Genomic DNA, 144,179 nt, shown 5'->3' with positions numbered 1-144,179 from the left:
ACTGATTTTGCCTATTTCAAAAATCAAGCCACTTTTATTTGTTCTTTATTTTGTTGCAGCTAGGTCTGTTTTTCTCAATTATATTTTAGCCTACATAATCTCTCCATAAAAATTCATTAGAAACTAGTGTTATAATTGTTATTTTGAATGTTTTCTTTCTGCATTATTTGGTATCAACATCATTTTTTTCCATGTCTTAGTTATTCTATGGATGTCCAGCAATCTTTTGTTTTTGTTTCATTTTTACAAAAAAAGACCATGTTGTTTGACATGAGGACTTGATAGGTCTCTTTTCCAGTTGTATAGGTCTGCTTCCACACGAGATCACTTCCTTAGGAAGGCTGATGAGGGGCTCCATATAAGAGGGTGCCATGGGGTAGGATACTCCCCTGCAGAATGCCTGAACACAGCAGGAATGCCAAATAAGGAGGATTTTACTGTTTGTGATATTTTCTTAAGCTTTATTACTAGGCAAAGGTGGTCTTTCATGCTTTTCAAAATGTTCCCCTCAGAAGCTATTTCTTTCTCTTGGGCCCAGACAGCCACATTTGGAGCTTCCTGTGGCATATCTGTCACTTAATTTAAAGAGTGGTCTCAGTTTTAAATCTGGACACAACACTTGCTGCCTGTGGTTTCTATGCAGGGCAAGGAGATGGGAGGAGGGAAGCTCAGGCTGGCTCAGATGTTTTAATTAAAGTTCAGTAATAAATTACTCAGACAATTTCTTCTCATCTTTTGCTCTTTGGATTTATTGAGCCTGAACTCAAAGCTTGTCTGAGGTTATCTACGGTGTTTGCAGGTGCTGGTTGCTTTCCTGTTTCATCTTCCTAAATCCAAACCCAATTTATTTTTTTTTCTAATTCAAGGATCTTTCCAATCAACTGCTGTATACTTATTTTTTTTAGCATGTTATGGTTAAACCTTTTCAATCCTTAAATATAAGAACTTATTATCTAAGAATAATCAGTTCCAGAAAAATAAAAAGTCACTCAGTGCAAATGCACTTAAAGCAAAGACTCAACACGTATATGAAAAGAGGACAAGACAAGGTTTGGGAGACAGACTTTAAAATAAAAAAATAAATCTTGTCAAGATCCTTCATAAATTTTTCTTCATCAGTGATTAACTATTTTAATATTGAAATGTTTTATATTATTAATACTTTGCATTTGATTTCAGGAGTTGTAGTTCTGTAGTATCACTTCTTTTACTTTCATGAAATCCTCCATCTTTCTTCATAATTTCAATTTTGATTGTTAAAAATATGCATTATGTTTATATTGCATTGTGGGATGTTTGAAATATAGGATTGTGAAGGAGAAAATAACTGACAAAATTTTAATGCAATAGACCAAAGAACAGCTGATACTAAATGGGAAGAGATATTGGTGATCATATTATAAGTGGACCTTTGTAGGGACATCTTTATCTTCCATATGCAGCCTCCTACGGGTTCCACCAATGAAGACTCAGGAGTAGTCCATCCATTCAATAAAATGAAAGGGCTCGTAAAAATTTGCTGTTGTATATTTTATTTTTAGTTTTGATTTTTTGGTGAAGTTTTTCTCCTTTCTTTACACAAATTCTATTTCCTGGGTTCTATAAAAATCAGTGATCTCAAATAGTTACTAGATAGCTAATTATATTTAAATCTTATTGATTACTTTTTCTTACAATCTTTTATAATGCTATTTCAAATTAAACAAATGGTAAATTTTCAATATAAGAATTCATAAACTCTTAAGATAATGATTCCTAATTTACTGCATTAATCATCAGTGTTCATTCTATACCATTTCTGTATATTACTTATATACAGATATTCTTTATTGTACACTTTATTTGAACCATTCTCACTGGCAAGACGAGACACATTAACATGTTTTATTTGAAAGAATCCCAAACATTTCCTCACCATCAGCTCTTTTTAATAGGCTAAGACCTTAATGATTGTTGTTTTCTTTGTAAAAGACTCCTATCCTTGATACGACTTTCTAATTCCATCCCACCTACAGTTAACAAAAGTTCCAGTAATTTACCAGTCTTTCTGTGTGCTGGTTTCTTGGATATTTTTCGGATGCCTGGGATACAACTGCACACCATCTCTTTCTTTCAAAATCTTTTTAACTCTTCCTTGATTGAGGTATATCTTGTCTCTCTCTACAGGTATTCTCTCCTTATATATTTGCAACAGTTCAGTAAGGATCTTGGTTTACCTACTACATTTTTATAAGCTACTCTTACACAGGTGGATTTCTTATATATTTGTTCTATATGTAAACTTTCCATAGTATAGGCCCATAGTCAAGTGTTAACAAAGATAATTCTTTCATGATGTGAAACACGGTACATTTTCTCTAATACTTATAATATTTGTAAAAATGGGTAACTATAGTTACTCCTGAAAGAAACCTGCCGTGTAAATAAAATACATGCAAATGATTTAAAGTAAATGGTTTGGTCATGTTAACAGTTTCAGTGATTATTACCAAAGACTGACTAAAGCTAAAATAATTTTTATAAGTTTGAATCTCCACTGATCTATTTAATATTATTTCTAAGTAATTCTAACCTATGATAAGCTTATATGAATATGGAGTACAATGTTAATTTGCCTCCTTTTCTATAAAATTCCAATTTGATTATTATGCTCATCCTTTCAGGAGAGAAGAGACAACTGAAGTAATAGTCTTCTTATTCATTAACTAGGATGAGAAAATGATAGATTGATTGCTTAATATTTAAACTGTTCTTCCATGTACAGTGAATTAATTCCTCTGTTGATAGGGTAGCTGTCGTGCATAATGCTAAGACAGCTTAAATAACACATTATTTCATTAAAAGAACTGCAGTATCATCAGTTATTTGTTATTCATGCAAATTATGCTAATTATTACCATGTCATATTTTAAGAAGCTTAAATGAAGTCCCTTACAATTAAGCAATAATTTTAGGACAATAAAGTAATGTGCTAGGACATCCCATTTGCAAAATAAGGGTTATTTGAGCCATGATTTTAGAAAATGGCTTTTAATGACTGTACATACAATTTGTTTACGTATCCTAGAATTTTATATATACATATATAACATAAATACATTTATGTCTCCTGGATGTATTTATTTGATGCCATTTGTTTATGACAATTTATAAATGATAAGGTTTGCATATGTTTTCCTTTCTCAGTTTATAGGTTTAACTCTTACACAGGATAACTATTAAATATTTCCCTGTCAGTCCTTTGTTAACTCAGCTGTACTAAGTGATGCTCAGACCTGGTATCTGGATTAGCTAAACTCATTTGAGAGTCAGTAATTGCACAGCTCCTCTCTTGTATTTATTGTGTGATAAGATAACTAAAGAGCCATGTTTCTACATTTTCAGATGTTTGACTAAGTATTCTGTCAGAGGGAACATAACACTGTTACAGGCACTACCAGGAAAGGGCAGGATAATTATTTCAGTTTTCATTGAGTAGATGCTATTTGCAAAACATCGTGCAAGACACTTTGGGATACACAGGGATGGGAAAACCATCTTTATCCTCTAGGTCTTTATACTTTTCGTGTAGAGAAGAATGATACAACAACTAAACAGAAGGGTTAACACAGAACAAAATCAAATGTCTGTCATAAGAAATTATAAATTACCATAACAGTCTAAGAAAGGAGGAATCACACCCACTTGTAAGGAATCAAGAGAGGATGTACATAGACGTAGGCTTTGTAAGTGGGCCTTAAAACATAATAAGAGATAACCTTATGCGCTATAAATGTAAAGAATTGATATGATTTCAACAGGTAGAGATGAGGTGCAAAAGCATTTTAATTCAAGGAAAAATACTTAGGAAAACAGAAGGAATGTTTAAGGCATGTCAACTAGTTCAGAGTCAGAAATGCAGTTAAGCACAGTATATTTTATCTGATCATTGTTCTATTCCACCATCCAGTTCTTTATCACTATTACCTCTAGAAAAGCCAAATTCCATCTAAGGAAAAAAAACAAAAAACACTTGGGGAATAAGGGCCTGGTATATAATTCTTCCTCAGTTCTGTGACTACAACCCTCTAGGGTTTGTTGTTGTTGTTGTTGTTGTTGTTGTTGTTGTGTGTGTGTGAGAAAAATCCTCTTTTATGATGCCAACCCTAAATGCAAGTCTCCAATAGTGAAGAAACCAAATGAATAAGCAATATTCTGGTAAGGCTTCCAAGTTAAATCATAAAACGATGCAGCTATTTATCAATCTTTCTCACATTCACCCCCCAAAATAAACAATAAATTATATATTTGCCATCTACTTTCCAGAAACCTCCATGGGTATCTACTCGGTCGAGTGAATGAAAGGGGCATGATGGAAGGGCAGCATGCTTGCCTGTGTCATTTGTAAATTTATACTCTTTGTAAAAATAATAAACATATTTTATCAATAACAAAGAGGAGAAACATGTTCTTTCTGTTTTCAAATACTAGCTTCGATACTTATTAGTTATTCTGTGTTTATCCAATAATAAGACCTAGATGGACCATGAGCTCGAATGCATCTTTTAGAGCAAAAATTAATATAAGACCTGGTCTTATATTATACAAGACACGGTATTAAATTATATAAGACACGGTATTATATTATATTACATTACATTACATTACATTACATTACATTACATTACATTACATTACATTACATTATATTATATATGACCCCACCTTATAATGCATTAAAATAAGACTGGGTCTTATATTAATTTTTGCTCCAAAAGACGCATTAGAGCTGATGGTCCGGCTAGGTTTATTTTCAGGGAAACACGGTTGGTAAATTTCTGAATTTATCATTTTATACCAGTTATTTGATTTCAGCTAAACCTTATCAACTGTGTGAGATATGTCTTTCTTCTTTATCAATTGGGTAACAAGTATTGGCATTTACAGGATTGTTAATATTAATATCTATACTTTAAAAATGAGGGATCTAATCCACAGAGAGGTTAAATAACTTCTCCATGATCACATAGCTAGTAAGCAGTAGACACAGATTTTGACTGAGGCTATCAGTAGCTCCAGAATTCACGCTCATACCACCACGGCAAGAAGAAAAATACACAAAGGAAACTGGAAAGGAGCATCATCACAGTGGACAATAAGTTGTAATATATTTAACATTTCTAGACTCACTTCCAGAGTTTAAAATTTACATCACCAACTGTATTTACATCCCCAACTGAATGGAGCAATAAACACTACATAGTCATAGTTATTATGATAGCAAGATTACAAGAGTGATTTTGAAAAAAAAATTAATGTATGTAGCATGGTTCTATAACACCAAAATACATAATAGAAATTATCAAATCATACAGCAAAAGGATCATGGGGCAAAGATTTTGAAGATAATGTTCCTCTCCTTAGTCCTCAGTTACAAACTCTTTGGCTACAAAAGAAAAGAAAAAGTCATGAGAACCAAGTCCCGCTACCTCGGTTCTACATACACCTTTTAGGTAACTATTCTCAGGCAGGCATCTAAGTAGCGGTTCTTTCTATTAGATGAGGTAACATCTTCTGAGCAAGGTATTTCAAAGTCTGTCATTGTAAAGAGAGTCAGAAGTTGTTTTTCTGAAATTGTAGCTTATTGTGCACATTTTCAGATAATTAATGTTCCGAACATTATGGTTTAACTATTTCTGAAAATAGCATATTTTAATGTATGACATAATCCTGTACTTTCTTGAAGTTAAAGAACACTAAAATATCACATTGCTGACTTTTTGAGTAGTTTTGAGAACAAATTGAAAAGAAAAAAATGGAACTCAGAGGAAAAAGATATTTAAACAGGATATTTTTGATCCATTAGTATTTCAGTTCTTGATCCTGCTATTCTTAGATGCAATGACCTTTGTATTTTCTATGCACAGCATGAATTGTATTTAATATAATATATTATGACTTAATTTGAGTTCATTAAACCATGCAATTAGCTGCATATATTAATATATTTTGCCTGCCTTTTTTCCCCAAAATGATTCTCAGAGATTTACACATTAAAAGCAAATGAAATGTCCTTGAGGAAGGTTCACTAACTGGGCCTTCGTAAATATTATAAAAACAATAATTTCTTCATTAGTATGGGGAACCCGTTTCAAAAAGCCTGAAGACTATGAATTAAATGTTCTGTAGGAGAAATGGAAAAGGTTAAAATTCATCATTTGTACTGATAGGCTTTCTGCGGGAAAATAAGCAATGTAAAGAATACTAAATATAGTTTTAATTTTATAGTCTTCCCCAGTGTTTCCAAGGGGATAATAACTTAATTATTTCAATTGTAAACAAGCTTCTTATGACACTTACTGATTTTATATTTGTTTGTCCTTAATGAGATACATCTCTGAGTTTAAAAACCATTAAATGAAAATCTTTAGCCCCTTCTTTTAAATGCAAGTCAACCCATGAATTGTAATTTTAACTCCTTCAGGTTTGATGTGCTAAATCTCATGCTTGGATTAGGTTTGAGCCTTTCAAGGCTACAAGGGATAGAATTAACTTCAATTGTAAACTTGAAACATCAATGTTTTCTCAGGAGTATGAAATCAAATTTAAAAAACAACAACACTATTATTCTTGACTTTTAGCTTTTCTTCATTTGTTGAGGAGTAATGAAAGAGAAAGTTGAAGGTCATCAGCACTCTCCTGGTTTGATTAGAAAAAAAGAGAAATAGTAGTAATAAAGTATGGCACAAAGATGAGGAATTTTCCCCAGGTTCCAACCTTGGTTTGATTAACGCCATGCCAAAGATTGTTCCTGTTGTGGAGCAGCTCTGGAGTCATTCCCTTTACTTAGAACAGAAGTGAGAAAGATTCTTATTTCAAGGCTAAATATCAAACTATAGATTATCCATAGGCAGTAAGAGTCAGAGAATTGGTGCATTGAACAGGCATTTTTGTTGAGAGCATGATTCTCTTGTGTCCTAGTTTCTTAATCTAGAGGCCAAAGGACACTGTGGGAGACCCACAAACTATTTCTAGCCCAGAGGAAGAGTGTGAGTTTTCTGAAAATAGTTATTGAAGAGAACATGACTTAAAGGGATATTAATTTAAAAGCTTTGGTTTTGTTTAAACAAAAAGGAACGTGATTACAAAGGGAGCTTGTAATACCCGGAGGAGAAGTCTAGACCACAGGCTGGAGAGGATGACCCAAGGACATAGAGTCCCTTTCATATGGGGTCTATGTTTAATCAAATTGAGTTGTGGGATTCTTTGGTTCAAGGGAAAAGAAGAATTGGAGGCTCCATTTTTTTCAGAAGTTTTTTTGTTTTGTTTTGTGTTTTGTTTTTTATGTGTGTGAGAGAACAAAGGAGAAATTTGAAAAAGTACATCCTTGAGTCCGATACAAGACCAAAAGCCAAGTGGAACCCAAGCGTTAAGGTCGAGCAGAAAGTACTGAGGCAAAAGTTGGGACAGACAGACATTGATTAAATAAACAAATCAATACTCAGGAGAGGAATCCCTGGTCTGGACTTGGGAGACTTCAATGTAAAAAGACATTTCCAGTGTAAGTTTTAACCCCATGTCTCCTCTTCTTGCTCAACATTTTTTTCTGTCTAGTTTTTCTATATCTCCTGTGATATGTCAGCATTTAAAAGAAATAGAATCTACTTATTGAGATATCAAATGAAGCACTTCAAGTGGATCTTTTTCTAATTGTATTTTTTTTAATCTTAGATTTGTTTTCCAAATATTACCATAATGTAAATATTAGCCAGGCTACACACTAACTGTGTCATCTCAGCACACTTAACTCTCTGAATTTCTCATTTGTAAAATGGGGATAATCATAAATCAAAATGTTGAGAGGATTAGATGACACAGCACATGTAAAGTGGTAAATAGCCAGCAACAAATAGGTGATAATTATCCTGATTAATTGTAAAGTTCTGTCCAGTCACTTGTTTCTGAATTTCTTTAATTCTGCAGCTTGCTAGGAAACCCAAGCTTAAAGGTTTTAGTGATACTTTGGGCATATCACCATGACTTGCCCATTTTCCTAGTTATTGTGGAAAATGTGGCACTGTAGCTGTCATTTGCTATGGTGCCAGTTTTATCCTAGTGCTGGAGAAGAAGAGTGAAGTCAACAATGTCTCCTCAGCACCCTCAAGTTATTCACCATAACGAGCAATTAATTTCCACTTTTGAGTGTTTTCATAGTAAGTCTCCATCAGACATGAACAAAGCCTAAAATACAAGCTTAATGTTAGCTCATAAAAAATCTAAATAAGTCTATATCTACAGGCAACACTGATTATCTTCTCTTATAAAATTATATTGATAATTTTTATTTTAATGGAGATTGAAGTAGCCTTGATTATTGATATTATTTAAGTAGTTTACTGCTGTGAGAGATCATTATCTTTAAGATACTTAAGTACAATTATACTGAACACATTTTAGCTGACTAGCTTTTACACATGGTCTAATAAAGGCAAAATTAATCACATATTCCATTCTCAGTGCTGTGTATCCTTTGCTCTCACAATCACATATTTTTAAAGTTCTGTGTTAGTACTACCATGTCTATTTAACTCAGTTGGTTAGTGCATGCTGCTAATGAAGCCGAGGGCATGGGTGACATCCGTTTTCAGGCCAATTAGTTTTACTCTGTCCACAGACCATAACCCTAACCTAAGGCAAATTGTATGAAAATTGAATGCCCTTCATTACAAGGCAGCCAGCCCAGAGGAAATATGTGATTCTTTTTTCCCCAGCTGGAAAAACAATTTGGTGTCTATGTCTATACAAGTCAAACCACTGTACTCTTACATAAACACAGCACGTTATTGTTTTTTAAATTACCTTTGCATGTATAAGTTCTTGTTTTTTTTCTTCCATTTCTTTTGAAGCAAATTAGTTCATTAATATTTAAATCCTTATATTTTGATTAACCCTTGTATGCATATTCTGAATCACAGAGAGACAAATGGTGGTGCTTACTATGGGTATTAGATCTAGATTTAGAGTTATCATCTCATAAAAATAGTTTCTTTCAACTTTGATTTCATTCTCCATGGGTCCACAAATAAAAATATTATTTGAACTTTTAGATCAGTTTCTGTTTGACGATTAAGTCTGATTGATGACCTCTATCCAGTGGTGTGAGTTAGGTTAATGATTCTTATAGGGGTGTTGAGCCTTTGAACCACACATATACCTCTTTCCATTAGTTAGCACCTAAAAGTGTGGCTGAACATTTTAAAACAGCTTATAAATCATTACAATTAACAACTTTCAAACTGCCCATCCAGAGCAACTGGTCTTGACATGCCATCTGTTATTTTTCCTTTACAAGCTTCTAGTCTGTTTATCTAAGGCAGTCATTTAACATTTAAAATGATGTTCCTTTTTAAGGTGTGTGATGGGCTGATGAAGACAAGCTTTTGCTTTAATTATCAACAATTTCTGTGATGCGATATAATTTTTGCAGTGCTCAGGGCTCTTTACAAATCAAAAGGAATTCAACTAAAACAGTAATTAATGTCAAATGACTAGTCACAAAAGGCCCTATTTAATTAAAAAGTTCTAATCTTTGATTAAACCTCATCACACATTCTCCTGATTACAAACTGTTGTTTGAAAAAAGAATGTAATTGGGTACATAGTCTATTGTCTTCTAAAATGACACCTTCAAATTATATAAAATGATTATGTTCTGCTTGAAAGCTAAAAATCATTCTTAAGTCATATTTTTTATATTGATTGTTTTTCTCTTTTTGTCGCTATAATTGGAAGTCTTGTTTTTCATTAAATAATATACCAGCTAAAAAATAGACAGTCAAGTAAATTTACCTATAATGTATTAAAAATCTGTTAATAAGAATAGTTAGGAACAATTATATTTTCTGAAGTTGAAATTAAAGAGAAAAACCTTATTCTTATAAAATCAATAGAAAAGCTGTGAGAAAAATACAATTTTGGATCAGATCATTATGGCATATTCTGTGCTAATATCTGCAAATATTTCAAAATCTAAATGATTTTTTAAAAAAATTTTCATATCTTACTTTTTTTAAACATCTCACGTCCTAGGGCATATTGTCTGTTATTACATGTTGAACTTACTGATTGCGAATTCACTTTTCTCCTGTATATTTTTTTTTCCATTGCACTTATGCTATTTTGTGATTACAGTGTTTTATTTAATTATACTTCTTCTAAGTTTGAACATAGGTAATGTGTTATTTTAATTAGTCATTATAAAACAGGTATAATACTAAATGGATAAAAAGACAAAACTTCTAGTAGGTACTTATTGCCATGATTTTTCTCCATTTCAACGGCAGGAAACTAAGCCATATGTAATCCAATAACACAGTCCTCATTCAAGGTTTAATATTATTGTTTTAAATAATGATTTTTAATACAGTGAGTGTTTTATTATCATTCAACCCACATTGTCAGTGTGCTTGTCCACATCCAACTGACCTTTGCCAATTTTAAGTACCGTTCTAACCTAACTTGTATCATTCTATTCTAAATTAATGAATAAGTTAAGAAAAGCTAGAGAGAGGAAGAGCTAAGGCTGTAGCTACTACTGCCCTATGTATGGCTTTAAATGCATAACATTTCATTTAACTTACCAACCAAATCATTCACCATCTATACTTTAAATAAAAAAAATATATTTTATACATTTATCACATGGAGTGCGTATAAAAGTAGAATATGTAAGTCTTTTCATTATATTAAAACCATATGAAATGTAACTAAACCTTTAACAGTAAGCTATTGTGCTTATAACAATTTGGTATCTCATAAATTATTTTTAATTCTAAGATCAAGCAAACAACTAAAGAAATAAAAATGATTTCTTGAGTCTTCATCTTCAAGTAGAATTAAGTCCTTGATTAATTATCATAACACATCTTAAACTATAGCATCAAGTCATTTTTATGTGTGACTTAGTAAAGCAGTTTGCTAAAATTTGTGGACCTCACTCTTCAGTAAAAAATGGAATTAACTTCATAAGAATAATTGGAACAATAAAGCAAGTTAAAAGACATCATAAAATGATTCCAAAATTAATCCTGTCAAGTATATAACATACAATGTCAACATTGATAACTATCTACCTAAATGAAAATATAAATAGAAATTCTTATTGAATTTTGATGACCCTTTTTTTTTGAAAACTTAGCAGACTATTATAATTCTTTTATACACAATAGTGTAATAAATTCTCTAATTCTGGAGACAATTTCTGTGATAAGATGCAGAAAAGAAAAATTTCACCAGATCAGTTAAACAGGCAATGAAGACTTTATTAAAGACAATTATTGCAATAGGAGAGAAAGAGTGAACTTAACTCCACTGAAACAAAAGACAAGGGAGTTTTTAAACGCTGGGGTGAGATACTGCACATGTACTAGACGGCATTATTGGGGAAGTTTAGTCAATGTAGTCTGTGTATTTACTAATTGTCATTTAAGGATGTAAGGCTCTAAACTCCCACAGAAAATGGGAGATAGGGACCCTCTCATTCTAGATGATCACATTTCAAAGAGATGGTTCCCAACTCCTTGAGGAGGATAATCCTTGGTTGTAGAAGATTTACATCTCAAAAGAGCAGGGAAAGAATTTACAATTGCAAGTTTTCTAAAATAAATTCTGTGAGAGAAAGGAGGTCAGGGGCCTAGAGTCAGAAGAAGCCTGCCTGAGGTGTAGCCAAGCCGATGGGGAAGTTACGACCATCTTGGCCAGATGTTCTGTTTCACCTTTTACTTAAAACGAACATCTTGTGAAGAAGTAAGGCAAAATACTAATAATAGTTTGTCAATTTTTCTACTGTGTACTTTGGATTTCAATGGGTCCCTCTTAATTATTAACACATCTTATATACCAAGATTTTAAAAATATTAGGCTTCTTCCAGTTTTGATTTCTATGACACCAGCACTGAACTGGCTCATGCATTGCAATCACTTGTCATAGACTCATTTAATCTTGGTAACACCCCCACCAGAAGTATTAGATATCTCCATTTTATACTTGAGGAAGGATGCATAGAAATGTTTAAATTACTTGCCCAACACCAAACATCTAGCATTTGCTTGAGCCAAAATACAAGTGCACGTAGTACAAGTAATACATTTCTGGGCTTCATTGTAAAAGCATCATTGAAATGATGGAATTAGCATAAACTATGAAAAGAATTGAGACTTTGATTTTGTTTTTTGTCCTAGAGAACAGAAAGCAAAGAAGAGATCTAAATAGCACTCTTTGTGTGCAAATTTTTCCTTTGTATTAATTAGACACATTGCTTTTCCTCACAGATGATGATGATGAGGAGGAGGAGGAGGAGGATGATGATGATGTTGATGATGAAGAAATCTGAACTTGTTATTACACATCCTGAACTAGGTGATTTACATTCAATAGCTGATCTAACACTGAAATCCCATTGTTACTTTTTTCCCCCAAATGATGTTGATTTGATTTATTTCATTAGATCAATGCCATTTAATTTCACTTTAAATCATAATAATAGTAATAACAAAATCATTTCTTTGGCATTTATTAGTTGTCAAGATTTGGATCAAGGTTTTTATATCTTTTAGGTCACTAACTACAAAAAGAACACACAGAAAAGGGGGTCAAATATATGGTGATGAAATGAGAACTGACTCTGGGTGGTGAACACAGTGCAATGTGCATATATAGATAATGCATTATAGAGATGTATACTTGAAGCCTATATAATTTTCCTAACCAATGTCACTCCAATAAATTTAATAAATAAATAAATTTCAAAGAAAAGAAAAAAGAAAGAACACACAGGCAAAGACAGAATAAGACAATAGCCTATCATAACACAGCAAGGAAATACTAGAGCCAGGATTTGAACTGAGGAAATCTGACTTTGTGATTTCACTCTGAAATGCAAATCTCAGCTGCTTCATCAACTATTACCAGTTTTATATTATTAATACACATCAATGAAAATAAAATAGATCCAAGAGATCATGAATTCTTTGATTATACTAATTGAATCATACTTCCCGTATATAGTCCTATTTCTGCCATCTAATAGCTCTGTTTGTGACCTAGGAAACTTATTTGATCTCTGTGATCCTTAGTTAACTTTTCAAACCCTGGAATGATTACTTATTACATACCTATCACAGAAGGGTATAGCATAATTAAAATAAGCATAAAGTGTTTTATAAACTGTAAGATAGAATATAAGTTCTAATTAAGCCTAGACCTCTAGACTCAGAAAATTGCACCTTAACCCAAAATTTTCTGTTAGAGAAGAAATGCATTTTGGTTATAACAAGTAGATGATGTATTATAGAACTGTATGCTTGAAACCTATATAATTTCACTAACCAATATCACTCCAATAAATAAAAAATCTTTTAAAAAAGGAAAGGTTGCTTAAACCACATAGATTGAGCTAATTGAACAAGAAATGAATTCCTAAAAAAATGCATAAATTGAATTTGTTTAATTGAATGAATAAATAATTATTGGGTTAAATGTTCTTTAATGTAATCCTTGAAGAATAAATATATATTTATAAATTAAAAAATAAATGGTGCACTTAGATAAATATTTCAGTTAAGTTAACGTATTTTTTGAACTCTTTAAACTTTCCTACATTTATTTCATGTTTTTAAACTCTATATATTTATTATTTAATTCAATAAATTTACTGGTGTATAAGCAAAGCATTTGATTTAAGCTGTTTTTCAGCTTTGTCAAGGTATTCAGTCTTACATAGACAAACTTTTCACTAAACAAAGGACAAGCTTCCTAAAAATCAAGAATACAATTGATTTTTAGAAATGCACGCCTTCATATATAAAAATATAAATTGCTAATCAAATTATAATTTTTCATTTATCAATTTGGCAATGAATAAAAATATTTGATAATACTGACTAATAAGATGACATGCAGAAGTAGAGAATGAATACATTGTGGTGAGGTTCTAATTTGGACCTGCTTTATTTCTATAAATTTTATTTACTATGTCCCCATCATTCATTGAACTTCTCTTTATACTTTCTTACAAAACAAGTGTGTGTGTTTTTTCAGGCTCATTTTGCTTTCTTCTCTACCCCAGCCCTAGAAGCAACAATTTCTTCAAGGCTGCCTAGTTCCTCAATTGGAGAGTAATATACAAAAACAATGGGGTCTAGAGCAGCTCATTGCTTCTGGAGTCTCACTCATTGTTGGTCCCATGATGAGAGTTTGTCGGGAGTGAGGAGGGTGGCACAGGGTTAAGAAAGACAGTAGCCAAGAGTAGAGTGCAAGGGGGGCCTACGGACTCCAGCCTCAAGGACTGAGCCCCTAATCAGGCCTACCCATAGCTTTTGTTAGTTAGGTGGGGAAGTAAAGGAGATAAAACTTGTCAATCTCAAGATCTCTGAATCCCATACATTATAATAGGAAACTGATTCAAGCCAATCACTCTTGCCTGCAGGCAGCAGAACGCTAAGTCTCAGGATGTATGTACTTCCCCAAGGGGAAAAAAAAACTTTATGCATATGAATAGATGGAGAGCACATCATTGAATCTCTTCCAGTGCAGGTTGTGGGAAGGAACGGCCACAGAGGCAGAGGCTTTCCTTAGCCCGGGGAAGGTGGGGGTTTGTGCCCACCTCTATCAACCCTGTGGATTCTCTTGTTGGTCCCCACACGACTGTGCCTCGCTTGAGTTGTCCCCCCGTGGGGACTTTTACTCGTCATTGGCTAACCAGCCATCTTTCTGGGGCCAAACAGGGAGACATAAGGTGCAAGCACAAAGGTGAAGCAAAGTCCCTGAAAGGATCCATCTCACAGACTCTCCTTGCTTTAGGGGCAGGTACCAGGAGACAGATGGGTAGGCTGCTGCAAGACAACAACTCATCCCAGTCTCTCAATGGAAAAAGCCATAAGTACATGCATATACACACACACACCCTTATTTATTTCTGTATTTGTGCATGCATGTTGATAACCAGTACTTCCAACTTCACTCCAAATCTACAGAGTCCACACTACCTCTACCCACTTCTAAATTTGTGTCTCCCTTGGTGGAGGGTGAAATATGACCCTCATCATCTTAGTCCTGTAGAATGTAGCCAATCCTCCCATTACAGCCAGGCAGCTGTACCCTCACAGGGAGGCCCCACCCTCTTAGGGTGGCCCCACCCCACACTGACTTCAGTTTGCCTAGCCCAGTACTGCCTACCTTATTTGAGTTTGCCTAATGGAGTTTTTACAATGGAAGAAAGTAAAAAAAGGACAGTGGAAGATACAGGGAGGAAAATGGTAAATACTGCTTAATAAAAAGGGAAAAAAGAGGAACAGGGACAGTCAGTCCTGCTTTTGCAAGAGCAATTTGTAAATGTCTATTAATTTTTATAACTTTTTACTTAGAAATAATTACAAATTTACAGAGAAGTTGCAACAGGAATATTACAAGGACACCTATAAATCCTTTACAAGATTTATCTTTTGTAAACACTTTACCACATTTGCTTTCTAATTTTCTCTCTCTCTCTCTCTCTCTCTCTCTCTCGTCTTTTCTCTATATGACACTTGTGCATACATATGAATCTGTTCATACATACAAACAGTAATTTTCATATACTATGGCCATTTACTCCTAAATATTTTAACGTACACTTCCTCAAAACAAGAATATTGCCTTACATAACCTGTACTGGCATCAAAAATGTAATACTGATACTTTTTTTGTCTAATCAACTATGCGTATTTCAATTTTTTCACTTTATCCAATAACATCCTTTATAGCATGTTTAATTCTGTGTAGAATTCTGTCCAGGATCAGGTATTATAATTAATTGTTATGTTGCTTTAGTCTGCTCTGAAGTGTTTCCAAAGTCTTTCTGTCTTTTATGACATTGACATTTATGAAGAATACAGTTTCCCTAACTTTTTAGTAGAATATAGCTATTTGTTATTAAAATATACATTTATTTTGACATAGCTAATTAATTTCTCATAAATTAATTTTACGTGAAAAATATTTCCACACATATATAAAAGTATGTTGATAATTGTGTCAATTTCAACACTTTAAAAATAAAACATCAGGAGCAATTTATATATCTACTAAGAGTGAAATACTTATATACATCATTATATATCTACCCCATGGAATCCTACATATTTATTCAGAAATAAAATGTTCTGGTATAGAAAGATGTGCTTGATTTATGATTACTAGGAGAAAATAAATTATATAAAAGTGTGCTTAGTACTCTAATCACATACATTCATATCCTATCTATGTGATATATTCTACCAATGTGGTAAGATATCGCTGCTTTTACAAATACTACGACGGAACCACATTTTGAAAGTGCATGTTGGTATTATTTTGTACTAAATATTATTTCATCCCTAACACACAAATTTAAAATATTGTTCAAATTATATTTAATATTAATCTAAATAATTAAAACTTCTATTTGAAAAAGTAGTTTTCTGACGTGAGGTATCTATAGGAATTTTAGTGACATCTAAAAATATTTTTATAACTTCAAGTATTTTATTCAGCATAGGACTTCTAGTAGCAAATTCTCCACAAATTCAGAAAAGCAATATCCACTAGTGTTTTGGAATATGTAAGCTTATTAGTAGTGAATTTAACTGATAATTTTGGTAATATGTTTAGTATATAGTCAAATTACATGCGGAACCTAAATGTATATTTATCAAATAACTACCTAAGTAATGTGCATTATCTTTTGAATCAACTTGTAGACATTCAACAGGAAAAGCCCCATGTAGAAATGCCCCCTATATATTCAAGAAGCATGTCAGTTTCCCTCCCACAAAATTATGCAATAGATAGCAGAATATTGCTGCTAATTGGTATATGTTTTCCTTGTAGAAGGGAAATTCTAACCTTTCACTTGACAGATGTTTGGGTAAAATGCCATGTAACATTTTGAGAGCTTATCTGTGCTCTTTACAGTTGTGTTTATGCTGCCACACATTCAGGAGCAAACAAATGAAAAAGTAAACAAAAGCAGAAATATGACCTAGTTCGCTATTTACAGATAGAAATATAAATTTAAAGAGAGTTACTTACAATATGTAAAATATTTAATAGATTAATCAAATAAAATACTGAAACAGAAAGTACATTTCTAAACACATGAAACATTTGAGAGGACATGGCATGTAGAATAGTCAAGAGATAATGATTATAAATAAATGCAGTTATTGTATTTTAAGACAAATTTATAATTCTTAAATGCTCACTATATCCATTTTTGTCATAATTTAGCTACAAATGCACTAATGCTATAATAATAATGACAACTGTTTTTTAGAGTTACCAAAATCCTTCTCAAATATCACCTGATCCCCACACATTTGGGAGGGAGAAACATCGGATATTTTATTAGTAATTTTGAGATGATAACTGGAAAGTTAACTAACTGGCCTATTAGACCAGACGAAATCAAGATCTTTCAATAAATTTTCAACATTATTAATGACACATTCTATCCGGAACAGCCCCCCAGGCGCCCCACACCAAGACTGTCAACAACTTTTAGTCACAATTAAGATTGCCAATAAGCGATTATTTTATGTTATATTATTATATTTATGAATGCTTTGTTGAATAAACTTATTTATTAATGATTATGTTGAAAATGCTCCATAAATTAATTAGATTTGTTTAGTTCTTGTGTCATAGATATTTTAAACCCAACGGGATAAATGATAAATGCATATATTGGACAGAAGTGAAGACAACTGTGAGTGTCAATGAATCAATCTACACTTTTTATAAGAAAAACAGTATTCTATTAATATGGCACTAATCTAATTGATTCACTAAAGAAACCTATCAGATATTAGACTACTTATACAACAATATTGAAACATAACAATTTAGTATGCCTTATTTAAAGAGGTAAATCACATAAATAAACGTGGGAATGTACCAATAAATCTTTTCCATTTGAAATGTTACGTTGTGGCATACCAAGTCAATGGGTTCTTATTACATTAACCTATAAATTAATTCCTAATTTTAGCATTGACTAGTTTCCCAATACTGCAGCAAAATAAAAAAAGAACGGTATTCATGGACTTACACCAAGGAAGCTGCTATTTATTCTTCCTGGGGAATAAATTATTTACAGTTAATGTAACAATTGAAAACAAGAGCAAGTAGTCATAAGCAATCATTTGTTTCTTGTGTTTTGGAAAACTGAGTGATCTCTCTAAAAAAAAAAAAAAAAAAAAGATTTGCCTAGTGGGAAGAAGAACAAAAGCAAGTATGAAAATTAACATTGTTTAGATGAGAGATAATGAAATGATTGAAATTAAGGTATTGGTGAGAGAAAACGGTGCTATTAGGTTATCTACATATTTTCTTTAACATAAATTAGTATGTGTTCATAATAGAAAATTTATAAAATTGAAGTTATTAAGAAGCCACCCACCACCCTATCACTCAGTTATAAATGCTTATGGTCTAGCCTTATATATGCTTGATGCTATTCTCCCCTCTTAATTTTTATGTATAAATATGTATTCACAAGTTTTAAGAAAGTTCTAATATTGTATACTCTGCTTTGATAAAATGCTGTTTAATGTGAAATTTTAAGCGTTGTTCCATTTTATTTTTTCTTATATTAACATTTGAGTAGAATAACATATAGCTATTCTATAATGTGTTTATCAAATCCCTCTGCAGTTGGCAGAATTCTTCCTGCAAGGATGTTTACATCCTAGTCTCTGGAATCTGAAAATACGTTACAGTTCATGGAAAAAGGGACTACTTGGGTGTAAAATATGTAAATAACCTAACAGCACCATTTTCTCTCACCAATACCTTAATTTCAATAATATTATTGGATCCAGTCTAATAACATGAGCCGTTAAAAGAAGAGACACTTCTCCAGCTGGAGGCAAAAAAAGAGACGGGAAAGTCAGAGAGATTCAAAGTTTGAAAAGAAGACTGCTTGGCTAGTTTGAAAATGGAGACGGCAACTTGACAAAGAATACAAACAGCCTTAATGTGCTGAGAAAATCTTCTGATTGACAACGAACAAGGAAATGTTGACCCCATTTGTACAGTCACACACCACTGAATTTAGCCAAAGATCCTGGATCATGGACAAAGGACTTTCCTGGTCTGTCTTGTTCACAGCTATAATCCCACACCCTAACGTGTACATCTCATTTGCCAAAAGAATGCATGGATTATATTTCTACTTTTGTAAACTGTTTGTTTTTTTTTAATTATAATATCACTTGCAGAGTTTGTTTTTTTGTTTGTTTGTTTGTTTTCTTTTGAGAGATGATTCTATTTTTCTTGATTTGTAGGCGTTACAAGTTCTGTATGAAATATATAGTATTGTTAGGATGCAAAATTTAGGAGAAAAATCTATGTTATAGGAGAAAAGAAATGCACCACAGGGAGTTACTAGAAATAAAAAGAATCAATTCAGTAAAAATCGGGAAAACATTATATTTTTCAGCAAATTTTATAAAAACACAAAGTAAATAGGGAAAAGAAAGAGGAAGAACTATGGAAAGTGCCTATTTACTCTGGGGCAGGTGTGGAAAGAACCAAGAATGCAGAGGACTCTGAGTATATTATATGGAATCAAGGTTTTATTAAAGATTGAAACACCACTCCTGGTTCCACAGAGGAGTGTAGACTGATTTTGTGCAATAAATAAAGTCATGAAAGGAGAGATGTGCATTATTTATAAAAAGATTAAATTGAGTCTAAATGATAAAGAGCTTCTGTAGAACTGTGTTGTCCCCCCCCCCCCATGGTTTAGTTACAATGGTTTGCCTACAAGTCAAGCAATTAAAATGCTTCCATGCTGTCTTCCTCTTCCTCCCATCAGCTTGCTCCCTGACAATGTCACTTGCCCTGGGAATGGACCATTGGGTTTGGGACTTGAATAAATGAGGCAGACTACTGCTTATCCTGGTCTCTCTGTCCATAGGGTGCAGCCCCCCAAAAGCAGCACTGGGGAGCATAAATTGGAGTTAATAATTAACAATATATATATTTTTTTCATTATCCTTGAAATTTTAAAACCAAGGAACTCTTCCTGTGTTAGTTTTTATGTTTTGCCTGGTAGTCAAAGAGCTATTTTAACGAACAAACCTGGGCCTTTTTTTTCACCCCCAAAACCATTTTGTCTTCATATTTTTATGATTATAGATTTTCCTCATTTTCCCCATTCTATTTTGTTCTCTCTTTTCTAATTTCTGTGATTTATTATTTATTATTGTATTCTCTTAATGAATATCCTGCACCTGCGATTGTGGTTATTTGTCTCTGATTTTATGTATCTCGTCATTGGCCCCTTTCCTCTGTTATAGGAAAATAGTTGAACTTCTTCTCCAAGGTCCCTGCATATTCTTTCTGTTATTGACTGCACCTACTATTGTTTCACATTTCACACTCACGACGCTTTAAATTTTACATTATTTCCCTTTCATAGCCACCTCTTTAAGTTTCTTGGATTCGCTATCTCCAAAAACATTTTTGAGAGTGTGAACTAGAATTTTGGTACGCTTCCTTCTATCTCTTCATTAGTTCTACTTCCAGAGAGAGTATATGCTTTGATTACTCAGTGTGGTCCTAAAACTCATCTGCAGTACCTATACTTCAGAAAGATACATTGACCCCGTTCATCTTCACAGAGGGAGATGACTGAGGATAAAGACAGCTTTTCCCTGAGAGACTTTGCAGATTTTGATCAGATCTAGACAAAAGTAAAGGCTTAGTCTTTTTTACTACAAAAATAAAGGTGCACTTCCCAGAACTACTGATAGAACCAAATATGCAACTACGGTCCCCCACAATGCCACTCTTTTGGCTTCTTCTGTCTAGGGTACATGACATTTATATTTGTCCAGGTGTCTTCCTCTTACTCCCAAGGAAGTGGACTGGGGAGTTAAGACTTGAGAAGTTTCCTTTAATCTAGTCCATTCTCAACTGTATCCATAGAATACCCTGAGCTATTCAAGTATGTCACTATTGTGCTTTCCATAATAAGCACAATTTTCTATGACAATTTAGGAAAGTTTGAGGCAAGGGAGGAATAAGTGATATCTACACATGTCACCAATCCACTTTGAAACTAGGACAAGGTTTTAGACTTTGATTAATTATAAATAGTCCTTCCTTTTAATGTATTTAAAACCAAGTACTTTGGTTTCCTTTTCTTAAATGTTTTCATTCTTAAACTACTGGGAATGATACACTATGCTACCCCAAAATATTCAAGATTCTTCTAATACGAAGTCCATGGGACACAAGAAATACCATGAGTTGTTTCTTAATAAATGTTCCCTTAAAAATGGTATAATATTTTAAATGTATGTTTTTATATGCAGGTGTATTGGAAATAAGTTCCAAAACATTCAGCAGATTCTTAGAAGTGTCCACGACTCAAGAGTCGAGTTACGACTTTTAGAATATTGTTAATTTATATTTGTTGAGATGGCTGACCCATAAAATAAACTTTTAAATCCTCACCATTTTTATGCCCTTCTCTGACTGCCTTTGCCTGCTCACATCAGCAGTGCCCTTTATTTCTAACTAGACAGAATTATATGTCCATCTTTCAGCAGTCAGACTGAGAAAGATCTCTACATCTCAACGGACTTATTGCTGCTAAACCTGAATAGTAAAGTGAAAAGGCTGCTCCCTCGGCAATCTTTTACTTCCCTGCTGGTTATGAGATTCACTTGTATCACAATGGTTATAATCAATTAAGCCTCCCACTGCAAATCAAGCTGCTGATCAAAGTACAGGAAGCTTTTTCTTTTCAAAAATGGATTTTTCAATTATTAAAACATATTTCTCATAGTGCAGTGCATCCCACAAAGCCATCTCACTTCTCTTAAAATTTAATACTATCAGAGCAAAGCGGATTTTAGGTAATTTTCCAAAACAGAATTACTTCAGTGTTTGTACACAATGAGTATGCTAATCAACTATGTATAATTCCTATAAGTGTTCATGAAAATATTTGTACAAATTGAATTTGTAGATTACCATCACATTTATTGGAAAAGGGTTCTGTAGCATTCACCAGATTCTTGAAAGCATCCTTGTCACAAGAGTTTAATTACCACTGTTCCTTATGATACACCTTTAGAATATTGTTAATTTACATTAGTATAAATATGTGAACAGTGCAGTAAATGTTAAATTCTTTCTTTTTAAATGCTTTTCTCTGATCTCTATGTCCCAATGAAATCATTTAGAAGGGAAAAATAGATCATCCCAGCTTATCTAATTAGTACAGCCAATATGTTTCAGGATTTAATCTGTGATTTTCTAAGATGAGTTGTGCAATATTTAAATTAGTATTCAAGCATCTAAATTATGTTTGTTTAATAGTATATTTAGGGTTATCACATATCAGACATCCTATTTTTGGTGAGAAATAAAGATATCTCACTCATTTACTACCAAAGATGGATTTCCTCAAAGTTCTTCAATGTTTAATTAAAATATTATAAATCATTACATTCCTATTTTAGAATTGGCCATTTGTAAATGACAATCGTCTATTTTTTTCCTGAATATTCTGCTCTCTCTCTCTCTCTCTCTCTCTCTCTCTCTCTCTCTCTCTCTCTCTCTCTCTCTTTCCCTAGAAACAGGTGACACTGACTGAGAAAGCTGTGGACACCCTCCTAAGAATTTGAGGTTAGAAATTAGGTTTCAGGAGCTCTACAAGTCTAGCCATGGTAATTTTAAAGATGTTTCATTCCAGTAATTCCTTTTATGTAACATTTAACATCACTTGAGTAAGAACAGAAATAATTTTATTGGATGTGTTCTTGTTTATGTACGTGTAGGAGGGAAAAACTAAACAAAGTCGTTTTACCTGAAACAAAAGTGTGCTATTTCCAGGGTGGCAGACAATAGCTGTTTAACAGTGCTTGGTTTTCAACTGAACTGCTCCGAATTTGTAAAAGATAAGGGAAAATAATATGCCTAGCTCACTGAAAAGAGGAATTTACATAAGTAGAACATAATTATCCAAGTAACACCTTGTCTCTGAGACTTGGGAGGGTTAATGATTATGATGATAATTAAAATGCAGAGGATTTGTAGAGCACTTATTTGCTTTCTGAAGAGCTCAGTGTACTTCTGGTATATTCTTCTCATTGATCTCTGTGCGATAGCTAGAACACAGGATGTTTAAATGCCTCTGAATAATGGAAAGAAGTGTGTGACCCGTTATCACCATATGTGATTATAAGCTTTTGGGTTTTGCCTCACCTGAAAGACAGGACCTCCAGTGACATAGCTTTTTGAAACAATCATTTCAGGTCAAGATAGCAAACTTGACTCTGAGGAAAGAGTGCCACCTACTGAATCAAATTTCCCGGGTTTCCTCCAAGGGTTGGTCTCCGAGATTTAGAATTGTCCTAACACACTTACTCTAAGAAATAATGGTATTGCAGCATTAACTACTTTTTATTTTTGTTTCCAGTTTCAGCCACTTTATTTTAACGACCCAGACGTCACATCTATAAGTTAACTATTTCACTTATAAACTTTTCATTTGCTTTAAAAAGAAGTATAGAAAATTGAACAAACCTAACTATTTTATGAAGGAAATTTTCAAAACAAATACCTGAGTGCCTGTCTTTACCGTCAAAGTGACCACAAGGGGGAGCCAGCATGTAACTTGTTATGGGGCAGGAAAGTGAGGTTTCAAAATTAATTGAACCCCTTTATTTCTAGCTAAGTCAGAAAAATATATAAATATGCCACTTGGAATTTATAAAGCTCAAGATAATTCTTCTTATAATTACATTTTAAACAATGTAATCCAACTTCTCTTGAATACATGCTAATACATTAGATACAATGTAACAGATTTTACTTTTTGCTCTAATAGTTTCCTGTTCTATGTGGTTTCTCAAGTACACTACACACCATTAGGATGAAAAATTATCTGTCCGCTATTTCCCTCTCCATCATTTTTACCATTATTTCACTACCTTGTTTCATATATGTTTATTCGTTAACAGAATTTTCAAAGATAAATTTTACAGCTAAACTATTTTAGATATAAGTACCAAAATTTCCATACTGTATTTAAATTCTCAAGTGAATAATATTTCATTCACAGCTAGTTCTCCTAGTTTTCACACACACAATTTATTTAAACCACACCAAATGACGTTCAATTGTAAAACTTAAATATACAAATTTTAAATTAGCTTTTAAATTTGTCTCAATAATTTAAAATAAATGTTTTGACATTTCTGTCACCATTCAAAAGTTGATCATTGGAAACTAATGTATGAATATTTCCTTCTGACTTACATACTTAGAAATATATGTTAAACACATAAACACCAGTTGGAAATTTACTTCATTTATTGTGTGAACTTGAAATAAACAGATCTTGCATATTTTCGTAGGGTTAATCCTGTAACTTTATTTCTGAGTGTTCATTGGAAACACACTTCTAGCCTGTGTTTGGGAGGAGGGCACATAAGAGGTTGGACAATTAAGTTAGCGAACTCACCCTAGAAAAATTTCTAACACCTCATTGTTGAATATCACTATGGTCACCTTCGAAATACTCCCCTTGGGAAGCTATGCACTGATGCCACACTTACTCCACCCTTCAAAGCAATTTTGGAACTCTTTTTCTGGAACGGCCATCACAGCTGTCATCGTATTACCCTTGATGTCCTGAATGTCATCAAAATGTCTTCCTTTCAGTATTTCTTTTATCTTCAGGTAAAGAAAGAAGTCAGATCAAGTGACTAGGAAGGGTGTTCCAATACAGTTATTTGTTTACTGGCTAAAAACTCCCTCACACACAGTGCGGTGTGAGCTGGTACATTGTCGTGATGCAAGAGACATAAATTATTGGCAAAATGTTCAGCTCGTTTTAGTCTAACTTTTTCACGCAGCCTTTTCAGCACTTCAAAATAGTAAACTTAGTTAACTGTTTGTCCAGTTGTTATAAATTCATAATGAATAATCCCTCTGCTATCAAAAAAGGTTAGCAACATTGTTGCAATGAGTTTACGAACTTAATTGTCATACCTCGTATACATGTATATGTTATTATATTGTTACATAACATATTCATAAATATGGAAGAAAATTAAAATATACTATCTTGACAGATATTTTTCTAATAGCAAGATTTAATAGTTTTAATAAAAATTAGAAAAATAATATTCAATTAAAAACTGTTTACTTATGGAGATACACTTTCTCTTATTTTTGTTGTTATGTAGCAGAGATTGTCTCAAAAATTTTAAAATTATAAAACATTTCCCCTGAAGCTTAAGAATAATAATTTGTGTTGCTTTATTAGAATTCATATTTATCAAGTTTAAAGATATGTTTTAATAATTACCCTATTGGTATGTGAATTTGTCATTTGGTAAGAGGGAAAGTTTTGATTACAATCCAGCAAATGACCAGTAGCCAGTGTGTTTAGAGGTGAGCTGTAAATATCTCTAAAAGACAATGAAAACTAGGAGAACTAGCTGTGAATGAAATATCATTCACTTGAAGACTTAAATACACAATGGAAAATTTTGATACTTATTATATCTAAAATAGTTTAGCTATTAAATTTATCTTTGAAAATTCTGTTAACAAATACAAATACATGAAACAAGGTAGTGAAATAATGGTAAAAATGATGGAGAGGGAAATAATGGACAGAGAATTTTTCATTAACATAAACAGTAGCTGTATTGAAAATAGCATCGAAATTTCTTGTAAGAACTATATTTTATTGAACTCAAGAATATAGCAAGCATGATAAGTTTTTGAAGAATAACTGCTGCCACTATGGCTGTGTGCATAAACTATCAGAACTATAACTCCAACTAGTAAATATAAATTTGAGGAGTCTCCCAGAGACTAAATTAAGCAACTCCAATAACAAAATTTCTAAAAATTATTCTTTAGTAATAATTCAATTATTGATTTAATGTAGCAGTATTAATCGGTATTTATCACACTGTAAAAATAGAACTTACTACCTTGTTTCCCAGAAATAAGACAGGATCTTATATTAATTTTTGCTCCAAAAGATGCATTAGGGCTTATGCTCAGTGGATGTCATTCTGAAAAATCATGCTAGGGCTTATTTTCCTGTTAGGTCTTATTTTGGGGGAAACCCAGTATTTCTCTGCTTGAAACTGTTCCAATATAGCAATCAATTTATTTCAAACTCACCCAGATAAGCATAATCTTATTAGTTAAATAATATTATGTTTATATCTCTTTCCAAGTACATTTTCTCAATGAATCCCTACTTATATATCTTGATTAACTCACACAAGACTTTGGATGTCCAATATGTGTGTAAATAACAAAGGAAAAATGTAATTTTGGTTTAAGGTGAAGACTATGATTTATAATTATAAATCATGATTATGAACCAGTCTCTTAAGAAATGTGAGGTTGTAAGTATGTTACTTATGCTTAACACCACATTCTTCTATATGTCTTCACTAGATTTCATATGTCCATAGTCTACTACATTACAAAAACCGACAGTATTTTTTGAACTGTTTAACCATATTTATATCATCTCCTTTAAAAAAAAATGAGCTCAATATTTTAAGCATAGGCCAAAAGAAATTCCTTAGTAACTATATTGTAACAGAAAAAAATATTTAGGGGGTAAAGATGGAACTTATGAGATGGTTAAAAATTAGGAGTGATTATAGTTTAAAAAGTGTGTCTGATTAAAGGGAAGCCAAACAATTAGAAGTATCAGCTGATCCTATTTCCTTTAAAAATAGAATAAGGGTTAGACATATTTGGGGGACATATTAGTCTTTAACAACAGAACTCAATACTACAAATTACATAAAATATAAGTTACCTGATATGGTTCCCTTCTGCTCCCTTTGGCGTATGCCCTGTGGTATCACCGTAGATGTGGTAGTTCTCTTTCTATACACTAGGGGGAGGTGTGACATAATTACTCTGGAGGGGTGGTGGGCAAATTGAAATCAACAAGGATGTATTTCCTATCACTGGTCTCTTCTTAGGCACCGTGTTTCTCCCTTCATTTGCATAACAGCACACAAAATTAAGGATAATCAATAAACCATACTGCCCTTTCTTTGGAATTTTTTCATTCTCTTGTTTTTGCCCTATCGTAAACCTTAAATAAGGATATTTTACGACTTTCCTTGAGTTAGTATGAAAAGCAAGAGTCACAGATTTATCTTATGAAAAAAGTAATAATTGATAAATGAGTGTGTAATCACTACTCTTTATTTAAGTTAGCTGCTGTTTTTAAAGCCTCAAAATCTCACCTTCCAAGGTACACCAGTTGGGACAGAGATACTCATAGAAAAGAGATGCGAAGATCAGATTTCACAAGGCAGCATGGTTAGGCACCCGCTGAACAAAACAACTCAAGATTTCTACAAAGCTCTAGCTCCCTTGTTTAGCAAAGATATATGCCTGAGAAACTACCGTTTAGAGAAAACATAAAGCCATGTTAGGATTTAAAGGTCTGGCTGTAAAGAGTTCCTCTTTGAATTTTTCAGCTATTAAAGATAGACTCTTAAGGGAGTGGTGGGTTTTGGATGAGATCTGACTGTAAACTTAGACTATAGGTTGAATATAATTGAATCCACCGGGAAATGAACCACTTTTTTAAACATGAATCTTTAAGCAATTATCCCAACAATAATCATCAGAACGTTCTTGTAATTGGTCTGGATTTGATTTTCTTTGAATCCTGAATGATTCATATTACAGACGTGTATGTAAGTCATTCACAATTTATAAATGGCAACTTAACTTTAGTATTTATGAATTGCAATCAATACTCTGGCAATCAAAACACTCACCTTTTCTATTTCAATACTTCAATTTTCCTTGTCCTTCTTAACTCTTTCCCAGAACTGCTGGATCACAAGAAAGTAGTCTTCACTTGTGGATGTTTGTGATAATAGTTTGGGAAGAAAGACTCTCTGATGATTTGTAACTGATGTTGTAAATGAGTCAATCAGGAGTCAATCTCTCTCTCTCTCTCTCTCTCTCTCTCTCTCTCTCTCTCTCTCTCTCTCTCTCTCTCTCTCTCTCCCCCCTCCCTCCCTGCCCCCTCTCCCTCCCTCCCCCTCCTCCTCTCTCCTTCCCTCCCTCTTCCGCACCTCCGTGTGCGTGTGCGTGGAGTGGAAGGAGGGGTGGTGGTAGTGGTAGTGGTGGTGTTATTTACAAAATATGAATCTTAACAGATATCCCACTGATCTGCCTTAACGTTCATAGTTCAGCTTCAAAGCATGGGAGTTTGGGAATGTGCTTATCAACACTTATTTGGTTTAAGGAGATAAAATTCAAATTGCCGCATGGAACTTTAATAACAAGCTCGAGGCTAGATAAACACCAAGCCAACTACGTGTGGGTGGGTGGGTGTCTGCTTTACCTTGTATCTGCGCTGAGATGCGGATGACTGAAAAGACTGAAAAACATAGAGCCCTAAATATTATTTAGCCAGATTTGAGTTTTAACAAGCTACAAAGCTTGAATTGACAGAGAGCCTTTCTCCTTAAAGGAGAGGAGCTTTCCCCCTGGAGAGACCCGGCCTCTTTTTCCCTGGGCTTCTACTTTTCTTCTGAAACACTTTCATAATCAAGTGACTTTCCTTGCATGGGCGCCTGGGGACAGCTGATTTTTCTCTGAGGATAAAGAAAGTTACATATGAATTGCTGTTGCTCGCGGTGTGTTTGCACCAGCGCGGGCAGAAGCGGGCGCGCGAGTGCCCTCGCATCGACACACACTCACTGAAGTGCACATCACACCCCCCAGAAACACACCACACACACACACACACACACACACACACACACCACATCCCTCTGCACCTCATTCACATGGGTCCACGCGAAGCCAGATTTGCTTCTCGCTTGGTATGGGTGTGTGTATAGTGCTGACGTGTGTGTGTGTGTGTGTGTGTGTGTGTGTGTGTGTGTGTGTGTGTGTTCAGCAACCCATCGGGAAGACCGCAGCTACCTTATTCTGCAAGCAAACTGCGATTCCGGTTCCTGTGTACACCGGTCAAAAATAATTAAATCGCTGTCAAACTTTTTTTCTTTCATTTAACCCTCTCCTTTCAAGAGGAAGACAGTGGTCTCACTGGAGAGACCCGGCGGCAAGGCCCCGGGAGCCACCGCTACAGCGGAGCGCTGGGCTCTGCTAGCCCGGCAGGTCTCCCATCTAACTGATCTAATCAATGACTCTGTAGCACTGGGGCTCTTGGCTCCGCCCCCGCCAGTCTCCTCTCTGCCTTCCATTGGGCGCAGGCGGAGGAGGCAGAGTCTTGCTCCTCACGCGGATTGGCTGGCAAGGAATCAGTATCAATGTTTAAGCGGCGGCGTGAGGTGAATAGAGTCAGTCAGCAAGAGGCGCTGAGCAGAGAGCAGGGACTGCGAGCCCGGCGGATGCGGCAGCGGCGGAGGGTGGCTGCGGAGACGCTACTCCAACTGTTGAATTTTCACCTTTCATTTCCTTCGATGTTTTGCTTGCGGAGATGGATTTATTTGCTTTGAAATCCGCACGTCTTTCACAGGCTGTGAGCTGATCCTGACAGGCACCAGATTGAGACCACCCGTGACAGAAAAGGAGAGGAAAAAAAAACAAAACACCTCTACAACGGACTGCACAATTAATTGTGCACATCAGTGCTGGACTTTGTGAACAGAGAACATTGAGAGGAAAATCATGAACTGTGATGCGGGGCTAAGCTATGAACAGTCCCTGGAATCCTGATTGTTTTTCTTTATTTTTCCCAAGACTCTAAAGATTTTGGGGTTCCTCACGCCTAACAAAAAAGGAAAGGTTTTTTTTTTTTTTTTTTTCAAAAAAAATAAATAAACAAATAAATACACCTAGCAAAACAGACGCCTTGTTTTCCTGAGCCTCGGACTCCAGCAGAAAGAGGTAGAGTAAAAGTGCTGGTGGATTCAGCTTCACCTTCCTCCTTCCCTCCCTCCCTTTCTCTCGCTTTTTCTTTTCCTCCAAAACATGAATCTGGCTTTTTCTTTTTTTTTCTTCTTCCTATAGAGTGAGTCAGAGAAAGCGTTAGGAAGAAGCCGCAACTAATATCTGAAGGGAGGACCATAAGGCGAGAGTGAATACGATTCGTTCCGCTGCCTCTGACTCATCTGGCAGATCGGAACACCTGCATTTCTGGATGTGTCATTCCCGCACGTCCAGGCGCCTCGAGAACCCGCAATAGTGTGTAGACAGACCTGTACCTACCATCCCCTCGGGGGCAGCTCCCGGGGGTGGGCGGCCCTGGCTGGACTGTCGGGGCCGCAGCTCCTGACTCCTGCCCTCCGCGAGTCGCCCCGAGACTGAGAGCGAGACTGCAGAATGCATCATGCCTAACCTTAATGTGTTGCTTTCCTCCAGCCCACTCCTACTAAAAAAAAAAATTGAAGGGGGAAGAAAACCCGCACTTTATTCGCTTCAAATATTCACCACTTTTATTCCTCGCCAAGGTTTTCCTTTCTAAATGAAGAGGACTGGGAGACAGGGCCATTGGAAGGAGATGCTGAATGGAAAGAAAAGAGAGGCACTTGACAGCCCAGCCCTGTGAATGCAGAGACTGTTTTTCCCTTCTAGCGAGAGACAGGGAGAGTGTGTGTGTGTGAGAACTGGGAGGTGGCTCCCCCTTCTTTTTTATTCTGCCTCCCCTCCCCCTTCAGATCTGCACATCCAACCATGAGTTGCCTGTTGATTTCCTTTCGCCAGGGAAGCAGAGCAAACTGGAATTAAACTGCAGCGAGAGAAGTCCTTGCTCGCCAGGAGAGAATGGGATGGTAGCGGCGGCTGCTGGCCTCGCGTAGAAAAATCAGTGTGTGTTCTCCGAAGAGAGGCGGAGATATATCGATACATTTCCCCCTTCCCAATAGACTCAGACCGCAAACGCGGATCATGCTGTGGCTTTCTTGACTTCAGGGGGAGAGCCTTTCCGAGGAAGAGAGGGAGGAGCTTGATGGAGGGAGGAAACTACAAATCGGGACACTAGTTCTTTGCGCTGCATTTCCTCCCCTCCCTTTGGCTGCTCGGAAAGGAGAGAGAGAGAGAGAAATAGAGAGAAATAGAGAGAGAGCGAGAGAGCGAGAGAGAGAGCAAGAGAGAGAGAAAAATACGCGTGGCTGGGAGGATGCAGTCCGCCGCCGCCGTTCCTTCAGCCAGCAATGCAAGATTAGATCTCTAAATGCAGCAAAACACTGCCTGAAAACAGACTAGCCCGCGAAGCCAGCAGACATTTCACAGGGCTCCGGGGAAGCTTCAAAATACATCTGACTCTCTCCTCGTTTCTCCTCATCCCCATCAATTTCATCACAGGAGACGAGAAACAAGTAAGGATTTCACTTTCCGATCTGCCTTGAGACACACCTCCCGCTCCCTCCCCCACCCAATGTGAAGAGTATTCCGGAGGCGACCGTCAGGAGTGGATTTGCAGCGCCCAGGTGGGAGCGAGGAAAACCTACGGATTCTTAGCTCATTATCATCCCGGCCAGACTCGATTCACTTCTTATCGCCGGCATCATCGCTCAAGTTTGAGTCGCCTGAAGTCCGGGTGGCAGAGACAAAGCCCCGGGCTCGCCCCCAGCCGCAGGGAGCCGCCTTGCTCCGTGCCCCTGCAGCTCTGCTGCGCCTCTGCTTCTCGCCCAGTGCGGATGCTGTAGATCAACAGGTTCGGGAACTTGAGCGGAATAAGGAGAGACTGCCGGGTGCCGCAGCCCGGGAGCGGAGGGAAGGAAGGACCCACAGACTTGTGGCTGGCGTCGCGCGCTCACGTTGCGCCGGGGCTCCAGGCTGGCGCGCGCCCATCCGCTGGCCCCTCCAGTCCGGCTGGTCCTGCCCCCACCCCGCCGGTCTGGAATGTACCTTTCCATCTGTTGCTGTTTCCTGCTATGGGCTCCTGCCCTGACGCTCAAAAACCTCAACTACTCGGTGCCGGAGGAGCAAGGGGCCGGCACCGTGATCGGCAACATCGGAAAGGATGCTCGACTGCAGCCCGGGCTTCCGCCCGCAGAGCGAGGCGGCGGTGGCGGCGGGCGCAGCAAGTCCGGCAGCTACCGAGTGCTGGAGAACTCCGCGCCGCACCTGCTGGACGTGGACGTAGATAGCGGACTCCTTTACACCAAGCAGCGCATCGACCGCGAGTCCCTGTGCCGCCACAATGCCAAGTGCCAGCTGTCCCTCGAGGTGTTCGCCAACGACAAGGAGATCTGCATGATCAAGGTGGAGATCCAGGACATCAACGACAATGCACCCTCCTTCCCCTCGGACCAGATTGAGATGGACATCTCCGAGAACGCGGCCCCGGGCACCCGCTTCCCGCTCACCAGTGCACACGACCCCGACGCCGGCGAGAATGGGCTCCGCACCTATCTGCTCACGCGCGACGACCACGGCCTCTTCGCGCTGGACGTCAAGTCCCGCGGCGACGGCACCAAGTTCCCCGAGCTGGTTATCCAGAAGGCGCTGGACCGTGAGCAGCAGAACCACCACACGCTGGTGCTGACCGCCCTGGATGGCGGCGAGCCGCCGCGCTCCGCCACGGTGCAGATCAACGTGAAAGTCATTGACTCCAACGACAACAGCCCGGTCTTCGAGGCGCCCTCCTACCTGGTGGAGCTGCCCGAAAACGCCCCTCTGGGCACCGTGGTCATTGATCTGAATGCCACCGACGCCGACGAGGGTCCAAACGGCGAAGTGCTTTACTCCTTCAGCAGCTATGTGCCAGACCGCGTGCGGGAGCTGTTCTCCATCGACCCCAAGACCGGCCTGATCCGTGTCAAGGGCAACCTGGACTATGAGGAGAATGGGATGCTGGAGATAGACGTGCAGGCCCGAGACCTGGGCCCCAACCCCATCCCGGCCCACTGCAAGGTTACTGTCAAGCTCATCGACCGCAATGACAACGCGCCGTCCATCGGTTTCGTCTCCGTGCGCCAGGGGGCGCTGAGCGAGGCCGCCCCTCCAGGCACCGTCATCGCCCTGGTGCGGGTCACTGACCGCGACTCCGGCAAGAACGGGCAGCTGCAGTGCCGAGTCCTGGGAGGAGGGGGCACGGCCGGTGGTGGCGGCCTCGGGGGGTCCGGAGGCTCTGTGCCCTTCAAGCTTGAGGAGAACTACGACAACTTCTACACCGTGGTGACTGATCGCCCACTGGACCGGGAAACACAGGACGAGTATAACGTGACAATCGTGGCGCGGGACGGGGGCTCGCCTCCGCTCAACTCCACCAAGTCGTTCGCCGTCAAAATTCTGGACGAGAACGACAACCCGCCTCGTTTCACCAAGGGACTCTACGTGCTGCAGGTGCACGAGAACAACATCCCCGGAGAGTACCTGGGCTCGGTGCTCGCCCAGGATCCCGACCTGGGCCAAAACGGCACAGTGTCCTACTCCATCCTGCCCTCGCACATCGGCGACGTGTCCATCTACACCTATGTGTCTGTGAACCCCACCAATGGGGCCATCTACGCCCTGCGCTCCTTTAACTACGAGCAGACTAAGGCTTTTGAGTTCAAGGTGCTTGCTAAGGACTCGGGGGCGCCCGCGCACTTGGAGAGCAACGCCACTGTGAGGGTGACAGTGCTAGACGTGAATGACAATGCACCGGTGATCGTGCTGCCCACGCTGCAGAATGACACCGCTGAGCTGCAGGTGCCCCGCAACGCTGGTCTGGGCTACCTGGTGAGCACGGTGCGCGCCCTTGACAGCGACTTTGGCGAGAGCGGACGCCTGACCTACGAGATCGTAGACGGTAACGATGACCACCTGTTTGAAATCGATCCGTCCAGCGGCGAGATCCGCACGCTGCACCCCTTCTGGGAGGACGTGACGCCGGTGGTGGAGCTAGTGGTGAAGGTGACTGACCACGGCAAGCCCACCCTGTCCGCGGTGGCCAAGCTCATCATCCGCTCGGTGAGCGGCTCCCTGCCGGAGGGGGTTCCCCGGGTGAACGGGGAGCAGCACCACTGGGACATGTCGCTGCCGCTCATCGTGACTCTCAGCACTATCTCCATCATCCTCCTAGCGGCCATGATCACCATCGCCGTCAAGTGCAAGCGCGAAAACAAGGAGATCCGCACTTACAACTGCCGCATCGCCGAGTACAGCCACCCGCAGCTGGGAGGGGGCAAAGGCAAGAAGAAGAAGATCAACAAAAATGACATCATGCTTGTGCAGAGCGAGGTGGAGGAGAGGAACGCCATGAACGTCATGAATGTGGTTAGCAGCCCCTCCCTGGCCACCTCCCCCATGTACTTCGACTACCAGACCCGCCTGCCCCTCAGCTCGCCCCGGTCGGAGGTGATGTATCTGAAACCGGCCTCCAACAACCTGACTGTGCCTCAGGGGCACGCGGGCTGCCACACCAGCTTCACCGGACAAGGGACTAATGCGAGCGAGACCCCTGCCACTCGGATGTCCATAATTCAGGTAGGAGACTTTTAGCATAACTGGGACTTTATTGCTGCTTTTGGAGCTGTCCTGAAACCTTTGGTACAAGGACATGCCACATTGCCAGCAGCAGTGAGAGGGGAAACTTTTTTCTAATTACGATGGTTACACTTTTGTCAAGGTGTGTACAACTATTCTGTACATAATCCCTCCCATGTAAATAGCCTAAAATCTACAAGTTGTAAATGTCTTACTTTTATTGTGTTTTTAAAGTTTATTTTTATAGGTTTAAAAACATTAGCGGTATTCAGTAGGAATAGTTTATGTCACTTTATTTTTATTTGTTGGTCTACATTTCTTTCCATAACAAAGGATACCCAGAGTAGAAAAAAATTGCTTTACTTAGTTCACTTAAAAAGTTTTTAATTCTATTAAAAATCTGATGCCAAGTGAAAGAAATGTATACCCAAATATTAAGAAGTTAGCTACTTGCAATATAGCAACCAGTCAGAATTTCAGAGCCTGAATCAATTTGAGCTAAGTTTTCTCTCCCCAAAATGTCGATTTTGTATTTAAAAAGTGTTTTAAAGGACATTAACCTCACATATTCTTTAGCTGAAACTGCAGCATAATGAAATAAGTGTAGCTTAAGCTTTGGAAATGTGACCTAAGCCCTGAACATCTTTCAAAAGTTTGAATAAATGTGGACTCTGGGTAATGATAACTATCTATAAAGAACTGAAATTTATTTTGTCCTGTAGTTTTCCTGATCTGTTTCTTGGAGTGACTGAGGAATGAACAAAGCTCACCAGAGTCACAGATACATTTTGGGCTGTTGAAAACTGGAGGCAAAGTTTCACTAAAGGCAATTGTGCCAGAAAGAATAACAGATGTATCTAGTTTGCGTACAGTGTATTCTCAATATATCTAAGTGATATTTAATACATATCGGGTAGTATTGTCCAAAATTATTGATGAATGAAAAAACCGACTCAGCGTGGGCATAGATTCTAATGACAGCAGGTGACTGTCCTGTGTGTAGTCACTGCCAAGTTTCTTTTATCTACTATTGAGTTGTATCACAGGAAAACTTAATTCTTGCTTATTATGAATGCATGTTGGTACAAATTACTCTGGATGAGCAGTATTTGAAATTCAAGATTGAGTTTAACTAAAAGTGACACTTTGGGAAGAAGATTAGTTTGGGGCAATGAAAATAATGTGTTCGTTATGCTTTGAAAAGCACATACCTTTTAATGATACTTGACTCAGTAATGTTTTAATTATTAAAATTTCATAATCTTATCTTTTCTAAGTGTAACACATACTAAAATTTAGCAGAACATACTTTCTTATAATAGTATGATGTCCTTGTAAAACACTCATGTACTTGATGCTACTGAATACTACACTATCAGTTGCAATATTAAATCCCACTTCTTATGGTGTTTACTCTTTACCAGTAATCATGATTTTTTTGAGGTCTATATAAAACTAAACAAGGAATTTCTCCCTTAAAAACCAATTGTGGTTTCTGTGAAAGTCTTTCTGTGAGTGTGTAAAACTGGTATTTATACTAATCAATCTCTTTAGGAGATACGTTAAAATTTACATTTATAGCCCTTTTGCAGTCATTTACAAACACACAGATGTTATATACTTGTATTTTTACCATTGGCAATTACAGAGCTATCACAGAGGATTAATGCTTAACCTTCCACTTGAAGTGCTGTCAGTTGAATTCTTATTTAGGCTCCAAGTATTAAGGAAGTTGGTGCAGTAGAATTCTCAGCAAGCCTGATTCCTTGGTCAGATTAGTGAGGACCACCTTGGATGGAAGTCTGTAGAAGGTTTTGCGGGACAGGGCTGCCCATACTATATATTCAAGAACCATGCTGTTCTTGAAGCTGCTCATTGCTTGATGGATGGATGTTGCTGCTGCTGCTGATTCCTCTCATTAGCAGTAAATAAGGAGCTAAAGGAAATATCACACACACACACACACACACACACACACAGAGTTTAAACAGAAAACAGAAGGCAAACTTCCTTGCCATTCCTTTTCTTCTAGAATCTTAATCCATACCATAAAGACACACAAAAAATCCTTTCAAAGTTCTTTAATTTTTTTCCAAAGTGGCTCAGTTTCCCATATTGCTCCAGCCTCAGAAATATGCTCAATGTAAACTACTAAAACAGGCTCTTTTTTACTTCCTGAGTTTTTTTTTTTTTTTTTTTTTTCCCTCTTTCTTCTGTAAAGGATGTTTTGTAAATTCCTAATATGTTAATTTCCTGAAATGTTTCATTTAAATGTTTCAGATATGTCTCAATACCTATTAGGGAGAACAGAGTAAATTGACTACAGTGACCTTTCTTTTTTCTTTTTTTAAACTAGTGTGCTACAAACACTTTGTGCTGAAGTGACATGCCTAAATTAAGGTGTTCGGGTATCCCATTATCTTGTTTCAAGTGCACTTATTAGTGGGTGTACTTAACACAGCCGAGGAAACTAGTCACCTCACATGTACTTCTGAAGGAAGAAGTTTAATCCATCAGCATGCACTCTAACTAGCAGCTACTAGAGCTGGTTTATCTTTATTTTCCAGCATCTTGTGTGTCGTTTAGAAGGTGTGCAGTGTATTTCTATTGATAGAATGAAAAGAGGTTCACAATTGTTTGAGATACACTGGTAAAGAGTGGTGATATGAAACTTAGAAAATTCAGAATTAATAAGACTCATGGTATAGCTGAAATTAAGATTTGTTTAAATATCAAAAGATTTTGTGTGTGTCGCAGGGCCTAATACTTTAAGCTTAATATCTGTAGGTTCTTGGAAATAAGGGTATTTTTATTGAACAGGGATGCAGAACTATCATGGAAGCTGGTGTAGAAAGACTGGTTTGTGAGAAGAGATTTTAATTTCAGGTTTTCAAGAGATTTTATTTCAAGTTCCTCAGCTGGAATAAAGTCAGTCTATGAAGTGTTTAAACAATAGCCTAGGGATTAAAATATCCTCAGTAGATTGACTCATAATACCACATAGTTATAATGAAATATTTTATTCATTTTAAAGCTATAAAACTGATTTTGAAAAATAGCACAGATTTTGTGGTAGGTAAGGCAAATTAATTGTCATGCAAATTTATAAAAGCACTTTTCAGAGGAGCAATTTCCATGTGGATTATTTCATATGTTAATATCAGAATCTAAAATCAAGTAGAGATCATTAGTAATTGTCACGAATAACTGATCATCTGACTGCTCATCCTGGCTTATTAAGAATTATTTCCAGTCTCAGGGTAACTTCTCAACAGGTGTTTTCAATGAAAGCTTCACTGAGAAGAGGGGAGGAGGCTGGGACTTCTCCCTAGTGGGAGAATTTCTAGATTGTTTGAACATCTGTGTTTTCAGATTTTTTGGTAGCACTACTACAAGTCATTTTAATATTCTTTCAAAGAAGAAAATACATGGAGCCAGCAGAATAAGTTCTAAAATGAATTTTTAGAAGGAATACAGTGTTTCACAGTTCAATTTTAAATGCCTCATAGTAGCATTGACTTTAGATTCTTTATGCTAGACGAGAAAATCCTTTTGAGCTACGAGCATGGCCTTTTCAGTAAAAGGGAATTAAATACATGGTAAATATATAAAAATGAAACTGAGACATAAAGGACTACATAAAGTCTTATAGTGTAGATAACAAAACTCAGTATTTTAGAATGAAGAGATGAAAGAGAAAGTATATCTTCACTAGAAACATTAATCTTTGTCTGCTTTTATTCCTACTTCTCTAATACAAGAGATTCTTGACAATAGGAACTCACATGAAGTCTCAAGATCATGACCTTCAAAACTTCGTGCTCCAGATGTTAGTGACTTCAGTAACATGCACACAGTGTACAAACATTTTTTTTTTTCTTCACTTGTAATTTTGAAGATATTTTACTACAATGTTATTCTAAGAGCACAGTTTGATTCGTTACATGAAATAATTTCCATAAACTTTATATGCATCTTCTTTATATGGGCTATGTTTATCTGAGTAGGCAAGGAATGTTCCTTGCTTGCTGCATGCCTCCAGGAGTATCGTGTACACTTGATTGTTTTATAAAGATTTTTAAATGACAGCAGGATTAATTCCTACTTCAAATTAACATGCGTCCATAATCATAACACTTGTTTTATCATATATTAAAAGTAGTATAAGTAAAGTACAATAATTAAAAAAATACTCAGCCATTAGTGTTTTGACTATCTTTCTACAAGCGTTTAAAATCCAAATTATTATCATCATTCCTAATATATTGTTACTTTGATTCTTAGTTTTGTGTGTGCCCATAAAAATCTGAGCTCCAATATAAATCTGTGTGCATTTCTCCATGTTACAATAAATGAAAACATAAAAAATATAATTTTTAATTATATGAACTATAAACCTGAGAATCTTATTTTTAATATTAGTTGATATACCTACTTCTAAGGTAATATCTTCTTCATCCATTAGTTTTTAGTTTTCAATAAACTTTCTGAAGTACTAGCTGGGTAACACCTACCATCCTTACACAGATAATCCAGTAGTCTTTTATAAACATAAGACGAAGATAATTTTTAATTTTACTTGAGTTCTATGAGTGAGTTCTATAATTTCACTTGCGTTCTATGAGAGAATTCTATAATTTTATATGTGTTCTATAAGTGAGTTTTATAATTTCAATAAATTTATCATGCATGAGTCTACATGGAGGATTTTAGAATTGTATTCTTGGCATGTTATTTAAGGCTGTGTCTAAGCATGAAAAATATCAGGTCATAGAAAAGTATGCCCTACAATTCCTATCTTAACTGCTTGAACAGTTTTTAGTCAAGAAAATAATTTACATATTTTAAACAACCCAAAATCATATTTTCCAGAAACTTTTCTCTATAAAGTAGATGTTCTAATATACATTATTCATCTTTTTACAGTGCATAGATGCAGGTTTATATATGAGGTTAAAATAAATTAATTATTATTAAAATAATCCCAAATATCATTCCTATTAAAGGACCAAGAAATATACATATTTAAAAAGAAAAATCCTTAAAAATCGCCAGATACATATTTAATACTGTTTAAAAATATAGTATTTGTACTTTATCATGTTTCACTACCATTGTCAGGTTTCAAATTTTTCACTGTTAATTCTGCTTATGTAATATCATGCATTAGAAATATATATATGTGTATATATATATATGTGTGTGTATATATATATATATATATATACAGATATATATATGAAATAGGTATAAATTAATAAAATACTTGATGTTTTTTCAGACTAATAAATGTTTATTTGCATTTACTGCAGTGCAAGTTGGCTCTGCCTATAATTATGAACATGTGAACAATAACACTACTTGGAAAAATTAAAGTATTTGTATACATGTATATACAGCTTTATATTTTCAGTGTAATGCATGTAAATACATATGCACAGATATTAGCTCATTTTTATATATTATTAGTTCAAAGGCAGTTCTCTTTTGAAGGATGAACTCAAACCATTATTTTTCCTTGAAAATATGTTAAAACTTATTGATTTTAGTGTTTCCAAGTTTCAAATGGTTTGAAGTTCCTTAGAGTAGAGCCTGTGATTCTAGAGCAGAGCAGTTAAAGAACAACTGGCCTTCAGTGGAGTTTATGCAGATTAAAAGAGAAAGAAAGTCTCATCCAAGTTTCTGATTCTTTAGAGGATGGTAGACTGGCTGGAGGCATTGTGAGACTATGCACTGTGAGTCAGATGATGAAACAGCAGGAGGAAGATGAAGCCACTGGAACTGGGCTCCTGCCAGTTAGGAAGTAAAACTTAAGTCCCTTACGCTGAGAAGTCTTGCAATACACTCAATAGTGGGTAAATTCTTACAAATGCACCCGCTAATTATAGTATTAGTCATTGCTCCAGAATGTATTCCCCTCAGTGATAACTTCTGTTTAATAAATCCCACAGGGCATTATCTTAAAGTTATATTTTAGTCAATGCATTAGGGAAGGATTTCTTTCTTTCTTTTTTTTTTTTTTTTTGTATTGAATTCCTTCAACCAGTGACTGTATATTTATTGGAGAATAGCATGAAGTTCATTTTGGCTATTAATGTGAAGATAGTGTGACTTCTGCCACCTACCTACAAAACACTTTTAAAGTTCATCAGTCCTACACTAATCTATTGTCAACCTATTTTAGTAAAGGAGCCGTTGACAAGAATTTCCTGCCATGGCTCACAGTATTATTTTGTAGTCAGTCATAGCTTTCACCGCTGGCTTTGACAGTGATATATTGCTATCCTTTGGTCTCCTGAAATAAATTATCTATAATAAAGAAGTCCTTAATGACATCAAAATTCCATGCTGTGACTAAGCAGAAGCTTACTGTGCTTCTTTGCCACTGCAGAAGTGTAAGTTCAATAGTTTTAAGGTAAAGGAAAAGCAAAAAAAACAAAACAAAACAAAAAAGAGAGAGAGAGAGCAAAATGCAGATGCAGATTGTGGCTGCCTGGGTGGCACCTTTCACTTGTATGCACCAGGTTCTTCCAGTGAGCGACTGTAAAATTGGTTTCAGTCAGTGTTTGATATCCATGTGGCACACTTCTATTTGTTCTGGTCCTAGTGACATTCTGATTACTGGTATTTGTAGGTCTTGCCCTGGATCTATTCCAGACAGTTTTATTGCACTGAAATAGCTCTTACAGTTCATTGAGCATCTAGCCTAACTGTGTTGAATATGATTGGCACGTTTGCATATATTTATTCAAAAAATAAGGCAATGAAACAGCATAATTATGGGAAAACGAATCATAACAATAAAAGACCATTTAAGTTAACAAGCTTCGTGATCAAAGGATAAATACAGGTTGGATAAATGAGACTTTAGATGTAACTAATCTACATAAACAGACTTTGGGTTGATTAGAGGAATGGAATATATTAAAATAATTTAATAGTATTAGAAATGAATTTTATTCAATAATTTTGAAATATTTAAAGACCTGTGTCATTTTCTTTGTTTGTATTCAATAACATAGTCATGAACCAAATTTACGTTGGATGAAAAATGGGCAAGGTAAAGATAAATGTAATCTCAAGCTTCTATATGTTTCTGGAATTTACCCTGTCTGAGCAGTATTTATTATTTTATGAACTTGTAATGTTTTTGAATGATTTTTAATTAGTGGAATACATTAAAGGGACCATTTAAAGGACAATTTCTTGTTTACTCTCTTTATCAGCTAAAAGCAGCCTTTGTGGAATTTGAAAGCAAGAGCATTAAAACTCTATTTCAAGTTTTCTAAGCTATATATTCATTCATAATTGTTTTGTAGATGCATACTGTTTTTAAGAGACACTGGGTACATGTTTGTAAACTATGTTAATACATAATATAGATAATGACTTCATATTCAGAAAGTTTCTAATACTATTTTAATAGTATATGTATTTTTAAATAACAAAATTGACTTACAGTGTGACTAAATAACTTCTTTCCAACAGCAATGGTGCTTTAGGTTTATTTTCATCGGCTTTTTTAATGATAACTTTTTAAAAATGTAACTTAAGCATAAGTTATCAATTGCTATACTTCTTGACAGTATTTCTACCTGAATCCTTCATAACCATTGCTAAGTAATGATTGGATTGTACTTGTAACTAGAATTTCAATGTCTCCAATTCAATGAAACTCAAAGGTAATACACATATATGTCCTAAATTTCAATAGCTTATCTTTATAAAGCAGAAATGCAACAGGTATTTTATTGTAGGCAGAAACGGTCACAGGGGTCCAAACATCTTTCGTAATTTTACTGTACAACTCAACTTTAGACTATCGATGTCTTAGATAAATTCTTAAAATTTTATTTATTTGCACTATGAACATATACATCAGTTTTGAAACCTAAAACTATAGTTTCACCCATAAGATATAATCTGCCTTTTCTATCAAAGACCCCAATATAAATACCTTTGCTGAAGGTACTCATTTTATTTTCCATACAGAATATTTTTTCAGAGTATACTGAGATAACTTAATGACTGAATATTCACTAGATTTTTTTGCTGTTTCACCAGAGCAACTGCATATGCAGAATTGATATTTATAAAAACAATTCACCTATGATTATAATGAGGATTATCTAACCACAGTGTAAAGTGGCCAATGCATGCTTTTACTGATGTCTCCATTTCAGTTGATGAGATGACAGTAAGAAATTAGAATGTTTGAGAAATAATATGCTTAAATTCTTGCAAAATTTATTATGGAAAATGTTATTTAGTATTTTGGGAATAAAAGGAATTACCTTCAAGAGGGAATATTATCAAACTCAAACCTGATAATTGCTTAATGACACATCTTTATACAAATATTGTCATAAAAACTTTCTGAAAACCTGAAAAATAATTTGCTTCGATTTTATAGTTTTGTCAGCAAAAAACTAGAATATTGTTTAAATATTGGTGAGTTCTAATCAATATCTTCTTGGGACAGTATCTTCTTACTTTCTATTTTGCGTTTTCAATTTTGCATCTATTTTAAAATAGTTTATCCCAAATTAACTTATTGCATGAAGAATGTGAATTAGAGTTATTATAAATCATACAAAACAAAAGAGAAATCAGGCATCGATCTTTATTATCATTAAGATAGAGTTAAAGATTACATACGAACTTGCCTTCACGTAGTTTCAAGGCAAGACCCTTGATTATTTTATTTTTATTATTTTAAGCTTTGCATTACCTCTTGTTACAATTGGTTTTTTTTTGTTTGTTTGTTTTAAATCAACACCTAATCTCTTATTTTAATCTTTGTTGATTAAAGCAGAAAAACCTAAAGAAAAAAAGTTCCGCGATACACATTGACTCTTACTTGGTATGGTTTGCCCAGAATACCTTTGTAATTTTAGTAAACAATGAAAATGTGTTGGTGTTAATTCATGAACCTAAGCGTAAAGTAAGATAGAGGATTATTGAGAGCAGATATATGTATATATGAAAGATAGCAAACATTTTAACACAGCACATAGATTGAAAAAGTGTATAACCTTGCATGTTTAGTACTGGCAGATGCAGGGATAGTAGTGATTATTAGCTGAATTTTCAGATCCTGTCTTTCTAGGAAAGCTACTACTTATCCCTAGATAATAATAAGTCAGGAATTAAGAGAACTATCTTATTAAACAAATCGCACTCACAGGAATTTGTAAGGGTTATTGGCAAAGGCCAGTGTCGCCCTAATATCAGATGTGCCAATACCAATGAATGAAGCAATATGCCTAATTGGAGAAACTGAAAGACAGGTATGTATTTAAGGAAGCACTTTTTTTCCTGATTTTGAGCAACAGACTTTCCACATTCTTTTTTTTTTTTTTAATATAATCAAGACAATTACATAGTAATTTGGGTTAAAATACATGCCCAGTTCCCCATCTCAAAACCCAATTTGTTACCACCTGTGGCTATTTCTATTAAAAAAAAAAGAAACATAATTACTATGAGTCTCAGCAGTTTTAGAGTAAATTTTTGCAATTACAATACCTCCCTTGGGTCGATGTGTGAAAATGGCAGATTAATTCCTGCCAGGATCTTTCTGTTCCTCGTGCATTTTTTAGATTTGGTGTAGTGTGCTTATTAGAGTGGCTCTGTTTGCTGTGGTTAAAGGTTATGCCAGTGTTTCTATAGTAAATCTCTAGAAATAAGATCCACAAGTCAGCTATTAAATTTTGCTTTAGGCGAGAAGTTGACACATAAAATCTTAGCAAAGGAGTAGATAATATTTTCCAGCACGCTCCTCTGTTGCCTGGTTAAGTTTGAAGTAAATGATAGTGAGACCATTTGGCAGTGTTGAGAATGCAGGACTTAGATGGGCAGGTACAAAGGATTGCAGTCCTTTGAACTATAAAACAATATCTAATCAGCAGAAATCAATGGAAGTATTTTTACTTCATGCTTGATGCTAAAGATACTTAATGCATAAACATTTTAAAGAGTCATAATAAAGATACTGAGACAATGATGAGCAGGTCATGCTACCAGTTTCCATTCATTTCTCCTTCGGGTTGTGGTGTAGAACCTCTATTCTTAATAAAGATCTAATTGATCTATATACAAACTAATGAATGTTATTAAGTCTGAACAGTTTTAAACCTCTGGATCAGTGATGCAACTCTTTATTAGTGAAGTTAATTTGTCACAACGCTGTGTACATAACAGAACACCTGAGGAAGGGCCACCATCATCTTGTTTGTTCCTCACTGCAGTTGAGAGAACCTAGCATGGTTTCTAATACATAGTTGGCAGTGAAAAAATATGAATTCTTTATAATTTCCTGTGATCACCGATCAGATATGAGCCAGAGCTTAGCATTCAAACCCCCAAAGGACTAAGGCCAAAGTCTAAGATATTGTTTACAGAAAAATGCTGAAATAATGATATGCTGCTAAATAATTTATTTAAAGGTGACATATTTTGATAATTTTTGTTTATAGTTGTTACCTTTTTAATAGCTACAATGAAAATTCCTATGCAATTCTATTGATCATATTTCATGTTCATGGAATAAAACGTGATCAAGTTTCATAATTATGAGTATCAACTTTCACAGAATTTGTTTTTTATATATACATACATATATATGTGTATATTTATAAACACATAAATATATATGCAGCATATCAAGAGAAAATAGTGTTAGGGTATACCTTTCATCTTTTGTCCTATTCCTAGGTATGGTTTATAAAGTGTTGAAACTATCCAATACAAATGTTATAATGCTTGTTAAGTCTTCAAGGATCACATAGCTCTAGTACATTATTAAGAAACTAATGTTTTAAGACCCTTATATTTATAGAAGCTTTCCATAAAATGTAAATACTTATTTTTTATATGATTTTTTAAATGAAATGAAATTACAGATAAGCCATAAATAGTAATATTTAGATTACATTTATTTATATTTGTTGACATGCAATTTTATGATTTAATTACTTTGGTACCAACAAGTTGCCATCTGATAATGGGAAAAGAAAATCACTCTGGGCAATTATCATATGTGTATAATTATAATCACCCAGCTTAGAAAAGTCTTTTCAAAATTTCAGAATCTATCTTGTGTAGGTGGTATGAAATTGTCACGCACATATTGAAGAAACATAAGCTAAGCATTCACATAAACAGTATGTTGCCCTTTTCAGTATTGTTCTTTAAAATACATCTGTGACTTTCAGAGTTGTTCAATTCATAATCATTAATTCAATTAATAAAAATGAAATAATTAAAAAGCCCTTAATTAAAATAATTTACTACTTTTAAGCTATTTTATGACTTAATTACTATGTTTCTGAATTTTAAATTTTAACTGCAAAATTTATATCAAACACTAAGGACTTGATAGAATAAAAGCTTCAAGCAGAATGAGTATTCAAACTATATTAAAAATTTAATTATCCCCACTGGCCAGAGAAACTGGGATACAAAATAAAGGCAAATGTAACAGAAAGGAGCATAGAACGCTAGATTTAAGAAGTTTAGGGTTCATTGTCAACATTCAAATATAAGAGAAAGACTTTCTGAAATAGTGTTACGTATGTTTTCAGATTAGCCCACAAATAAGTTCTCAATGGGGACATTTGTATCCATAATTATCTAAACATTATAGTTCAAGTCCATCTGTAAATTTTCCCTGGAATATTTGGCATTTTGGGAAAGAAGGCATATCAGCAATTGGTGATGCTCTCTCCCGGTGGGATGCCAGGCTAGGTCTGGATTTCATGTCACTATAAGAGGGTTAGTACTAGGAACAGATATTCTTTCAGGCATCCTGTAATATTCCATGATCTGTCTATATTTTCCTAATTTCTCTGAATGTACTTTCTTTTGAACTATTACACGTTCTTTCTTTTAAAGAATACCACTTTGAAATCTACTGGAAATGTGACTTCCAAACTATGTTAGTAAAAATGTTAGTGTGTTGCAAATGTACCACTTTTCATGCAGTTATGTTAGTCTTCACATAAATCATGTAATCTAAAACATGTATCATTTGTTTTAAAATTTTCAAACAGTTGTTTAAATTTTGAAAAGCATCATAAAACATGAGTGAAGCAAAAGGAAAGGAATTATTATTTATGCCTTATATCAAACTGTTCTAATTCTTTTTTCTTAACCGTGCCATCTGGTCTTTTTTCTGTGATACCCATGTACAAAATACTTTTTTACAATGATACCTTAAGAACCTTGTATATTTACACGTAATATAAGTATTTTTTTAAAAATTTAGATATATGAGGTATGACAATTCAGTTAGCAAACTTGCCACTGTGCTTACATTGGCAGCATTGTACAAACAGCTCGGGAAGGTTTCATAACCTTGGTATATCAATATCTCACAGTTGTGTTCGTGTCGATGTGTGGCGGTGTCTTGCTGAGTGGCGTTCATTATTGTTGTGTGCTTTAGTGTGCCGTCGCTAGAATGTCTGAGCTTGAATTAGAGCAATGAACAAACATTCAATTTCAGGGACATGTGAGTCCAAGTTTATGGGGATAATGCCATGAAGAAAACAGCAGTGTACAAATGGATGAAACGTTTTTCTGAGGGGAGAGAATGTGTCACTAATGAAGAGAGGTCAGGGAGGCCAGAAATGAGCAGAACTGATGAAAACATTGCAAAAATTCATTGAATTGTGCATCAAAATCATCGGCTGACTGTGAGAAGCATAGCAGACCAAGTAAACATCAGTAGAGAAACAGTTAGGAAAATCTTAACTGAAAATCTTATCATGAGAAAGGTGTGTGCAAAAATGGTCCCGAAGGAGCTCACCGATGAACAACAAAGCAAAGGAGAGTCGCAGTTTGCCAAGACCTTTTGGAGAGGTGATGTTTTGACGCTGTGTTGTCACTGATGATGAAACATGGATGTACCATATAACCCTGAAACAAAGTGTCAAAGTGCACAATGGAGTCACCAATTCTCCACAATCAAAAAAGTTTTGTCAGTTCAAATCAAGAGTCAAAACAATGTTGCTAACCTTTTTTGATATCGGGAATTATTCATTATGAATTTGTACCAACTGGACAAACAGTTAGCCATGTTTACTATTTGGAAGTTCTGAAAACGCTGTGTGAAAAAGTTAGATGACCTGAACTTTTCGCCAACAATTCATGGCTCTTGCATCATGACAATGCACCAGCCCATATGACACTGTCTGTGAGGGAGTGTTTAGCCAGTAAACAAATAACTATTGGAACACCCTCCCTACTCACCTGATCTGGCCCCCAATGACTTCTTTCTTTGCCTGAAGATAAAGGAAATATTGAAAGGAAAACATTTGGATGCTATTCAGGACATCAAGGGGTAATACGACGACAGCTCTGATGGCTATTCCAGGAAAAGAGTTCCAAAATTGCTTTGAAGGGTAGACTAGGCACTGGCATTGGTGCATAGCTTCCCAAGGGGAGTACTTTGAAGGTGACTGTAGTGCTATTCAGCAATGAGGTCTGTAGCACTTTTTGTAGGATGAGTTTGTGAACTAAATTGTCAGTCCGTGTATATTTTGATGAGACTATGGTAGTGTTTACCACCAGATAAATATTTATATATACACTTGTACCTGAGAATCATATAGTTGATATTACACAGTGGAGCTACATAGGGATGAGCTAGATTTGAGATGGGTTGGATTGAAGAGTATTATGTTTAGCGTAATTTAAATGCATTTAATACACAAGAAACTTTTGTTTATTAGTTAAAAAAAAGATTCTTGGATCTCCTTTAACCTAACCTTGAATATATATTTAAAGAGGTAAAATGTTGATTTTCTTTTATATGAAAGCATTAAAATAAACCTCTCCCTATGATGCCCTCTTTTTGTTCTTCAGGCAAGAGTGTGCTCTATTGAGATATAGTAGAGATAAAATCCTCCATCTGCCACTCCTGAAAATAAACTGCTTAATTTTTTTTTTTTTTTTTTTAACTCTTGATAAATGTTCTTTATTCAGGTCAGAGAAATTGACTAACATATTAGTTGATAACATAAGGAAAGGAAATTTATATACTTAGTCAAAAATTCCTTACAATTATTTTCATTTGAAATTTTCCATTGAGCCTCAGAGAATTTGAGCTTTATTTTACTTATTATTTAAGTAGAGAAATCAAATCTCCAAGGACGCATCTCTTATTTAATGATATTATAGTTTGGGTTTTGTTTGGGGGGAAGTGTGGGATGGTGATGGAAAGGTGCTAGGGGTGGGAGAGGGAGACGAGCTCTGATTCAATATCCTCAGGTAATATGATATAAATAATTGGAAAATGGAGATATCATTTCAGTTGGTTAATTGTAATAAACCTATTATCTTGTTAGAGAATTAAGGTAGAATCAACTTGTTGGGAAACAGATAAAAGGTTCATGAAAGCATTTAAAATTCAATCATTAGATTTCATTGCACCCATCTGCTCCCAGGAAATATAATTGGAAATTTGATTCATTGACCTTTCGCTGCCATTTTGGACCACATTTTCAAAATCTATGTTTTCAAGTCGGACATTTGAACCTAATTTGATAAGAGTCATATTCAGTATACTTTTAGCCCAATTACCTTTTGAATGAAATTTGCAAAAATAAAATCAAGCTTAACGGGCCAGTGTATATTTGACAAAGAGTCAGTGTAGTTATTTAATCCTGGATCTGGTTAAAGTAACTAATGTTCAACTTCATTAAGGTTTCGATTAACTAGAAGTCTGCTGAACTTTTTACTGTTATTTTATGCATGAACTCCTGCCTCTTATTAATTATTTTCTGGGTTCATGTTATACTACATTTATACTTAAAACATCTAGTTACACTAAAGTGGCATATCATGACATGAGAAAAAAGAAGCAATGTTTAACATTTCAGCTGAATTTCAAAAATGTTGACATGTCCTAAATTTCAAAAATGTTGGCACCTTATAACCCTTTTGCCAACCTAAGTATGATACCACAGAACCTTCCTAAAATATTTCTTCTGTCTATCTTTGCTCAGAAGGGTGATGTATGGTAGAATTATATACCTAACACAAGTACATTATGTAAATTGATCATGATTTCTTGTCAGCATTTGTGTATTGCTCTGCTCACTGAAGTTCATGTAACTTGGAAAAGAATCATGATTAGACAGGTGTTTCTTTAGCCTATGAGATCAAATTTCTGAAATACTTATGTAGTGACGAGCCAGATGTACACAGCTTAACCTTATAATCCTATTTCACAGCTTTTCCAAATACTTGGAAACTTGTTAAGTATGAAGCTGATTACTTTGGCAGCATATCTCCATTAATAGGATTCAGAGCTCCCTTATTTACAAGCCAGTGCTGTTAATATAATCTGGTATATTAAATCAACGGGGAAATTGAAAAAGTAGAATCCGTCTATGGGCTAATTGACAGGGAAGTTTATTTCTGAAGCTTCTGAATGTGTTTTTTATTGACATGATAATATCAGAACACACACAGCACAGGTGAATAACGTAAATGTTTTGGATACTAAACTACTACTATTTTGGTATGAAGTACTTTTTTCTCAGATTTCTCATAACTTCTATCATCATCTTAATATAAGCTACATATGATCATGCATCTGCCCTTTACAAAACTTCTTTCAGCAGCATGTCAGTGCAAGGCTTATGGCCATTTGACATGGGAAATTATTTTAAATGCACCCACCTTTTTTTTTTAATGAATAGAGGCTATACAGAATAATGTAATAATGTGTCATGATTTTCATTATGCTTATTTATTGGTTCTGCAATCATAGACGGAGAGCTTATTGTTGTGCTTTCAGCTTGAGATATTTATTGCTGCGCTGCTAGGTGCACCGTTACACATTTGTGATGTTCCGTCGTCTCAAGAAAAAGGGTATCAGGATCCTTAAATCAAATGAGACCTAGCGAAGTTTTATACTTTGTCTTTTTTGTATTAAGTGTGTAGCTTTTATAAACTACCTGACGCTATTTGAATAAACTGATGCTTCTTCAAGAGAGGAAAACCTATTTTTCCAACTATGTATGGCAGTCTGATTCCCTGTTTTGAAAAGAAGGAAGGAGAAAGCAGGCTGTCAGGGAAGAGAACAATTCTGCTTTTTTATTTCTTCTGGGGGAAAATAATGTACTTTGTGTTTTATGTTTATACAAAAATGTGTCTAATGCTATAATAATGGGACAAGTATTTTAAAAGTATATGTAGAATTAGGTAATCTATAAAGTAGAGTTCTTCAAGGGCAATTGAAATGTAGATATGATATTTTTAAACCCTTGATTTTTTTGTTTCATGACAGATATTCCAAAGATGAAGTTATTCCACTGAGATTGTGCCTCTACCCCTGTGTAGTTGAGATTCAGGCACTGCTAGTCTAGTGCCTTTTGGGTTGCACTGAACTTGGAATTTGTAGTCAGCCTCCAGGGAAGAATTGGCTACATTTTACTGCTGGGCCAGTACTCTTTTCCTGTTTGATTTTTAGCAAGTCAATAGTTTCCCTAGAAGAAGAGACTTTACTCTTGGGAAAAACAACTACTAAAAAACCTGGATAATGCAAAAAACCTGTTTCTGCATTAAAGTCATTTCAAGTTTGTTTCCAATATACAGGTCTTTGAGTTTCTTTCTTTTTGATTTTTTTTTTTTAAATAAATGTTTATATTTTTTCCCCTAATTTAAAGACGAATTATTATTCATTGCAAAAAATTCTACTAAAATACCATACCTAAACAGTGCCTGGTATGTACTGAGAGCTCATTACATACTTGTGGACTGAAAATAGAGAAAGTTTCATTTACAAGGTTATATTTGCTTATAATTTAGCAGTCAGGGAGTTAGCTATTGCTAACCTTTTGTTGTTCAAATCTGCCATCCTGTCTCTAATAACAAAATCCAAAGAATTCAGACCAAAAGTGGTTTAAGGCTATTTTAAATCTTTCTTTATTTCAATTAGTGGTAACATTAACATTTTTTTTACTGGAGAAATATTAATATGTTTAATTTTGAGGTGTTGTACCTGTCCCTGCTGGGATGGGTGATACATGACATACACAACAAAATGTCATTCTTATGTATGAAAGAGTTAAGGATTAAAAAAACAACTTTGGGTGCCAAGGTTTTGAATACAGGATTTGAATCCGTATATCTTCCCATCCCCTTATGTGTGTATATACTAAACATAATATATTAAGTTGTTTTTTACTTAAAATTACGTAAATATATCACAGACATCTTTCCCTATCAATGATGTAGTTTTATACTATCTTAATGGTGGAATTCTGGGTGAGTTAATAGCTATATTATGATTCTTTTAATTAGTTACTTTCTGATTGACAGCTTCTATACTGAGAATCTATTCCCAAGGTTCTTGGTTTTAAAAAATTAGTTTTTCAGTCCAGATCTTTTTATTTCTGTTTTTTTTTTTTAAATCATGTGTAATATTTGCCACTCAAGGGTGTAATAAAAATTAAGATGAAATATGATTATGCATATAAAGAATATGATGAATACTAAATATTGAAAAAATATTAATGTATATCATTATTATTGTTCACAGAAAATTACATAAAACATTCTGGAGCAGTTAAACTTTAGGGTACAGATATGCAGATATGCTCTCATATTCTCTATAATAACAATATTTTAGTTGACCTAAATGTTAACAATTTTATAAGAGTATAATTCTATCCCAGAGTATGTATGATCATAAAAAATTAATTTTACTGGAATGCTAATTTATTTTATTGCAAATTTTCATTTTGACCTGTCTAAACCAGGACTGGTCACTTTTGTTTTAATGTTAAATAGACATTTAAAAATGTGACCAATTTTTGATAGGCTGTCTTGCAAAAATTGGCTTCCAGATATCTTAAACTTTTTAAACTACCAGTGTAAACGCTGAAGTGGAAAGATATTATTAAGTCTCCCTTAAGAACGATGCTTTTTAGGCAAGGAGACTGTGTAGAAGAAATGCTGAAACCAGGTAGAAACTGAAGAGAAATTCCCACAAAAGAACTATTGTAGGACAATGAATACTAGAACGTTAGAGACGTATGATTGTGTTTGATTGCATTTACACTTCTTTTCATGTGAGAAAATTGCAGCACAGAAATGTTACCCAAGTATATACAGCTAGCTAGGAATAGTAAACTAATTGTATCTGACTCAGAATATAGGGTTTTTGCTTCTACACCAGTTGGGATATCTTGTTTGACATACGTTTCTATTGCGGCATCTGTGGAGTATGAGAATATCTTATAGCATGAATAATTGCTGCTTTGAAGTACTGCAATGTAGTTCCTACTCTGAAAGTCTGTTTGGAAGATAATTCTTTAAGGCCTCCACATATTAAGCGTCAAGAACACTGCTGGGAACTATGTACAACACATTGCATCGTTGTCTTCCAGTTGGGAAACCAGCAGTAGTTTTCAGAGTTTCTATGGCTTTGTTCTGTATAGTGAAAAAATTTCCAAATTTTGGAGACTCCAGAAGCAGGCAAGGATTATCAGATTTGATCGTAGAACTGGATTTGATACTTTTATTCTGATCAACATTGTCCAATAGACCTCATTGCTTTTGTTTTTGTTTAACCTAATTCAGACCCAAACAGTTCTAGGAACAAAGCCATTCAAGGGGGTGTCACGTAATATTAGAACTCTTTGGGGAGCATTGATTAACGAGCATTATTAGAATGAAAATAATAAATCTGTAAAATACATCATACAATGATAAATAGAATAGAATAGAATAGAATAGAATAGAAAGCAAAGCACAATACACACAAAAGCAAGATGAATCATATAGTACTTACAGGTTTTTTTATTTGAAAGAGTGCAAAATTTTGAGTCAAAAGAAACTTGTTTATGAAGCTTACTCATATTGTCACCTCCAGCTTGCCTTTCATGAATTCCACAGGCCTCAGTTTTTCCATCTATAAAATAGAAATAATTATGATGGCCCTGGCTGCTGATGTTGAAAGGAAATAATATATTTAGAAGGGTTGAAAAACAGTGACAAGGTCACCCTGTAAAATACGAAGGAAGCTTAGGAGACAAAAGACCAAGAAGAACTAAAGAGTTATTTTCTCTGGGAAAGAACAGGTTACTTACTTTTATTCTAAGTACACTCTAGAGGAGTTTGTAATGCACTTCAGGAAGCTTCATGTATCTAAATTCATTTTGTTTTCAGGTGTTCCCATGATGATACTGTTTCCACAGTTTTAAGTTGTTTGGAATTGAATATAAACATGCTACAGATCACCTAACACTGAAATCCACTTTAAAAAAATATGCACAGTTTTTCAATCAGATATTTTTAAAATACATACTCTGTGAAGGAAGTCTGTGTCCTACAGAAGATGAAAATGACTCATGTTATTTTCTAAATGATGACCTAATTAAGCATAGTGCATATATTCAAATGCTTCATTCGTATTTTATCTACAGGAGTGATTAAAGTAAAATTTTTAATTATACGGTTAAGAACCCAGACTTAGTCTTTCTAAACCAGGAGCTTGCACTTTTTCTAGTAAGGGCCAGATAGCAAATATATTCGAATTTGTGGGCCAGACGGTCTCTGTTATAACTACTCAACTCTGCCACTGAAGCATGAAAGCAGCATATAAATGAAAGCACATGGCTGAGTGCCAATAAAACTTTATTTTCAAAAACAGGTGGTGGTCCATGGGCCAGAGTTCTCCATCCACTTTTGTAAGGCTTACTAAATGTTAATAATTTCTTAATTTTTTCTCGATTTGTGCGTTTGCAAAAAAAAAAAAAAAAAAAAAAAAAAAAAGAAAAAAGAACAACATGTAGATTTATACACAGTTTCTAATAAAATCAAAATGATTGTTATGTAAAAACTTGAAATGGAAGAATACAGGCCGATTGTCTCATGAAGTGATTGTCTAGATGAGACTGCTTCTTTCTCCAGAAGAGAAAAATTCTTATAATTAAAGTCTTTAAGCAAAGAAAGAGATGGGGATGCTTGAGTTAGGTATTAAGTGACAGTCTGATAATCTGTAGAGAGATATTTCATTTCACTTTGTGCTAATGTTTAATTGAAAATATGTTAACATTAGTGAAGACACTTAGCTTTATTTTAATTTCAGGTGTGAATGCCAACCTGAAATAGACTATGTCCATTGAATCATACATTTTAAATGTGCGATGATAAGTATTCTAGTAATCTCATACTCACAAATTTGATTAATAATTAATATTCTTCTGAAATTTAAGAATACCTTTTCCTTTGTACTAGTCATTTCTGAGGATGAGTCTTCCAAACTCCTTGCATATTATCTCCTAAGTTTTCATAATTGTGCTCTCAAATTACTTTTGTTTTCAATCCAGAAATTCATATCCAATGGATAAATCATTTTGGAAATTTAAACATTGCAAAATTTTTGCTGTCTTCAAAAGGGTTAGTAAATTATCTTTGAAACCCATGCAATAGTTTGGGGACTTTAAAATTCCCCCAAATTATTTACTAATTGTTGTAAAATATATGGGTTAGCTGGTTTTTGAATTGTTGTTATAATTATAAAGAGTTAAAAATTCTCTATGCCTATCAAGAGTTAGAGGAAGAAAAACATTAGAAAGATGTTGCATCATTCAATTTCACCTTGAATTCCTTCTGTTTTTTTCTCCTCATAAAAATTGGAATGCACCTATTACACAGGGTGATATAAAGGCTGATGTAAAATCAGACAAGAAACTGATCTTATTGATCATTTTTTCACTCATTTGTAAAATGTAATCTATCATGCAAATAATTGGCCTTCTCTTCTGAATAACAATTTAGTATTTTGAGGAGCAAGACTGGTGAAGAGTGTTTACCAAATCATTGCATTCATAAAGTTTTTAATTTTAGTGTATTGTGGAAAATAAACAGATGAAATGGATAGCAGATGTACGGTTTGGTTCACCTTTGAAATTAGTTATTTGTGAATTTTACATAATGATTGATTAAATGTAATAGTTTAAATTTATTTTGCACTTTGAAAGGTAAGTGTTCAGAAGTGCCTATTTTGACAATTTATATGACTGTAATGATGGCAAGTAATCATACAATTAAGCCTACTGCATGCCTTAGAATATTTGATAATAAATGACCATTATTACCTTTTTATGTTGTTGGCCAAAAAATCTAGTTATTGGCATAATATATATGTATATATACGTGTGTGTGTGTGTGTGTGTGTGTGTGTGTATATACACACGTATATATACATATATATTTATATATATATCTCATCATATTAAAATAATTTAACATGAAAGTATAAAAAGGTAAAAGCATAGATGGTTTCAAAGACTTGTCTTATTATTAGAGTGATAATACTGTTTTTGCTCAGTGTGTAACAATTTTTTTAAAAAGTTTCAAGGCAAGTTACATTAATTTCTCATCAACTTATTTCTGAAAATATTGGAATGGATCATTATTTTTCTCTATTTCTCAGAGAGTCACTACAGCAAATGGCTGCTCTGACAGTCCCGGGCCAATGTGAACGTTCTACCATGAATTGGGCATATGATGGGCAGCTCTGTGACAGTCTGTTAGCTGTAGTTTGTCTGTTTAAAAAAAAAAGTGTGGACAGTAACACTTCTAGGGAAATTGAGAAGAATGAATAATAAATATTAATAATACTGTTTTGTAGATCCTAATGTAGGACAGCAGCTTCTAAATCTCCTGGCACAGAATGTACGCAGTGACATTATTTACATACATTTAGATTCAGTGCAGTATATTTTCAAAGCAGGTCTGTCTATATTAGCTAAATGAATTAGACTAAAAAACTGGTTTGAATCTAAATAATTCAATTTGTACAAATTTTCTTTTGCTAATTACCAGATTTCTTAAAATTAATAAAATATTTTTTAAAATGTACTTGCAGAAGATTCGGCATTCATAGTGATAATAAGTAAAATAATGTATCACCAACAGGTCTCCCTCCATTTTCTATCTTTCTCTTGATATGTCAAGAATTCTAGAAGTTCAGACTTGTCATGAATATTATTGACTACATATCATCTTGGAGTTTTTAGTCTTGGAGGCACAATTGCAGAGAATCCATTTTTCATATTCCCTCCAGTGGAAAAATTCTTTAATATTCTTAATAAAGTTGGAAAAATAGCACAGCAGAAGGAGAGTCTCTTAAAACAGAATGTCTGACTGAGAGATGGCAAAAAAACAGAAAAGAACTTCAAATTCGTCCTTGTCACTGCCCCACTGGAAGAAAAAGAGAAGACTAGTTATTGGATAGTATTGAGATGGAGAAGCTGACCTCGCTGAAGAGAATGGATTAATCAGCAAGGTTGAAATCAGAAACCTGGAAGTAAGTTTGGATATTTATCCGATGACATCTACAACTGATGACATAATGCTCTGCCATTGCCAATGAGAAAGCTCTTCCAGTGGCACCTTGGTGACCTCTGGGCTCCAAGCTTCAGCAAATATGTAGAAAATGTGCAGTATTCCCTATTTTGTGTGCTTTTATAGATAACAAATAGGCCTTGTTTTACCTTATATTTCAATTCTTTCTTGTCAAATATGATTTTCTTCAAGATCCATAAATTGCATAATTAAATTCTGGCACAGAAATTATTATCAAAGTTAAGTTATCGGTGTCATTTATAAAATAGGTAACATTTGCAAGAGACTTTAATATACAGTCAGATTATTTTTCAAAGTCATGAAATTCATCCTAATAGAGCAGGAGACTTAACATTCTTGCTTAAAGATGTGGCCATTCTTGTCTTCCCATTTTAAATTTAAAGTAATGCTAGTTGTTGCTAAATGTGGTAAGAATTTCTCATGCTTTTATTATGCCTTTAGTAACAAAACACAAAGTCGACCACACTATATTTGTACAAAACGTATTATTTTGAAAATCAGTGATAAATACAGTTATTGCCATACCTCATGCACTTAAAAAATTCCAAAGCCATAGGTGCTGTCAGATAACTTTATAAGTGGTGGCTTAAAATGATTTTGCCTACTTCAGCAACGAAGGAAGAACCACACCATATATTCTATCGCAGGCAAAGCTAGCAGAAGCAACGTCGGTATGAAAAGGCTGAAAGTGAATTATTCACCTCTTAACACTCTCTCTCGTGTTTAGTCTGCTGCAAAAAGAATGCTTGTTATCAATGTGAAAAGCAGTGCCTTTGAATTAAGGGAAAAGTTCAACTTGTTTTGTTTTAATTTCAATCCAATGGCACCAATATACGCAATGGAACTTGTGTCCCTAAGTCAAAGGAATGTTCAAACTTCCACCCCCTATTCCTGGGCTAGGAAAACACTGATCATCTAAGTATAACGGAAGCTAAAATGATATGATTTAAAATCATAAATACATGTCCATCCCCAAATTAGTTTCTGAGAGGTAAGTTGCTCTCTTAACAATGACTATCAAGAGTCTAAGCCATACTTTCTTTTTTCTTCAGTAATTTCTATTCTAGATCAATACCTGTAGAATTAAAACTTTTTTCATATTTGCATTAACATTTTTGTGAGATACTTTTTGTATTTGACATACCTGTCTTACTATCTAGTATATTACAAATTTATAAACACAACGTTGAGACAAATAGTATATAACACTTATACAGATCAACATATAAAAATAAATTTAATAATATATTTTATTTTTGAGCAAATGTTTCTAGAACCTGATGCAAAATGTTGTATCTTTTCTTCCTGAATGTCTAATCTGCTGTCAATCCTATTCAGTGTTTTTAAAATTTTAAATATTATAGTTTTAATTTTTGGAAGTTACATTTGGGTCTTTTTTATATCTTTAATTTCTCTCCATTAGTCCCAAGATTAAAATGACACAAGGGAAGTACTTAGGGCTCAAAAAGTTTAAGGAGGCATTTATTCTCAGGATACAATCCTGGCCATATTTTTAATATTCCTAGTACATTTTTAAGACCCTTATTGGTTATTTCCATCATCTATTTCATTCCTGAGTCCATTTTTATCTGTTGATTTTCTCCTAGGTGGGGGTTAGATTTTTCTGGTTAATTGCATGCCTGTAATTCATGATTGTATTTTAGGTACTGTGAATTTTACAATGTCGAATGCTAGATTTTTAAGTATTGCTTACGATCTGAGCTAAGTGTTTGTTGTGGAATGAATTTACCCATTGGGCCTCTGTCTCAAAGGTGTCCTCTTTGGTGAAGAAACTGACATAAAAAAGCAAATGTATATCAAGAATGCCAGCAGTCCATAAACTACTAGCTCCTATGTTTTCACACCAATGATTCTGGAAGTGCCAGAGCTGTTTGGTTGGTCAAAATTGTTCTCTCCGTAGGGAATTTCCTGACTGTCCCCTGACTCTGTAAGATAATACTGGCAAATTAGCACCAGGGTATTGTGTATATATTTATCACATAGGATTACACTGATCACAGATTGAATTCTAGCAACATTTACCTAAACAGTATCTGTGATGGTGAAAATTAACCATAGAATCCAGTTTCCAGAAATGCTCACATTATTCTCTCCCTTTGGAGACTAGTATTCTGATTTTTTTTTCAGTCATTCATTAGAAACAATACTCAAACATGATGAGATCTTTATTTTGCTCATCCCACGGTTGTCTCATTTTCTAGAAATCCAAGTATTGCTTTAAAATTTACTAGACTTTTAACCAGTTATCATGATTTCATGATCATTACTGCATATAAGATTTTTTTAAAATGAAAAAGTTATAACAGGAATCGTATTATATAACTAAGAAAATTTCCTGTATTATTTCATATAAAACAGTTAAAGACCACACATGTTTAGATAGTATCCTAATTTCACCTCAAAGTTGTAAAATTGTTTGACAAAATTTTGCATACACTTTGATACATTTTAGATGCTAATCATTTCATGTTAAATATTGTTAGAGGCTTTAAAAAGATACGCTATTCTCTTTCAAATGCAGAATTTTACGAGGTATGAGCATTTTCTAAATTTAAAAACTCACCATTTCTAAGGATAGTTCCCAGTTCTTCATGATATAGCCATCTTTGTTTCTTACACTGAAAGGAAAAGCTACTTCTTTGCAATAAATGTAGTCTGAAATCTTTATTTAAAGTATTTGTTTTATGGCTGGGTAAACGGAAACTGCACACAAGAAAAGCATTCTTGAAACAAATGAAAATTGAGCTAAATAATTCATATTTAAGGTGCCTGTCTTATAGAGCTGTTGCCTGGATTTCCTAGTGTGGCTAAATTGATCTTTGTATCTTGCATCCATTTGTAGTCTGTCCAAATGAATATGGGATTTCTACATAGGTTTTAAAAGTTGGCTCAATATAATTTTAAAAGACAAAGTTCAGAAACACTCTACTGAGAATATTTAATAAAAGAACTCGTAATTTTTAAAGTTCTCTGTGAGACAGATGGATCCTTAGCATATGTGAAATGCGGATGATCTCCTTAGATATATTTTAGGAATTACCTTTTCTTAGCATTCAGTAGAATGAATCTTTCTTTGAATGTAGAGTTCTATGTATTTTTATTCACGTATAGTGCCATGAAACCTCCATGACAATCAAAATACTAAACAGTTCCATCACCCTGAAAAGTTGCCTTCTGCTATGTTTCTGTGGTCAACTTTAACCCCTGACAACCGCCAATCTGTTTTTTCTCATATTTTTTTTTCTTTTATGAGAAGTCTTATAAGTGGAATCATATAGTACACAATTTTTCGAGACTGGCTTTTTTCACTCTACATGATACTTCTGAGATTCATCCAAGTTGTCTCAATAGTTCACTTTTCTTCTTCTTCTTTTTTTTTTTAATTGCTAAATAGTTTTCTATTGTAAGTAGGTACCACGGTCTGCCTATCCACTTGTTAAAAGGTATCTGGGTTGATTTCAGTTTTGGCAAAGAGTGCTTCTGTAAATATTCATGTACAAATCTTTGCATGAGCATAGTTTTCATTTCTTTAAGGTAAATACCAAATTACTGGGTTAATTAGGGTCTTGGATCATGTGTTCGTTCTCACGTCCAAGAACTCTGCCTAACACCAGGTCACAAAGATTTTCTGCTAGGTTTTATAGTTTTATGCTTTACATTTGTATCTGAAGTTTTGAGTTTTGCTTTTCTTTTTGCTTTTTCGGAAAATGTGAAATATAACTTGAGGTTCATTTCTTTTGAATTATCTGTTGAATTGCTTTTGGCAACTTTGTCAAAAATCAATTGCTCATATTTATGTGGGCTACTTCTGGACAGTCTCTTCTATTCCATCGATCTAAGTGTCTTTTCCATCAATACTACACTGTCTTGATTAGTGTTGCTTCTATTATAGTAACTCTCAAAATAGGGTAGTGTAATACTTTCAACTTTATTCTTCTTTTTCACAATTATTTTGACTTATCATTCTGCTTTTCCATATCAATTTTTGAGTCCTTTTGTTTATATCTACAGGAAATTGTGCTGGAGATATGAATGGTGCTATATTACATGTGTAGATCATCTGAGGAGCTGTGACATCTTTACCCTGTTGAGTCTTAGCATCCATAAACATAATATATCTTCTCTATCCATGTAGACTTTTTTCCATTTGTTTCACCTGTGTTTGTAATGTTCAGCATACAGACTATGTAACTGTATATTTTTAAATACTTATTTGCTAAGTTTGATGATTAGGGAGTTATTATAAATGTGTTGCTTTTGAAATTTCGATCTCTAATAGTTTATTGCTAGAATACAGAAATTTAATTGATTATTATGGGAGACATTGAATGTATTCTCACATTATTTTCTTTCTAAATAGTATTACCTGTAAATACAATAAAATTATCTGAAAATTTTATCCTTCTTTTCCAACTTGCGTGTAATTTATTTTTCTTGCCTTATTAAACTTAGTAGGACTTTCAGGACAGTGATTAATAGAAGTGGTAAAAATCTTTCAACCTTTCACCAGTAAATATTACATTAGTTATATGTTTTTTTTTGTAGATACCTTTTATACAGTTGAAGAAGTTTCTTTCTATTACTGTTTTGCTGAGACTTTTATCATTAATAGGTGTTGAATTTGTCAAATGCTTGATATATTTTTAAAATTTCTATTTTTTACTATTTTAATAGTTAAAAATATCTATTTGACTCCTTTTATTAAATATCCATTTTTCACTTCAACTTCTGCAGGCATGTGTAAGTGGTCATATCAAATTAATCTACTTCCACAAATAAAGATCTTTCCCAGTTTTAGCCAACATAGTTCAGTTTTAGCAGGTGCTTTGTTTTGTTTTATTCTGAGACATTCATTTTTAAAATCATGATGTATTTTTCATTGGTCTAAAAGAATGAACAAGTTGTAGAAGATGACATATCTAGGAACAGTTTATTAACTACTATTGACAAAAATTCTGATTTTGTATATATGTACAATATACTATAATTTTCTGAGTACTGTAGAGAAGCATAAAGACAAATAATCATAGAAACCATTCATATCCATTTTGTGGGTTTGCTTGATAACTGATTTATTTCTTTGTGTTTTCTGTACAAAGGAAAGAATATCTAAATTTTTATTATCTTCATCACACAAAATAACAAGAAACAAAAAAACAAATCAATAGGAAGGCATACAATGAGTTTTATAAGTAATTGCAGCTCTTTTCTATTTTAAGCAAATAATCACTTAGAAAAAACCCACAAAACTTTTGTCTTTTTATTCCTGACTTTGAAGTAGATTAAAATGATATCTACAGTGTCGACTTCAGATCTTTTCTCTAACTACCCACCAACTCAGGCTACATACTTTTTTTCTTGTATGATAAAAAAATTAATGATAAATGTATTAAAAGCAATAGTTAAAACTCTCTATGTTCAGGTTGAGTTTGAGGGGGAAAACATTCCAGTGATCAATTTGTATGGAAGAGGATAGAGTTTTCAGGTGTTATAAATATTCATAATTAATTACTCTGCTGAGACCTAAAAAGCTGCAAGTAGCTGACCTCAAATTTTACTTTCTTCCTAGACGTAAAAGTTAAGATTTATAAACGCACTAGGTAGAACTCAATTTTTAGAGTACAGTGCTGGAAAATTATCTGCAAGCCCTTCTAAATTAAATGATGTGATACATACGGCTGTTTTTCTCTATTTTTCATTTTTCTATACAAACATTCTTATTTTATATTCCAATTATTTTAAATGAGTTTTCTGACACCCTTGGAGCCTAGATAATGAAAATGTTATTTTCTATATTAAAGCCAGGGTGGTTTTTACAGTGAATTAGTTATATGTTTGTTAAAGGCCAAATGGCTATTTCATTATGGTAATTATAAACACATGCACAATCTCTCACATCCCTACCTATTTTAATGGATGAATGCAGGCATTATTAGTAAACGTTTGATACTTTGCTTCTAATTAAGTTGCAAACTTTTAAAATTGTATTTGTGAAATTCTACAATAATCAGCCAATTTCTTTGTTTCTTTTTTTTCTTTTGCATTTTTTACTTCCCTCCACCTGCATTCCTTCTCCATATATTTTTGTTTCTCTCTTCTTCCTTCCTTTCTCTCTTTTTCCTTGCCTTTCTCACTGCTGTTATATTTCTTTTCTCTGTTTTCTCTTCAAAATTCCTTCTTTCCTCTCTCTTATTTTTCCATTTTCATCAAAATAGTATTTGGTAGCAATACCATTTCCCAGTTTCATCGAACACTGATACATACATACAAACATACATGCACACACATGCTTGCAAACACACATATAATTTAAAAACAGGTCTTCACTTATGAGAAAATGTATTTTATTTTTTAGTTTAAGTCTCTTATTTTATCAGAACTCCTTAGAACTTTAATAATAAGCAAACATTTTTAGATACCATCAGAACAGGGAAGAAAAGTTTCCCCAGTGTTTCTCCCTGTGCCAAACTGAAATGTCCACTTTCTATGACATTTCACCTAATTAAAGCCATTAAAATCAGAAGATTACTTATAAGAGCACTTGATTTTAGAGTTTCCACTTTCATTTTACTTTTTAGGCTCTCCTTACTACCCAGGATTCTATTTTTCTTAAGTGTTCTAAGATATTCATACTTAGCTTTTAACTGCCAGCAATAATGGGTTGGATACCTGTTTTTGACCAATTCAAAAGATGAACTTGATTTTATTAAATTAAAATGTGGAGTTTCTAAGTAATTAGAGGTTTAAAAATTGGCAAAACTCTTTTGCAAACATTTTTGCCTCTGGGATTGGATTCCACTATTATTTTTTAATGACAATCAAGTTATTCTTAAAGAAATTGATAGTTTGTCATTTTGAAAGCACATAAGGTGCTTCCCAGTGTCTAAAAAGTAGTAAAACATGTTAAGGAAAAAATGTCTGCTACCAACTACTAATTAAAGCAGATTAGGAGTGAAAAATGAATCTATCCTGCTCACCTTGATCTTTGCATTTGTTTTGATAATGTCCATGTGAACAACAACAGAAGATTACAAATGAAGAAATTTGCAAGGGATTGTTTTTTTCTGTCCCTAAACTTATATCAGAGAGAAAAGCTGTTACTCTTAACATGTATTTTTTTTTTTTTTCCCCAAGAATCGTTCAAAAAGCCAAATAATTTAAACTATGACGTGGGCAGGAAAAAGAGTCCTGTTAGTTTAAATTAGCCTTATTTAAAGGAAAACACATATTGCACTACATTAAGCCTTACCTTGGGCCCTCTGCTTCCTGAATTGCACGCCCCTGTGTCACTGGTACTTGCATGCTGGATGATCTTGTAGGAACCCAGAGCTGCTTCAGACCACAATGGTGTGATATGAAGTGATGCAGAAAACAGAAGCAGCTTTGTCGTGGAGTCAGCTGCAAGAAGAAGTAACTTGTGTGAATGTACAGTATAGGGAGATCTATGAAAGATCTAGTCTCTTTCTCCCAAAAGACTCTGTTCCATGATACAAGGAGAATTCAGTTCGTTTTGGCAGACCTCCACGTCAGTTTGGAAGGAGTAAAAACAGCCACGAAAACAAGCCTGGTTTATCAGTGTCTTTTACTCTCAATGTTTTAAGTAATGTTTTACTTCTTATTTTTCTTTTACTTGGTTTTTGAGAACCAGGAAGCAGCACCCCTGCCATTGTCTTGCTTGCGTACAATCTCCACAGCAGGAATATAGATGAGAATGAATGATAAAGAGGAGTTCAACCATATGTGCCATGCTTGTCTTCGTTATTGGCAAAATTTGAAGGAGAGGCCCATCTCTCTTAATTGAGGAGTAGATGACTTTAAAATGATATTACATCAAGGAAAGCATAGAATCCCAGCAGATGATGTAATTATGTTTAAAAATGAGAATTATTAAATAATTCACACTTTTAATATGGAGAAATTAGGTCATTTTTCCACTCCTCCCACAAATATTCAATCTTAATATCTAAATAATGAAACAACACAGTGTTATCCATCGTGGTGCTCAGAGAGAATGCCAGTTATGACAGGCTCATTGTTTACTTTAACAGGTAATTTGTGGACCGGAATCATTTAATTGTTCTGAGTACATAATTACATGTCAGCAATTTCCAATTTAATTAAAATGTACAAATCTGAAGATTAAGGGAATTTTTGAATTATTAATCATTTTTCCACTAGGAAATCTTGTTGCTCTGCAGGAGATTTGTCCAGTGTACAACTATACGTATTTTTTTCCTTCTCTTTCACAGACAGACAATTTTCCCGCAGAGCCCAATTACATGGGCAGCAGGCAGCAGTTTGTTCAAAGGTAAGGCCTATTAAATAACTTTCTCAGCTTCCCCATTTGCATTCGTGTCCAAATTGCTTTGCAAGAGACTACACTTCAGATTCAAACTCGTAGCGACAACACTCTCTCTTCTTTTTCTTTATATGTATTTCAGTAGCTCCACGTTTAAGGACCCAGAAAGAGCCAGCCTGAGAGACAGTGGGCACGGGGACAGTGATCAGGCTGACAGTGACCAAGACACTAACAAAGGCTCCTGCTGTGACATGTCTGTTAGGGAGGCACTCAAGATGAAAACTACTTCAACTAAAAGCCAACCACTTGAACAAGGTGAGTGAAGCCTTCCAATGCTTACCACGTGCAAGTGTAAAGCTTAAGCAATTATTATACACCTCTTTGTACTAGGGCTGCAGGTTATCACGGTGGCATGGACCATTCATAATGTACCAAAAGAGCCAGCAAATTCCAAGGAGGTTCCAGACAGAAAGCAACTGTTCAATACCTGAGTCACAACAGAAAAGCAAGGCCATGGCTATTAGTTTTGAATCTTCTTAACATGAGCACTTGATCAAAGTCACTAGAAGTGTTCTTAACTTCGGGAATATTTCCTAACCTTTCCTAGTTTGCTTTTTATTAACGAGGAAAGTATGGCATATATTAGCTAGATATGCACATTTTAATATAGTAATGATAGATTAAAATTGTAAATTCAACATTTTGACGTGAAATGAAAACTTGATCAGAATTTTATAGCTCTTAGTGGTGTTGGTTTATTTTTAGTGTGAATTTTAGCTTTTAAGTAGTTTTTAAAAAGTCAAATAGCAGCTAAATCAGAGTTTTGGCTCCTTTTTGTTTTGATTTACCTAAGTTTTCATGGATATCAAATAAGTATGAATTTGTTTAACGATGTAGAGATAAAAAATAAATACTTCTTAATAAATACATGTATTTTTATGTAAGTCTATTTTCCATTTATTCATTTATATACCTTTTTTAAAATTTAATTTTGATATTTTCATTGTTTCAAACACAATGGAATATTGGCTAATGATTCATCCAAAGAGAATTAAACTACTTTTATGTGTAAGATTTAGAAACTATGAGTAGGTGATTTTTATGTCCAATTATAAAACATGAAAAGAGTTATTTTAAGAATTGGATTCTGGAATCACAGATGTACGTTATACTAATTAATGTAATGTTGGTTTTCAAAATATTAACAGTATTTAAATATATTTAATATTTCATTTCATTTTTCTAATGGAAACTATATTTATACTATGTGAACATAACTACTAAGTCATTTATTGATTCATAAAAAATAAATTTTTGTGAGTAGTGCAGTCTGTCCTATCATATATACTTTAGCAGATATAATGCATACTAATTTTTCTAATCATGTTGAAATTTTAATACAAACATACATACACAAATTTATATATTCAATACAAAAATAAATAAATAAATAAAAATATTTCTGCACTGAATATAATTATACTGGATTTATTTTAAGGTTGACTTCCCCCTAAGCCTTTTCTAAGTAATAGGTGTCAGATAACTTTTTTCCTCACCTTTACCATAGCAACTTTCTGTGTAACAATGCAATATCGTTTTTCTTCAATTATTTTTAACAAAAACTTCTTAAATACTTATTCACAGTTCATGCAAAATTTAATGTTTACTTAAAGTGACTTAAATCGTCTTGATGGGTTGTGGTTGTGCAATATTATATAACGTATGAATTTTTCAGACATATTTTAAATGATGGGTTATTGAATCTTGAATGTGAATGTACAGCATAAGATGGACCCATTTATGTGTATAATAAAGTGATTAATGTAATTTATGCCTGCTAGTTTTAAAACTGCATAGAGTAAGTAGTTTGCATTTATTTTCATATCTTCACGAGAAGCTTTGTTAATCAAAAACAAACACAAGTCCACTGCTGCTCACATTAATGCTGTAATTCCTTTTCATCTACTGAGCAGTGTATTTGATGCTACTGAAAAGACCCCTACAGAAAAAGAAAGTGCTTTCATTTATTTTCAAAATACAACTTATACTGAAAAGGCGTTGTTTTTAAATTTTTTATGTTAAAAAGTAATATCTTAGAAAGGTGGCTATTATTCTTAAAAGAACATGTATGTGGCATATGTTTTAATTAATATTACATATAAAGTATTGCAAGTCAAAAGAATAAGAATGCCAATAGAAATATCTCCTCTAAACAAGTAGTTTCCACACATCCTTATTAATAAATAGCGGAAAGTTTTTATGACTCTGAAAGCCACACTTAGGTAATCTATGAATTACATAAGACAGGGACTGGCTTCTACTTTAAAACATGAATTTGAAGGATTAGCTAAAATAGTATTTCATTTATTAATTGGTTAGATTACTTAATGCACTTATTTAATAAATATCTATTAAATGCTTTAAGTATGTAAGGAATATTAGATTCTTTAGGAACACCAAAAATAAATTTGACTTGGAGCCTGCCTTCAAGAAACTGTATGTAAGGAGTAGAGATGGGAGATCTCTGTTTCTATTTCTCTATCTCTCCATCGCCATCTGTATCTCCATCTCTATCTTTATCATCTCTGTTTCTACCTCTATCTCCATCTCTCATTTCTCATCTCTCATTTACCGATATTCATTACCTATCTTCTTACCTATCTCTAGCTACCTCCCATATATCTCTTTCTCTTCATTATCTATATCATCCTATCTATCTATCTATCTATCTATCTATCTATCTATCTATCTATCTATCTATCTATCTATCTAATCTATTTACCTACCTACTTATCTAGCTATCTTCTATGTATCTATGTTCATATCTATCTACTTATGTATCTAGATCCAGAGGAAGAGCTCGCATTTACTGAGTTCTTACTACTTGCCATAAGCTGTGCTAGCTTCATTTTGACATTAGCTTATTTAACCTGCAAACTCTAACATAGTTATCATTTTTATCTTTCATATAAGAAAACTGATTGTTTATTAACATGTATAGCATGTTGGAGTTTAATCCTAGGTCAAGAGATGGCCAAAACTTGTGTCTTTTCTATACATCTTTGTCTCCAGGTGGGAGAACCCGTTCAAATTGACATTCTGATTTATTGCTGTGACCTTACCACAAATAAACATTGAAGAGGAAGTTAAAACCTGAGTTCATGTGTATGAAACTCAGGGGGCAGGGAGGAGAACGTCAAAATAGCTCATCTGCTATTAATTGAATTATTCAGTACTTAAAACTTACTATTATATTTAGTTTTTATTGCATTTATAGATAGGTAAGTATTGTTATTCTCACGTTTAATAGATATTGAGAAACTTTCTCAATATTCTGCAGCGATAAGTAGTGAAATCTGCATTAGAAATAAAATGGCATGCCTTCAGAGCCTACTCTCTTTACCAATGCTTTATACTAGTCACATAATAAAGGATTCACTCAGAAATAATTTTAAAATGTTTGAAGAAGCAATCAGTCAGTGTCTTGGTCAATGTACTCTGTTAATTTATTTGAAAAGCATCATGAGAGACCACACCAAATTAATTCAGTGCACACCTAGAAAGAATAATTTTATTTACAGATGAAAGATGATGACAGCTGTATTCAAACAATTATCTCATGTCAGATTTCAAATATTAAACCCTAATCTTTAATACCTTTAAAAATGTCCTAAGAAACAAATGCAGATTTCCTCTTAAGAGAAAGAAACTAAGAGCTAGACAAAAAGAAACTTGTTTGTCAGTCTTTCTCTTATGAAAACTGTGCAGCTTTAACAGATTTCAGTTAAAAACTCAGTCACATATTATGTTTTACATTTTTTGAATTAGTTTAGTTGGCTTCTGTCCCTATTTAAATGATCTCAATTAAGAAAAATAATGTCCTATTTCTAACTTGAAATATTTCTTTAACTTAGAAATTAAAGTCAATTCCAAAAATAATCTTCCCAATTTCAATGGAAATTTTAATGCTATTAATGGTTTTCCTTTGCCAATGACAGGTCTTTTGAGATTTTATTAGTTCAAATGTTATTTTTTGTTTTTCTGTTGTGCAGCTAGATTTTGTCCATTCTGTTTCTGATACTTGTGCATGTTTGCTACCATCAGTTTCATCATCTCCAATATATAGTACAATTATGTTTTGGCCATTATTTTAGCAAAAATATTTGAAAGGATTCAGTAGTTAATTGAAGCTGTGGTGTTGCACTATAGCTGAAGATAGCAAGATAGCTTTAAGAATTTTATGTTAATAAAACCTCTAATAGAAAGAGGTTATTTTAGGTGTTTTTTTTTTTTTTTTAGTCTGATTTAAAAGAGAAAAAGAAAACTCTCAAAATTGTACTTTCTTTCTATTTGATTTCGTTTTTGTGTTCTTTTTTTAAAATTAGATTTTCTCCATATTCCCTTCACCAAATATTATTATAGGTAGGTAGGTAGATATATCACAGATAAAACAATACAAATGTTTTGGAATTTGTGTGGATTGTAGGACATTACTTAGTTAGAAAGGCAAATATATATATATATATTTCTATCTAATAAGCATTGTTTATCAGAAAATGACACAGAAAATTGACCAACATACACTTGATCTTATTATGCTGATTTTACATTTTGGAATAAGAAAAAAAGCAATTTATATCAAGAACTAATAAAATAGATATAATGTTATTTCTGCAAAGAGTCACAGACAGTTTTATAAAGAATTTTCAAAAAAATTTAAGGTAACTTATTTTGCCTCAGATATTGTTCAAACTTTGGCTTCTTTGGTGAAGTACTGTATGTTTTAATTTCTATCCACTAGAAGCCCTGTAAATTATTTTGATTGTTAGCAATAACCATTTCTTCTATTAAATGACTTAGTAAGCTTTCCCTAAAATTCAGTAGTTTCTATTGATTCCCAAATAATAAATGTGCAATTTTCCTAAATTCTGACTTGAGATTTCTCTGAGCTCCTTGTTGATACCAGGTGACAGTTTTTTATTTTCCAGGATAATCAGTCTTTTAATCTTTATAATTGACTGAAACGAAGTTCTTGAAACCTGGGTTTTGTGGAATAGCGTTATACATTGTGACTATTGATGACCCATGCCAGGGATTTCAGTGAAACCATTATCATCACAAATCGAACCCCTGTCGGTGGCAATCTCTTCCCAGGTGACTGGAATCCAAAACTACAGATCTTCAGGAATTCTCCATTCAAATGCTTTTTATTTCTCATTTTATTTAACTGCCTTATAATTATTTTTCTTTTTTTTTTTCTATTCAATTCGGTGCCTCCCCTGTTCTCTGTCTACTGCTAGGAAACCTGATTTCTTAAATTAGATATTGGATTCAAAATATTTTACAATAGAGTTCTGATTAAAATCTAATAAAAATAAAATCAATAGGAAGTTGAGAATAATAGAAATTCCAAATAAGCTAGGTTTGCTCCAGTGAATTTCAGTTTGAAAACTAAATTACATTCTTAAGGGTTGCCTTTCATTTTTTCCCAGAGAACATTCTAGAAAACTATAAAAGCTAAAGCTAATGGATTTTTTGTTGTTGCTCTCTTCTTTTTCTTGAAATTAGTCCTTGAATTTTTCTTGTGGCCTCCATATTCAAAACAGGATTAGGCTAGTTTAAATGACTGCAATATTTGTTATATGATTTCAGAGTTTGTCAAGGCTCTGAGCCCCGTTCCTTTAATTCCCCCTCCCTAATTCACTGCATAATGACTGCAGTTTCACCGTATTTCTAATTATGTCTGGAAAGGAAATAGTGTCAACTTTCCACAATCTGTACTTTATCGTGAAATAGATGTTTTAAAAAGCAGCCGTAGGAAAATGAGAGAATAGAAATTGAGGCTCTTGTCCCCTGGACAGGAGTGAGGATAGAACCATACATACAGGATTGGGAAGAGGTTGTTAAGACAGCAGACTAGGCCTCTGAACACCAACTTGACCTACTTTGTACTTTTACATTCTCAAGCTTTTGCTCTATTTTCTATTCTGTCTTATGGTTGCTGCAGTTCTGATAAATAAAGCAGTGTCTTTCCCAGACCTTCCTATAGTAGAGATCAGCAAATCCATTTCGACATAAACAAGAACACAAACGTAATGACAACGTCCATCCTCTCAGCAGCCATCTGGCAACCTCTGAATATTTTTTTTAAAAAAGATGCATAAATTTATCAATAATAAGGAACAATTAGGAAGGAAATGGGAAATTACTGCTATATAGGGGAGCAGGAAAGAACTGCTGAATATTTAACACCAGAAAGAAATCATTTACAATTTTTTAAAGACACTGTTTCTTTATGTTTCACATATGTGGCATTTAAGGAATTGTATTATTTGCAAGCCCTGTGAGTTTTTATTAGACTGCATTTTTGTCTAAGAGCATCTTAATATCCTTTTCCCCAACCACCGATGCTGTCTTTTACAACTTTCAGAATTCACCTGACTTTACATTATATTGGATAAAAATGGTCCCTAAACTATAAGCAGCTTCAGTTTATTTTTGCTTACCAAACTTTGCAACTGTCCCATAGTTCAACTAACTTTAAAACTTTCAATGATCTCTCTTTTTCTCATGTGCAAACATCTGCTTCTGGAAGCCAGCAGCTGGTATCATGAAAATAGAGATTTTATCACTCTCACATTCGTTGCTCATCGTAAAGCCTCCCTAACAAGTCTTGAATGATTTACTACAGCCTCAATATGATTTTGAGATTCTTTTGCTTTTAGTAAGCACAGCAATAACATTTGCTAAAACATTCCAATTAGGAAATGTTGACACAGTATTTCCCAAACTTTTGAAACTCATTTTGCATCATTCTTGGGGGCAGGGACACCTTTCCCAGCCTTAGAATAATCATATCTCTCAAATGCTTCAACACAACCAGAGAATTCTACTTTTTGTGTTTTTTTTTCTTAATTTTATATACATAAAATATATATAAAATATATAAAATGTGTGTATATATGTATAATATATACATATATAAATCATTTATATGTATATATAAATAAAATCTTATGCTAATACTATGTACACTGTTATGAAACTAGGAGTATGCCAATAAACTATAAAAATATAGAATGGTTATTAAGCCATCTATTAATTAAGAGCTACAGGAAATTTATGTTGGTAGATCTCAAACTTCTCCCATAAATTTTCCATTATTCCACTTTGATAGCACATTTTAATATTATACGTTTCCTGTTCTTGTCTAAGCCATAATACAAAATATCAGGGTGCAAAGAATCCTTGAAGTATAACTTCCATAACTTGTAGATAAAAAACAAAAAACAAAAACACGGAGAGATTAAATGACTTTCAGAGTCTTGAAGTTGGTCGAGGCAGTACTAGTTCCAGGTGTGTAATTTTCCAGTTGACTCTTTCCATCTTTCCATGCCCTTCCTGTAACCCAAAAGGGAGATCTCCATGTCTCCAAGCAGGTACTGCAGATTTGTCATCACATTTGCTTTCTGTTTGAGTCTGAGGATGTGAGCAGCAATGCTTGAGAACGTGAGTCTTTCATATATTTTCAATAAATATTTAATATCGAATGGATTTCCTAAAGAAACTTTACAACTCAAAGAGGATAGGCAAAAACAAAACTAAAAACGAACTTCAGGTAACCAGATCTTTGGGAGAACTTTCAGAAATCAGTGCAGTAGTTTAAAATAGTGTGATGATGAATCTTAGCATTCTGATTTGGGTAATTGAGTTCTATTTACGAAAGCGGGAAAGACAAGGTGAGGTCTCCCAGGGGAAAACATTAGGGAAGTAAAAAGAAGAGTTTAGGGGAGTATCAGAAGAGGCATCTGGAAATTAGTTTGGCAGTTGAAAGAGAAATCCAGAGGTATTAATATAAATTAGGAAGCCACTGATGTAAGATTACTTGTCAAAGTAAATTGATGAGAAAGATTATTGGAAAAAAAGAATCCAGGAGATCAGAATGCAGGATTATTGGGGGAATAGAGTCCAGGACAGAATCCTGCAGGACACAACATCTAGAATTGGGAAGCAGAAGGGTTCGATAATCATTTATGTTGCCTAGAAACATATTCGGTATGTTCTGGGACAATCCAAAATCTCGTCTAGAGACCCTCTAGATGAGTTATTTGACTCATTAGATTTCATTTCCAGCCAAATATACTTGATAGCCAAGTTAAATCTATACATTAAGTAAAGCCGGATAATGCTGTGCAATCTAATAACTATGACTAATGACTGTGTAATAACAGGCAGGTCACTCTTGATTTCTATGAGAGGAGTTATGATAGAGTAATGAAAAAAGAAAAGAGATTTCAATAGGATATACCATGGATGTATGGTCAAGAATTGGAATGAGCAATATCCCTATTATTTGCAAGAAGACTAGCAAATAATAGAATAACAGGAAGAAAAAGAAAAAAAATTGTGCAGCTAAGGAAGATGGTATTATGGATGAAAAATGTTTTAATTATTCAAGGTAAATAAGTATCAAGGTACTGAGGCAAATGATCCAATTAGAAGGAAATATTGAAGAGTTGGAATAGAGGATATTCACTGGAGCATAATGGGGGTGCTAGCTTTAAAGATAAACTCTTTTTTTCTGAGACTAAGCATGAGACCGGGAGAAAGAAATCAATTTAAAAATATAAATAGCAATGTGGATGTAAAGGGAAATTATTATAGGGGGCTCTAATAAGTGGTTCCAATCTTCTCTATAAAGTGCAAGGCAAAGTTCACTAATTTCATTATTTCACATAAGCACTTACATATATGACACTCACATATGCTCAGGAAATTACCAAGATAGTCTGCAAAGTGCACATCCATCAACAACCAGATAAACCCATTATTTAATATTTATAATTGCTAAAACACAAGAAATAGAAACTTGTAATATATCAAAGCAAACATACTAACATGTTAAATTTAATTCCTTTTATGCTTTTCAATTTTAGAGCTCCCATGAAAGCTTTCATTTTTCTGTCCAGGCCTACAATTCTTAGAACCAGAAGCTTTCCAGAGTTAAGAATTTATCATATTTTAGACAAGTGATGTAATACATACACCATATATTAGCCAATGTCAATTCGAGTCCATTTTTACCGTCACATCAGTAACAAAATAACTGTCAGATCTGAAATATTTTTGGATTTCAAAATTATAGACAAGGAAATGTAGAATTGTACTTAACTTGCATGTTGGGGCTTTTGCTTTCTAAAATTCTTAACAACAAGTTATACTGATGATTTAAGTAGTGACATACTGAAAACGATGTTATCTACCACCAAAAGAAGTGATTTTATACAGTTTCTTATTAAATCAGAACAGAAATGTGCAGTTGGGGTCTTGCTTCAGACCAAATATAGAAAAAATGGTCTTTTACTCCTGTAATAATTTTAACAAAGTAAATATTTACTTTGGGAAACCAACAAGTAATCTGGGAACATTTAGATGTTTAATCAGTTCATAAAATCATTTTAAATAGTACTTTCAGGATTTGCAGATTGATAATTAATACACCCCTGCCTCTGCTAGAGGGGATATTAAAAAAAAAACACAAAAAACATATTTCATGGAGATTGAGTTGTCTGCCCTGGATTTTATTTTCTTTGAGCTTTTGAAAATTCATATTGAGGGGTGAAATTGTTTTATTTATTTATTTTTGTCCTGAGTCATTTCCTGCCTGGTTTTAATTACTGTGTTTGTTACACAATATCCTTTCCATAGACATCTGAACTTTGACCCCTACAAGCTAACATTTTAAGAAATATTTAAGAGTAGAATGGCAATAAAACTTTAGAAAATTTTAATACATGAAGAGTGATTTTGTAATGTTCTCGGGCATTACTCTATCTTTACACTGTAGGAAAACAGTAGACAATAGAGCAAATCCAAGTGAATAGATCTGATAATTTTTTTAACTCATGGATTTATACTGATATTCTTGCTGAGGGGAAGATCTCATTACCATTAATTAATACATGAATAAATCAATTCAATAAGTATTATTTCAGCACTCATATATATGACACTCTGCCTTCAAGGTGTTTAGTCTTTGAAGATGTCATTCATCTATCCTTCTAGCTGTAATCTGTTAGTTAAATACTATGATATATGTATAAATAAAATTAATTCTGCTACAGAAATGAATAGGGCATTAATTCACAAATTAAATATGCTTTTAACAGGCCTACTCAATGTAGCGTGAATTGAGTATTTGAAACTGGGGTAATAGCATGATCAGAGACTGAGAGACGTGGCGTGTCAGAGCATAATCCAGGAATGGTGAATAAGTAGAAATATTTTTATTGGAATATTAAGTATAGATTTATAATGGAGAGAAAATGGACCAAATGAGTGGGTTAGGGTCAGATTATGAAAGACCTTGAATGCCATACTAAGGAATTCTGTATCTGATTCTACAGGCAATTAAAAACTTTGTTTTGATTGGAATTATCTTCAGATTTTTGTTTTACAATGATCAATTAAATATAGGCCAGAGGAGATCAGTGGCCAAATGGATCATTCGAGTTTCAAAAGGGCAGGGGCATGGTTAATACTTTATACATTTTGTATATCATAATGCCATGTAATTTAATTGCTATGTGCAAGAGTTTTTACTGAACTCATTCTGAGTATAAAACATAACTCAAGAGAAAGATTACTCCACTCAAATACCATCTATTTGTATTTGTCGATAATGATCAAAGTTGATGTTTCCCTTTCATTTTTATTTTACAGCTTAGCTGCCCACTCTCCCTTAAGTATAATTCCTAATCAAAGCCTTAAAAGATTATACATACATGACAAATTCTGTGAACTTACTCAATCAGATAACAAAAGATCAGCTAGTAGTAATAGGGAATTTTTAAAAAAATGTATTGGATATCTACTATAAGTCAATCACTGCTCCACGTGCATTTAAACAAATTTGTTCTCATTGCAAGCTGCAGATAACTGTGATCTCCTTTAACAGATGAAAAACTTGAGCATCAGACAAACGAAGGAACTTGCCCTTCGCTGAGTAGTAGCTGTCTGTCTGATGCCATGTCTGTGCTTTCTCCACCCTGGTCTCTTGCTTATTTACAGTCTTCAATAGTAATGTGCAGTGGAGAATTTGTGAGGCAGTTATACTGGTATTTCTAAGTTCAAAATAGGGTATCTTACTTTTAAAAGTAGAGTTGAATCTGATTCTTTATGCCTAAGTGTATAGGGTTATGAAGGGTTTTTCAGTCACACATATAGTCATCTGATTAATTTCCATTATTATTATTATTTATATTATTATTATTAATATTATTATTATTAATACATGACTTGCTCTGAAGCAGCATCTAGTACTAAGACTTTTAATTTTTGCTCTTTAAATGGACTAGCTGGCTTTACCCAGAATACCCTTTATTTCATTGCTATTCTGTAGTTAACCTATTTAGTCTTGTTAAAAATACAAAGAAAGCACCAAACTTCTTATAGTAACACATTGATACCATTTAGAAAATAATTTAGTTTCCATATACTCCCCCAAATTACCCCCATACTAGCTTATTAATATGTAATCACTGGTAAAAATAGGATATAATAAGACTTCTAGTTATATGTTCTGCTCCCCTATTCGTTGCCAGTTAAGTTTGACAAATGATACTTCTGCTATTTTTAAGCAATACAATTAATTTTGTTGTTTTTTTTTAATGCTGTATGTTTTAAGCTCTGGTATTATTGTTACTTTTAGAACTATGAAGACTCCTCAGAGAAATCTAAATTAGATACACAAATTTAATTTAATTTGTAAGACACTGTACTCCATATGTACATCACAGTTCTCCAGGTGTTTGATCCAAGTTTTCATAAAATTAAAGTGATGACCTAATTTGAGCAAATTCCATGTATTTCATTATTTCCTCCATCCCAAACCTGCCAGCATTTTCTCTCCACTCTCTCAAGGCTTGCCCAGCCAGCTTCATTCTAATCCCAGTAAACAGTATCTACCTAGTCACCTCAATCCAAAACAAAGGAACTCCTCTTGCTTGCTTTTTTTCCCATCATCCCAGCATGTGTCAATAAATCTTATACCAGCCAATTCTACTTGAAGTGTCTTCAGGTCCAGTGTATATACCCATCCTAGAGGTTACTTCTTTCTCCCCACAGCACCCTCCTAGGTAGGTTGTCACTTGCTTCCCTTGCTGTCTTGTTTGCATCGTAAGCTCAATCATTTCCCCACAATTACAACCACAAAGTAGTTGAAAAAAAAAAATCTGGACTTTTGACTTTTGCCTATACACCCTCATCGTGTGTTACTCTCTTACTAGCTCACCATATACCAGCTGTGGAGGTCTTCTTTCAGTTTCTTCTTCTTTCTCAAGGTAGCGTTTTCTCGTGCTGAGACCTTTTTTTGCACTAACTTGTCTCCCTCAGTAGTCTGCACATTCCATGTACGAAGGAGATACTGGTCTTCTCCAAAGTATTCCCAATGGTTAGTTTAAAAAAAGGGTGGGGGATATTAAGGGTTAAAAACCACAGGTTAAGGAGAATATTTTTGATAACTTGAACTCATTGGGTAGATGTTAAAGGATGTTGATCTGGTAAAGAACGTGACATTGAACTAATCTTTAGGGAAGCCAGTTCTGTTGCAGTTAGAAGCAGATCCAGGAAACATTTAGTGACTTCACAGAGCTGAATTATACACATTTACTTAAATCATTTCATCTAACATATACAATTTTGAATATTTTATAAGCTAGTCATTGCCGTTTTCATTTTGAATAGAAAAAAAAAAAAAAATGACCATTCTAAGGTTGAGCTTTAATGGGGCTGATCCAAAGCTTTAGCCTAGGGTATCTGATTCTCATTTCATGAGTCTTTTCATTATTTCACAGTGACAACAGCCTAATTGAGAAATAATAAAGTTCTAAACAGTCTAGGTGATAATGAAAATAAAAGAGAATCATTGGGATGACAACATTTTGAGAATAAAGACCTTAGCATCTTGGTAGGGAATAAGAGAGCCGTCCTCACATTATTCCATGTTAAAAACTTCTATCAGGTTGTAACAATATTGTTGGGGTGTTGAATATTATTGACTGGCTAATGCGATGTGCAGAGGAAGCACATGGTGCCATAGGAATGGGTGAAAATAGAAATGGGACAAGACAAAAAGTGAGTACAATCTATTTGAAATATGTGACACAAAATATTGTAATATTGAGGGAAAGATGGATACGTTTGGGTCAACTTTTGAATGTCTATTACTAATACTGGAATATAAATTATATACGAAACTTAGAGCAAGTGGCGAAACTGACATGGTCAGGAAAAAAGTGAAGCAAATTACTACTATGAAACACAAGACAAACCAGTAAAATGACACTTTGTTTTGTGATTAAGTTCAACATAGAACCTTAGATAAGACAGGTAAAAAATCCACGGGGCTCAGAAGTGATTTTTCACAGTTCTGGACCCAGAAGCCATATTTGCAATAAAATAATTAGATTTGAATACCTAAAAAGTAGTGTTCATTTATTTGTGGAATACTGATAAAGTGTGCTATTTATATGTACTGGTTTTAAAAACCAAGAGTTTAGGTAAGTTCATCTAAAGTGATACTGGTATGGTGAAAATGAAAGATTTGTCAAAAGAGATAATAGACAACACTAAGAAAAAGAAGAGCAGGAAAGTACCCATATATTGGATAGTTTCTAAAGAGAACAATAAGTGTACCTCTTCAGGGCATGATGTGAGATCCCCTTGAGTTTGTACTTTAAGAACGACATATATTTAAAATAATAAATATTAAAGAAACAATTCTCCAGAAGCCAAAGTTTCCCAGAATTCTTTCTTGTATTTTATGAGGATACCATTGCTATGTTTCTATTCCCTCTTTTCTTCTATAAAATATTGAGATTTTTTTAAAAACAGGCTACATAACACTCAAGAGGTTAGGAAACACATCTATGAGATTTGTGTTTATGAGATATAAGTTCGACTTTCTATATTTTGATTACTAAACTAATTTTGTGCCTTATACCCACACTTATATGCATGAAAACATACATAAGTTTATGTATACACATATATTTATCTTCAAAATTTGATTGCCTAAAGCTCTTTTATTTCTTAAATTACGTTTAGCCTACCATGTTTCCCCAAAAATAAGACCTAGCCAGACCATTAGCTCTAATGTATCTTTTGGAGCAATAATTAATATAAGATCCGGTATTATTTTAATATAAGACCGGGTCTTACATAATATAATGTAATGTAATATAATATAATATAATATAATATAATATAATATAATATAATACCGGATCTTATTTTAATTTTTGCTCCAAAAAATGCATTAGAATTGATGGTCCAGCTAGATCTTATTTTCAGGGAAACACGGTACATCAGCCAGGATATCATTAACTACTCAAATGTATTGTACTTGTGCCTGGAAATTATATTAGGTTACTAGAGTCTTGTCCTTAAAATTATAAAATGTATAAACAATATATGATAATGCATTTTCACATAGATTTATTAGCACAAGAGTATTCAAAAACCCATTGATAATATAATTATTTCTGTGATCACATGACAATTTATTAACCCTCATTTACAGAATTCTGAATGTTGAAAAGAATGAAAGAAGCAGCTTTAAGAGAGGTTATGTGTTTTTCTTAATTAGTTTTTAGAACTATAGTGTTATGAATATAAATATGTACATTCATTGCAGCATATTTATTACTTAGATATTATTAGTTGATTTGAACACTGAATACATTTGTTAATACCATCAATGTTTGAGTGATATGTTATTTTCTTTAGATATAACCAATTTTTCTCTGATATCAATTCCTTGCTCAAATTCACTTTAATAATATGACAGTCATTAATTCCATCTGGGGGACCTATCTGCATCATGAATTACTGTAAAAAGAAGTCAGATTTATATTTTGTTTTCATTCAAAGACATGCAATTCAAATTGAGTCAATAGTATGTTGCCATATAAATCCTTTTAAAAATCTTCAAGGATGAATGGATGTGTTAGATAGCAATTAGTATGTTATTTATAATTTGCTTCTAATTTATTTGAGGGAGACAAAAAGTAGTTTGTTCCCTTCGTACTATAAGTACCCCTTCATAATTATGTTTATGATCCTAATGTGTAATATCTATTAAAATATTGGACAAGGTAAAAAATCTGTGTAGTAATAATTATAGTGATGTATACAGCATCATTGATGCTTCAACATGATATACATACTCTTCTATGTCCTCAAGTGCAGTTTGCATTAAATGATTAAACATTTATTTCTGCCAGACACTGTATAAGGCTCTCAGGGATGAAAATATGCAGAAAATAAACCTAAGTCCTCGTCTCTTATAGTTTACAGTAGATGTTTACGTTGTTCAAAGCTCTTAGAATAACATCTAATTTGCCTTTTTAAATATTGAATTATGATTGACGTATAACACTATATTACATAGTTTCAAGTGTACAAGGTAGTGATTCCATGTATGTGTACATTGCAAAATGACTACCACAAGTCATTACCATCCATTACCATGCAGACACAAAACTTTAATTTGACTTTTTATTAGTGAAGGTTACCAGTCAGAAAAGCACTCCTTAGATCGACCATGTGAAAATCAATGCGTATGTGAAAGTTATCTTTAAAAATTGGGTGGGGGGAAAATTTATCTTATCTGCAGCTGTGGAAGTTGTAGGATGGAATTTTGTCCCCTTCCTATAGATAAGAGGACTGATAGGGTACATGGAATCCTTGAACAGAAGAACATAAGTTAAAAACTAAGGAAATCTGAATAAAACATGGACTTCAGTTAATAATAGTATATTGATATCATTTCATTAATTGTGGCATATGTACTATATGAATGTCAGATATTCACAATGGAGTCAACTGGGTGTAAGATACATAGAATTCTCTGTAGTATCATCTCAAATTTTCTCTAAATCTAAAACTATTTAAACATTTTGAAGTTTATTTAAAAATTATTTACCAGCAGAAAAACATTTGAGGAGACCAAACGGTTCAGAACCTTGGATGTTAATGTAAGAATTTGAGTATTTTTAATGATCAGTAGGAAACCTTTGAAAAATGGCAGGAGCATAACATAATTAATACAGTCATTTAGGGAAAGTTTTTCTCTGACTGCACAGACAAATTGTAGGAAGGGAAAGGTGGCATTAAAGAAACCAATCTAATTCAATAAACTTCCATATAAAATGACAGAAAAAACAGAATTCATGTGGTGGTCAGTGTGAATATAACGATAAAGATTTGACACAGTAAAAATAACTACTAATATTTGGCAATTTTTTTTAGATGTGCAGTCTATTGGACAAAGTCTGGGTGATTTAGAAAAGAGATTTAATTTTATATTTATAAACTACAGTTGGGGTTAAATTAGATAGGGTGAAAGAATATATATTTGAATTTCCACGGGTAAATAAAAGTTTAATCATTTTCTCCAGGAATGTCCTGTGGTTACACAATTTGAAACTTCTTGATCAGTGAGCAAGGAATGTTTGGAATTTTTGACCTAGAATGTCATTGTGGTTTCTTTCACAATCTTTTTGTTATGATGATTGTGTTCTTACTTGAAATATTAACATTTTTTTCATAAGTGCAGAGCGAGCCATAGCCTCTTCCTGCATAAACTATGAATTAGGAGTCAAATAGGAGAATTTCCAGCTGCCAAACTATCACTTAATCAGTAATCTCTAATATGTATTCAGAATATTAATTAATGGTGATAATAGAAGTCTAAAACTGGCATATTGCTACAACTCCAAATTCATTTGATAAAATGAAATTTTAGGTGGTTAACTTCTATTTTATTCTCATTTACATTTCTACTTTTGATTATTAAAAGTAATTTTATATCCTATATCTCACAAATGGAAAATAAATTACTTCTGAAACTTTTAAAGAAGGGTAAATGTCGGGAATCATTAAATTTCAAAGTGACCCCCAAAACACCGGTAATGACTTGAGAGAGAAGGCTGACAGTTATTCCCATTGTGTGTAAAAGTCCTTTTGATGTCAGTGGAGATTCCTAGAATGTTTTTTGTAGGTAATTTGATGAGTTCAAAGTAGAAATAACTATTAGATTAAACATAATCTCAACTGGATTTAAATTTACATTTTATAGACTTGACTGGCTCTTTTAGGTCATTCTTATTAAAGAAAACAGCTCTTCTTTTAAAAAAAAAATCTAAACTTGTGTCATGAAAAGAATAGAAGTAGTTCAGTGGTTGGGGAAGGAGAGCCCACATTCATTGTTGACCTATACAGTGCTTTTCATTTGGATTCAGTAAAGTATGACATAATTTTATGATTAAAACGGATCAAAGATCCGTTTGACCACCAATGTGACCGTGAATACCTGAAAAGAATAATGGAATTTTGGTCCACACAAACAATGGATACCACAAAGACTCCTGTGAAAACAGTTCTCTCATACTCCCCTCAGTGTTGTCCACAGCTGAAGCTATGGAGGGAGCTCACTCAGGAAAGGAAAGGTCCTGGAATCTGGTAGATTATTTCCCCTCATGAGGTGCAAATATTTTCAGGATGGTTGGAATCCTGCGAGAGTACTTGGGTGGTATAAACTATGTAAAGAGAGACTGTTCATTTAGATCACTCATAATGCAATGAGGTACAAACATCTTTGGAGCTTTTTCCTCTGCTGAAAAAGCTTAAGCCAGTCATGCCTCTACCTTTTCCCCATTTTCTCTGAAATCTTGAGAGGTCATGGGCTTTTCTCTTTGGATAGTTAGTGTATTTATAAATTATTTGGCAAATGTTGCGTTTTACATAGCAAGTATAATAAAATTTTCATACTTATACTAATCAACACATACTAATGCAGTTTTTAATTATTTTTTGGTTAGAAAAAAGTAAAGTTAGTGACTATTATATTTGAGGCTGATCTTTTCTTTAATTCAATATTTTATTTTTGTTTTTTATTTTTACAAATACCTACTGACACTTAAATATCAAGCTATGCTTGCACAAGCATTTGCAGACATACTTATATTACGTAAAATTGCTTTAATACATCATTATATATACAGATGTGGAAACTGAAAAGTTTTGTAATTGTAAGACTGATTTGGCAGCCCCCACTCAAATTCTACCAATCGTTTTTTTCAGTATAGAAATAAGACTAATTCTACATAGGTAATATCAAGAACTAAGAATTCATTAGAGAGGGAATCCATTTGTGCTATTTCCAGCAAGTCTGTTGCTGATGATAAGAATGATGGTGATACATTGATAATAAAACATATTTCTGAGCCATAAGTTTCATTCACTTAACATTGCTTTTTTCACTAAGTATTGACAGTAAGCCAGATAACATTGCAGAAAGTGTAAATAGGAGTCTTCATGGAGAATATGGCATTTCAGTAAACATATGAAGGTAAGGACAGCCATGAGCGTAGTGAAGAAGTACAGCCAGGTGGTTTTTTGGAATAGGAAGTTCCAAGCAGATAGAAGGACCAGTGCAGTCCCTGTTGTCTGGTGTTTTGAATAAAAAGCACAAAGTCCAGCATGGCTGGAGAAGAGGAGATGAGTTTGAGGGAGCAGGAGGTGTCAGGGAGGGGTGAAGGTGGTAGGTGGATAGTATAAGACCACAGACTCATAGAAAATGGGAAGGCACAATTCTTGTTTAAATATCTTACTGAAGATGCTCACTATCTGTTTATTGAAAGAATCATCTAAATAGGTTCTCTTGTTGTAAAATACCAAACTCTGTGGAAATTATACATTGTAACCAAATTTGCCTAGAGATAACCTTTGTAAACACATTTGCATATTTCTTCAATAGTTGTCTTTGAATGTATTTGTGAATGACACACAGAGGGGCCAAAAAAATGTATATGCATTTTAAGAAAGGAAAATCTGTATTAAAATTACCCTGATGGTAACCACTTTGAGCACCTCTTGTAATTGCAGAAGTCAAACATGACTTGTATTTATTTTTTGGTATATATTAGTAAATTCTAATACAGTTTTTTTTTTCCTTTCTTAAAATGTGTATATGTTTTTTTGGTACCCTCTGTATATCCCACAATTGGATTCATCCCGACTATATGATTTGTGCGTTTTGCTTAACATTTAGCATTTTATCTTGAGCAAATTCCTGATCTCTAAATTTTGTCAAAAGCATTAGTCTTATTCAACTCAATATTCAAACTCATTATTGAGCAATTCTTTTGAAACTTGCTTGTATTTTTGGATCATTACATGTAACACACACACATATTTTATAATTTCATAAACGATGGACTATTCTAATTACTCTTACAGGTAATGTGCTGTTGAAGATATCGTTTATAATATTTCTTGTTAATTTCCTTAAGAAGTGATCCTAGGAGGAAAATTGTTTTAATGCATACGTATATTTTTTAAGGTTATTGATAAAAACTAAAACCTCATAGGAATTTAAAATAAAATTAACAGGCTATAAATTTCTCAAAATTTTTACATGCAATGCCAGTCCAGAATCCATAAAGGAAATATTCTTAAAAAGAAAGTACAATTAATTTTCATATTTAATTAGGTTTCAGGAATCATCTATGAAAAATTAATTATTTTAATTTTAGAGCAGCACCCTAACTATATTCATGCTGAGTTTTATTATATTGTTGTCATTATTTGGGGAAAACTGTTTCACAAATTAGTTTTAGGAATTACTATAATATCAGTTTAATGAAGAGTTTAGCAGATTATGTTTAAAGGTTCTTTATCAAATTAGAATGTAAAGAGGTCATTTCATGAAGTGAAGGAGTTCAGTTTTATATACATCAATTTAGAAAACCCAAAATTATTGCTATAGTATACACGAAGGAGTATAGCTTGTTTCATCAAATTATGCAACTGCAACTGAAAGGAAAAAGTGAGGATGAGAAAAATCATGAATTTTTAGTAGGTGAAGTAGTATATTTAGTAGATAGCTACAATCAGAGAATATGTTTTCTGAATAAAACTGAAAATTCTCATGGGTAGAAAAAAAGTTTCAATACATGAGCCATAATACAAATCCTGTGTAGTGTCATTTATGTGTGATGATGTATAATGAGTAAATTGTGTAGTCTTTACCCTGTGCCAGGTACAGTTTTCAAAATAATGTAATCACAGCATATTCACTAATTACATTACTCTAACTAGCTCTATTGTATGCCCTTCATTTGACAGTATAACTATGTAACCTTTGAAAATAGTATCCTTTGTGATTTTTAAGTGCAGCATCAACATTTTGGCAGAATCATTTTACAGGTATTTAAGTTACATGCATTTGAGTTAAACACTATATCTTATAAAAAATGTCTGCAATATACTTTTTCATCTGCTCTTGCTCATTGGAAGTATAATAAATTAATAATCCCTTGGTGAAATTAATAATTCTACCAATTTATTAGTCAAAAGTGTTTCTAAAAGTTGAATATAAAGAAATTATGTACAAACATTTAATTGTTTTAGCCAAAATTCCATTAAATGAATATATATATATATATATATATATTTGTTCCTTTGAAATGAACTTTATTATAACTTCGCTCATTAATTCATAACCATTTTAATAGCACTTAGTGACTGAATTTAGTTGGATAACCATATAATTTGTTATCCAATATAGCTCATTTTTTAGGGTGAAAGCACTTTTAATACTTCCTGTGAGACAGAATTTTCAGGGCAAATCCAAATCTATGGTCAGCGTAATACATAGGTATTTTTAAAATAATGGGATGAACAGTGTGCAGGAAAACTGAAATATAAGTACAATGTAGAGATGAAACGTGAGAAGTAAAATTAGTATTGTTCTATTTGGCTCCTCTGTGATTATTTTTTAATGTTAAAGCTTTTAATATTTGCATTTTAATTTAAAAATACAAGCTATTTTTGTTACTCAAAGAGGTAGAATATGTACATATCAATTAAAACTTTAATGTCTTTACAAATAGTTTAACACATCTCCTGTGTGTATTTTGAAGTGGAAATGGGTTGCTTGAAAGAGAATCCATGAGAAAGAAAATTATTTAAAATTTCTTTCATAGATAAACCAGCCTATCTAAAATAATTTTAATTGCTGCCAAAGTTCAAATATATTGTCCTTACATAGCTTGCCTTTGCCTAAACCAATAAACCTATTAATAGTATGTCTACTTGTAAAGGTAATTTATTTTTGAAATAAAAGCAAACCTAAATTTGAATGCATAGCAGACTGTTTTTCTATTTTGAATGTATGCTAGAGCTTATTAAATTTTAATACAAGTATACCAATTTAAGGTGACTTATGGTTTAATAAATGCCAGTGAGAACAGGAAGTTAAAGTGCTTATAAAATTCAGGAAGATAATTTCAACTTCATAATGCAGACTGATAACATTTTCTCCTACCATTTTTTCATCCTCTATTTTCTGGAATACAGACATTGATAGTTAGCATTTTCATACTTTGAGTAACAGTCCTGTGTGTATCACTGAATTGTCTGCAATTTTATGGATAAATAAATGAGAGATTCTCTATTTCTCATAGATGCCCAGGACGCATATGGCAGTTTTCATTTTTATACATTGACTGAATATTACTTTTGCTGCTCTCTTGGTTTATGAACAGTCAGTTATGTCTGTATTAATTTACTTTTAATTTTTACTTTTTAAATATTGTAATGTGTTTTGAGGTTAACTGGGCTGATATTCAGCAACTTGACTTACATTGAAATAAGACAATACTAGATGAACTAATACAATCTAGAACAGAAGGAAAGACCACAAATTAAATTGTATTTTAACATTAATTTATTCTAGACTATTAGTTTCCTTCCTTTGCTTTTCTTTTTTGGTCTCCTTTTTCATGTTGTCTCTTTCAAATGGGAGCAAAACAACTTTGTATTTAATTTTTCCAGCTCAAGTTATAAAAGTGAATCTCATTTTCAAAATTACCATTTCACCTAAAAAGCAAACACGCGCACGCGCGCACACACACACACACACACACACACACACATAATTGGCAGTAAGATATATTGGGGTGCCAAAAAAATGTATACAAGTGGACACTTTGGTCAATGTTGTTCAAACAGTACTTCACCATAATCAGAAGTGTCTGGACACTGATGGTAACCACTTTGAGCACCTCTTGTAATTGCAGAAGTCAAACGTGACTTGTATTTATCTTTTGTTATTGGTATGTATTGAGTATTACAGTTTTTTTTTCCTTTCTTAAAATGTGTATACATTTTTTGGCATGCTCTGTATATGACACAATATTTGATTTTATATCTATTTGAACTTGTTTTATAATAAAAATTTGAATATCCATTTCTCTTATAAACACAATTTTAAGAGGTTTAAGGATTTCTTCAATTACATAAATAAAGACATTGGAATTTCTCAGCTTTCCATACCGGGAAGGAAATCCCTGACGCAGTTAGCTTTGGAGGTTATAGGTTCTGAAGGGATGTGACTGTTGTCAATACTTCCACTTTTTCAAATACCAATATTTCCACAATTTTCACATGCCAAGGAACTAGTGCTCTTCGTGTAGTGAAGGTGGACACTTGAATGCAGATCAACATTTTTCTCTATTTCAGTGATAACTCATCGAAATAGTATCTGAAGTAAAAAAAAAGAAAAAAAAATTGAAAGGAACCTGATATATTATTTACTTTCATAGGTACATTGGGGAGTTAGGACACAAAATATATATATATTTTCAAATAATACTCAAGTTTTGAGATTCAGATATGAATTTTTTGTATTCTTTCATTTTTTATTCTTTTAAGTTTGAGCATATTATTAGAGGAATGACAGGTAGGTCAGAGTAGAGGCAGATTCTCTCTATATTTGACAATGGTGAATGAAATCAAATTGCTTAAGTCATTTCAATCTTTTTTTTAATGTATTGTGGTAGAAGATGGGACAATTCAACATTGATGATTGCTGTATATTTTAATGTTGAACTACACAGAACTGTGTTTTATAAGAAGGGTTACATTATTACACAGCTCTCCACTCCAAATAACTGTTTTCTTAATTATATAAGGCATTTTATGTTTTCTCACATTTTATGATCTTTCATTGTTCTGGAGGGTGTACACATCATCAGAAAAAAATGAATACACTTTTATAAATCCCTGATTGAACAAGGAAATATAAAACAAAAATTGTTACATTTTTATAGTTTCACATCTTATATTATTTTATAACAATTCAAGCCATGTCTTCAGAGATCAATTAAAATCAAAGTAGTTTGTAAGAATCCTTCCAATTTATAAACTGTAGTTACATAAATTTTGGAAACCATATTGCAGCATTCAGTAAAGTTTTTCTTCAAGGCAAATACATAAAGAAAGGTATCTCAGGGAGGTTCAGATAATTTATGGCAACACATCTTTGATATTTCATAGCCAAGTTTTATGTTTTCTTTCTGGATCAAGTTAGAAGCAAAAGAAATGAATCCTACCTTGACATGGCAAAAGTTGTATCTTAACTTAGTTATTAAGATGTGAAAGCTAGAAGTAGGTAAACCATTTCATGTAAGAGGCTTTTGCTGTTTTCTCAGCCGAAGGTGTATATTGTTAAAAATGCCTGATGGAGAGGTGTTATCTCTGCAGTCGTTTGCAGAACATAATGCAACTGCCATATTATAACAGGTACCTCCTTATCGGTAAAATTACGTCTGTAATGCTTTGCATAGTTACCATTGAGAGTGATTGTTAAAATCTAGTAAGTAATGCATATGAAAAGGTTTTGGTGAGAATGAAGACTATCCTTGTGTTCCTCTTACATGCAGGGATTTTCCTGTGAAAAGTGCACATCCAGTATTAGGAAAAATGTTATGAAGCATTAGCTAGTTCAGCAGTTAGAAGCAAAGTTTTAACCTTCAAAATTAAGTCCGTGTGAATTCATTTATTGTTGAGTAAACACACTTAATGCTAGTTTCATTTTCTAAAATAAACTATATAAAGGTAAATGTTATCTTTTTTTTATACTACCCTGAAGTGAAGTCTCTTCTCTTGAGATCAGTATTTGATTATTTTAAAAATTTTAACCTTTCTTTATTTGTTTTGTTTTATTTTGCTGAAAACCAAAAAACAGATGCACTGTATGGTACTATAATTGTTTCGTTTTAATAGAGTCTATTTTTTCCCCAGTCCTCAGAGAGATCCTATGTAGGCCATTGCCAGATGTATCATTCTAGAGTATATTAATCAAGGTTCTGAATGAGGATGGCAACTCCTGTGTGTCCAAAGAGCTGGGTCAGGACGTTTCTATAATTCCCTGATGAGGAGTAGAAAGATATTGGCCTTTTGTACTCTATAGAGTTTAGTGTTTGGTATTTTATTAACCACTTGATTGCTGCTCAGTGTACCTGCCAAGTAGGACACACTTTTGTTCCAGTAATTGAAAGTCTTAGTGTCCAATTAAATATAATATTGAGAAAAGTTTGCCACTGCCTGCAAAAATGAAATTGACTATGTTTTACCTTTTTAAATAAATTAAAATCAGGTGTATGGAGAAGAAGGGAAAGTTGAGTTGTCTTTTCTCTGTTGAAAAGTGTCTGGAATAAAACAATGGCTCCAAGTATGTTGATAATGTGCATCATAAAAAACTAAGTAATTCACCCCAATAAACTTTAATTAAAAAAATAAGTAATTCCCAAATGGAGGGACATAATCATATTTAGTTTGCTGGTAAATGATTGCCTCTTATTTAGCAATTCTAGCTTCACTTCTTGGTTTTGAGATCCTGCCAGAAACAGAGCTTTCATATAAAAACATACAAGATAAAATTGATATTTACAAATTAAGAAGGAAAGAAGGAAGGAAGGAAAGAAGGAGAAGGAAGGGAAAAGGGACGGAGGGAAGGAAGGAAAGAAGGGGGAAAGAAAGAGGGGGGAAGGAAGTAGGGAGGGGAAGGAAGGGAAAAGTTTGTTTCTAAAGGTAAATTATGTCTTCAGGGAAAATTGTATTTAGTCAATTATTTCAATGAAAGGGGATAAAATATATTGTGATGGAAAGAGAACTGATTCTGGGTGGTGAACACACAATATGAGATATAGATGATGTATTACAGAATTGTACACCTGAAATTTATGTAACTTTAACAATTGGCACCCCAATAAACTTTAATTAAAAAAGAAAAGAAAAGAAAACCAACCGATTTTTAACTTATAGTCTGCTGATTATCATTTTACCCCCAAACCTAAGCTTTTCTGAAGTTAATTTTGGATACGAAAATTGGGCCAAATTGAAGAATGATGGACCAGTGTATGAAATACCTATCTGTCATTTCCCATGGCTCCACTTTGTAGCTCACTTTTTACACACACAATTGCTGTCCTCTCAGATTTAAAAAAATAACAACAACAATAAAAAAAACCTCTGTAATGTAGATGTTATTCCCATATGACTCAAAAAGAAATTATTCAGGTATTATACTTGGACTTTAAGTCTACTTAGGGTATCTTGTTTCATGTAGAAGTAGACTATGAAGCAGGACACCTGGGTTCTGGTTTATTTTTGCCACTTGTCCCTTTAGCTATGACTTTTAGGGTCCTCCTGATATCCAGAACTGATAACAACTTGCATGTGAGTCCCATCTTCTTTAGGGATGAAGTTCAAGTGTATTGATATATGTGAAATAAGTGTGTAAATTCTATAACTGCACTCATATGTGATATTATTATAACAGTTATCCTGAACAAGAAATAGGAATATATGGTTAATCTTTATTATATTTTTCACTATTACCTCGATTTGCAAAACCAGTTACTTTTAGTTTTCCACATGCAACATTTTATGAAAGTACTATCTTGATTCTAAAATGTAAAAAGAGACTGCAGATGATACAAAATTATTTAAATCTTCAGTTTTATATAGCCAATTTTTTCTTATTTTATAAAGCTTTAAAAAAGTGGATTTACAATTTTGTACAAACTAATTGTATTTAGCCTTAACATTTTGAGAAAGAAAACCACATTAAATAAATAGAGAAACCTATTACAATAGGATATCAATAGAAAATGTCAATGTTACTTCAAATAGATTATTTTAAGAAAGGAAAATACTGATATATAGTTTTTTGGAAACAAAAGAAAATGAGGAAAGTAATTGGATTGTTTTTAAATACTTTAGAATTCATTCTATGCACTGTTACCTTAAACTGTATCCAGCAAAATATAGTACGTATTTCAAAGCATTACTAATGAGATTATAATTTGTTTTTATCATTTACACTGTATAGAGGAAGTTAGTGCTTTTTTGTAATAAAGCAAGGTATAACCTTTTTATCTTTTTGAGTATTAACAATAGATTAGAAAGAAATTGTAAAGTGAAATTCACAATGAGGAAAAACATTTTTTTCTTCGAAATGGCAGTGAAACTGCTGAAATTTTTTGTCTGTGTTAGTAGAAGAAAGGAGTCAAATAAGTCGAATATGAAGGGAGGCATTGCTTTCATGCACTTAAATTCCTCCCACAACTACCATCAATTGATACTCTCAACAAACTGGTAATTGCCCACTTGATTTGTTTTAAATAATTCTTAATTTGGAGGGATTTTTGAAGTAGACTTGAAGAAATCATTAGGAAATAGTTGCATGCAGTGAAATCATTTGTTGGGTTTTCTTTTTTTGTTGTTGTTTTTTAATTCTTTATTTATTTGTTATTAAAACTGTACTTTTTTAGAAACATCCCTTGCTTTTCTTGAGGCGATCCATCTTTTATGGAGACAATCTTCTATTCATTTGGGCACCTGCTTAAGTCTTCCAATGCCCGCTCTCCATTGAGCTGCATGTGCTTGTTTTCATTAAGTGAAAGCCCCATGAATTCAGGCTGGTTTTTTACTCTTCTTAGTCCTTCATGGCTGCACAGAATAGTTCTTATTTATTCATAAAATAAAATGGTTTTTATGCATATTAGCCATGTTGCAGAACAGCAATTTAGCAGATTTCTGCATGAATGTTTCGTGCTAGAAATCTAAGATGGCTTTTTTTATTCCTGAAGAGATATTAGTTTCTTTTAGGCCATCCTTTTAGATTTATGTTACTATGTCTCACATCCACTATATAGAACTCATAGAAAAAAAAGAAAAAAAAAAGAATGCGGAGGTCCTGCCAAATAAACAAAATAGGGAAAATGATGTTAAAAAGGAAACTGTCTCTTATACCCAAAATGTATAGCTGTGTTACCATGTAATCTAATATTTAGATTCTATTATACCACATTTTTACCAAAAATGAGCTATGAACGACCTGTTACCAAATCATACTGCTTGGATAAGACTTATATACTCTGGATATACAGTCAAAAGTCAAACATTCTAGAACTTTTTTCTTTTTTTAAGATCATAGACTAATAATGATATAAAAGAAAGTCTGTATGTTTACCATCCTTATCCTATGGCTCAAAACAAATGATTTTATTTTTTTTTAAGGCTACGAAGTAATTGGAAAAGAGGTCAGAAACAGAACCAAAACTCAAAGTGTGACATAGTTCACATTAAATACATTTAAATTATCTTTATTATATGAAATCAAATAGATCGCAATTCTGCTTTGGGTTTCCATTATTCTTTCTGTTATGCTCAAATATACTTTGGTTTCCCAGACACACTTCACTGTCATCCATAGGTAACCAAGTCATAGTAATGAAGCATCTAGATTCATCGGCACTGAGCACCCACAAACTTGATGAAGCAGTAATGTGTATATTTTGGTGTAACAGGATACAGAGATGTCATCAAGTAAGATTTTTACTTAGGCCTGATATATTTTGTGGTGTTACAGACCTATAAAGTATTCTGAATTGATTGTATTTCTTCATATAAATATGGAAAGAATATGTAGAGGGATACATATAGACGGAGGAGAGGGTTTTTTTGTTTCATTTAGTTTTTTTTTTTTTTTTTTTAAATAACATATGATTTTTCATTTACATGCTTATTTTAAGTACCATTACTGGGAGATACTCATGGGAAGGAACTTCTCTTGTTGACCTGATAAAGAAACTGGATACAGAACAAACACATGCATAGAGTGACAGTTCTGAAGTGAAGTCAGGGTTCAAATACTGGTCTTCAGTGGTTTGTGAAGATCATCCTGCTGTCTTTTAATCTTCCTGAGACACAGAGGCTGATGATAGAAATTGGACAATTATTCCTGCTTATGTGACTGAAAATGCCTAATAGCAGCATATTGTGTTTTTCACACTTTCAATTACTAATTTTGAGCATTACCTAGTGACATTCATTTACCTATTTTATAAAAGTGATTGAATGATATAAACCCCTTCCCCCCCGCTCAAAAAATATTCCAACATGTTGTTTCTTATTCTGAAGTGGATTCAGCTTTCATTCAGGTCACAGAGATATAATAATCAGAGATGCTGCCTCGTAGGATGGCCATGAACAAAGCCGGCTTTCAGAGCTCAAGAACTTAAATGAGCCGTCACCTTCACGTTAGGTAGCATGCATTTATGAGGGAAAGAAAAAGAGAAACAAGATCTTTAGCATCTTGTGGAAAATAAGAATAAAATACCAGCTAACCATTTTATGTCAACAATTGAAAGAAGAAAAAAGTTAGAAAAGTCTTGACATATTTTGTCCCCCACTCTGATTCAGTTCTATGTAAACAAGAGCTCCATCTTGGCAACTGTTTAGCTCAAGGCACAGATTTGAAGTATTAGAGATAATGGCAGATTTATTAGATTAACTGTCGCTGGGATCTTTTATAGTGTCCTAGATAATTACTAGCCATGGTAAATTCGAATGGTTTCGGCTTGTATTATTAGAATGTGTGCATTCCCTTGTAGGCATTGATGTGTCAAAAGAGGTATTAAAAGGTCTACATTTAGTTGTTTCTGTTTTTAAAGTGCATGTGTGTGTGAGAGCATTTGTGTGTGTGTGTGTGTGTGTATAATAATTCGTTATCTGATTTTTTTCTTCCCCAAATTAAAAAAAGGGTGAAAGTTCCTTTCTGTTAATTTCCTGAATTTTTAAGCAACTCTTCTCTCAGCTATCTATCTAATTTTAATTATTGATCTGTCATCCTTTGATTACTCAAGTGAAAACCACCAGAATCCCTTCATTAAATCTGCACATTATATTTCTCCCTTCTGTTTTGTATGATTAATTCACATTGTCTCTTTGCATACTTGTATTTTCATTCTGGATCTAATGCTCTTTTGGCCTTATTTTTATGTCTTGTTCTTTACTAGCTGCATTATCTATTAGATTTTTGCAAAGTATGTTTTTATTACTAATTTTCATAACTCTTAAATTGGTTTAAAGGTTTTTGATTAGCTTAATATTTTACATGGAATTCCCTAACATGCTTCTGTTTTTCTATGTACATAGATGAAACATCTTTTAATTCAATTAATAAATACACAATTGTTATTCAGTTTTAATGGATAAAAATTCATATTATTTTGCAGAAAAGAGAGTTTTTTTAAGACTATTGGTCCCAAATGACATATTTGTTTTATTTTTAAATGACCTTTTTAGAACAAATCAAAGGATGCTAAACTTGATATTTCTTTACTTTTTGGGTAGCTTGTCATGTCATGGTTTACTCAGAAAAATCTGTTTACACCATCATTCAGGCATAATTGTTAGCAGTGGCCCTTACCACCTTTAGAAATACTTTTGTTTGAACAATATACCATGTGATCATCCAATTATGAGTAACTACAACCTAACAACATAAAAAAGCAAGACATATAGAGACAGTGTGGGAATAGAACTGTACCTGAGATCAGGAGAATAATTTTTGTTTTGCTACTAACTACCCTGGAGCTCAATTTTCTTAGTTTATTATGCAACAAAGACATTCTATTGCACAATCTTTAAACTTTCCTTCATTCCTAACATGTAAATTACAACACACAGTTACATCACCTTTGAGATTCAAACTACACAGATTGTTTATGCGTATAAGCAATACGGTGTTTCCCCAAAAATAAGACCTAGCCAGACAATCGGCTCTAATGCGTTTTTTGGAGCAAAATTTAATATAAGACCCAGTATTCTATTCTATTCTATTCTATTCTATTCTATTCTATTCTATTCTATTCTATTCTATTCTATTCAAGACCGGGTTTTATATTACAGTAAAATAAGACATTATTTTATAGTAAGGTCTATATAAGTCTTATTTTAAGACTTATAGTAAAATATATAGTTATAAATAGTTGCACAATAGTTGCAAGGAAAAAAGTTTAGCTGGGTATACCTGATTTAAGAGATGACGTGGATATCTGCTTATCTGAATATCTGAGTGAATATTTACTTTCTTTGGTTTGGCATTATATTGATATTATCCAAGTACCTTTAGAAAAATATAAAATAACTTCATTCGTGTAACTATCATTCTGTATCTGAGCAGTGAATCAGGCCCATGGAAATCTGAACTAGACTAAGGAAAGTTGAGGCCAAGCAATTCTGAAACCAGTGTTCTTTCCACAATCGCCAATTGAGAGTTAAGTAACATGTCCTTTTTTGTGTCACTATTTCTTTGAATGTCAATAAACCATATGTAAATAATGAATAGAAGGCTAAACTAAAGATAAACCTCTCATTATTCTTTTCCAGTATTAAGATCTGGTGGAAAAACAATTGTTGAAAATGGAATTTAGTTTATTAAAAAATCAAAGAAAGACAAAAGCTAGCATCACTTTTCAGAGTTTATCAAATTACCTTCTCACAGTATTACTTTGTTTCTTTCACCTCCCTGATTTTTGTTACATAAAGTGTAGAAGTGGAGGTGGAAAAGAAACTGTATGGTAGACATCAGCAATGCGTTCTAACCGCTAATCTTGTTTGTGGTTTGCATGTGGCCCAGGTCACATCCCGTGACTTTCCTGGTATTTCTCGTTTTTCCACTAAAGAAACCCTAATAGCAGAGGACAGTAAAACATAGTTATGAGTCTTCTAACAAGTGCTAGACAATACCCGTAATTTTGCTTTCTTTTTTATAATAATATTTGTTTTAAGAGAAGGAATGACTTAAATCATTTCCCATTTAGTATTTTTATTCTCCAGGAGATTGCGTCTTATCTATTTTTGGCTTTGTGTATCTTGAAAGCCTTTGGCTTTGCGTATCTCTAACACCTTCCTATTAGAGAAGCATCGAGATAGATCATCAAAGGCTCTGGAATTCTGATTCCATTCATGGAAAAAAAAATGCCCTAAAGGGAAAGAGTAGTGTATGTATGACTTTGTAACCTAAACTGGGAATTAATACTACTCCCAAAAGATTTTCTGTGTTACTCATTATAGGCTTAAGTTTGCAGTGAGAAACATTATACTGAGCATATTAAAAATAAGAGCAACAACAATAATGTTTTGCTTTAAAACAGTCCCAAAATGAATGGTTCTCACTTGCAAAAAGCTCTGCATGCAAACTGAGTTTGTGTCCAGATTGTATTGTAGTTCCTTAACTTCCCATTTCTGCTCTAGCATTAGAACCTAATGGCAGACTTCACTGCATGGTTTTCAGGTCCCGTTCTAAGTACTTTGCATGCGTGTGCTGACTTAGTCCCACAACAGCCCTATGAGGCTAACCCCATCTTACAGACGAGGAAGTGGATGAATAGAGAAGTTAAGCAGTTGGACCTAGGACACATCTAGTGGGGCTTAAGATCCTGCTATGGAGTGTGCCAGACTGAGTCTTGCCCTTCCCCAATATTCTACCTGCCTAACGTTATTGATGTTTATAAGAATCGGGCTTTAGAGAATTCAAATGTCAACACCCCAAACGGAGCAGGTGGGTAAAGTCAAAGCATGCTACGTGTGTCTTCTCGCTCGCCTGCGCCATTGTGTGCTCTCAGAGCCCTGAGAGAGCTCGCAATATTATGTGCAGCTGCATGTAGTGAGGCCGGCCGTGTCTGCCTCATAACTGACCCACATACACAGAAGAACACCCTCCCTTCCTCGTTGTCTTGGATGCGTTCTGAACTCCTGCTGCTTCCTGTGCCTTCGAAAAGTGGGGGAAGGAAACAGCTATTAGAAGCAGGCACAGGGAGGGATGCCGGCAGGCTCCCACCTGCCACTCGCCTTTCTGTTTCTTTGCAAAACTGGTGTGTGTGTGTGTGTGTGTGTGAGTGTGTGGGTGGGTGGGAATAGCTGCACATGTGCATTTGTGTGTTCTGCCTTAATTGCGTTTTTATATCACCAGTTTACTTTTCTTAAAATTTCACAAATGAGACAGTTAACTAGTTTTGGAAATGTTCCTTTTTTTTTTTTTTTTTTTTGGTAAAGACATGGATTCTTTGGCCAAGAAGTTCATTAAAAAAGTTCATAAAAGGTTCCTTATTTTTCTCGAAGTTTTGGCAAAATTATGAGTTCATTGAATCACATGAATTTGGATATAGTTTGATCATCTACTTTCATGCTTGTATGCATAGCATACACCAGATATAAACTGCTTGGCGTAAAAGGAAGATTTTTTGAGGGAGGAAATGTCTTTAGGTGACTTGGGAGATTGGTAAACTTATGGGGGAGGGGTTAATAAGTCAAAATGATATTTCCTACATGGAAGAAATAAAGGAGGTCTAATAAAGTGACGGATGGGAGAAAGAGTTAAGTGGGGGAAATATAAAGAAGGGAGAGGAAAGGAGATCGGAGTAAAACAAGCTCCTAGTTCATGTATCTTCATAGAACACTTCTGTGTACTGGAAGGAGGGAACTCGCTCAGTCCTTTTACTTCCTCTAGTATCCTTCCCTGTTAGTAGGACTTCAAATTAAATCCAGAGTTGGTATTCTTAGTACGATAGTCAGCCACCCTAAAAGTGTAGCAGGTTTTTATAAACTAAACTAAACTAAGAATCTACTATGACTTTTAAAGTATAATAAGGTACATTTTGAATTTCCAAACTCAGAATAATGAACACAATTTTAGAACATAACTCTTTTGTAATTGTGATACATGTATAAGTTTGGTATTTTCAATTGCATGGACCACTAGTGATGTTTGCTTTCTGTTGACTCACCTCTTTCTTTTTACTGTTGTTATTATTACTGAAAGAGGTAAATTCACAGAAAAATAATATAAGATTCATTTCTGACTTAGTTGGATGTTTTATTATTTTTAGATACCTGTCCTCTGATTTCAAGACTAAAATGAATAAGAATTCAGTTATATATGTCTGTAATCTCTGAAATTTAATCACAACCTGGCTTGTACCTGTCAGTGTGCCATTTTGTTTTGACATCAAAATAATGTAGATTAAATGATTTCCCCTTCTCTGTAGCCGTCTTCAAGGATAATGATGATTACATGGCTTATTATGTCTTCATGACTTTTTGGTAAGCATTACAGATTACAAAATCTGCTCATTAAAGCAGTTTAGTAGTCAGCAGAAATTTTGTATAAAACCCAACGTGTATTGAACATTTTCCCCTTTGATTATAGTTCTGATAATATAAGTCAGTTTTTAGAATCTAACTTTGCATTATTTTTCTGGGTCAGCACAATGATTGTGAACTAAATATCAAGAAAAATAATTAAATAGCGTTTCCCTATTGTAAAGCCTGGCTTGGTGACTCAGATTCCCTGTCAAAGAAACCTAAGATGCAGGCGTGGTACCCAGAAGACATTATTGGAAAGAAAGGGATGGAGTAATTTACTGTGCTACAATAAAGCATGCATTGATTTTTCATTTAAATAAATTGAAATAACGTGGCAGGAAGATTCTAGTGTGAACAATATAACAATACAAGAGATATTTCCTTGCATTTGTGTATAAGATACTATTGTCAGTTTTTTACACACTTAGAGTGAATGACTTTGAGAGACATACAAGTTGGATAGATTGATTCTTAGGCTTTGCACTTCCAAAAGTCACTTGAATGCTCCATAAGTAGCATACATATAGATGTATATATAATACATATATAAAGTGTAGCTTTTTTTTTTTTTTCATTCCTAGGTAGTTTCACAACAGGCTAGTTGTGAGATTTGACTCAATTTCTTTTCAGAGCTACTTGATATTTAGTCTTCTCCGCTCCCACAGCATTTATTTTCTTTTATTAAGTAGAGTGCTGCAATAAACTGAATGTGTGTGTTTTCCCAAAATTCCTATGTTGAAACCTAACCCCCAGTGTGATGGGATGAGGAGGTGGGGCCTGTGGGAAGTGATTGCATCACAAGAGTGGAGCCCTCATGAGTAGGATTAGTGCCTTCATAGAGGGCTCCATTCCACCACGTGAGGACACAGGGAAAGGGAGGCTTCTGTGAACCAGGAAGTAGGTCCTCCGCAGGCACAGTCTGCAGGTGCCTTGATCTTGGACTTTTCCTCAGCCTCCAGAGCTGTGACAAGTAAATGTCTGTTGTTTATAAGCACCCAGTCTCTGATAGTTCGCTGTAGCAGCCCACATGGACTAATACAAGTGTCGTACTGAAAAAAAGATGATTTATTAGTAATATATCGGGACATAAAGCCCAAAAGAAACTGTGTGTGTGTATGTGTATGTGTGTACTAAATTAACTTAAAAAGAAATGCCCTTGGTAATAAAGAATATAACTATTGCTAATATGCAGTATTTTAAGATGGAATTTAGTGTAATATTTCTTAAGGGAAATATATAAAATAAAATAAAAATGTAGTCAAATGTGTCCCAATAAATGTACATAAATTGAATGTTTTAATATTTGTGCATTCATTCCACCCCAAAGTGGAAACATTTCTTAATATATGCTGCTGAGTATCTATGGACTTGTATCATCTATGCGTCCTATCCATAGTAAGTTTCTGACTACCAACATGCAATTATTTGAAGCCATGTTTACAAATATGGAGATATGTTTTCTCTTCACAAAAGGCTATTATTGCATTATTAATGCAAATGCCCACGGCCATATGTGCACACACCTACAGTTACACATTTGAGTCATTCAATAGCCTATGAGGATACATGAAAATGTTAAGCTAAGTTGCCATGCAGATATTACTAAAAACATGATTTATATGTGAAAATGAAAAGTAGTACAAACAGAAAAGAAGTTTAGAACATAAGCACAAAGAGCTATTAATTTGCAGGTATTTTAAGAATATATCCTAAGTATTTGGTGGAATTTGGAATGATCTCTCTGTCTCTGTCTCTGTCTCTGTCTCTCTCTCTCTCACACACACACACACACTCTTTTCCTGGGTGATTTCGGTTGAGTCTTGTACTCAGCAGCATCAATTTTACTGGCATACGTCCTTATCCCTATGTTACATGTAGTTTATTGATGAATCATAATATAGAAGACAACATTTTAATTTAATCACGTCAATCTTGTTTTCCTTTTCTAGAGTCTGCTTTTGTAATTCGCCCCATTGTCACTCATGACAGTCATGTTTTGCTCTCTGGGTCTTTTATATGTCAAAGCTTCTTTTTTGACTGTTAGATTGCTAGGGCTGCTGTCACAAAATCCTACCAACTGGGTGGCTAAAAACACCAGAAATGTGTTATCTGGAGGTCTGGGGACTAGAAGACCAAAGCAAGGCAACAGCAGGGCCATGTCCTCCCCGGCTCTAGAAAAAGGACCCTTTCGTGTCCTTCCTAGCTTCTGGTGGTTGTGGCTGATTCCTGGACACACCACCCCCATTTCAGCCTTCATCGTCACATGATAGTCTCCTCGTTCGTCCCTGTCTCTTGTTTCCCTTCTTATAAGGACATCAGTCACTGGATTGGACCCATCCTAATAGTAACTTAAGTGACTTCATCTTAAGTAATTATGCCTGCAAAGACCCATTTCTAAGTTGTTAGGTGGGTACAAAAGTAATTGTGGTTTAAAAGGTTAGAAAATTGCAAAAAACACAATTACTTTTGCACCCACCTAATAAATAATGCTCTGATTTTCTGAGAGGACATACATTTTAAAGGGGTACTTTTCAACCCAGTCTACCCTCTGGACCCCTAAATTCACATCCATCCTATTTACAAAATGGATTCACCCCCCTCCCAAGTCATCTAAATGTCCTAATTATTTCCAGCATAAATTCTAAGTCCCAAATCTCATCTAAATGTTAACTCAAAAAGCCCCAAATTTCAGTACCTGAATCAGGTGTGAGTGAGTCTGTGGGTATGGTCCATCCTAGGGCAACATCCCCCTCCTTCCACAGGCCTATCAAACTAGAGAACAAATGACCCACTCCCAAAATACAGTGGTGCAGCCAGTGTAGGGTAGATACTCTCATTCTAAAAAGGAAAAAAATAGATGGAATAAAGGTGTTGCTAGTCTAAAGGAAGCTAGCAATGCAGCAGGGCAAATTTCATTAGGTGTCAAGGCCGTAGAATAATTATGTGTGTCACCCTATACTTTCAGTCCACTTCACCCTCTGGGACAGTAACCTTCCCTTCCTGGTCCCTGTATCTGTGCCAAGGAGTCGTTTTTCCACGTTCCATCTCATCTCTATCCCTTTCCGTCCATGTTTGTAGTGTTTCTGCTACTATAAAATTCTCAGTAACTTTGTCTTCTGAATGTTGTCTTCTGCATGTTGAGGGGTCTGTCCAGTAGACAAGTGTACCCTCCATAGATCCTTCCTGGATAACCCCATCTCTAATCCTGACTTCTCTGGAGATGGTTGATTGGATCCCCAGATCACGCATCCAATCTCTATAGCAAATGACTCTCCGGCCCCACCTTATCTTTGTCTCAGCATGCTTAACTAGATATGCAGAAATTTTTCCAAATCAGTGCTAGTTCCTTTTTTGCTTAAAAGATTAGTTCTTCAACTAATCTCTTCCCTCTCGCATTGCACTGTAACCAGCAAGAAGAAAACAGGCTGCAACTATCACACTTTGCTTGCAAATCTCTTCAGCTAAGTATCCAAGCTCATCAGTGAGAATTTCTACTTTCCACCCAACAATTTGGCCACATTTCCTACTACTTCATAAAAAGGATGGCCTTCCAGTGTCCAATAATGCGTCCACTTGAGACCTCACAAGAAGTACTTTTAATATTCACATTTCTATCTACTTTCTGTCCATGATGATATAGCCATGTATGAATTCTCTGAGATGATGGAACTTTTCCCTGCAGCGTCCTCATTCTTTCTGAGATCTCAGCAGAATCACCCCTAATGTCCATATATCTTCCAATAATCTGCTCAAGGCAATCTAGGCTTTTTAAAATCATGCATCTCAACACCCTTCCCGCTCATTCCCATTGCCCAATTCCAAAGTCACTGCCACATTTGTTGGTATTTGTTACAGTAGCATTTCACTTCCAGGTACCAAAATCAGTACTGGTTTCCTCGAGCTGCCTCAATGACATACCATCAACTGAGTGGCTTAAAATAACAGAAATTTATACTCTTTCTGTTCTGGAAACTAGAAGTTCAAAATCAAGGTATCAGCAGGTCCATGCTCTCTCATGGATCTAGGGGAAGCAGGGTGCATTCTTCCTTGTCTCTAACCAGCTTCTGTGGCTGCCAGCAATTTCAATCCTAGACACTGCCTTCTCTGCTTTCATTTTCATGTTGCACTCTCCCTGTGCAGCTCCCTCAGTTTACCCTTCTTAAAGGGACACCAGATTTTGGATCAGGGCCTCGTTGAATCCAATATGACTTCATTTTGAGTAATTCCATCTGCATCTTATTTTCAAAAAGATCATATTCTGATATTACAGTGGACTGGACTATTGGGGCAGAGAATATTAATCCCATGCATCGCCTGTACTGTTTTTTTTTGTTGTTTTTTTTTTTTTGCAATTTGGGGAGATTTACATATTTTTTTTGAATAAAGGAGTTCTATACTTTATGTGACTCAGGTTATATTATTGAAAAAATATAGGATATTTTGAACATATCTAAAGTATTTTAGGTATTGATCACTGAGTTTGGATTATTATCAAGAAAATGTAGTGCCTTTTGCATGGTAAAATGGTCAGTGGATAGGAAATTTTTCTATTTTTGGTAAGACTGAAAATCTAAGAGAATGGTGTCAAATGCAAAAAAAGACAAACAAGTCCAGTAAGAAAATAGTAAATGAAAGTTGTAGACTATAAACTGCTCTCGTCTTTGACGAGAACTGGACTGTCTCTTCAGAATTTTGAATTGAATATAGTAACAAGATGACTTGCAGATTAATTATTTTCCTTCCGCTAAGTAAATATTCTGTATATTCTGTACTCTTTACTGTGTTAAATATCACAAAAGGCATCACTTAAACATGTGTATGAGGCAGATTTATTTTCAGGTTTTTCCATCTGTTGTGGGAATATACTTTAAGAATAAGAGAGAAATACACAAAAATTAAACATGAAGACAGGGGAAAAAAGAAAAAAAAATGGAGAGAAACATCTGTAGGCCGACAGTGTAGAAAAAATGCTTGAGCTGTCTGTTATTAACTAAGCAACCTGTTTTACATTGGAATCCTGCATAATTACATTCCAGGGGAGGAGCTAACAACAGATGTTGAAGACATGTGAAGATAATAAGAAAGTGAGACTATTTGAAAAATAAAGCTACTTTTGCTCACCAACAGGCATCTTTTTTTTTTTTTTTTGGCAGCACTTTTAGGCAGCAATCAATTTCATATATTTACTGCACATTTCAGTAATGTTAATGCAAACCAAATGTTCTTTTTTTAAGTCTAAGAAATTGATCAATTATACACATCTATAATACATCTAAGCTAGAAGTTAATAAAACGCAAAATAAAAAACACAAAATGTAGCATTTCTTTAATTTCACATTACATAAATGTTTTATGTTGGGTTAAAAAAAGAGTAGAAATTGTTACAGAAATGTACATATTTCTCATTAATAAACTCAGTACATATTTAAAAATTGAAGGTTTCTAGGTGATTGAGTAAAAAACTAAATTACAAATGGTCTGTTGTTCCAGACAATATGCAGTGTGTAACTAACATTAACATGCAGTACAATTATTTATTAAAGCTTTACTCTCTAGGGATATTAAGCAATAGACAGTTTGCAACTTTAATTTTGGTTTACATCTACCTACTATTGCAGAAAAGTCTTTATTTTAGTTATGATAAATGAATCCATCATCATCATAAAAGTATTTTTCCAACTGACCGAGGCATTCTTATAATTACTTTACTGTTTCTCTCTCATCTAAACTGAAATACTCCAGTAAGTTTTTGTCCAGTAAGACTAAATCTTATGTATATCTGGGGAAATACCAGTGAGCTTATTTTTCTAGGGATTGATCAAGCTAAAGAATTTGAAAATAAATATTGAAATCAATTGAGGATTCATGATTCAATTGGCCCTTTTTTCCCCACTTGGTTTTTCTATTTGTTAACTAAAAATATTTTATTTTTCAAGCATTCCCGACTTTGCTTTCCTTTGCTATCCTCACCCTACACACCATCACAAGTAGACTTCAGTCTGTTGATCTGCTTCCTCAAGGTGAGCAATTTCTTCATCTGCTAGCTTTCTTCTCTGTGATCTGAATTTTACTTGTTAGCTGATGGCACTCATAAGACTATACACACATAAATGGCTGTATATATATACAAGGTCCATGTGGAATTTGTAGGCTTTATTTTTTTAAAGAAAAAAATATAGTGAATAAGTAATTTATTCTATGATATCTACACTGCTACTATTAGTATTTCAGGAAAAGCTGTGTAGTGTTAGGGGTTGAAAAGAGAATCTAAATATTCTTTTACGTATATTGGGGCTTTTCATATTTTTTATTCTTAAGTAAGTTTAAGTGGCCCAATTCTTAATTATTTAATATTTTTTTAAAATCTCTACTACTCATAGTAATTTCACTTTGCAAATAGTGCAGGGAATGCTAGGGGGAAAAAATTGATGGGATGGAGGGTAGGCTGGTACAGGAAAGGGGCCTGATTATTTTCCCTGCATGTTAGTTGTGGGTGGAAAGCACAACTGTGACAGCCTGAAGAACTCTGTTTAACATAAGAAACAGGGTCCCCAAATTCTTCTTTCTGTTTCCGACAGGCAATTATACTCCATATTAGCTAAGTGTTATTCTGTGGATATATATTAAAGGCTTCTTTACACATTACTTTGTAAAATCTTTACACATAGCCCTAATATAGATTCCTCAAGTCAGGAAAGAACCAAATTCATATAAATTGCAATAGCTAGTGAAGCTCAGTATTACAATCCCCTGATCTCAATACATTTGGCCAATATATTTTAATCTCTAAGTATGCTCTGAATGAGACTCAGATACTCTGGGAAAACACATTGGAATTTGAAATAACAGGGTGGATTAAATGAAAAGTAGGAAGGAATATCTATCTCAGGTGAAATTTTAGCTTGCTGCATATTTTCCTATGTCTGGATAGTATATAGTCCAAGTCTTCGAGTCATTTGAATGCTTTAAAGAGATTTGTTTGGTTTCTGAGTAGTTCAATCTCTAAATAAGGGGAACAAGCCAGTGGAGAAAATGATTATATCAGTCTGTTGCTGTGCTTGAAAAATATGCATGTGTAGTAATCTGACAATCACTGTTATAATTATTTGTGTTGCTTTACTCGGGGTGTTCGGGGTGAGGGGTGTGAAGGAAAGAAGAGGTTGAATTATTTTCTATATGGAAATGAATGGAAATTGAAGAGAATATACAAGCAAAGTCTTTAAAATATTGTTAGACTTAGGAAAGTTATGCTTGTTAGTGATTTTGGAGGGTGTTGCAGTAGCATGTTAGTAGATTTTGGAGGGTGAGATGGAAAGTTTAACAGGTGTACATGGATACACACACACATACCCACACACAGATCCATATAAAATCTTCCTCATTACCCTTAAATAGTTGTGAGTTCACACTCATTAAATTATAATCAGCTCAGAAAAAGAGTTATTTTTTAATCTCGTAACAGTTAAGTTCAAGGATAACATTTATACCAATAAAACATTTTAGCTTTAAGCATGTAAATTTCTTAAAATTATTTTATGTTTTTGAAAATCTCTCTTTTGATCTGATGTCCATTTTCATCGCACGTGCACATATATGTCCCCTGGTACGTGCACGTTCACACCTGTGCTTTACCATGGCCATCTACCAACTTGAAACACAAAGCTATCTGGGAACTGTGACTCAGCATCAGGAAACCGGAAGCTGTTGTTAGGCGAATTAGGCCTTGATTTTGTATTTACTAAATGGTTCTGGAAGATTTTTGCCTTTAGGCAAGGCTCCTTCCATTCATTTCCATCTGGTATAGGAATATGTGTTTTCATCATGTGTACAAAGGGTATGTACATACGGATATGCATGCTTGGTTTTTAGTTGTATTTCTCTGTTGATAGTTATCTGACATATTGAAAGTTATCATTTCAAAACTTACATTTTCTTCAAAGTATCAAGAGAGTGAAGCTTGTGAATATTTTCCATTAACATATATGCTATAATAAAACTCTTGAATTTAAAACTCAGTTACCAAAATTTACCAAATGTAATCTTTTTCTTTGATTATTATTATACTAGAATTATTACACATATAATCATTTATATGTATGTTACAAAATAATCAGAATAACTATATTTTTGTTTAAATTACTATTACTTCCCAAATATGATTCATACAGCCCTTTTGCTTAAACATAATAAGTAGATTAATGAGTTATATATGTTAGATGATGTACTTTGTAAATAAATGCTTAATTTTACAACAAATCACTTATATTTGTAATTTTATACAACATTAGCTGCAGACACATATGTTTTTAGTAATAAAACAACCATAGCCAATAGATAGGAAGTTTTTTTTTTCCAAATAGTTCTAAATTAATAATTTTTCCATTAGGCAATGATACTTCAATGACTGTGTTTGCAATAATATTAGCTAGGTAATTTTATTTTGTGATCTATGTATATTTTTATCAATTCAACAAAAGCACATTATAATAAGTACTTTACTAGAAATGTGCCAAACCAAGTAGTTAAATTTCATTCTATTTCTATATAGACCTTGGATTTTAGTGCTAGATAATTTCAGGTCAAGGAATACACTCATCTGAACTTAAAAAAATTAAAATAAATCACCTAATAATTTAAGTTTAGAGTGATACGTTCTCAAATTCAAACTGTCCTCTCCTTTGGACAGACACTTGGTGACCCCACCTATGTGTCACAGGTTCTACATTCTCCCATTGATTCGAGTCCTACAACATTCTAAAGGAATGTTAGAGTTCAGTTAGAAGATTGCTGCCAGTTTCCTAAAGGTTACTAAGCAATTTGCTGTGAAAGAAAGGGTACATTTGACTGGTTAGAATTTAAGTCTATTTTTTTCTTTCATGATAGATTTACCTAAATAATTTCTTTGTACTGGATGGTGGAGGGCTGTGAACACCAAACTGAGTAGTTCAGATTATAACCGTTTTCAGTAATGACCATGGAAATTGTTCAAACTATTCCAAAATGAATTTGGCATCATGAAGGATGCTGAGAAGGATGCACTTCTTTCCAAGATTGAGCGTGCCGATTTTTAAATGGAAAAATACTCAAATATGCTGTACCGGAATTAAGAAAGATGGTCTCAGTGAATTCTCTCCATGAGGTCAATATGAATTTCCTTTTAGGTTAGATTGAGATTACAAGTCTGAAAGTGAAATAAATTCTCCTCTATTTATATTTATTTCCCTGTTATTATTACTCACAGGCAATGCACTTCACTTTCATTGTTCTTTGCTCTGGGAATGGTTGGTTATCAATTAAATCACAGAAAGTACGCTCTAAGATAAGAAAGTATTTAAAACACCACCGTAGACACTTTTTGATGTTTACACTGCATTATGTATGGATAGGCTTTCAGATTACTTAAAAACATATTTTTTGCCTTTGCTGTGATTCCAAGATAGCCTTCTCCAATTGCTTTTTGACCCTCAGTTTGATTACATACCATGGTGATCTGAAGGGCTAATCTCCTGTCTTCCTAAAGATGAGTTTCCCGATCTCTGTTCCCAATTTCTTCATCGCTTCACCGTGTTTTAATGATGACAAAGTATTAAAGCTGTTACTAGAAAAATGGTTTGTCATTGCCAGTAAAACCCATTACAAGAAACACTTCTGTGTATTTACTCTAGAACATGGATATTGAGTGTATTGATTTTGCTTAAATTTTCATTCTTGGGATGACCCAATCATACAGGATAAGAAAAATCTGCTTCCTATAAACATACAGCACACTAAAGGTAATAACATAATGGTTTTTGAGAAGTAATTTCAAAAACAGCCTTCATTTAAAATGTCAGTTATCTTTCCTTTTCTACTCTTCCTATATTTTAAAACTCTATAATAATAATAATAGCAACAATAGTGGTCGTATTAGCAGCTTGGTGGTAGGAGTTGTTTCAGTAAGATCACTGACAAATTGTTGAGGTTCAAACTGACTTTATTCTAAAGTTATATTTGGGTCACTATCAATTTTAACAGTTCTCTCAGAAAAAAACCCTCATTTCACAGGAGGCATCTTTGGAAAAATACATATTTCTTATCACTTGTGTGTGTATGCATAAGCATTGAGGACATTTAGCTACAGTTTATTTTTTAAATTGTAATATAAATAATTTTTGTAGGAATCATTTATGGACAGGTAGTTTCATGTATATTTCTCATTCCTTTAACTCTTAAAAAATGTATTTTGTATTACTTCTTTCTTTAAAAACATTATATTTTTAAAAATTACTGATCCGAGCAAGGCACCCATCTGTTCCTTGGAAGCATGTCCATCTAATTTAAGGTAACTTAATTGAAACTTCACATCTATCTCTAGAGTAGAGTTCTATGAATTTAATTAATAGCTTTTGGAGATTAGAATGTCATTAAAATAGAAAAATGTTAAAGCCTTTCTTTAAAAATCCATCTTTTGTGACACCCAAATCCTATTGGCAGGTAGATTACTAACTAATAAGCAGGGGAGGATTAGTTGCATCTGAATTAACTCTGTTCACTGAGAATGCTAAAAAGGACATCTGATTTTGTTTACCTGTCTCTAACAATCGAAAACAAACAAGTGCTAGAAATAAGATGAGCAGTGGGATTTCAACCAGTAAATAGATATACATCCCAGTAGAAGTCAGATAGCAGGTATGAGAGAAAAACATGAAAAAGACTATCTTGCTTGCTTTTTTACAAAGAGTTTGGCTTACTAGGCATGTTTTCATTGACCTTCCTTACAGGGTCATTACTTTGCTAGGAGGATGACTTGAATTTTAGATGTATTCATCCATGTCATCAAAAATAGTGTCATTAACAGAAATGGGGTTAGCTTACACAGACAATAAAAGCATAAGGAAAACATCTTCTCTAACGATGAAGAGTATCTTTTTAAAGATTTAAATAGTCTTGGGTCTGAAATTCACGGAATGAAGTTGCTAGAATTTTAAATTTGTCCTTGTAAACCAAACATCTTTTACTAACTATTGCATGCCAGAGCATAGGTTTCTCACTGCATATAAATCAAGTTCTTTTGGAAGCTGCATTAACCCTTTCAAGACTCTAAAATTACAGGGATTTATTAATTAATTCATCTGTTGATGACAGCTGCCAGATAAAGTGTGAGATATAGAGGCAGCTAACTTATAACAAAAGAGAGAAACTGACACATTTCACAACAGTGCAGTAGAATCAAAAAAAGGACGAAAGGAGAATCTAAGAAGAGAAGAAAGAAACCTATAGATGCTGAGGTGTAGTTTTTCAAGATACTGTTTTCGTAATTTAAAATTATAAAGAGGTGATTATTTAAATATAGACTTTAATTTTAATAATAGTGTGACTGGTTTAAAAAATTCCCTAAGGAAAAAATATTCTGATCTCCATGTTTCATTCTCCATATTTATACACACACACACACACACGCGCACACACACACACACACACACACACACACACACACAGAGGGTGCCAAAAAATATATATATACACATTTTAGGAAAGGAAAAAGCTGTATTAAAATTGTAATACTCAATATATACCAAAAGCAAAAGATACACAAGTCATGTGTATACATGTTTTGGCACCCCCGGTATACATGACAACCAAGATTTATTTTATTGAAATTGGTACCTTCAACAATAAATAGAGAACTATGGATTTTTATACAAACATAGTATTTAACGGACAGATCTGATGTTACTTTAAATACTGTATATCTCATAGCAAAGGATAGCTCTTATGTACTCATACTTCAAGAATCTTCTGAGACATACAATTAACTGCTCAAATACTTACAACAGTGCTCCATCACCTGCTACATTGAATTTGGTCTTTCATTTAGAGCTTTTCCATTCTCTTTTAAATCCTAGCCAATTTCCTCTACATTATTATTTTGCTTCTGGGCATTGTGACATAGGTCCTTTGACTTGTAAAGCTGGCATCCTATTACCTTGTGAAATGCACACTCCTGTGTGGTGACTGTTTCACTCTGCCATCCCTTCACCTGGATCACGCTCTTCCTGCTCTCCACTGTCAGACCATGCACCTCCTCTTATACAAAGCCTATTACAGGCTACACTATCCTCAGTGTATCTGTTGCTTGATGTTCATGCAGCATAATTCAGAATGTAATTGCTCATGTATTAGTTGCCCTATGCTGGTTTCAAACCTAGTTTCTAGTTTCCAATCCAAGTGTAAACTCCTTGGTGAAGAGATGCTGAGTCTTAGAGACTGGAGAATTTTAGAGACGGATGGATAGGCTTAGGTTCATACATTGTAAACCTTACGTGATGCGATACCAATTCTGCCACATTCTGTTCAAAATGCTTTTCTTTGAGATTTCCTATCCTAGGCACAGAGTTAGTGTTTAATTCATTCTTCCCTTATGAATTATTGAGCACAATGTCTTTGAACTAACTGCTGAACTACTCACATCTACTGCTCCCACTGAACTTGAGCCATCTTTACTCTGGTAGTGTATTTGGACTGTACTGGTTTCCCTTGAGAGACTCTGTCAGAGTTCTTTTCTCAAAAACAAAACAAAAACTTGTTCCATTAGAACAGTATCGAGCTTCAGGGTACCTGTTAAGAAAAAGATGTCCCCATTTATCTGGTCCTCCACATCACAGCATCTGTGGCTGCCCCAGGTGATGGCGACGCTACAGGGTGGGGTTGGGGGAAGCAAGCGGCTAAATTTTGAATGTTAATCTCAGAGCAGTGTGCCATGGGACACAATTATAGTTGTGCCATAGATTCCCAAAGCGTGGTTTAGATTCTGTCTTTTTTTTTTTTTTTTTTTTTTTTTGTACTCCTGGTGCTGTCATGTAAAATTTCCTTATACCTTTTGCTTTCATTCCTTAGCATAACTTTCTGTTTAATTGAAGTTTTCTTTACCTCACAGCATTATCTATATGTTATCAATATATTTGCCAAAAAATTCACTCGGGACATGTTGTTCTGTCCAGTGGGTCCCAAACACTGAAAATGACCCCTGAAGGTGTGCCGCTGTGCTAAACAGTGAGTGCAAAAGCTCCAAGCACCCAAACACCCAGCTGCAATTGGATTCAGTTGAATAAGACATAGGGAAATGGTTTCTGGTGTTTGAATGCAGCCGTGGCAATCCATTCAGAAGCATTGTTCGATGCAGGTGCTTGCTAGAGGATTAGTACTTTAAAGCTGCACAGTTTGACTATTTGATAAAATTATAATAACCTCCTCTTCAGAATGCATTCTCCACCTATCAAAAGCAGATAGACTAGCATTTCACAACTGAGGTAAAGTCTGGAAGCCAGACTGGCAGTGCACCCACCTGGAAATACAGATGTTTCTCTCCTAGTACTTTTCTTATGTGAACTGTGTTTCTAAGTTCTGATTCTTGATGGCCAGTTATTAGGAAAGAATTTAAGTTTCTGGAGTCCTGTACCTAGTGTTTCATCATTATATCACTGCCAACACATGAACAGACATCCTAATAAAATGAGGAAATGAGCATGTTGTAACAAGATACACAACTCCCCTCCCCCCTGCACATTAAAAAAAATAAAAGAAGCAAAAACCTACATCTGTGTATTTGTGTATAAGTTACTTGGTTAGTAAACCAACATAGTAAGAAATGCAGGAAATACAAGACAATGGATGAAACACCACTTACCTGAAATAAAGTGACTGGTCTCAGATGTGACATTCTTCCTTACCCTTCCCTTTTCTTCCCTGCATAACGGATACACCACGCTTATTAAAAAGTGTGCTAAAATTAAAGCTGGGAGTCAGGTGAACACTGTCAGGGAAAAAAAAGCATGGGATAAAATTGTAATTTGAGAATATTCCTTTCTTTTTTATTCTGACATAAGGAAAAAAAATTTTGAGACAACTTTCCAAGACTGTCTCTAGAAATAATATTGAAAGTAAAATTTTTATCCCTCTCATAGGTTGAGTGAAATCAAGTTTGTTTTTAACTAACATGCCAGTAAATATGACATAGAAATCATAAATGGAAATTATTTGAATGAATATAGATTGTTGAGATGCCATTTATATGGAATGACTCACCCTATCATAACAAGTGTAAGGGGTTTATAGGATGGTAAAGGGTAGTAAGTGGAAAATAATCAATACCACCAAAACAAAACAAAAAAAGAAAGAATTATTTATGTTAGAAAATTGTCAGTTCACAGAATGTTGCAAATTATGTCAACTTACTGAAAAAAAAATTTATTAGAGGTTTGTTGTACTGCGATGAGACTTCAATTTTAGTATTGAATTTTTTCTCTGATATGTTAGAAATAAATTTGGATAACTCATAATTTGTTGGGTTTATAGAGAAGTGTGTGCACATGTGTGATTGTATATGTGTGTGTGCTGATGAAGAAAAAGACAGTAAAAACAAACTGCTATTACACCCTTAGAACCTTTCAGTAGAAAAGTAGTACGCATGAACTGCCAGTCTGAGGTTTTGGCTCGTTGTTGTTTGCTAGTAGATAATCTGTGATGGGTGCCTAGTTTACATTCTGTAGAGTTAGTCTCCAGAACACTTGTGGCAGCCTTAAATAGAGATGATTGCCTGCTCTCTGCTTCTCTAGACAGCTAATTAGGTGTTATGCAAGCTTACGTTAGTGAAAGAAGGTAAATTAGAAATAAAAAAGAAAAATGAGAACAAATAAAAAAAATGGACTTCCATTTATAGAGTTGTCTACTTGGAAACAACTCTAATTTTAAGACGCTGTTAGAAACAGTAGCAACCACCACAGTAATAGAAGAGCACTATTCCTATTTAAAGCTATTTACAAAGTTGAAGTAAAACCATTTTGTTAACAGTCATTAAGTAGAGAAAACTCTCAACTGCCCTCCCCCCATGGCCACAGCACTTTAAAGCTTACCCATTAATGCCCAGACTTATGGATTTTGGTTTTCAAATTTCCAAGACACAGACAATTATTTCCTCATTATAAAAATTAAATCAGAGGCATATCTTAAATTCTAATGTTAGAAACTATATTCATGTTTCAGATGTACAAATATGTGGGCTCCCGAGGCAACAGACAAGTTTGAAACTAAGGGGAGGAAATCCTTTTATGTTATCTAATATTTCCTTAAGTGGTAACAAATTAGTTGCCAAGTATCTCTCTTTGGGTGGTGTGGTTTAATGCTTTCAATACAGGGAAAATAAACTTAACTTCTGATTTGTGTTAAAGTTTTGCCTGAGAGTGAGACAGATTTTAATAAAGAGGTAGATTTATTCTGAGGTAAGAAATTTTATGGACTGGTTTGTTCATGTTTCCTTTGAAGGGAACACCACAGAGTTGTAACACCCAAAGATTTTTCTCCTCACTTTTCCCAGAATAACTATGTTCAGCAGAGCCCCCCTAAATCTCTGTTAATCCTTTCTGGCTTAAATCATGTTAAATCATGTTTGGGCTTCAAATTTTAATATTATAGGTAGTAATTTTGGTACATATTACCCATCGTTGAAATGGCTATGCATTCCTATTGATATAGTGACATTACAATGTTAAAATCACATTGTAAACATTAAGTATGGTAACCTTTATAGAAGATTGCTAAAATCCAATAATTGAAGGGCAAATAATTTTATGATTAGTCCTAATTTTTTTTTTTTCCTTACATAGACATAACTCCCATAATGACAGTTATTTTGAAGGTATATCTTGGCACAAAATGATTGCTTGTGTACTATCTCTAAGATTAAGTTATTAAACTGTTTAGTCTACATTAAAAAAATAGAGAGCTTTCACATATGTCAGCCAATATGAATATACAGATTTCAGACATCTTTATGTCTGAATCAACTTGAATTATATAAAATTTTAAACTCAGAGGTAGTCAAGTTGTTGGGCCAATCATAGATATTAAATAAAAAGCTATATATATATATATATATATATATATATATATATATATATATATACCCATTATATATAATATAATGTTTTATATATAAGTACACACACACACACACACACACACACACACACACACATAGCCAAAAAACATATATACATTTTAAGAAAAGAAAAATTTATATTAAAATTATGCTGATGTTAACCACTTTGAACACCTATTGTAATTGCAGAAGTCAAACGTGACTTGTATTCATCTTTTATTGGCATATATTATTACAATTTTAATACAGCTTTTTCCTTTTTTAAAATGTGTATATGTTTTTTAGCACCCTCTGTGTGTGTGTGTGTGTGTGTGTGTGTGTGTGTGTGTATATATATATATATATATATATATATATATATATATATATATAAAATGTGTGTGTGTGTGTGTGTGTTATTCCTCATATTATGAATATAGAACTTTCCTGTGGATTTTTTACTCACTTGTACTTCACTTATGGCAATTACTAATAGTTACTTTTCAGGAATGTATTGGCTATGCATTGGAATTTATAAATTTTGTATGGATTGCATCCTGTAGAAAACTCAACTTTATCCTACACACACACAAATAAAGATCTATAGGTGCGTGTAAGTATGTGTGTGTGTGTGTGTGTGTGTGTGTATGTTTTGGTACAGCTGAACTAAAAGTACTATAGTCATATGAGTGACGTTATATCATTTGCCAAAAAAAGTCATTCAAATTAAGATGCAAAATTGAACTAATTAGGATGACTGTATTTAGATCCTCCCCTTTGGGAGCTTGTGTAATAGTCAGATGTGGCTGTAGGAGTATAGAAAATGATTCTTAATACTAAACGAGTATTTAAATTTATCTGATTGTCACATGATCCTTCAGGGAATCATACATTTTAAAAATTAGACACTGTAAACTTTCCCTATAGGCATAACTGCCCAGATTTCCAGCTGTTGGACTTCAGAATTGTTTTCTATTTGCAGTATAAACATGCTTATCTCTCAATTTTTCTCATCTGCATATCATTTAAATTATGTCATCTTCCTTGCAAAGGGCTCATTCTGTGAAAGGGTAATCATGCTATATTGAGGAAAGGACGAAAATGAAGGTAAATAATTTATTTATAATGCCAGATTCATCCAGGAAAAAAAAAGTGAATATTGGATCAATTATTTTTGCTTTGATTTCTTCTGTGCAGGGTCTCTGAATTTGTTTTCTGATACAAATACCTAATAAATACAAATAGTGGCTGTCTATATAATTTGCTTCTTTTTTTTTTAATTTCTATAGTTTATAATTCAACATACCTATTCTGGGATCTATTTTCCTAAGGTACAGAAGTCTGATTATCTACCTTATAGCACTAGGTCTTGAGAAAACACTCCACACTATTATTCTTCATTATACACACTTAGTTTATTGAAAGGATTTTTAGTTATATAATAAAAGGTACACATGGTAGGAAGCTTCTACGACAACTCTTCTTTCTTTAAACCCCTTCACCTTCCTCTTCCCTCCTTTTCTCCCTTTGCTTAGCTTTCCTTCTTCCCTCTTTTTTTCTTCCATTTTTTTTCTTTTTTGTCTAGCTAGTCATTCATTGTATATATACTACCTGTGTCTCTTTTATGTACCTGCCTATTCATCTATTTATTTATGTTACTTCAGAAATAATTTCACTCTCCCATAAATCCTTATTTGACCCTGGCTGTTATTGTTCACTTTGTGTTCCCAGTTTCTGCTGCTTGTACAAAAGTGTCCATTCGATTTTCCTCCCTCTCTGTGAACCGCTGCCATCAAAATTACAGTCTAATCGCAAGGTGAACAGCTTATAATGTATCACAATCAATACTCAAAATTTTCTCCCTAGGATGTGTCATAAAGGAGTCGAGTAAAAAGCTGCAGATTTTCAGCAATGAAGTGCAAACAATCATTTTATGTTGATGGTTTCAAATTCAAGGTTGATTTACACTTTCATATATCTGCATTATTCCATCTCTTTCATTCTCTTTTTAAATTCATATTGAATTTATTCAATGCTAGGCTCTCCAAATGGCTGAAATTGAAGGCCAGTCAATATTGGGATACAAAACTATGTTAGTACGTTTCAAAGAGAATGTATGGGTTGTAAATGAATTTTTTTAAAAATCATGGTTCTAAAAGATACAAAAGTATTAACAAATGAAATAGATAGTAAGTTTTCTATTGCATTTTTGAAGAATAAAATGGGTTGAATGAAATGATACATATCCTTTTTTCTAACACTCACTAACAAAGATATACAGGTAATTTTTATGACTGCCATTCAGAATAGGTAAGGAAAATAGATATCTGATATTAAACTTTTCTGAATATATTTTTTTTTAATTCTATTTTACATGATATGAAGATTTCCTAGAAAATTTTATATGCCTCGATTCTTCTGCTTCTGTTTGTGTCCATCTGACTAACAACCTTTCAAGTCCTAGGGAGTATTTGAGCCTCTGGTGCAGAGTTCAGCTTGAGACTACATGTAACCCTTCTGGCCTGCATTACATAATAAACTTAACATATTTCATTCACTCACAGGTGAATATGTTTTTTAAAACATGAAAACAATTAAAGTATAGGCAAGCTACCTGAATAGTTTTTAAACATTTTACAGATGAGAATGAGATATGCTGTGAAATACCACAGTGTTTGTTCTGTCAAGACACCATTTTGATTTCTTTTTGAAAAATATTAGTCTCATAGGAAATTATTTTATCCTAAAACCTTCTGAGATATATCAAGTTGTGGTTTATTTCTTTTTCAAGAGGGAATTATTTATGTGTTTCAGATTTTATTTATGATTTTAAAAAGTAACCACAATGCTGTTAAATTTGCTGTTTTTTATTTTAAATACCTTTCATGTAAACTTTTTTTTTTCCCTTATACAGGACACTATAAATTTGTAGAGATCCTCTCACATCAATTAAATGACAATCCCAAGGGTTTCTAAATGTGTAGGAAATTCTGTTCCCATCACATACAGGTAAATTGTAAATATCCTCTCCTGAAAGAAAAAAAAAAAAAAGTACCTGATTTTAAAAGTATCATCAAGCATTAAGGTGAGCACCCATTTGTAGATGAGAGACACAACTGGGAAAATTTAGTTCAAAGTCATAGTTTAAAATATTGGGGTCATGGATATATGCAGCTATTGTCATAATGAAGGAATTTTCTTTCACATTTTCTTGTTCAGCATCTTTGAAATAGGAATCACGAAAGAATACTTCACTTAGATTCTTTACATGCCTATTGGCAAAAGAAAGAAGCAAAAATTCTCACTGAAAGGCTTATTGTTTAAAATAGTAAATCATGATCTGTCATTCATTCTGAACTATATCTATTGACTAAATCCATTTTCAACTACTTACACCAAAACCAAAAAGCCGAAGTAAAGAAAACTGATTACATAATCCATACTCATATCTAACAAAATAGGAATGTGCACTTTTTGATAAGCTTTTCCATAACACATTCTGATAGAAAATTCCATTTACTACTCTCTGTAGGAAAAGTAGATTTTTAAAGGAAACCTTTTATTTTATGACTGTCATCAAAATAACAATTACAAGCAAAATTAGGATAAAACATTAAAAAAAAAAAACAGCTTAAGAGTTGTTATAAAACTTTGCAATCCAGTTTTTGCCCTGTTATTTGATTTGAAAAATTAATCTTGTTAATCCTTTTTGAAGTTCACTGTTTCCAGGATGGATTATACAGAACAAAGTCTGACTGATATCGCCAGGAAATTAGTTTACAGTGATGTAGTATTCTACTGAGAATAATTCTCCAGCGGCCTCGTTTTACTTCTTCCGAGGCCATGGGAATTCATTAATATCTAGAGAATAGACTTAAATAAAAACCATTGTCTCAACCAGCAGGTTTATGCAACCATCCTGAAACATTTTAATTATTGTTTTCTTTTCCTTTTTAATTAAGAGACCAGAGGTCCAGCAAGCCCACTGAGAGCTGGTCCACAGCCTGGATAGAAATGCAGAGGCCACCCTTGTGATTGGATTTGCTTTTTTTTTTTCTTGTTTTGCAGAACCAGAAGAGTGTGTTAATTGCACAGATGAATGCCGAGTGCTTGGTCATTCTGACAGGTGTTGGATGCCACAGTTCCCTGCAGCCAATCAAGCTGAAAATGCAGATTACCGCACAAATCTCTTCGTACCCACGGTTGAAGCTAATGTTGAGACTGAGACATACGAAACTGTGAATCCCACTGGGAAAAAGACTTTTTGTACATTTGGAAAAGACAAGCGAGAGCACACTATTCTCATTGCCAATGTTAAACCTTATTTAAAAGCCAAACGTGCCCTGAGCCCTCTCCTCCAAGAGGTCCCCTCAGCATCAAGCAGCCCGACCAAGGCCTGCATCGAGCCTTGCACCTCAACAAAAGGCACTCTGGATGGTTGCGAGGCAAAACCAGGAGCCCTGGCAGAGGCAAGCAGCCAGTACTTGCCCACTGACAGTCAGTATCTGTCGCCCAGTAAGCAGCCAAGAGACCCTCCCTTCCCCGCTTCCGATCAGATGGCAAGGGTCTTCGCAGACGTGCATTGTAGAGCCAGCCGGGAGTCCAGTGAGATGGGTGCCGTCCTTGAGCAGCTGGATCACCCCAACAGGGATCTGGGGCGAGAGTCCGTGGATGCAGATGAGGTCGTGAGAGAAATTGATAAGCTTTTGCAGGACTGCCGGGGAAATGACCCTGTGGCTGTGAGAAAGTGAAAGGGGGGAGGGGAGGAAAGCATTGGCATTTTCTTGTCTCTTCTCTTGATGTAAGTATGATCCCTCCTGGTGACAACCCAGTAGAAGGGGATGAAGAGAGACCAATGCTACTTTAAGGCTTTTAGTGAACATCTGAAGTGCCCACAAGTATGTTCTTTTCACTGCTGTTTCTTTTTCAGAGATAACAATGATTTTGTTTTGAACAAACTTATATTAGGACAGAAATAATGACACTCAAAGAGAAAAGAAAAAAAAGAGAGAGAAGAAAAAGGAGAGAAGATAAAGGAGGATGAGGAGGCGAGTTACCTTTTGACAATCTGTTAGGAAGGTACGCGGTGTGAGAGTTGAAGTATTTCTGATCACTCTAAGACTGTCCTCCGTGATTTATGCTGACTTAACTGTTTACCTATAAACCCCATACAAAGCAGGGTCATAATTTGTGATCTGTGGTGGATTTCTAGCCGTCATCATAGGCTTCTACTGAAAGTCCCGAGAAGACCTTGCAGTCGTCCAAGCTACACCAAACATTAACACATATTTGTGGTAAACATTTCTGTATAAAGTTACCTGCCACACATAGAAACACAAACAGCATTCCATATCATTAGTCGGAAAAAAAGAAAAAAAAGAAAAAAAGAAACTTGATCATTTGTAAGACACCTTATGTCGTATAAAAGTTAAGTGTAAAAAAATATAGTCCATTTTGTTCTGCACACACATAGACTAATTCACTTCATTAAAGGAGAAGAAGATTTAAAGGTTTAAAATGCCTCTTTAGCATTTTAGTGTCCACAAATATCTAAATAATGATGGATATATTTTTAAGTTGACCTGTAAAACTTCTGAAAAATAGTTGCCATTGAATGAGAATATTCAGAGAAAATTAACATGGTGAGTATGTTTTACTCATTTGTGGACACTAAAATAGCTCAGGAAAGTGAAAATGTCTTAGACATACACAGATCACATGACCATTTAAATGTGCAAATGTATGAAGATTCAATGTGTTTACATCAAATGACATATTTTTATTGATTTATTGCAGATTCAGTGCATATGAGCCAAATTGTTGAGTGTATAAGAGCTATATTGTGTATTTTATTAAATTAATATATAGTTGTGTTGCAAAAATATTTGGGCTTATATTGTAAATGGCAAGTGTTGCCTCGGTAGCTGTCGAACTCTATGAGTTTTGTTTTTTCCTGCTTCCTTTTCCCCATGGAGTGTGGGAAGCAGTGCCTCAGAGCAAAGTCTCTTGTTTAATGTATAGTCTCCCAAGTACTACAGTACATAATCTGTTCAAAATGTGTTTGAGTGAGCTGATGGAGCTATCTGAAAGGTCAAAGAATACATCTGTCAGTCATGATTATGTGCAAGTCCTTGTAGAAGCTTTTATTAAAGTCATGCTAAATCACAAGCATTACACTTGGACCAATACCTGAAACTTCTTCATCTTTCCTCAATAACACACAGATTCGGCCTATGTAGATACCATACTGTTTGTTGATTGGTTTTTAAAAGTATCTTAAGTGGTTCAAGATGTGTGTTCCCATTTATTTCAAAACCATGAAAAATGCTTTAATGCATGTGTGGTACCAGCACTGATTATTTGCATTGTGTAGTGTTTTTCAAGAGGTCTGGGTCTTAACAAAATGTTCTTCCTTTTTCTCAATGCTCTTCTGCCTCTTTGTATTGCTGTCCTTTGAGAACAATACACCTTCTATTCCTTCATTGGGTGGCATCTTTTCTTGTGACATTTAGCAAGTTTCAAACGTACTTCCATATGAGGCTAGGAAACCTCAAATTTCAGGAATTGGGAAAAAAATAAAATTAGCACTTGCAGAAGTAAGTAGCAGCAGATGGGGAAATGCCTTGATTGACATTTTCCTTCAGTGTTTAAATTTTTTGGCATTTTACAGCTTCATGACAAACAGCTTCCAGCCCCCATACCTTAGAAAATGTGGTGCTGTGTTAAATAAAGGCTGTTTGTGCACTGGAGAAAAAAAAAAAAAAAAAAAAAAATGCATTATTTGCAAACTGGTGGGGAATTCTGTGCCTTCTTTTCTGGCCACCAAGCCAGTGTAGAAACAGCATAAATGTCATAAAATCCTTCTCTTAAAAACAAAAACAAGAACAAAAACAAACATGGAACTGGATTCAGTTTTGTCATTTCAAACTTCAACAAATTCAACTGAAAATATTTTTGTCAAATGCTGTCAAGATTTTAGACTGTACCTCGTTTGCAAAACTGCTTTGAAAGGAAGAGTGGACAACTCCCATCAGCCTTATTCTCTCGAGAACTGTATTTGGTTCCTAGTAACAGCCTTTCCAAAGCTCTAATCTTGGTTTTTCTTACTCGTAAATGTTTAAATTAGAAAAGAAAGGATCTTGTACATGTGAAACCTAATTGACTCTCTATATTTTGGACAATTTATGTATCTGAAATGTGTTGTCTCTGTTATATGGTGTTATTTTCTGCCAGGAGACTACAGGTTGATTTAGCTCGATGGCAGAAATTTGATGGGAAACCAATTTCCATTTCGTCTTACCCAGTGTTGCCTCTCTCTTACTAGACAGATAGCCACTTAGGAAAATCTAAGGCAGTATGTAAATGAAACCAACAAAGAGAGTAGGGTTTATTTTAAAAACATTCTTAACGTGGAGTAGCTGGTTGTTCAATTTATTATATGTATCTGAAGACATTAAAACACTATAAGATTTTAAGGATTGGTTGTGCAAATGTGTGAGGTATTTACCTTTAGGCCATCTGTCACCAGTGATTTACTAGTGTTAGCTGTTTAACACATTATCTGTATTTAGTAGTGATTATTTATTTACAAGTTGGTGGTAATTCCGCAGTCAGGACTCTTAAGCTTTTACAGTTGAGTTGAGGGAATCTTGTTTTTATTCGTTTGGCTGGCAATTGCCTTTATCACAGACCTCTGGTGCTTGGCTTCCAAGGAAGCCTATGAGATGCCAAAATCACCCCTTTACAAAGCAAGTTGCTCTAAGGGGTGATGCATGTTCAAACAGTGATAGTTCTAGGGGTTTCAGCATCACTCAGAATCTGAAAAAATTGTCTTAATTCACATCCTCCACTTACTAACCCCTCAAAAAAAAAAAAAATCCCATATCCAAAATGAATAATTAGATAACATTTTGTCTTTTAGTTCTTTAAATAACTGAAGTCAAGCACAGAAAAGAAATTTATAGGAATTTTCGTAAGAAAGTCAACATTCTAAAAATTGTTTACTGATGAACTAAAACAGATCAGTAACAAAACAATCTTTTCCTTAAATATGAATGGTGAAAGATCTTTTCATCAAAATTAAAAGTAGTGAGAATCAGTGTTAGTTACATCTGTACCAAAGTAAACATTAAAGAGACATATCATGCAATTTCAAAGAATGCTTTCATAATTCTTAACCTGACATACTTATCCTTTTTGCAGGCAATATACAAAGATTGGCTCACTACTACATAAATTAATTAAATTCCTGTTTGAGAAATTGACTTGTTTTGTTTTCCTACATTAGCTGAGATCTTGTAAAACATGACTTCCCTTTAAAGAACCTGGGCCCTGCTCAACATAAAAAATGACACCATTAAAAAAAAAAAAGTCATGTAGTAATAGAGCAGTATGCTTTATTAGAACCATGTTAAAAGCTGTTTGTTGCCTAATGGAGAAGTTGCTGAGGTCAACAGGTAGACTGCGGTCTGGCATAATATGTGCCCATTCATTATTGTCTAATTAAACTCTTTTAACAACAGACGGCATTTATCAGCGCATTGATTCAAATGAGAGTTTTGGCTATCAAGATGTGTTGATTCAAAACATAATTGAACGAGACCTGATTAAAGTATGACTTTCCTGGCCCCAGTGTTTTGCAGGTTGGCTATTCCCATTTATCAGCCCCATCACTCCATAAGGTTCTTAGCTGCACCAAGTAATTGGTGGACAAAGACTACAACAAAAGCAGCATACATTGTATGGATTTATCTCAATGCTATTGTTTAATGGCTGTGTTTAATGTGACCTATTTGGAAAATGAGGACTCCGAATAAAAAGCTATTACTAATAGTGGCATTGCATTCCCTTGAATTCATTAGCACACCAGTGATGTGTTACACACTGCATACCACAGGGACCCTGATCATAGTTATTTTGGAAAGTAACTCTGGCGTCACAATTTTTTTTTTTTTTTCTAGTTATTTGTTTGCCAGTAGAAGATTTTTAAAAGTTTTATGTAACAATAATGCCACTAGGTTCTCACATGCATGGGTTAACAATTTTTCAGATGGCCTAGATACGTGGGCTAGTCGAATAATTACCAGGGAGTCATAGACTATTGCTACTAGTGGCTTTTAATATTTACTATTGGTTTGAAGATACTTTGGTACAAGATCCTAAAGGACTTCAGAAAAATCATTTTTATAAGCCCTCTCGTCATCTTACATGAGTTATGACAGCACATGTTTATAAATGGCATTTTAAAATAAATACATGTTTATCATGGCATCTTAAAATAATAAGCCTCTCGTTCTACTCATTCAAAAAACATCTACTGAATTTCTATGGTGTGTTTGCTCTGGGCTTTCATGCCCCAGGAGTAAACAGTAAACAAGGAACGATGCCTGGGTCACAGTCCGGTGAGTGAAACAAACAGGTAAGTTCTAACTCACATTACTATTTATAAATTGGATTCAGTGTGTTGCATTTTCTGCAGTTACTCCACATACCCCGTAGTTTTGCTGTCTCACTCTCAGAGAATGGCATCTCCAAAATCACAAACCAACATAACATTCTGCCTCCTTAGATTTTTTCTTTTAATTTTACTGTTCTTCTGAAAGCATAACATATATCAAGAAAAGTGCATTGCTTTCTCGTACTTAAGAAGACGTAAGTTTTCGAGTCATTTGGGGTCGACGAAACGGCTTATCTATTCATTTCTTTTGCTCATTTCATTTTTTTTTTTTTTTTTTTTTGTGTGACTTCTCTGTTTCTTTTTTCATTGAGCATCACTTAGGTGTCAGGTACTGTGCAAGGATCCTCAGGTACAAAGAACTAAATCAATTACATTTTACCCTCAGAGAACTTATTGTTTGTGCTTAGGTGATACATACAAAAATAGGAATTGACCTGCTGTTTCTTTGACACTGTGACTTTTTCATAATGAAAATCATTTCGCTTTTAAGAAGAGCGAAAACCACATACCTAGCAGCCATTCACTGCTTTCAAGTGTGAGAGCAGAGCAAGCTGTTTATTGACTCACCTGAACCATCTGACTGGGGTTGAGGGAGCACTGAATCATTCAAATGAAGAACCTACCTGGCCACGCTGCAATCAGGAGGAAGTCAGGAATGGAACATGTGTTACAGGCTGATTCCATGTCAATGGTTTATTAAAGCTCTTCCAATTATGTTTGTTTTAAGTAGCTATGCCCACAAGTTATAATTATTTGACAATCATAGACAATTCTTTGTAAAATATGAAGAGAACCTATTCCTAACGTTCATCAATACGGCACATAGACATAGATCAGCAAGTTAATGACCCATTCTCAAACTCTTTATTACATGCCTTTGGAGATGGTTGCACATGGTTCAGCAAGGAAATATATCATTTTCTGTTCATTTTAGACACGAATAATACTGGACAATCCGTTGTGCATTAGGGATTAATTCTCAGTATTATTAAAAGAGGATACAGTTCTTTTACTGTTCCCCCTTTTTAATGTTTCAGAAAAAGTCATCCAAAAAATGCCTCAGTTTTTTCAAACTATTTAATGTGGTAATGAGTATCTTACATGCAAAGATGGATTAAGGAAGGAAGATTTCAGTGGTCTTGGTACACACTGTATCACACATGTTGACTTTATCACCCATTAGATCAAAATAGGTATTCTATTTTTTGTCTTACAAATGAAACACTTCACTTTGAGAAGAACAACTTATTATTTGTTCTACTCCCTTTTTTATACACAATTAAATTATAGCATTTTAATAAACTAAATTTTGATTATGCTGTGCATTTAAAAATCTAGTTTCCTGAAGTTATCTTGCTCAGCCAACTTTATTTCTTAACATTTTTCAACATTGTTAATAAACAAGCAGAACCAAGTTTGGAACCCACTTCTTGTTCACTTTATACAGATTGTCCTTGTATTTTGTTAAAAACATTGGTGTTCAGCAGTCCTTATCTGAAAATCGTGCTTACTTCCCTAGGGGTTTTCAGCTTCAGGCCAGACATCTAAAAGAATAATTACACAAACCTAAATTAATACTGATAAATTCTGTTTGTAGGGAATTTTCCAATTCACAGAGCACTTTCACAAATTCACAAGACTGTACAGAGTTAAGGATTCTGAAGCTCAAAGAGGTAAATGTCCTTACCCAAGGGCAACAAGCTAGGAAGGCTTCCGCCCTTGAATGAGAAGTTCAGTTCCTGTGCTGGTTCCAGATTTTGGGAATTCTACCATCTTGCCCTAGCTAACATCTTGCCTCTCTAGTACCTTAAATGTATCACTGAAATATTAGTATTCCAGTAATATGTCTTCCCCTTTAAATTAATGGTCACATCATAGAATTTAGATCATCTCTATCTTAATAGTTCCTAATAGTATTAAAAAATTTGAAAAACAGAGAACAGGGAATGCAGTTTTCAAGAAAATGAAAAGACATCATAAGAACTGTGCCTCTCTTATGATCGCCCTCATTTTTTTTACTGCCATCTATAAAAATGTTTCCCAACATTGGTGTGATGTTTTCCAAAATATTCTAAAGGAATTTTATGAAATAGTATTTTGTCTCATCTAGAAGTAGTCATATACACTTTATTGAATTCCTTTATATCATTAAATTTTGCACATACTAAATTAATAGGATTACTAATTGGCTTCTTAGAAATAATTATATAAACACTGGTAATATTGAAGAGATTTTAAAATATTACATCCACATATATGAATTAATATACACATATAGAGACATGAGAGTCAAATAATTTCAAAAGCCAGTATGACAAAATTAAGGACAGAGGGAATTTAAACAGTAGCCATATGTTTAAGGGGTGAATGACATTTTTTTTTTTCATTTTTAAATTGCCTCATCCACAATTGGATGAAATATTGTATCATTGGCTTCTTCAGTGATCAGGTTAAAAAGAGAGATTGCAATTGCCATCAAAGTCATTTTCAGACTGGTTAATCAAAAGTAAAGTTGTTCTGATTCTGCCCATATTTAACTTACTAACACTTTGTTTAATATCTCTTTTTACAATTTACAGAAAAACAGCCTTATTCTCAAAAGATTCAGAAATATATATTATTTCAGTTTTAATGCCTTTTTTATTATTATTTTTAGTTTCAGGTGTATAAAACAATATAATGATTAAACATTTATACTCCTCACAAAGTGCTAATCCTAAGAAGTCTATCCATCTGACACCATACATACCTATTACAACACCGTTGATCATATTCCCTATGCTGTATGCTACATCCCATGACGGTGGATGGGGGAGCATATATATAAAATAGTTGACATTCAATACTATTTTATATTAGTTTCAGGTGTACAGCACAGTATTCAGGCATCTGTACAACTTATGAAGTGATGCCCCCCGTCAAGTCCAGCACCCACCCAACACCTTAGTTTTACAACACTTGAGTATATTCCCCATATTACAAATCACATTCCCATGACTATTTTGTAACTACCAATTTGTACTTCCCTTTCTCACCCATCCCCCGACCTCCCCCCATCTAGCAAAAAAAAAAAAAAAATATCTGTTCTTTAGATTCCACATATAAGTGAGATCATACCGTATTTGTGAGATCATAAGGTACTTCTCAGTCTGACTTATTTCTCTTAGCATAATATACACTAGGTCTATCCCTGTTGTTGCAAATGGTAAGATTTCATTCTTTTTTTGTGGCAGAATGATACCACAATTTCCTTATCCAATGGTCTATTGAAGAGCATTTCGGCTGTTCTCATGTCTTAGCTTTTGTGTATAGTGCTGCAATAAGCGTAGGAATGCATACATTTTTTTGAATTAGTGTTTTGAATTTCTTTGGATAAATACCCAGAAGTGGAATTGCTGGGTCATAAGGTGGTTCTGTTTTCAATTTTTTGAGATACCTCTATACTGTTTTCCATCGTGGCTGCACCATTTGCAATCCCACCAACAGTGCATAAGGGATCCCTTTTCTCCATATCCTCACCAGCACTTGTTTGTTGATTTATTGATGATAGCCATTCTGACAAGAGTGAGGTGGTATATCATGGTGGTTTTTATTTGCATTTCTCTGATGATTAGTGACATTGAGCAACTTTTCATATATCTATTGGTCATCTGTATGACCTCTTTAAATGTCTATTCAGGTCCTCTGCCTATTTTTTAATTGCATTGTTTTTTTGTTTGTTTATTTGTTTGCTTGCTTGCTTTGGTGTTGAGCTGTATGAGTTTTTTTTATATATATATTTTAGTCATTAACCCCTTATCAGATATATCATTGGCAAGTATCTTATTCCATTCAGTAGGCTGTATTTTCATTTTACTGATAGTTTCCTTTGCTGTGAAAAAGGTTTTTAGTTTTATGTAGTCACATTTGTTTATTTTTTCTTTTGTTTCCTTTGCCCTAGGAGATATATCAGTGAAAATATTACTAAGGGCAATGCCTGAGAGTTTACTTCCTATATTTTCTTCTAGGAGTTTTATGGTTTCAGGTTTTACATTTAAGTATTTAATTCATTATGAGTTTATTCTTGTATATGGCATAAGAAGGTGGTCCAGTTTTCCCAGCACCATTTATTGAATAGATTGTCTTTACCCCAGTGTAAATTCTTGCTTCCTTTTTCATAGATTAAATGATCATATAGGCATGGATTTATTTCTGGGCTCTCTATTCTGTTCCACTGATCAATGTCTGTTTTTTTATGCCAGTACCACGCTGTTTGATTACTATGGCCTTGTAGTATGATTTGATATCAGGTAGCTGATACCTCCAGCTTTGTTCTCCTTTATGAGGATGGCTGGGGCTATTCAGGGTCTTTTGCGGATTTTAGGATTATGTGTATCCTGCTACTTTACTAAATTAATTTATCAGTTGTAATAGTTTTTTGGTGGAATCTTTGGTGTTGTCTCTATATAATTTTATCTCATCTGCAAATAATGACAACTTAACTTCTTTCTTTGCCATTTGGGTGCTTTTTATTTCCTGTTCTTGTCTGATTGCTGTGGTTAGGAATTCCAACAATATGTTGCATAAAAGTGGTGATAGTGGACATTGTTGTCCTGTTCCTGACCTTTAGGGGAATCGTTTTAGCTTTTCCCCCAGTGAGTGTGATATTAGCTGTGGGCTTGTCATATACAGCCTTTATTATGTGGACATATGTTCCCTCTATTCCCTCTTTGCTGAGAGTTTATATCATAAATGGATACTGGATTTAGTCAAATGCTTTTTTTCCCTTGCCTCCCAGGCTCACTGGGATTGGCTACATCCACAGTATATGAGTTGCTGTGTGGGAGCTGACCTCTCAGACAAGGATTTGCCCTCCATGGGCTCTTGTGCCTGTTAAGACCGCCCTTTGGGTTTTCCACTTGTGGGGATAACCAGAGAGTTCTCTAGTGTGGTCTGAAGCTGGCCTTTAGGTGTGTTGTCCCTGGTGTCTCTTAGGAGGGTCTCCCTTACATGCCACTTTCAGCCTGGCCTGTGACTGGCCCACAGCTACATGGTAGGAGCCACAAAGTTGTACGTGGTTGGCTGCTGCCTGTGCTGGACCTGGAAGCATGTGGGGCTGACCTTGCTCTGAATTGAGGCCAACTGCCACCAGAAGTGGGCCTGAGGCAGCTCAGCAAATGGCCCAGGGCCCTCTAGGCCTATTGCCACCTGCCGGCTGCCTAAAAGTCTCAGCTGTTGAAAGAGCCTCCTTAGGTGCATGGGCCAGGCTGGTTGACCTGTAGTTGAGAGTGCCCTCAGTGATGCAGCCCTAGTTGGGGGATGGGGAGGGGAGGGGATCCCAGTGAGTCACAGGCATGGACTGAGGTTTCTACAAAGTTAATGCAGACTCAGGTCTTGCACCAGTACCCAGCCTGTGACTACTTTGCAAAGTGCCCCGAGATCACTGCAGCCAGCCACCACTCACTTCAGGCTTGCAAACTCCAAGCGCTGTCCAGGAGAGTCTGTAGCACAGGTTTTGGGCCACTTCCCCCCACCAAAATCCCCACCCCAGGCAGCCGCAGGCTCTCCACTGCTGTAAAAGTCTTCAGCAGCCTGTGGGACAGGGACAGCCACCCAAGTGCTGAGAGTGCTTCCAGCAATGCAGCTCTAGGTGGGCAGGGCAGGATTCCGAGGAGCTACAGGGTGTGGGCAGTGGTTTTTACAAAGTTAATACAGTTTCTCTTCTTGCGGTGTTGCTGGGCTATGACCACTTCACAAAAACGTCCTGAGAGCACATGGCCAGCCCCTGCTCACCTCAGGCCCACAGGTCCCTGAGAGTTGCCTGAGAAAGGCTGTGGCACAGGGTCTTTGTCACTGCCCACCACAAACTGTTCCTGGGCCACTGCAGGATGGCCGCTGCTGTAAAAGGCCTCCACACCTGTCAGGTGGAGCTAGCCACTAAGCATCTGAGAGTGCCCTGGGCAATGCAGCTCCAGCCATTATGGGCGGGGACCAGGGCATCACCAAGGTGGTGCGCATGTACGGATTTCCCCAGACCAACGCCATCTCAGATTTGGCCCTTTGGAGGAGGGTTCAACAGAAAATATTGCATCTTCCTGTAGGTTGCATGTGAGTCAGGCTCCACACAGGCGTAATGGTTCCTGTCTCTCGAGAAACTCACCCAAAGCCACACAGCTCAGTCTTTTCCTGTATGTCTCCTCCACGCCCTGAATTGCCACCCATCCACCAGATAGCAGGTGAGTGTTTGCAAGCGAGCAAGTCTGTGTGCAGGTTAAGAGTCCATCTGAGTTTCCAGCTGCCTTCCATCTCAATGGGATGGGCAGATAAAGACCTCGCTGATTTTCACTGTCAGATGTTGGGCCGGGATTCTGGTGTGGGAGTGGTACCTCTTCCTCTTCTGGGTGACGTCTGACACCGAGGTGCCTCTCCTGGTATTTAACCACTATCTGTGGATTTGAGGTCAGCCTGTTTCAAATTCCACCTCACCTACCAGTCTCGATGTGGCCTCCTCTTAACATTCTTAGTTATACAGGTTCTGTTTAGCCTGTCTTCAGTTGATCCTTGAGGTTAATTGTTCTATAATTGTAATTTTTTTGTGGTCATGGGATGAAGCAGGCATAGCGTTTACCTCATTTGGCATCTTGGGTCCATCTCCCAGAAATAAATGTTAATGTCCTTTTAACACTAACTAGCCATTTTATATTTTGGAAACCTAAATTCAAATAGGTGGGATGTGATGTTCATTCATTTTATTGATCTGCTGAATAACTCAGCAATACTTCTTCAGCAATATTAAATCACAATTTGATATTATTCTCCCTTATTATTGCAGTTGAATGACTATGTCTTCAGTATAATAATTTGCTTTGAGATAAGATTTTTAAACTTTTAGATTTTCTCTTTAAAAAAAATCAGACTTTGTCTATATCTGTTTATAGTAGCAAATATTCTATAATATTTATTTACTGTGCTGTATAAGACTATTCTCTTATTTTATCTTCATTTCATAATTTTGTCTCAATATTAATTATTATGTAGCTTTCCCTACCTATTTATATTTTCCATTAAATATGTTCATATTTATATGTATTTTCAGGTTTATGGATCAATTATAGAGGTAGTGATGTCTCACTTGATAATTACATCAGGTTGTAAATATCCAAACTGTTTTTATTTAGCTGCAGGAAAATTAAGGATAGTTTTTAGCTATAACCTACATGGAGCGCTAACATTGACAAAATGCATAATAAAATATACAAAGGTATATAAAGTGGCAAACAGGTGAGGATGCAGGATTTCGTTAAAATCTTTATGTCAGAGGGACTAGCTACTTCATTGAAATGTTGAAAGTGATAGACACTGAGTCATCTGACTCTGTTATTAATTCCTATATTAAGAAATCCTCATTTTAATATCTCATCTTGTCAAATGGTTGGCTTCAATTGAATATAAGAAAAGACTCTTACCTCTGAGGTGATGTCCTCATGATTTCTCAATCTACATTTCTTCCCCAGCCGCTTCTACAACTCAACTCTTATACATATTTCATAATTTCTTTCATTTTGGATAACTACTAAAATGTACTCTCTTCATAATCCAGAGGAGGGAAGGAAATAAATGAATGGGTCAAACGTGGCTCCTCTGGTGACTTTCCTCAACTCAATTCAACACTAATTTATGGAATATGTATTGTGTTTTTTTTATACAATAGAGCATACAGATATTAACAAAACACAGTTTCTGTATAGAATTAAAAATAGACGGCGAAATGAAGATATTTAATACACAAGTACAGTTTGTAGTTGGTACTGTGAGAGAAGTGCAAGTTGCAGTGGAGAAAGAGAGACCTTTCGGTTGCAGAAATGAGGGGTGGCAGAGGGAATCAGTAACAGCTTCTTGGAGAAGGCAGCGTTTGAATTCAATATTCCAGGTGGGATAAGATTTTTGCAGCAGAGATATAAAGGAAATGCATTATGGAAAAGTAAAGAAGTCATGTGTGCAAAAACAGTTAAATGAAGTCCTAATATTTCTGATTGGAAAGTTAGAAAGGGTTGGAAATGTGGGTTAGGACCTGCTGGGAACTACTGACTGTTGAGCTGAGATGTCCCACAAATGACAATTTCAAGGAAGAGGCTCGAGGACACCTGAATTAGGCTTGCTAGTTGGGAGAGCTCTGGCAGAGGCTTGCCAAGCTGTATGTGAATTCAGGAAAATAACACTAGGACAGCTTGCTGCTGTCTGGTGAGCCATTCTTTATAAGATCCTGCCTAATAGCACCTTGTTCTTGGGTTGGGTCCAATTATCTAGAGGCAATGCCAACTTTGCTGAATCTTGAAGTTCTCAGTTTCAAGCCCTCAGCAGAGTATTTATGTGTATGTTTCCAGCTTCCCAGAAATAATTCTTCCTTTGATATCTGTAATCATGTTCAAAGCTTTGGGAGGCAAAAAAGAGACAGAAGAAAATGGTGAAGATCAAGAGCATGGATGATTTTCATCCTGGAAAAGTGGCTTTTTAACATTCCCAGATTTTCTAAGCATCTCTGAGTATCTGCTGTGTGAATTCTGTTGGGCAGAATTATTCTATTATTAAGAATTTTTTGTCTCTGTTCACTGTCCCAGGCACCTCTAGGCTGATACAGGTGTCCTATCTTAATTCTTCCATAATGTTCTATGCACATCAGTAGAGGAGCTCATAATTATTGATTATTTAGGCAGTAAAATAGGGAATAATGGCCTTATATTATTGGTTCTCAACTTGGGGCAATTTTGACCCCAGGGATATTTGGCAGTATCTAGAGACCATTTCCATTGTCAAGAGGTCGTGGAGTTTGGTTGCTACTGGCATCTTGCAATATACAATACACTCCACCCTCCTCCATACTCACACACACACACACACACACACACAGATTTATTCTGTCAAAAATGTCAATAGTGCCCAGGTTGAGAAATCCTGCCTTCAAGAAAAAGGATGTAGTTAAGTGATTGAAAAACATTGGGCTTTAGATAATGGGCATTGGATACTAAATCGGTTGACATGTTTCCTTCCAGAATTTTGAGAGGAATCCTGGAAATTCTCCTAAATTACTTAGCATAAGGACATATCTCCAACTTCTTGTGGGTATATTCTGCTCTGGAGATTGGCAGGGCCAGTGTCTTCTTGCAGCTGAGAGTATTTTCTCAGAATTCAGTCCATTCCAATAACACATGTACTGGAAGAATCTCCATGGAATGAAAGAGAAAGGTGTTGCTTGGGATGGATATCTGCTCCACTCCTCTTGAAGTGATCTAAAGCTGATTCCCTAAGAAGGGCAGTTACAATCTCCCAGCTGTAATGGGGAAAAAGGGGCGGAGTCTGCTTCTGGGACGTCTCACGGGTCTAGCCAACTATTGCCTTAGACATCAATTGGCAGGATCAGTTTATCTTCCAGCCTCAAATCACCTGTCCTTAATGTGTATGTGTAATCTGTCTTTACCATGACATTGGGAGTTTGTGGGGGCCAGAACTGGAAAGGGTGATGATGGTGGGGAAATTGCAGGTTAAACAATGGCAACATTCAAGCAGAAGCAAGGTGGCCATAAATATGCCTCCATACTGTAGAACAAATATACCTATTGATCTCTTAGTCTTCTTCCTACCATAAGTACTGATTTTAATTCTTTCAGAGTAATATGTGGAATGCCAAAAACTGTCAAATTGACTTTTTAAAGAGGTGAGGGGAAGGTGAGTGCAAATGGTTTCTTAAAAGTTTTATTTCTCTTGACACATATTCTGTTTTACCCATCTGGAATGCCGGGTGGGTGGTTCCAATGCACATTTTATGAATTTGAACTTGAAATGACTCTGGTTTAAAAATAATAATGGTAATGTGTTAAAAGGGTGACAGGAACTCCAGTGGAAAGTTGAAAGTCTGCACATTGACAGGCTAATTAAAATAAATTGTAATTACCATAGCCAATCCACATTGGAGATTTTATTTGATATGATTCGGCTAAATATTGTTCTACACGGTAGTAAATGATGGTGTTACCAACAGACCAGAGACACTTTGAAAAGCATTCAAGGGGCAGAAGAGAAAACCACAGCCATAGCCTTGGAGGTTCTCCGCCCAGTGGAGACTTATTCACCTCCACAGCACATACACAGACTTGCTGGCTTTTATTCATGCTGGAATCTTTCTATATTAAAAAGCAGTATAATTGCTGAAATACCACTACTGTTCAAGCTAATTTACTTTCTAATGGTCTATTTGCATAGTGGAATTTGCATTTGATTTCACAGCAAATGTTATGACTCCACCTGCCCTATTTTAGATAAAACACCAAAACTAAGAGACAAAATAGAAGCACTTAAAGAAGTGGATGAATGTAAGACATTTCTCACTCATCCATGCCCACGTGGCAGCCGTGAACCCAGCAGCTTGGATAGGACATGGAAAACCTTGATGCTTCCTGCTCTCAGGACCAGTGCACTGGCTTTCTGTTTCAACCTTCTCTCTTGTTCTAAGTCTTTACTTTTGCAGTTCCATGCAAGTAAGTGTCACAAGTGATGCTGAGCCACACCAAGTTCATTGTGAGGGTATACTCACTGTGAAAGACAAGTGAGAAGTACATGCAGAGGTAGAATGTCGTACCAAACTTCAACATCAATCCTGCTGACTTTTATTGGCCTCAGACAGACAGGAGCGCAAACCATAGATCACAGCCTAATATAACAAGGCATTTCTTTTCAACCTCCTTCTGTGATCAAGAGCATGAAACTGGGGGATATATTTTCCCTTTTTGTTGAAGCACGTGCATCATTATATATAATGCATTTTTTTCCCCTGCTTCAAGGTTCACATCCTAAGGTGACAGCTGCTATTTTAAAAGTGACTCATTACAATCATTTGGAGAGTCCCCTAACAGATGGACAGGACTTTGTTTCCAAGGGAACACTGACAGGTTACAATTCTCAACAGCTTTTAATCATTTCAACAAACTTATACACATCTGTCAATTACCCTATTTGGTAAAGTTAATAATGCAGCAATCTGAAGATGACAAAGTGTTGGATTAAAAAAAAAATTCCATAACATTTCTACATAAAGAAAATGAAGTGTAGGTTAAAATATATTTGAAAGTCTGTTTTTTTATCCATAGGCTCCTATTATTTTCCCTAATAAATTTCTTATGTATGTTACTATTCAAAAGAATTCTTAGATACTTCATAAATAAAAGCAGTAGGAACGAAACTATGAAAATATACAGAACTAAACAAAAGAATTAAAAATACATAATGAAGCAAAGTTGTTTTTCTCTCTGAAAACTTTAATCACAGCACAGCGAAGGCTCCTAATGAATGGAACTGGAAGTATTTCCAGTTACAAAGTCACAGAGAGGAAGTAGACGGTGGTAGCTAAAGCCAGAGGCTGTGCAGCTGAGAGGTAGTTCAATTAGAGCCACAGCTCTCACCTACTACTCTCTAGCTATGTGACCTTTTATCAGGAGTGGGTAAACTAAGGCCTGTGGGCCATATCGAACCCCTAGCCTATTTTTGTAAATAAAGATTTATTGGAAGCCAGCCACACTAATTCATTTACATGTTGTTTGTGGCTGTTTTCCAGTACAACAGGAGACTTGAGTCGTTAGCACAAAACTGTATGGCCCACAGAGCAGAAAATATTTATCATCTGGCCCTTTACAGAGGAAATTTGCCAGCTCCACATTATGTAACTACAATATCCTTCAGTTTCTCCATCTGTAAAATGTGAACAAGAGTAACTAACTCCTAAGGCAATTGTAAGGAATAAATGAGATAATACATAAAAAGCTTAGAAGCATTTTGGACACACAGTAACCTCTCAATGAATGCTATCCATTATTGCAAATGGATTCTCCTTAGTAATATAAATCTATCCACACATAAACGCAATACATAATTTCAATATCCTGTTGAAGGTCTTTGTCAGACAAATTATTCTAAAGCAAAACATAACAAAACAACAACAATAACAAAACAGTTCAAGGGTTGATTTGGTTTATTGTAGTTTCCTAGCCATTAACCAGCAACTATATTCCTGCTATGTTTAACAGCTAAAAAGTCACTTAAAGCACTTAAGCACTATTTCATCGGAACCCCGGACACCTTTACCTTGTTTTGCCACGAGCTTGTAGAAATATGTAGTCCATGGTCAAATGCCTCTCAGTAAAGTTAAACAAGTGGCAGCTGGCACCATACAGCTCCGTTATAATGAAAACATGAGGTGGCTGCCATTACACAGTCCTGCACTAATGAGAACAGTAGGAGGCTAGCATTACAATGGTCTAATGAAAACAGGAAATGGCTGGCATTAAATTGGTATAATAAAAACAGGAGGTGGCTAGCATTACACTGGTAGAATAAATAAAAAGATGTCAGGCCTCCCCAATCTCATTCCAATTATATATGACCCTGGTACCCACAATTTAGACCAGATCCTCTCAAAGTCAAACCATTGTTGGATGCAAACGAGATTTTTTCGTACTGTGCTTCAAAACTTTCTCCTGTTTCAATGTGTATTTCCCTTAGGCCAATGCAAGCATGTTGTAAAATAACGATGTAATTTACACTGAACTCTTTTTTCTCTCACTCTCTCTCTTTAATTCAAAAAAAGCAACATTATTTTTTTTTCGACTCAGAAGAAGATTGGCTGCCACAAGAGCCAACAATTCATAAAGATTCTAATTTGGCCCTTGCCTTTTCCACTCTCTTTGAAGTTACCAATGGTGACTAAGTACTCAGAGTCACATAAGCCACACTAAAAAGGAACACAGAAAGGAAATAAAACGCTGTAAAGAAAAAAAAAAAAAATTAAGCACTAAACCAATCATTTAAATAATGGACTTTTTTCTTCTGAACAAAAGGTCAGGGTTTCTCCTATATCGGTTTAGTTTAAAAAAAAAAATTAGTATATGTAAAAGACGGTTGTATACAGCTCTGAGACAATAGATTTACGAGAATATTATGCTTTAATGTAATTCAGCAAGCCAGCTGTATCTGATTCATCCTGGTCTTTGTAATTGGGGCTGAAAACAAAGCAAGTTGGCACAGTTCAAGGTTATTTCATTAAGATAGCACATCAATCCTCTATCATTCAGGGGCTCCAGCTCCCATTTTTAAAATCTATACTAGTAACTTAATTTTTTTGCATTAAATTATATATATATGCACTACATATAATATATATGTGTATATATATATATATATATATATATATATTTACAAATGTCTGTATATATATATATATATATATATATATATATATATATATATGTATTTACAAATGACTTCCACAAGAACAATGCCAAAAGAACTTCTATGGGAAGGGTTGTGTTTCCCCAGGCTCGCAAATACTGAATGCTTTAGATTCCCAATGTAGACAACAGAGGGAAACGTGGTAAGGCACCCAGCTGATAAAACAGCAGTATGATTCCAGTAAGGTGAAAATATTGATAAGTAAAACTTTTTTATTCAGTCTTATACATTGATATTTAGTCTCCTTTGCTCCATAATTTTTATTTGTTTTTTAGCTTAATTAACAAATCCAGTTTTGTGAATACATTTATATTTAATATATAGGGAGAAGCAAGAAGTGAGGGGGAAAATAATCTTATACCATTCCTATTATATTTTTACACTATGTAAGGTTACTTCTTTCCTCTTGAATGTGCCTTTATAAAGAATGACCAAATATGATATTATTAAAATTCAAATAAGGAATCATGAACAAAAAAAAATGTCAATTAACATTCCTTATTCATTTTTTCCCCAAAGAGGTGGAATTTATAATGTAAGTAAGTAATTTCCTTACATGTTTAAAGCCAGAGTTAAATCTATGATGCACAGAACACTAATACATGTGCTGCATAAAATCTGTTCCTAGGCTTGCATGGGAGTCACAGACATGGCTTAATCGAGACACAAAGTGATGTGTGCCATGCATTCAAAATTAGCATCTGGCCTAGGGCCACTAAATTTGGCATCCCAAGAACTGATTCTATCCTTTGCCAAGTTTCTGCAGGGACTAGACTCACTGAATTCTGAATCACAGCCTCTAATTTCCCCTTCAACAGACTCTCTTTGAATTGTGGTACCAGAGAAACTTGCAAGTGAACATAAAAAATTGAATGTGAAATATAGAACACTCCAAAGAAGAGCATTCTAGGTAAAAGATGGATACAGAACTTGAAATATTTCTAATTAATCAATGGTAATGTGGCCTGCTTACTAGCCAGCTCACACCTCCATTCAATTTGTTTGTTTCTTATACAGAGAGCACATTATAGGCTGTCCATGCTGCCAAACTCCAAAGAAATATTGGAAGCTTATGAATTTTGTATACCATACATTTATTTGACAGGTCTCATCACATTGTAAGCAGTATTTTTTATTAGCCAACTTTGTGGAATTAATGGCATTTTGCCCTAATATCAAACTAACCAATTCTGTCATGGTTGGCCTCTTTGTTCCACTATTAAATACATCAGTCAATACCACCTGGTATAATTGAGTCTTACTGTGTAACTCAGATAGTTGTTAAAACTATGTTTTTATCTTTTTTTTTTAAAGTAAAATTAGCAGGCGGAAAAGAATATTGTTTTAATGGAATTTTTTTAAAAAGCTGTATCACTGCAGCAACTATTTCTCATTTAAAAGGGTGAATTGACCTTTCCTCAGATTATATTCAAAATCATTTATAATTGTGTTCTACTTAAAGTACTGCATTAAGCATTTGATGATACGTGATTTCATCTCTATATAACATATGAAGCCCATGAAACAGAGCACCTGGAAATTACAAGGGGATCACAAAGCAATGAGGTGGCAAATGTGAGAACCACTTGAAAAGACTTGCTTAGAATTGAAGGTGGGGAAGGTAAAAATGATTAAGAAAGAGACAATTTAACAAAAGAAAAAAAATATTTCTTTATTTTGAATTCTTTTAAACATTAGCTCCAAAGGAAAAGCTTAGTTTTCTTGGAGGTCAATGAAGTTATTTTTAAATAACTAGAAAAGTTACTACAGGTGGGAAAATTCAAGGAAAAAAAAAAACACATGCAAGTATAGTTTCCTTTTGTGGGGACAGAGCCCCAGAAAGCAGTTTCCAGGCTCTCGGCCTCATAGAAAGTTGCTGGCTCGGGTAGTAAATGGCCATCAACTGTGATTGGATGGCCATCAGCTGTGGCTAGTTGGCCGTCAGCTGTAACCAGTGAGCCATTGGTCACTAATATAACTGTTGTGGCTATGCTAGCAAAAAATGGGGGCTACTAAGAAGATGGTGGCTGAGCTAGCAAGCGCGGATTGAGAGAGGCGGATGCCACCAGAGAGAATATAGTGATATGACTCCCCTACTTATGGCTCCGTGGGTGTTCCTTTTTGACCTCACCATATCCTGCATTCTTATGTGGGGAGCGGGAGCAGAGACCCCGCCTGACACCCTGCAGGACAAATGGCGCAGCGAGCAGGGTCTCCTGCATGACACCTTTTCTCTCAAAGTTCATTAAAACAGCTTTAAATGCCTATAGAAAGTAATGGCATAGGATTAAATTAAATTTCCATAGGTAAAGTCAGCATTATTTTTTTAAAAGTTAGTATTTAATCTGGAAAAATAATTTGATTTCTGATTCCACCCCATCCTAAAACCTAACATCTGTTCATTGTGTTTTTCAAAGGAAAGTAAAATATTTTCATAATCTTATCCAGAAAGAATAAGATTTCCATGAGAAATTTATTGTATTTTTAGCACACTTGAACTTTTAGAATCCCACAAGAAGCAATCATGGTAATAATTCACATTGGAGCAATTTATGTGACTCACTTTAAGTAAAAATGAAAATATAGTTAAATGAGATTCTTTAATCCAAATATAAAAGGTAATATAACCATGAAGTTTCAATTTTACAAGAGTATATTGAGTATAAAAAAATAACAGTCTGAAAATGTAAAATATAATTTAAATTTAAGAGATGCACATGTTTTTAGGAATACTTCTACTCAATAATTAGTCTTTTTAACTCCTTTTAAGACCAAATTACCTTAAAAAAAAAAAAGAGTCTCCATGTAGTTGTGCCTGCAAGGCTAGTCCCAAGTTTAAAAAAACAAAAACAAACAAACAAACAAAAAAACCCCACAATAGTCCCCAAAATATTCTCCTTTAATTTTTACAATGCTTGCATCTCTGCCAACCAAAAAATATTTAGGCATTATTGAATATTGCATGGAGGGAGAGGGCAGTGTTACAAAGTAAAATCAGAGCTCCACACCTTGCCTGATAAAAACAGACATTGTAGGTTATTGTACTTTTAAATATCTACTGACAGACTCTACTGAATACGTTGACAATATCAGAGGCATTCACAATGAAGCCCATATAGTATCCTCATTAAAGGTTAGATTCTTTTGCTGTTTTTTATCCCATTTCAGCTTCTTGGCTTATACTCTTCTCAGGAATATGCCTTTTCAATTCTCATTACTGTTTCATTTCAGAAATCTCAAGAATAGCTACATATGACATGCAGTTCACAACTTAATGTTAGTAGCTGAGAACTGAATGAATCCGCATTGGGGAAATCCATTAGAGGTGTAAGGTTACATTCAAAGCTGGATCTCTCCGTAAGTAGACGAGGCACACGTTAAGAGCATCAGCAAAGCACTGGTATAAAAATAAAGAAAAAAAGTTGTAATTTTCATCTACGATATTTTTTAAAGAATCAGAGTCATTATGGGGAGAATAAAATAATTATTGGATATCCTACAATTATGTTGTTTCCATACACTTTTATTTTGCATTTTATACAAAGGAGCATAGTGTTTCATTTTATATATCAATTCCACGTAATTATGTATGTATGTATGTATGTATGTATGTATGTATGTATGTATGTATCTATCTATCTATCTATCTATCTATCTATCTATCTATCTATCTATCTACCTATCTCTTATTGGTTATGTTTCTCTGGTGATTGCTAACTAATGCAAGTGGTGAACCACACTATTGTCAATAATTAGGGCCCATTTCTTTACTGGGAGTTTTGGTTTAGGACACTTGAGGATCATGTTGGGAGATGTAAGCTGAATTCGTTTTGTGTCTAAGGCATGGAAGTTGATTCTGCCAATCATCTTCATCAGTAGTGTTGTCACAGGAAGTCACTACTTAGCTGCCTCAAAGGTGAAGCAGGAGTCTGTATACTGATGGAGGGATGGAAAAATTGGTGGAAAGAATAGAAGTCTAGGAAATGAAAGCAGCGTATATAAACCCAGATGCCTGAAAAACGTAACTTGTTTCGAAAAAAGATATTACTAGAAAACGCTATACTAGAATGATTGATTGCTGCAAGGACGTATCAGCTCATTGAACGATTTTTTTTGGCAAATATGGTATGAAGGACAATTTCACAATATTTCCTTGGAGGTCCTCTACTTCCTTAAAGGTAAACATATCAAAAGTTTTCAGTTATTAACAGATCGTTTGTATTATTATGTTAATTAATTGTGTATAAGAATGAATACAAAACTGAATATGAATTCCACACATTGATAGTCCTTAAATTTAAAAAGAAATTTATAAATTATACACAAACAGGAATAAAAATCCAATGAAACTCTAATTAAGCACAATTAATTTTAGATGATGAATAACTGTGTTTTCTGGAAACTAAATTGCCACTTTGGAACATGAATACGAACATGGCACAATGCTCTATTTAGGGACTGACTGCAGGTGGTTTCAAGTTTGCTCAACTACTCAGCATCTTATAGTGACACAAATCTCCTACCACTTATCTCTTTGACCTGTTGTCAAACATTAATTAGTACACATACCCTAATGTCTTTTGAACGTGGCTTTATTTACATATGAATTCTGTCATTTTTAGCCTGCTACAATAAATATAGTATCATATAGGTTTAAATGTAATAACTAAAATTTCCTATGAATTTAAAAATGAAAACCTACACTTTGAAAGTCCGGATACTCAAGGATGCATAGTAGTCTGCTCTTACCATGGGGAATATGTTCCAAGACCCCCAGTGGATGCCTGAAACTGCAGACAGTACTGAACTCTATATATAGACTGTTTTTGTCCTATCTATAAATACCTATAATAAAGTTTAATTATAAATTAGTCGCATTATGAGATTAACAATAACTAATAGTGAAAAATTATAAGAATGTTGTGGGGACAGAGTCCCAGAGAACAGTTTCGAGACTCTCGGCCTCACGTGGAATGGTGCTGGCTCCGGTAGTAGATGGCCATCAGCTGTGACTCGTTGACCATCAGCTGTTACCGGTTAGCCATTAGCCACTGATATATCTGCTGTGGCTGGGCTAACAGGCGCGGATTGCAGCTAGCAAGTGGGGTTGGTTGGTTGACAGAGAAGCAGACGGCAGATTGTGCATCGTATGGAGCCTGTTTCCTATTTCTCCAACCCAGCTGCCAGTGAGATTATAGTGGTATGAACTCCTCATCCATGGCTTTGTTGGTGTTCCTTTTTGGTCTCACCATATCCTGTGTTCTTATGCGAGGAGAGGGACCAGAGACCCCGCATGACAAATGTACTGTAGTAAAAGTTATGTGACTCTTCTCTGTCTCTCTAAATATCTTACTGTACTGTACTTATCTTTCTTCTTGTGATTATATGAGATAAAATGTCTACATGATGAAATGAAATGAGGTGAATGAGATACTAAGTAAAATAAGGGTTAACTGAACACGAACACTGTGATATCAGGACAGTGGGTCTGATGACTGAGAGGGCTGCTAAGTGACTACTGGGTGGGGAGCTCATGCAGTGTGAGTATTCTGGACAAAAGGATGATGGGCACCCTGGGTGGAACTGAGTGGGGATGGCAGGGGAGTTCATCACTCTACTCCATATGGCTCAAAATTCAAAACTTATGAATTGTTTATTTCCATTTAATATTTTCAGACTGCATTTGACCACGGGTAACTGACATTGCAGTAAGCGAAACCATGGATATGGGGGAACTATTGTATCAGCATATCCCAGAGAAAATGTGAGTCCTAATTTTAGAGAAACTTTATAGGAGAGCTTTTTATTGTGGTCATTTTATTATTCTGAGATTATTTTAGTCCATATTCTTTTTGTTCTCCTTGTTTATCGTATTTCCTGCACGATATAAACATAAAATTGTGAGATGCAATAGAATGTGTCAGAGAAGCAGAATGGATTACATGATCCAGCTTTAGCAATTATATTTGATTTTGTGAATATAAGTAGAGGTTGTGCCTTTGTCCACAAGTCAGTTGAAAAAAAGCAAATCAGTGTCATGGAGGGGATCTCCACAACTTGAGAATGAGTGTAGGTGGAGTGATGATCTTCCAAGTGAAGAAAAGTCAATGAGATAAGACGCTACTTAACAAATCTTTAAATTTTTCCATTTTGGTAAAGTTCCTAACAAGGAAGCAAGAAGTGGCATTGAAGCGTCTCATTCTTACCTTGATGAACCCTTAAAATGTAATTTACTGTTACTCTTAATTACTAAATACTCCACAGTGTTGACTATTTTTGGCTTACAGCAGCCTCACAGTCAAATGATGATGAATGAATATAAAGTTCTCAGGTTCAACAGAAATCTAGTGTTAATGTAAAAAAAGATATTTAAACTAACCTGAATTACTCCCACTTGAAGTTTTAATAAACTGCCAAACAATGTGCTAAAACTAGAGTGAAAGAGTTATTCCAAGAAGACAGATATTTTTCCAAGGAAATAAGTGATTTCCTTCAAAAAGAAGTGATAATTTGGCATGATTTCCGAATGTGTTATTTGTATTAATTATCTAGTTTCTACAAGATCTTACTTCATATTGCTAAGAAACTTGGTAATTAGCAATGAATTAAAATGTCCTGAGTTTGACATGTATTCCCTAATTATACTTTGATGGAAAGTCCTTTTTCTGAAGTTATGTCATATATGCCATTTATATCTCATGATATACCTGTGTATATAGGTATGCATTGCTTATTTAAGGTCTACATGGTGGCCAAAAGCAAAACAACAAAACAAAGCAAAAACTAACCTAAAAATATTGGCAGGCTAGACGATACATATGGATGTGGGTGGCAGTGTTGGAACAACAGATTTGGTTGTCCCTAAGGGAACATTTCAGGAAAAAATATTTATACCAAACTGGTGTATTGCATTACACTGAGTGAGGGTTTCTACCAAATATTTGTATATTACCAAAATTATAACCTTTGCTATTGTTGGCTCAGTGCCCTTGAATCACATTTGTGAGACAGACCTTTAGAAGTTGTCTTATTCTCTCTTTCCTCA

General features: G+C 34.5%; 1 protein-coding gene across 6 annotated transcripts; it reads left to right on the top strand.

Annotated features, from left to right (window-relative positions):
* Positions 1–29,389: 29,389 nt before the first annotated feature.
* Positions 29,390–123,255, top strand: PCDH17 (protocadherin 17). 6 transcript variants are annotated; one of them, XM_074329348.2, is made up of 6 exons: positions 29,390–29,947; positions 31,364–34,474; positions 65,134–65,192; positions 65,326–65,498; positions 104,465–104,548; positions 118,492–123,255. In XM_074329348.2, exons 2-6 carry the CDS (start codon positions 31,904–31,906, stop codon positions 119,172–119,174), a joined length of 3,570 nt encoding a protein of 1,189 aa, XP_074185449.1. In that variant the 5' UTR covers positions 29,390–29,947; positions 31,364–31,903; the 3' UTR covers positions 119,175–123,255. The 6 variants fall into 6 exon arrangements, with proteins under 6 accessions (XP_074185449.1, XP_019568174.1, XP_019568173.1 ...); XM_019712615.3 differs by having other exon boundaries at positions 30,764–34,474; XM_019712614.3 differs by having other exon boundaries at positions 30,071–34,474.
* The last annotated feature ends 20,924 nt before the right edge of the window (positions 123,256–144,179 follow it).

Source organism: Rhinolophus sinicus, chromosome 16, assembly GCF_057876585.1.
Source record: "Rhinolophus sinicus isolate RSI-liver-muscle chromosome 16, RSI-T2T, whole genome shotgun sequence".
Taxonomy (NCBI): Eukaryota; Metazoa; Chordata; class Mammalia; order Chiroptera; family Rhinolophidae; genus Rhinolophus; species Rhinolophus sinicus.
Note: the sequence above shows the minus strand (reverse complement) of the source record. Positions and strands in the feature narration are given on the sequence as shown.

Bases quoted from the DNA above. Each gene is read 5' to 3' on its own strand.
- PCDH17 (XM_074329348.2), top strand. From the start codon at position 31,904: ATGTACCTTTCCATCTGTTGCTGTTTCCTGCTATGGGCTCCTGCCCTG. The intron at 34,475-65,133 runs GTAGGAGACTTT...TCTCTTTCACAG, and splicing joins CTCGGATGTCCATAATTCAG to ACAGACAATTTTCCCGCAGA. The intron at 65,193-65,325 runs GTAAGGCCTATT...TATGTATTTCAG, and splicing joins AGGCAGCAGTTTGTTCAAAG to TAGCTCCACGTTTAAGGACC.